Source organism: Ornithodoros turicata, unplaced genomic scaffold, assembly GCF_037126465.1.
Source record: "Ornithodoros turicata isolate Travis unplaced genomic scaffold, ASM3712646v1 ctg00000829.1, whole genome shotgun sequence".
Lineage (NCBI taxonomy): Eukaryota > Metazoa > Arthropoda > Arachnida > Ixodida > Argasidae > Ornithodoros > Ornithodoros turicata.
Window position 1 is genome coordinate 415,431 of NW_026999402.1, and position 121,896 is coordinate 537,326.

Below are 121,896 nucleotides of genomic sequence, written 5' to 3' on the forward strand. Positions count from 1 at the left end.
TCGCACTTCTGTACCTCACCCGGTGTTTCCGAGTTGATCGATAGCCTGTGTTGGAAGGGAAACATACTGACATATGTGAGAACAGTTGTTTAAATTCAGTTCCTTTAGTTTGATACAAATATTTTCGAGTGTACAACCCGTATGTCTGCTCGTAGGTGTGTGTGGGGAGTTGATGTGTCGAGTCGCCGTATACAGATTAAATAAACAATGGAATACACAGAACACTAGTAAACTTGACCTAATCAAACATGACATAGGCAAGCCCACACATGCTTTCAGTAACCGGCTTCACGAAATTCTGTCCGCTCGGTTACGTATTGGCCACACCTACCTGACACACGGATTCCTTTTACGGGAGGAGGATCTACCCCAGTGTGTGCCTTGCAGGGAACCGCTTTCCATTTTGCATATTCTGATAATGTGCCCACTGCACGGAGCTCACTGTCGCCGCCACTTTCCCCTCTTTTACAAATATAACATTCCCTTCCATCCAGCCCTTTTGCTGGTTGATGACCCCCTGGTAACTTTTGTGTATATAATTTTTTAAATGATGTTGGTTGCATCAAGTACCTGTAAACTAAATTTTAACTGAATTATTCGCCTTTTTTAAATAGATAACATTTTATCATTGTCTTGACGCATAATGGCACCAGTCGCTCATGCGCCAGAAAAACCTCAATCACTCACTGAGATTAAATAAGTCATTTTACAGAGATATTTTCCAGTGTACATTTGAACATTTTTTGAAGGGCGACGCGTCGACTCCGGAATCAGCTGTCAGTCGGCATACCAAGAATAATAATTTGTATTATGAGACAGCAATAATAATGATGTTTTTAGAGCACATGTCTGCAAGGCGTGGCAACTGTGCAAGCTTTCGAAGGCCTATAAGGCATGTGGATCAAGCCTATACTACTTGTTACTCGGTAATGAGTCACCCTAACCTCAGTATGTACGATAGTTCCCAGGCAGCACAGCGGGACGACCCTTCGTCGGTGCGCCGGCGGCGACCGACCCGACCGGGTCGGCTCCCGACCATGGTCCGGCATACGGTTTGCAACACGGGGGTGTTAATGGTCCGTTGTCGGCAGCCTGTATCGTACCCCAACGATTTCCCGAGATGCAGCCAATGCGCACTTACGGGTGCCCACATGATAGTTAATTTGCGCGATTTTTAACAAGAAAATCAATATTTCATTTTAGAAAACTCTTTATTGCATCATAGTCACCAGCTACATGGGTTCTTTATGGCATCATTTCACCAGCAATGAAAAAATGAGTTTTACATTGAAAGTATACAATCACCAGTCCCGCATATGAACTATTTACTTCACAAATATTCACTTAACAGAGGCTATATGGAACAGACATTGAAGTTGGAACTCGTTGCCGGTTAAGTTAGACTGTCGAAAGATGGGAGTCACTGGAAAGGTTAGCCAGAACATAATTGTCTCAAGTCATACTGTGCAAGAATTGTAGAACAGTTTCACGTCACCTCAGACAGGGAGGTCGCATGAACCTCCTGGATTTTCATTGTTTTTTTTATATATATTTAGAAGCTCATCGTACATGACGATCAATAAGGGTGAAATTAATCATTTCTACCAAATAGTTTCCGTGAAAAAAATCGAGAAATCCGGCCCTGAATTCGAGTGTTGCAGTTTTGCCGTGTTCGCACGTGTATAATTCATAAGTTTTAAAAGTTATCGTCGTGAAATTTTTTTCTCCTTTACTATAACTACAGGCCAGCAGTCCGAGCGTAAATTTTGGCGCACAGGTGCGACACTCTGTTGTATAAAAAAAAGTGGCGAACATGCTCTCTCTCGCGGTTTTGTTCCAACATCTACGCTTCTTGCTCCTGGCTGTAGATGTCTTTTATTATCATACCTCGTATCATTTCACTCAGATTTTAATGCTCTTTCATCTGATATATCTATCCTGTATATACCTCTTAGCGGTATGTGCTGAAATAGGCAGATGTTTAGGCATATTTCGTAAAAACATGGATTTTGCAGGATGCATTTCTCAAAAAGAACCCTCTTGATTTCATTCATATTTTACAAGGGGATGGCCCAATGTTAAGCCTTTCATCTAACGCAAAAAATTCTGAATTCTGCTTCAGAAGGCGTATATTGGTGATTAGCTCGTTAAAACGCGGCCCTATACTCTGCGTAAGAACGTGTCGGGGCCCGGCTGCCGGTACGGCGGGATGGCGGGCCTGTTGTCGATGTCGTACAATAAAAGGGACAACTTTGTGTAAGCAAAACTGGCAGTTTATGTCGATATATTCACAAGACTGCGAAAATGAAAATAGTGTTTTGCAGTGACAGCTACAAATGATTTCACTCGGTTTCTGTGAAAACTTTTTCACAGATCTGAATTTATTTTACGCGGTACATTTATGAATGATTCTCGGCATCCGCTTGCCGATGTGTTGCTTTGCCGCGCATGCGAACGTTGTATGCCACTTTCATGCGGTATACATTTACCCATTCCTTTTTCTTTTGTATTCTAAAAGAAGCCACGTCTTCAGCGCGTTCATGAAGAAAATGGACACGTTTTACGTGCTTTTTTTGTAAGCACATTATCATATCTTAATTGTGACACTTGGATGTCATCTTGTTTGGGTGAACGCAAGCTATAGGTGTCGTGGCATGGCGCTTGATTATTTCACGGATCCTCTCACACGCAATTTTGGGCCTGTTCCTCTCAACAGCCACGTCGCGCTCGCAAAAGTAGGTTTTGAAAGCTCATAGAGCCTATGCCGATTGTAAATCATCTGGCATGTAAAATGTATTGAAATGTCTGGCATTGTAATTGTATTGTAATTGGAAATGTCTGGTATTGAAAATGTAAATCTGACATGTAAATCATTAGCTGCAGGGCTAACGTTCTCGTCAAGCCGCTCTTCAATAGCGATGAAAGCTACCTGTGAGTGTCAATCGTGACACAAGTCTTCGCTCACCACATCAAAACTGTGGCGTTTCCGTGTCTGCTGTTACCAATCATGAGTAGTAATGAATGACCACGTCTATCCGGAAACGCTACAAGGCTTCTGGACACATTTAATTAGCAATTAGAGCTAATTGGGACCCCCCACATTAATCAGCACCCTCCAGGGAGTCATTACACTAATTGGGGAGCACCTAACTCGTGTCCAGACCACCCTGTGCGTTTCCGGATAGTCGTGGTCATAAAAAAGAAAAAATAGATAGAAAATAAAATAAAGAGATAGAATTAGAGTGGAGAGAAACAATTTATTCGAAAATCAATGATGCCGCGGCGAAGAAGCCACTCCGCAACACCCGAGTGACCAGCGCCCGCCATGTTGGTAGTTGGCACCCAGCAGTTGCAGAGATCAACGACAGGTGGCCACTTAGTTGCAAGGCATCACACCAGATGGTGCCACCATCATAGCTCTATGCGAGCAAGAGAGCAACAAGATACTAGCAGCAGGTAAAAATGGCAGCACTACTGAACAAGTCTAGGCATGCGAGAGAAAAGGTTTAACACACAGTACACACAGAAAACAGTACACATTGGGGAAAAGGCAATCGACTAGGCCTAACCACAGCGTCACAACACTATGCAGCTAACACAAGGCCGGAACCGCCAAACGTGCGTCAACACGGAGAAAAGGCTTGCTCTCCGCTAAACAAGTCTAAACATGTGAGAAAAGGCTTAACACGAGCGCGGTCAAACATCGACAAATCACTCGTTGGTCACGGCGAACATGCGAGAAAAGGAGCGCGGCAAATTACTCACCTTCTCCCCCGCGGCGACTGCTCATCAGCCAGGCAGAAACTGAGCAGGCGCGGGGACTGCTGAGCAACCGAGCACACGTCTGCTCTCCGCGACAGCCAGCGAGCAACTGACTGAGGCGACGTGCTGCGGCAGCTACGCATACGCGCACGCGCGCTCCTACCGCCACCTGCGGTTAGAGCATTCCGGCGTCCTCTTCTTGCGTTGCTCATTGGTCGTGACGTCATCCCATTGTCTCAGGGCTACCCTGCTTTTTTTTTTCACACAGTCGACACAACTGGACAAGGTCAATCTGCAGAGAATCTGCTGCAATCTGCAGCAGAATTAACGTGACCAGACCCACAAAGTGTCCAAGAGAGAAGTGAATCCTTGCGCCCCCTGCAGGCCGTTCTCATTGGTCGTGACGTCACCCTATTATCTCACGGCTACACTGTTTTTCCACTAACGCTCCTCTAGACAAGGTCAACCTGAAACAATAGCGTTGCAGTATGACGTCATCATGCAGGTGCGTGGCTCAAGGACGCTTACACTCTAGACAGGGGACCTGTTATTTATTGAATCACTATCCCTAGAATATTTCCTTTATTCTACTATAATGATTGCATAGGGAAGTATTGCAGAAAAACACCATAGATAAGAGGAGATTGTAGCATTTCATTCCCAAAGTCTTACTGTACAGGAAAAAAACAAAATCATGGTTGAGCAAGACATGTCCATCCCAGCGGAGAGCCATGCAGGTAACTGAATAATGACGCTTTGTTCCTCCTGAATAAAGTCACACACCTGTCCCCCTCACGGTTGCTCTCTGAACTAAATTAATCGCAAAATTATTAAGAATAGCTCTACTCCCATTCAAGGCAGCACTATCGTCATCGTCAAGAATATTCCTTGTACAAAAAGAAAAAACCTACATGCAGAAGGAAAGCATGTCAGAACAGGTCAGAGCATGTCAGCGCATGTTTTTCAGAGAACAGGGGGGAAAAAAGCGAAAAGAAACAAAGAAGAAAACCAGCATCAAACTATTTCTAAGCACACGCACTCCTCTTATTCAAAAACAGTGCTCATCATAAATCCGTCCAGGACAATACACACCATTTTTCTATTGCTACACTTTTTTCCAGTAACGGTCAATGCATTGCTAGAGACTGCGTGACGTCATCTCATCCTGTCTGAAGAAGACAGCGGCAAAGACAAAGACTCCTATTATTTATTGAATCGCAAGATTATTTCCTTTGTCCTACTCTTAATGACATTAATTCTCTCATTAAAATTCAACAAAAAAGCACCGTGCATATTAACGATTTTCACCCCAAAGGCTCATCATGGTCATTAGAATTACAATAAACTACCACTGCTCTTCAAAATAATAAGTGAGCCCACTCAACATCACCTCCAGCCTTATGTAATACATGACCCTTTCTATGCTCATGCATTCGTTGTCTGAGGCTACACCTGCGAGCAAAAAGGCGTGAAAGCCGGGGGCAAAGTTTCATTCGCGCATTGCGAGCAAAAAGGCGCGAAAGCCGGGAAGCAAAGTTCCATTCGCGCACGCCAAAGCGCAAGACAGAACGCCTTTACGGGAACATGATGGCATTCCCACCATATTAATGATTTTCTACCTTGCATTGCAGTTTAGAAAAACTACTACAAAACTATAATTTTAGTAGCCCATTAAAATTCTACTTTCTATGGAAACTATAATTGCCCTATTACTTAGATCGCTATTAGTGGAGCACTCCAATTTTTCCTCTCTTCCCATTTCAGCCTTGTCATGCAGTGAAGCAGACTCACATCCAAAATAATTCATTTACACTGAGGGTGTCGCGCTTCAGGAATTTCTATCCTGTGCTCAGATGCAAGCATTTCTTCACGGATACCTTTAACAGCTGACTTCCTCAACATACCGAGCTCCTAACAACATCTAACAAACAATCAGAGAAACCCTCTTGTCAGCTGTACCATGCGACTTTCTTCTGCGTAAAATCGGTGATTTGAGGAAGAGAGCAGCGAAAAATTGCGCACACTTGTGCTTGACTTAAAAAACCTGAAGCATATGCTAATAAACTATGTATGTAAACAATGCATGTAAACTATACAGGGTAAACTATAGTATAAACTATACATAAACTATACATACATTCTTTCTCCCTCTCACATTGGGGGTGAAAGAAAGACGCGTCTTCTAAGAAGCGCAATGAACAAAATAAAGAAAAAAATGGCGTTCCTTCACGAATTTTTTGCGGGCGATCTATTGAACGGATTTTTGTTCTGAAAACGGCTACGATATCAGGTGACCGAAAGGAACAGATGTTCTCATTGGGACAACTTTGTAACTTTTATAATTAAAAAGTTAATTAATGAAAGTTAATTAAGACATTGCCTTTGGACTTTGCTAATGCCCTGCTAGGGAGTGCCCTTTAGGATATGCTATATTGCAATTGATTTCATCTTCGAAAAAGTGTTATATATATTTTTAAAAAATCTGTTCACACTTAGCGTGGACACCCTGTATATGCACAGGACAGGGATACACAATTTTTTCCTTATGTGAGCACGGAAAAGGCTTAAGACCTCAGGTCACCACACATCGCCACGCGACTAGCACAACATGACACCAACAAGATACTAGCAGCAGGAAGAACTGCAACACTGCTAAACAAGTCCAGACATGCCATGATGACGTCACAAATCAGGAAAAAAGCACACGCATGCACGCACAGAGGACAACCCATTAAACACACGGAGTGCTCAGGAATAATCGTAGCGTTACCGCACATTGCTACGAAGCTCAACGTCTAACACAAGACGACAGCAACAAGATATTAGCGAAGGGTAAAAATTGCAACACTACTGAACAAGTCCAGACATGCGACATCACATACAAACACTGCTCATCGGGGAAAAGGCCTAAGCCTGTTGCGGATCATCATAGAGCATACACAACGTCATTTTTCTATTTCGCATAAACTAAACGCGGTGTGTTTGGAAAACGACGTACAAATTTTCTTAGGGAGCAGAGAAATATAGAAATTTCTACTCCGTGCTCAGATACCAGCATTTCTGCTCAAAAACCTGCAAAATTAAGCACTGCTTACTTCGTCAAGATATCGAACACCCAACAAAATCAAACAAACAACCCCACTTCCACTGATAGAACACTATTCAGCTTTTACGCAGGAGGCTTTCTTCTACATAAAAGTAGAGAAAATAAGAAAAGAGCAGCGAAAAATTACACGCACTTTTGCTCGCATAGCTATAAGAGAGAAAAAAAATAAAATAACGACGCACACGCTAATAAACGTGACAAAGAACCCCATTTCTGGGAAAGTCACTTCTACTCGAACAGCTTAATACCATCAAGTCTGATTTTTTGCAAAGAAAATAAAGCTTGAACAGCGCTACGAAGATGACAGACACATACTAACAAACAAACAAACAAACACTTCTATTCATTTCTATTGATAAAGGCGTAAACCACACTACAAAAACAAAGCACACTGCTTCAGGAAAGCGTATCAAATGCAACGCAACAGGACCGGCTCTTATGAAATAGCCTGCCCAAAACAAATACTTCACCAGGTTCGCGAGGCAATTCCATTAAAAACGCTCGTCCAATCCAACAGATAGCAATGCAAACGCGACTACCTTTTTTTTTAAACCACTATTCCACGCAATAGTACATAAATGTATCACTCGTGTCACACGAAAAGGCAAACGCTTACTTGTCAAGTGGGGCCCCAGGTTCAGAAAAGCGCGCGCGCCCACAGACACACACTCATATTTTCACTCTCACAAACAGAAAGTCTATTCTCACAACCACATAAATCCATATTATTCCTCAGGTCAATAATTATCCCACCAGCGTCAAAAGACGGATCACACATGTATGCGTACGCAAAGGTCTTCGTTCCGGATGTAATAGGATACCACCAGTCGACCGTCGCAAAGCAAAAAAGAAAGAAAGGAATGCATGTTCGCTATACCTCCACGAAGAAAACGGTGCCGTGCTTCTACGCAGCGATCATTATACAGGAGTGAATTCACTTTCGTTTTTCCTCTTATTTCCTCGCACCCATATATTTTGGAAGAATACTATAGAGCACAACGGGTAAATGTGAACTAGAGAATAGACCTATTCTTAATGATTTAGCGATTCATTTAGTTCAGAGAGTAACCGCGAAGGGGACAGGTGTATGACTTTATTCAGGAGGAACAAAGCGTCATTATTCAGTTAGCTGCATGGCTCTCGGCTGGGATGGACATGTCTTGCTGAACCATTATTTTGTTTTTTCCTGAACAGTAAGACTTTGGGAATGAAATGCTACAATCTCCTCTTATCTTTGGCGTTTTTCTGCAATAGTTCCCTATGCAATCATTATAGTAGAATAAAGAAAATAATCTAGGGATAGTGATTCAATAAATAACAGGTCTCCTGTCTAGAGCGTAAGCGTCCTTGAGCCACGCACCTGCATGATGACGCCATACCGCAACACTATTGTTTCAGGTTGACCTTGTCTAAAGGAGCATTAGTGGAAAAAAAACAGTGTAGCCGTGAGATAATAGGGTGACGTCACGACCAATGAGAACGGCCTGCAGGGGGCGCAAGGATTCACTTCTCTCTTGGACACTTTGTGGGTCTGGTCACGTTAATTCTGCTCCTAGCAATTGCGTTGGCCGTCAGTGGAAGGGCTTAGTTTCGCTGGGGTTCTGTCTGCCTCTGATGGGGTGCGGATGTGTGGTTCGTCACTGGTGAATGGTGTTCGACGATGCAGGTGGATTTTGTGACGAGCGGATTTACAATGAGGGAATGTAGTGTACGTGTCCGATGATAGTGAGTGTCTTTTCACTCTGTTCAAGTGTTTGTTTTCCTCTGTTGCCCAGCAGTCGTGCAATTTGTCCTGACGTGTTCTGACATGCCCCGATATGCATGCTTTCCTTTGTTGACGCTTTGTAGTTTTTTCTTTTTGACAAGGAACATTGTTGTCTTGACGATAGTGCTGTCCTTAATGGGAATAGTGCTATTCTTAATAATTTCGCGATTAAATTAGTTCAGAAATCAACCGCAAGAGGGACAGATGCATGACTTTATAGAGGAGAAAAAGCATTACGACTCAGTTCCATGCCTGGCTGTCGGATGGAGTAGACGCATCGTTCTGCGCTCCTTGTTACCCGTACTCTGTGTTGATTTGTTGAGTGCCCAGTCCTCTTATTAGCCGTTGATGGAGTTACGTGTTAGGATATTTTGTTCTTTTGCAAGTCTCATTTAGTAAGACTTTGGAATTCCTACGATCAGCTTTCATGCATGGTGCCCTTCTGCAATAGTTTCCTATTTGATTGTTATAGAAGAATAAAGGAAATAATCTTGGGATAGTGATTCAATAAATAATAGGTCCCCTGTCTAGAGCGCACGCGTCCTTGAGCCACGCAGATGCATGATGACGTCATGCCGTGGCTTCATTGCAGATTGACCTTGTCCAGTTGTGTCGACTGTGTGAAAAAAAAAGCAGGGTAGCCCTGAGACAATGGGATGACGTCACGACCAATGAGCAACGCAAGAAGAGGGCGCAGGAATGCTCTTCTCTCTTAGCCTCTCGCAGGTGGCGGTAGGAGCCGCAGAAGGCGCTAGGAGCGCGCGTATGCATTGCTGCCGCAGCGCGTGGCCCGGTCAGTTGCTCACTCGCTGTCGCAGAGAGCAGACGTGTGCTCGGTTGCTCAGCAGTCCCCGCGCTCGCTCAGTGTCTGGCTGGCTGTCGCGGAGAGCAGACGTGTGCTCGGTTGCTCCGCAGTCCCCGCGCCCGCTCAGTTTCTGCCTGGCTGATGAGCAGTCGCCGTGGGGGAAAAGGTGAGTGATTTGCCGCGGTCCTTTTCTCGCATGTTCGCCGTGCCCCCCGTGTTTAGCGGTGACCAACGAGTGATTTGTCGATGTTTGACCGCGCTTGTGTTAAGCCTTTTCTCACATGTTTAGACTTGTTTAGCGGAGAGCAAGCCTTTTCTCCGTGTTGACGCCCGTTTAGCGGTTCCCGCCTTGTGTTAGCTGCATAGTGTTGTTGTAGTGTATCTGTTGTATGCGTTGTTATCTCTCTGTTATCTGGTAACCCACACGCGCGGGAGGCATCGACCTGTCTTATCTTATGGCGTGTAGTCTGGTTGTTTTGCCTTGGCTGAGTCTGCGCAGAGCAACTTCCTGTGGGTTATTTAAAGAGTGCATGATCCGCGTGGAGGGACTTAGTTCATGCCTGTATTCTGACGTGACCACGTAGGTCACAAGTTCTTGCCAGAAAGACGGAATAAAGTCGTTCCGTATGTTACCACCCGTTGTGAGCTTTCTCCCGTGAGGACACAACATGTTTCTGGCGACAAGGATGGGATCAAACATATCAGGTCAGCGCCATACCATCCTTCGTCAAACGGCCAGGCGGAGCGTTTTGTGCGCACAATGAAGGAAGCAATCCGTAAAGACCACGCATGCAGACGGGAGGACGGAAAGGGCCTCGCAGATCTCCTAGAGAAATACGCGCAAATCTTCACAGATGAACTCGACGAAATACAAGGTGAGCAGGCCACTCTAATCCTTAAAGAAGGAGCAGTTCCTAAGTTCATGAAAGCAAGGAGTGTTCCTTTCGCGTTAAAACCTGCCGTCGAAAGGGAATTGGAGAAGCTCGAAAAGTTAGGAGTCATTGAATCAGTGACATCGAGTCGTTATGCGTCTCCTAAGTGACAACAATAACGTTTCTGTGTTACCACGTACTGCCCCTCTTCTAAAAGTCGTTTGACCCAAATCACGTGGTCCGTGGCTCGCCACGGCGTCGTATTTTGTAGGCGGGTGCATTTATAGTAACCGGCGATTGAAAGAAATGGCGTTTGTTGATCAGAGAACTAATATCAAATTTTGTATTCGTGTGGAAAAGAGTGCTACGGAGACGTGCGAAATGTTGAAACATGTGTACGGCAGTGATACATTATCGCGAACGCAAGCTTTCGAGCGGCATCGACGTTTCAGAGAAGGCAGGGAAAGTGCAGAAGACGACGGACGCGTTGGCCGTCCATAGACCTCCCTCACCGCTGGAAACTTCATTTTGTTGACTTTCGCTGACTTTCTTGCGAAAACGAAAACAACGGTTTTGCCACATCCTCCTTACTCCTCTGATCTGGCCCCCTGTGACTTCAGCCTATTTCCTGAACTGGCAAGTCGCTTGCAGGGTCCTCGATTTCAATCTGCAGATGAAGTCAAAAGTGCATCGCAGGTTGAATTAAAGGACGTGGCTAAAAATGGATTCAAGAAATGTTTCGTTGAGCTTTAGAAGCGATGGCAAAAGTGTGTCGTTGCGCAAGGGTCTTATTTCGAAGGAGAACGTGTTTCAGCAATTTAATTTATATTACTTTTTAAGTTATAGACTCAGTCAGGGAACTTTTGAATCCTACCTCGTAAGAGATACTGAAAACCCAGGAGGTCGATGGGACCTTCCTGACTGAACAGACGTGAAACCGGCCTGTAACTAAATTTCAAACGTGGTTACACGTAATAAAACGTAATGAAAATTGACGTGAAGTTCCTAAGCTGCTTCAGAAATGTAACAAGTTGCCATCAAGTTATTTGCTACTCAATATATATATACTTTTTAGTTCTTGACCTGTCTATGTGGTTAATTCAAACCTTGATGCAACAATGAGCGATTCAAGACGTTTCAAAATAGTCTTTATATACGAAAACGATATCAATGTCTGCTACGGCGAAGGAACCCTACATTTATAGGCTTCTTTAGGGAGGGATTTGATGATTTTCGTATCATAATAATGTACATGAAAGGAGCACAAAGCAATTAAGTTTATGCTCTATGAGTTGTGCCCTACGCACATATCGTAGAATTGTGTCAAGTTCTAACCCCACTACACAATGCCCTCTATCATTATAAATACACTGCTTATCATTAAGATCCACGACACCTGAGCTTCCTAATGCACTGCTAAAACATAATTTGTAACGTTCACTGTGTAACAACAAAGAAGTTAGACGCGCCGTGCGCGTGTCATCTCTCATCTCAAGTCATCGGGGCAGGACTCAGCCTGCGATGTTTGTAGACGAGAATCGAACGAAAAGAACTTGGAACTTTCTCCAAGTTACTTTGACAACTTACCCCACACGCAAAAAAGAGAGAGAAATGAGTGAACCCCTCAAGAAGTTACTGGAGCTCAAAAGCAAAGAGCTAAGCAGTAGCTAAGCAATAGCTAAGCTGAGTAGCTTAGTTACTGAGTTACTGGTAACGAGTTACCTGCAACAACATAGAACACAACTTGAGAATCCGTATTCCATGTGTATTAATCATTCCACCCTCTTCAAGAAAATAGAAGAGAAGATTTGTGCACCTTTGCTAATACAGGGGCAATATACATAGAATTCGGGAACCAGTATGGCACATGTAGTGTGACTCTTACCTTTGTCTCTAAGAGAACTGTGAAAAATATCAATGTATCAAGAAAATGTCTTTTCTTATACATTGGCTTTCTTGCTATGAAGGCCGCTTATTATGAGTATCCGAAGTCCTTTTAAAAGAAAAACAACACAGCATACTAAATTATATTCCTTCTAAGCAAACATCACAGCTCGATAGGTTCATAGCGTTGTAACCGAAGTGCGGGGTGGATTCTGAAAGTGGAAGATAGCGTGAGATCAGGGTTACACTGAGAAAACTACACCTAACCACAAGATGCACACGTTATTGAATATAGACCAAATAGCTAAACTTACAGCTGTCAGCATGACATGACAAGATCTACTAGAAAAATCTTGTCCATCATCACTGGCTCTGAGCCAGAGATCTGGTGGTGGACACTAATCCCACCAAGGCATTGATTTCTTAGAACGCTCTGGTAGTGGTTCACCATGCCATTCTGAATAAAAGATCAGGATAGCTTTCATTAACTCACAATTTGAAACAAATTGACATATCATGCATCGATCATATTGTGCAAACGGATTAAAGCGGAAGAATTTATTCACTTCGGAAGTTCTTTTCTCTTTTTATTTAGAATGACTACAAAAACGAACCTTGAGCTGAAGCGCCCCAGCATTCTAGTTTTGTAGGCACGCAGGAGTTGGAAAGTACGGCTGCACCACACAGTCGTCCTGAGAAATGGTTCTATTTCGTTCGAACCACGTAGTCCATTATCCTGAAAGCAACGCAAAAACCACAATGGATCACTGAAATTTAAACTATGTGATGCTGCGCTGCTAAGTTTCGAGAGAAGCCTTCTAGAACGGTGTTATTCATGTTGAAAAGCATCTATGAGTAACGTTTATCAATGCGAGGAATACAAAAAGAACAAATAGCACTTACCCCTCTATGTATCGCTTAAAATGTCGGAATTCCTCGAAAGTTTCGGAAGCACGGCCGGACACATTCGTTACTCACAGCGACGGGGGATTTCGACAGTGCAAACACGGCTGGATGCTCGAGGAACATCGTTGAAACTGTCGGTCACGTGATTGCAACACTCGGTGCCTGAAGGTCTGGGAAGAGAAATTCGTTGCCGCACCCTGGTCATGTGACTGATATTCGTGAGGTGATCAGATCAGCACCGGGGAGCGATCTTATATTTTGGTCACGTGACCAAGATCAGTCGAGACCGGGAAGTGATCAGAGCAGCATCGGGGAGCGATCCTATATTATTGTTTACATGACCAAAAGCAGACCAGACGGGGAAATGATCAGGGCACCGTTGCAGGACGACCTTATATTCTCTTGCGCTCTACCTCCTCCTTTCCCCCACCGCTGGGATCCAGTCGGGCACTATCGCCCGTTCAGGACCCGAAACCCTCATTGCGTTCCCATTCTTTCCTCGAGGGTTTGTGCTGCCTGGGTTAAGAGTAAACACTGATTAGGCCTGTGTAAAGATGACATCATTGTTTAGCTGGCTGGGGACAGATTTTGCACATAACTTGGGCAATTACTTTGGCGCAAAAGAAGTGGGTAGTTGGTCATTACAAACAAAGGTTTCAAAATTTGAAAGGAACACCGGCGACACTGTGAGAGGTTATACTTACCGAACCAGAAACAGGCGAGGAGGGCCAGCCCACCTTTAACGAACATCGGATCCTATTTCCCTGCTTCTACTACGAGAGTAACACGAAGAATTGCGTTGATAATGGGGTTACAGCTTATATTAACAAGCATTGCACTCCAGGAACACCTGCGCAAACAAGTAAAACAGGAAACGCATAGTCTGACATTATATCGCGTTCGTGATGTACATTGTGAGTGGGTCATCACTCACGCAGTTTTTTTGCTTGTGTCTGTGAAATGAATACACTAGTTTGCGGGAAACGTAGCAACATCCGTTGCAGTGGGCCACGTGCGCCTCCTCCGCAACCTCACTGGTTGTTGACGTTGGAACAACTGTCGGTAGCATGTTGGAAATGTGGTGGTCCAGTGCTGGTTTCATCTTGACGACAGGTGCACGAAGAATATGATGTGCCCTGAAAGGTGCTGGGGATCCGAAATTGGGGTCCCATTGATGGCACTTGAGTCGGTGGGATATGATGTAGGCCTTCTCCCCTCTGTGGGAAACGCTGCCGGATGTGGTCTACATGACGGCGTGCTACTGATCCGTCGTGGGTCTTAACCAGGAAAGACCGAATGCCGACCTTTTGTAGGACCACTGCTGAAATTCATTTCGGTTTCGTATGTAGACTGGCTGGTGGCCTTGAAATTTCCTTGCGCTTCCGTCGGTGTCAATGGTTTGCGCAGAATAATCGGGTGGCGGGGTGGTGTCTGGGTGCATGCGGTCAAAAAGTGTTGACCATTGACGACCGAACATGAGCTGAACTGGCGTGTGTCCCGTGGACGTGACTGTTGAATGTTGCTGATAGAGAGCCTAGATTTCCTTCAGAGGGCTGTCTCGTGCCGAGGCTTTTGCAGTGCACGCTTGGTCTCAGCAACCATTCGTTCGACTTGTCCACTATTTGCTGGCTGATATCGGGCGGATGTGAGGTGGGTGATACCATTCCTTTTGCAGAAAATCTCCATTTCACGAGAAAAGAAATTAGGCGCGTTATCGGTGACCAAAAGACGTGGCACGCCAAATGTAGCAAAAAGTGAACGCAATGCGTCCAGCACAGCGCTAGTCGTCACTGGTTTGACCTCAACCACTTGGAGAAGGCATCAACAGCTACAAGGTATGATGTACCTTCAATCGGACCAGCAAAATCCAAATGCGCAACGTGCCAAGGAGAGTCAGGACGTTTCTATGTGCGCGCGGGAGTGGCATGTGAGGACGACGCATGACTTTGACAGATATTGCACCTTCCAGCGCACATTTCAATGTCTTTGTCCAAATGAGGCCACCAGAAGTGGCTTCTTGCACAGGCTTTCATGGCTGACATTCCGGGGTGGTTACCGTGCAAAAGCTTCAAAGCAGCTCCCCGTAGAAATTCTGGTAGAACAACTCGCGAGCCCCAAAGCACGACGGTGAATGACCAGTTCCATGTGGTCGGTTCAGAATGTTTTGAAAGCTTCTGCTTGCCAGTCAATTGTTTTGCCTTCCTGTAAGCCTTTGAAGACGGTCGACAGTAAGGAATCCTTTGCCGTGTGTTGGGCAATTCGTTCTGCAGTTCAGCATGGACAGCTTTCAGGAGCAGAACATTGCCAAGTACTTTAGCGTCGTTCATTTTGGAAGGAAGGGGCAAACAACTCAAGTTATCTGCGTTCTGGTTAAATAGGCCCGGGCAAAAGTGTAGCTCGTAGCTGTAGCTCTGCACTCTAGCTGCCAGCAGTGTACTGGTGAAAGCGTGTGATTCCGAAGATGATCGCCAGGCCTTCTTTATCCAGCTGTGTGTAATATCCTTTCGCTCTGTCGCAATGTCCGTGACGCGTATACCACTGGTCGCTCGCAACGAGAATCGTAGCATTGGGACAACACTGCTCCAGGGCCATACGGTGAAGCATCGCAGGATAAATAAAGAGGACGGGTTTGATTGAAATGTGTCAGGACTTGAGACGAAGCCAGCAGTTCGCTGAGGGGGGTCCAAGCGTCCTTCCGTGGTTAACTCCATGTCCACGTCAGTAGTATATGATCAGCTCAAGTATCCGGAAACTCACAACTTGGTCTAAACATGATTTAATTAGCAATTAGAGTTAATTGGGACACCCCACAGTAATTAGGATCATTGAGTGAGTCATTACACTAATTGGGGAGCATCTAACTGGTGTCCAGACCACTGTGTGAGTTTCCGGCTACTTGAGGTGATAAAGATTAAAAAATAGGTAGAGATAGAGTGAAGAGGAGGAGTTTAGTTGAAGATCAACGACACTATCTTGAAGAAAGCGGTCCGGAACCGCCGCTGACCATCGCTGGGCGGCGGAGCACAGAGGCAGATTGCAAAGCACCTTCAGCTGTGACCACCAGTTTCGGACATCCTGTGACGTCAGCTCTGACGTCATCATGACATGTCTGGGCAGGTTACAGCAGCTCTGGACATGCCAGGAGAAAAACACTCGTAATTCAGAGGAACGCAAACTGCTGTGAAGAAAGCAAGAGTAAATATGCTAACCATCAATAGCTAAAAACAAAAAGAATTAGTTACACAACAAATGAGCCCCCCACCACAGCACTCACGGGGAGAGCAGAAGGATGCGACTGCCCCATCCGACAGCCAAGCACAAAACTGAATCGTAATGCTTTTTTCTCCTCTATAAAGTCACGCATCTGCACCCCCCTAGTAGTTACTTCCTCAACTAACTTCATGCCAAAATTATTAAGAATCATGTCAGTGCTACTCCTGTTCCCAGGGCAGAAGAAGATATAAAATGGCGGAGATGCCCGGACAACAGCAACCAGCACCCGACAGGGACGGGCACGGAAGCCGCAGACAAAGCGAAGACAAAGTTGTGAAAGAATTAGTTGCACAACAAATCAGCCCACCACAACAGCAGTCACAGGAGCACAAAACGATACGTCCATTCCATCCCAGAGCCAGGCACAGAGCTGAATCGTAATGCCTTTTTCTCATCTATAAAGTCATGCATCTGTCCCCATTGCGGTTACTGAACTAATTTAATCGCAAAATTATTAGGAATTGTTCTAGCACTATTCTCATTCAAATCAAGGGCGCGACAAGCACTAGCGTCATCATCAACGATCAACATGAATGTTTCTCAACCAAAAAAGAAAAAATACAAAGCTAGAGGCATCAACAGAGGAAAGCATGCAGGTCGGGGCATGTCAGGAGCGCTGTTACATGGGGAAAAGCGCATGAGCGCTGGGCAACAGAGGAAAACAACCACAGGAAAACACTTGAACAGAGTGAAAAAGACACTCTCCGCTATCGGACACGTACACTGCATTCCCTCATTGTAAATCCGCACGACAAAAAAAACACCACAACCGTCACACACCATTCACCAGTGACTAACCACACATCCGCACCACGTCAGAGGCAAACAGAATCCTACCAAAGCTACGCTCTTCAACTAACAAGCAACACCATTGCTAGTGTAGCGCGATCCAAGGAGGGACAACCGGGAGCCTCGGAAGGTCAATCGAAAGCGATTTATTCGCAGCGCACGGGGACCGTGATCGTATGATCGTATGAACGTATGATCGTCGCGACCATTTTCGTCTCGATATACCTCTAGTAGTAGTGTCGTTGCAAAGGATCCATAGAATAAGGATCATTGTCCTCTATTATTGCATCACTGCTGTCTTCGCGAGGAAATCTCTGGATAGCGACGACAGGTAACATTGTCACAGGTAACATTGTGAACATGTCAAATCGCTGCTTTCCAAGGTGGCACCCAGTCGGAGTTGTAACCGATTGTTGCAGTCAATAGATTTTTCTGTCGCCTTTCGAAAAGTTGCGGTTTGAAACATTGGAACTACATGCTGAAGTGTTCTTGCAGACGGGAGCAAGACGCTCACGCATTCTCGGCACGCAGCACAGAACACGAAACACACCAGGAAGTCTGTACTGGCCTAGCAAATGCTTTGCAGTCGAAGGAAGCAAAACTCACGTTCCTGGTGGGTTCAGTGAAGTCCAGAAATATATTGGCTCCCTAATAGCGAACTGTTCATCACTTCCCCAATGTCAATCTGCGTAGCAGACGGCTCTGCAGAAGAAACTGGCCGGTTTGGCGGAAGAAACCAAGCCAAAAATCATGCCAAGCCGGAGCACGAGCAGCCCACGAATGTGTCGATGACACAGGGTTTGCGAGCCACAAGACCGAATGTCAGTGAAACTAAAAATTCACTTTTTCGAAAAACCGCGAGGAGTTTGGGATAACTATCTTGCACACATAATCAGTGCTCCCTTATGAACACATCGTGTGAGTACCATTCCATTCTGTAACACTCGATAAATCGGCGTAGCTGAGATTTAAGTGGTTTAGTTTAAAAATGATGAGAGCTACAGTGTGTAGCGAATGATGTTCACATTTACCCGTTCCACTCTATAGTATTCTTGCAAAATGTATGGGTACAAGGAAATAAAAGACGGTCGACTGGCGATATCCTATTACATCCCGAACGAAGACCTATTGTTTCGCATCCGTATACATATATGTCTTTACCGCGTTTTGACGATGGTTGGATAATTATTGACTTGAGGAATAATATGAATTTATGTGGTTGTGAATTGACTTTGGGTTTACACTCGATTTGGCTACAAAAAGTGTGACAGTGCGCGTGCTCTTTTGTGAAGCTGGGACCCCACTTGGCAAGTAAGTTGCTTGTGTGTGCCTTTTCGGGTGGTACGAGCGATAAATTTATGCACTATTGCGTGAAATATTGGGTTAAAAAATTAGGGTAGTCGCGTTAGCATTGCTATCTGTAGGATAGGCCGATTGTTTTTAATGGAATTGCCTCGCGAACCTGGTGAAGTCTTTGTTTTGGGCAGGCTATTTTATGAGTGCCCGACGCCAGTCCAGTCGCGGTGCATTTGATAAGCCTTCCTGAAGCAGTGTGCTTTGTTCTTGTAGTGTGGTGCATGCCTTTAGCTCCAACTCTATCAGCAGAAATGAATAGGAGTGTTTGTTTGTTTGTTAGTATGTGTCTGTCACGTTCGTAGCACTGTTCAAGCTTTGTTTTCTTTGCGAAAATTCAGACTTTTGTATTAAGCTGTCCGAGAAGAAGTGACTTTCCCTGCTCGCTGAAAGGGACCGAAAAGTGAATATAAACCTATCGAAACTTTATGTTCAGCGAAAAGCTTGAACCTTCAAAAGTTCAAATATCAAAGAACTCCGCTGAAATCACTGTAGTTTTTCTGAAATCGAATTTTCCATAATTGCATGTCCATGGCCCTAGTAGGAAACCGAGCAGTCTGTCAATAATTGCATGGCCCCGCGCCATCTGTCGAGGACGCATGTAATATGCGCACTTCCGGGCGCTAATCCGGCGAAAACGAAAATGGCAGTGGGCATTTGTGACCACTTTATACTACGTCGAGAATGTCGAGCCCCTTGAACATGAGTGCGCTAGACTTCCGCATTCGAGAACTGTCGCTCACACAGAACTGTTGTTCGTGCGTTAGCGTGGTGGAAAGTGTGTTCTACGCAGCAGAAGATTACTCGTCCAGAGATTAATCGGAGTCACATTCGTCCTCAGCAGTACCTCACCGTGCCGTGAACATGCACTGCTTTGTGAAATGTTCATGTATCAGGCAGAAGCACTTGTGTAAGCCGAAACAAGCGCTGGTTTTTCGTCGTGCAGGTGTTTTTGTGTGAAATGCAAACTGACGGATATGTCTGACGCTTTTTGCTGCCGAGAGGTAGAGAATGCATGTGGAAGGCAGACAGATAATTGCACCAGAACTAACGAATATTTCGAAATACTGTGCCTTGACACTGAAGTACTGCAAGTGTCTTGTACATACATCCGAGAAACCGAAGAGCATGGTCTTTATGCGCTACTTGAACGGCAAACTGGACGGAAAACCCTTATTTCTGCAGGAAGTTCCGTTATACCACCTGTCTTCTATTCACAAGAAGGATATGAGGTGCTCCGAGAAAATACAATAGAAAGTAGTCCACTGGATCTCGATCTGCGTCATGCATGCAATTAGGGATGCTTTCTCATCAGTGGGCAGACTTGTAGAAATGTTGATGTCAGCATATTTTCATTTCGTGCTTGCTGCAAGTTTTTTCTCGTTGCTTTTTCTTTGCTGTCACAGCATATTATAATTTCTAGTTTGTTCCTGGAGGGTTAAGTAACCTGTGGGCATAGATTTATTTGTAGGTTATACTCATGTCTCAACTGCATATGTCAGGAGTAAGTAAGATAATTTTCATCAGTGTCATCCAGCTGAACTGTGTTCATAACCTTTTAGTATACTTCTTAGTGACCACATTTCCAAATGTCAATTAATATTTGAACCAAGATTGGGATTAAACACTTAACTCTGTTTTGCTGGACGGAGTACTTGTAACTGATTTATTATCATGTCACCAACTAACATTTCTAAAGAAGGACTTGAGGGCTGACTTCAATTATTATTAACCCTTTATCTGGGTTCAAAGTTAACCATGCACCATTGGTGTGCATAGTACTCCAAAATGGCTAAATAATTTATTGCATAAGTTCTCTGTCACTGTAATTGAGATGTACTTTTGTAAAGTGCTTTTGACAGCCCTGCAAATTGAAACTGGCTTCAGTGTACACTACAAATGCATCGTAACATTTGATTGAAATATAATATAAGAGCAGAAGCAACGTTTTGTCACAACCCAAACTATATCTTTCTTTTTTATCGTCCAGGGATTTAGGAAACAGAGTAGGACTTCCTGCCCTCTGATGTTTTGACATACTTGATAGAGTTGTAAAACCTGCAACAAAATAAACAAGAGATGTATAAACAGTTTTGTCTTTTGCTTTTGAATTTAACAAGCTAGTTATATTTTACCATTTGTTCACTTTTGTGTTCTCTGTTGGTGAAAAGATTACAGGAACAATAATGCTGCAGATCAAACAATGACCTGTCATCTTGATGAAGATGAGAACATTTCTTCAGGCATGCTAAGTGAGGCAAAATAAATGTACAATGAAGGTTGCACAAAAACAGCAAATATCAGTCGACTAAAACTTTATATATGCGGATGTTACCACATCGTGTAGTTTCCTTCCGAAAGTAGGACTAGGCAAGGTTGTTTGGTAGGCTGTTGGCATGTCGATGTGCTATACCGTTACAGCACATCAATATAGATGAGGGGCAAACACAGTAGACAGCGTGATGGCTCTCAAACTCAAGTGAAGATTTATTCAACAGAACAAGAAACCGAAAGCGTGAGTATAGAGAAAGGCAGTACCCATGCAGTGTATGGTGAACCACATTAACCTCTGAGAAGGTAGGATCGGAAGAGCAATAAAGAGAAATGACAGTTGCGTCCGAGATAGGGGAACTCTGCAAATTTAGGACCAATATGATGTGGTAACCTTGCATGGCTCACTGCAGCACTGACACACATTGAACAATTCCAGTAGAGAGACTTCAAAGACAACGAACGTTTGCTGTTTCACTGGGCATTCAAGTGTATAGGATGCATCTCTAGAAAATTAATTAGCGTTCCTTAGTCATAAAGTCACAACTACATCTCAACAGGAAGTATTCTTGTACCCTTCAAACAAGCTAGTAGTTCTCACCAGTTTCTTCTCCCCTTGTTGACGTCATACGAATGTTCTGCACCTGTCCAAAGACTAAAAAAAAATGTCACAAAGTCTGGAACACGTAACAAATCTTGTGCTTCCATCTGTGGACTTTGCATACCTGTTTTCAGCTATTTCTGTCATGTCAGTGCCTGGATCACACACACACACGAAACAGTTTTGCGCCACTTCAACACTGGAAGGCCCCTAAAATTAAATTTGTTGACGTTGACAATGTTGAGTACGGGACAAGCAGGATAACATAAGTTAAATGGAATACGTCGTCGCTATATTATAATTTATACACGTGTGACGCCTGTACATACCTAAGACGTTGTGTTGAACTCGTCACCTCGGTGAAGCAAAATCACTGGTTACTGAACGGCAGTTTCCTTCGGACGTCTTCGCAATTTGCCTTCTACGGCATCTTCTTAGTCATCGGCAGCAAAATGAGCTCAGTACACACGACACGACTGCTACATCTAATAACCGAGTGTTTCGAACCACATTCGTTTTCGCGCACTCTCCTCTTGAATCTTGTGGTAGAAAACGCCCGCCGCCGATGGTGAACGAACATGATTTTTGCATCCCCGAACACCAAAACTACACCAGGCATATTTAGGCCTCTCGAATAATTGACACAACAACCACGAACATGTCATTCACTCCTCTTCGCGCGACCAACACGACCACACACGACGTAAACAATAAACGCGATAACACAGACGGACTTGCAGACGGCGCGGCGGATGGTAGCTCGTAGCGGCGAAGTAGCTGAATGCTTTATTAACGTAAAAGCTATGGAAGTGAGCGTCATTTTTAAAATGGTGTTTAGCTGTAAGATAATGTGCGTCAGCTTTGTTCTCTACAAAATTAACTCTGGTTGACCAATCCCTGGGAGCCCTGGACCGAAACCCAAGTTGCTCTTTTTCGCCGTTCGCTGGCAGCACCGTCCATGTTCCGGCAATCTTCAAAATATTTATACGTAAAAAATATGCGGAATTGAGAAGTAATGCTTTCTGTATCTTATCAAACAACGATGTTGTGCACGACAGTGGGCAAAAATATGGGGGTTACTTTTCACTTTTCGTTCCCTTTAAGAACGACGACACCACCTCCTTTATCTGCTGGTCTAACTATTATATCAGAACGGGATTTTAAGTGTCTTAATGGCGACTTTTCTTCAAATGTGAGGTTCTGGCGGGGAGAATGAGGACTATTTCTGATCATGTTGGTGATATCGTTATGCACAGCCTCAATGTAGTTATCAATTAATGGACTAGTCTTGTTAGGGTCTGGGGTCCAAGTAGAAGGTTTGTTAAAATTGCCATTGGTATCATTTGGCCTACCATGGAAAAATGTTTGAAGATGCATTCTTCTGCATAAGTTCTGTAAATCATCAATAATCTCAAAGTTATCTATGCGAGAGTCTGCGGTGGCGAAGCTGAGCCCTTTGGATAGAACACTAAGTTCTGACTGACTAAGATCAGTATCAGAAAAGTTAAAGACTGTTTGTGTTTGGGGCGGAGATGATGAGTTTGCTGGATAAAGTGGCTCACAAACGTCAGAGTCCTCCAGTGGCGTAAACGAAACATTATCGCGTTTGGCTTTATTGACTTTAATAGAATTAAGTTCGTTAATCCTTTTGGAGCAGAACGATGTAAGCTCAGATAGATCACTGTCAGTAAGGAAAGGGACTAGCTGACGAAGCTGATTATCGCAATCTTTAAGGATATGAGATATCTCGAAGTGTGTTATCTTAATAAGGTCCAAGGAAGCGTTATTAAGAACTTTTCGCCATTGGGTGGAGTTACGTGATGAGTGAAACTGAAAAATCGGCTAAAGCTTTAGAGTAAAGCCTCTAGGGCTGACCTTATGACTAATTTAATCTGGTAAAAATGATTGATGAGAAGCATAACGAATTTTTTGTCGAGTATTTTACGTGCTTTTAGGAAGTAGTTTTTTGCCTTACAAGAAGTATCGTCCTGGAGTCAATTCTTTTTAACCTTTGATGATCGTTTACGACGGCCCTTTCGGACACCACCATTCTGTGATGATGACACCCCTGGTGACGGCTGTGCTGGGGTACTGTTTGTCCGGGTCGAGCTGCTTTGTGGCGGAGCCGGAGTAGCAGCCTCTGCGTAATTTTCGGGTGTCGGTGGTCTTGTTGTAGACTGAACTGGAGAAGAAGGTGGGCTGCCAAGGGAATGGGGACTCTGCGTTTCAGTCGGATGAATGTTGCCGGAAGCGTGTGAGGCAACATGTTGATGACTGGAAGAGGCAGTCAGAGTCGGAAAGTATTGATCCAGGAAACATGGAGTAGATGGGGTGGTTGTGACGTGATGTGCCAAGCAACTGCGATAGTGAGAGGCTAGCACACGGGAACCCTGTGGGTTTAAGTGGTGGCCATCCAAGGCGAGAAATTGCCAAGGAGATGCCTCGATACGTCTGTGACGAACGAAAGCAACGCCTTTACACATCATGGACAAATACCACAAATGATCGTTCAGCAGTTCTATCGCGGTGTTAGTACGTTGTAGAAAGTTCCACTGGTCACAAGTACCGTAGAAAGAAGGAACCCTTGGAGGAACACTTGAAAAAATTACGAGTGCATTCGGCCGAGCAGAGCCGAGAGCAGACAACAGTCCCCACTCAAACAACAACACCGATCCCACTCCTTATATAAGCAATGTTTTAACTGCTTATTTTGTCGAAGAAGGGCAGACTGTGCCCGAAAGCTCACGTATTAAATAGTTAGTCTGACTTCGTGCTTCATTCTTTCGATATTATTTTTCTTGACGACATTTTCTAGTGCTACACTTTTTTCCAGTAACGGACAATGCATTGCTACAGACTGCGTGACGTCATCACATCCTGCCTGAAGAAGACAGCGGCAAAGACAAAGACTCATATTATTTATTGAATCGCAAGGTTATTTCCTTTGTCCGAATCTTAATGACGTTCACTTTTACAATAAAATTTAACAACAAAAGCACTGTGTATATTAGCGATTTTCACCCCAAAGGCTCATCATGGTCACTAGTAATCACAACACCAGTAAACTACCACTGCTCTTTTATAATAATAAGTTAGACCACTCAACATCATCACCAGGGTTATGTAATACATGACCCTTTCTATGCTCCTATAGTCGTTGTCTGAGGCTGCACCTGCGAGCAAAAAGGCGCGAAAGCCGGTGGGCAAAGTTCCATTCGCACAAGACAGAACGCCGTTACGGGAACATGATTGCATTCTCACCATATTAAAGATTTTCTCTCTTGCATTACAGTTTAGAAAAACTACAATGAAACGATAATTTTAGGAGCCTATTAAAATTCTACTTACTATGGAAACTATAATTGCCCTATTACTTGGATCGCTATTAATGAAGCGCTCCAATTTTTTCTCTCTTCCCATTTCAGCCTTGTCATGCAGTAAAGCAGACTCACATCCAAAATAATTAATTTACACTGAGGGTAGCGGTGCTTCAGGAATTCCTATCCTGCGCTCACATACCAGCATTTCTGCGCGAATACCTATAACAGCTTACTTCTTCAACATACCGAGCCCCTAACAACATCTTACAAACAAGCAGAGAAACCCACTTCTCATGAATTCAGGTTTACCATGCGACTTTCTTCTGCACAAAAGCAGTGATTTGAGGAAAGAGCAGCAAAAATTGCACGCACTTGTGCTTGACTTCAAAAACTGAAGCATATGCTAATAAACTAAGAAAAAGACACTCATGTCTGGTATCAGATAATTATTGCATAATGCTACATACACAGCCGCATTGTCCCTTCGTAAATAAAGCACAGGACAAGGGCACACAAATTCCTTTAAGCGAGAAGGGAAAAGGTTTAAGACGGAGCGCTCAGGAATAATAGCAGAGTCATCGGACATCGCTACGCGGCTAACACAAGATAACAACAAGATAATAGCGGCGGGTAAAATTGCAACACTGCAAAGCAAGTTCAGACATGCCATGATGACGTCGCAAACCAGGAAAAAGCATGCACACACAGACATCAGCTCGGGAATGCACAAGCAGAGGTGCTTTACTGGAATTTCTCCCCCACGCTCACATACCAGCATTTCTGCACAAATACTTATAACTGCTTACTCCATCAACATATCAAGCAAAGTGAATACTGACACTCAATAACATATAACAAAAAAACAAACAAATTCCATTCTCATGAACTCTCCTCTGCCGAGCGGCTTTCTCCTGCTCCACCTGGATGCCCCTCACCTGCATTCTGAGTAAAAGCAGTGAAAGAAGAAAAGAACCGCAAAAAATTACACGCACTTTTGCTCGCATAGCTATAAGAGAAAAAAATAAAATAACGAGGCACACGCTTATAAACTGTGACAAAGACACCCATTTCTACTCTCAGATAATTATTGCATAATGCCACATAGACAGTCGCATTGCCCTTGCGTAAAGAAAGCACAGGACAGGGATGCACAAATTCCTTAAGTGAGCAGGGAAAAGGCTTAAGTCGAACCGCTCACGAATAATCGGAGAATCACCGGTTATCGCTACGCGGCTAGCACAACATGACAGCAACAAGATATTAGCGAAGGGTAAAAATTGCAGCAAGAAAGACACTACTGAACAAGTCCAGACATGCGACATCGCACACAAAATACTGCTCATCGGGGAAAAGGCCTAAGCCTGCGACAGAAAATCATAGAGCATACACAACTTCATTTTGCTATTTCGCGTAAACTAAACGCGGTCTGCTTGGAAAACGGCGCACACATTTTCTTAGGGAGCAGAGAAATATACGAATTTCTACTCCGTGCTCAGATACCAGCATTTCTGCTCAAAAACCCATGACCAGCTCCCGTGGCATAGTGGTTACGATTATCGCTTTCCACGCCGTGACTGGGAGGTGACACGGGTTCGAATCCTGTCACCGGCTGTGCTGTCTGAGGTTTTCCCTGGGTTTTCCGAAGACTTTCCAGACGAATGTCGGCACAGTTCCCCTTGAAGTCGGCCCAGGACGCATACTAACCCCCTGTCCCCCACTCCTACCTGCTGTCCTCTCTTCATATGTCCACGTCTATACGCCGCTCATAGCCACAGTTGCTTCGCGGCGCTAACACAGAATTAAAAAAAAACACCATGACTGCAAAATTAAGCACTCCTTACTTCATCAAGATGTCGAACACCCAACAAAATCAAACAAACAACCCCACTTCCTACAATGTACCACAATGTCAGCTCTGTTGCTGTCTAAGTGATAAAACAGTGCGCCCGAACCGCGCTCCGCGCGAGCCGTGCGCCGGCCCGTTCTCGCGGTTTGGACTCGCGACGCGTGCGATTCCCCGTGCGAACGCAACGCGGGCCCGTCCTCGCGGTTTGGACGCGTGACGTGCGCGATTCTCCGAGTGAGCGCACTGTTTTATCACTTAAACAGCAACACAGCTGACATTGTAGTACCCTCGCGATAAGTATTTTATCTAAAAGCGATAAAACCCCGGTGCAGGGGACACAAAGAGACAACACAGACGAAGCACTGGCAGTGCTTCGTTTGTGTTGTCTCTTTGTGTCCCCTGCACCGGGGTTTTATCGCTTTTAGATGTACCACCAAACAGCCCGGTTTTTATCGCTTTTTAAGTATTTTATTCCGGCAACAGCAGAATGTATTCAAAAAGGCTCCGGGTGTGTAAGGCCAGCCCAAGGCGTGTTGATGAGAGCGCAAGGCTCTGTTGGGTACCCAAACTTGCAGCCAACGCTGGTGGAATGATTATTTTATTTGATTTTATTTTGAGTCATTATCGGCTCACCTATTTAGTGAAGGGAAATTCCTATTTAGTGAAGGGAAAATAGGCCGAAGGCCTATGAACACATGTTAAGTGGTTTGGTTTAAAGATGATGAGAGCTACAGTGTGTAGCGAAGGATGTTCACATTTATCCGTTCTGCTTTATAATATTCTTGCAAAATATATGGGTGCAAGGAAATAAAAGGAAAACGTAGTGAATTCACTCCTCTATAATGATCGCTGCGTAGAAGCACGGCACCGTTTTCTTCGTGGATGTATAGCGAACATGCATTCCTTTCTTTTCTTTTTTTGGTTCGCGCCGGCCGAGTGACGATATCCTATTACATCCGTAACGAAGACCTATTGTTTGGCGTTCGCATACATGCGTGTGCCTTCTTTTGACGATGGTAGGATAATTATTGACCTGAGGAATAATATGGATTTATGTGGTTGTGAAAATAGACTTTGTGTTTGTGAGTGTGAAAATGTGAGTGTGTGTGTGTCTGTGTGTGTGTGCGCGCGCTGGCACCCCACTTGACAAGTAAGTGCTATTTGTTTGACTTTTCGTATGACACGAGTGATACATTTATGTACTATTGCGTGAAATAGTGGTTTAAAAATAAGGGTAGACAAGTTTGCATTGCTATCTGTAGGATAGGACGAGCGTTTTTAATGTAATTGCCTCGCGAACCTGGTGAAGTCTTTGTTTTGGGCAGGGTATTTTATGAGTGGCCGACGCCGGTCCTGTTGTTGTTTGTTTGTTAGTATGTATCTGTCACGTTCGTAGCCCTGTTTAAGCTTTGTTTTCTTTGCAAAAATTCAGACTTTATGATATTAAGCTGTCCGAGTAGAAAGTAGGACTTTCCCTGCTCGCTTAAGATAAATTGAGTGTCCTTTTTCTGTGCTCTCTTCACACAGGGACAATGCAATTGAGTATTTATCATTATGCAATAATTATCTCATTGCAGAAATGGGTGTCTTTGTCACAGTTTATTAGCGTGTCCCTGGTTATTTTATTTTTTTCTCTTGTAGCTATGCGAGCAAAAGTGCGTGTAATTTTTCGCTACTGATTTCTTCTTTTCTCTACTTTTACGCAGAAGAAAGCCTCCTGGTAAAAGCTGAATAGTGTTCTATCAGTGGAAGTGGGGTTGTTTGTCTGGTTTTGTTGGGTGTTCGATATCTCGATGAAGTAAGCAGTGCTTAATTTTGCAGTCATGGGTTTTTGAGCACAAATGCTGGTATATGAGCACGGAGTAGAAATTCGTATATTTCTCTGCTCCCTAAGAAAATTTGTGCGTCGTTTTCCAAGCAGACCGCGTTTAGTTTACGCGAAATAGAAAAATCAAGTTGTGTATGCTCTATGATTTTTTGTCGCAGGCTTAGGCCTTTTCCCCGATGAGCAGTATTTTGTATGCGATGTCGCATGCCTGGACTTGTTCAGTAGTGTCTTTCTTGCTGCAATTTTTACCCTTCGCTAATATCTTGTTGCTGTCATGTTGTGCTAGCCGCGTAGCGATAAACGGTGATTCTCCGATTATTCCTGAGCGGTTCGACTTAAGCATTTTCCCTGCTCACTTAAAGGGACTGTCGCATCCGGAACTATAGTCACGAATCCAATACCAATGTGTTCGGTACACTGCCACGAGCTATTTACCAAATTTTCCCCTTCCAAAAGAGCCCGTGTGATGAAGAATCGAATTTAAAATATCCGGTTTCGTTTTGATCCTCGAAAGCGCCAGCGCCAACAACATCGCGTGACGCAACGTGGAATCTGGCTAATCCGCTGTGAAGGACCTTGTCGTCTGCCGCCAAGTCTGGGGCTGCTCTGTTTTTTTCCTGGACTTCGCCGGTATTCACATGTGACACTTTCTAGTGACGCGGATACTCTTTGTGAATCGGGAGAATCTCTACGCTTGCATCGTTCGCGTGAGATGTCGCTTGGAAACAGATGCAGCGTTCCCGACTCCAGGAAAACTTCCTTCGAAAACCTCGACGTTGATTTCGCACGCCTAGAGTACAGCTACAGCCAGACGAAGCGAAAGCTGGAATCAGCTACATCACTAGCGACTACATGTAGCGACTACATGACTAGCGGGTATCCAGATGAAGCAAGGAGTATTCGTGCTGTCCGTGTATGCTCCTGGATTTCACAGGTGATGTGTACCTGGATGAGAACATCATGCAAGTGCAACTTGGATTGACACAAAAAAGGAAAGAACTGAAACTTGACGCCGTTCCGACAGTGTTCCACGAACAAAGGGAGCCAGCAACTTCGACAGTAAGTCACAATGTCTATATAGTTTCCCAATCGGATCTGTCACTTTTGCGCGTGAGTAACTTAGCAGCAAACGACGAAATCGGTACTCCCATAACGTATCCCCTGACCTATGATTAATAAATAGATAAATAAAATACAATAAACAAGTAAAAGAACATGATCATTCATATGAACGTGGTTGGCTTTTCTCGTTATCGGACGCGTTATCATGAAACTTTCCCTGTTACTGAACCTGTTACTTTCGTCTCCTTTTGTGGAAAGTGGTAGACAGGATTTGTTTTCATGTGTATTACAGCTGCAGGCAGCTCGACAGGGTCAAGCACAAGTGGTAGGTATATTACTTAAATACATATAATGTGTTTACAATTTTTGGACACAGAGCAATTCACAAACTATGAGCCCCGATCACTAAACGGAAGAACTGACGCTGTTTGTGTGCTGGTATTAGAAACAGCCACTATATACAAGCAGTACCTCTGTCCGTAACATAAGCGCCATAAACCACTTCCCAGTTTCCTTTTATCTCGTTGTTTGTGAACTGTTTGTGTGCTCTAGGGTGGCGGTCTTTGCGGTTGTCGTAGCCAACATGAGGTGCACTTTTGACGTTCTGTGTTATAGAAGGACCAGGTGCTGCTGATGCAAGTCCCATCCATCCATGAAACGGCATCAAACAATGTACGTGTATGCACGACAATTTGGCTGAGAGACCTGGTTTGTACACTATGGCCCGTACGACGCCTCTGACAAATTAGGATCTTCCAGAACAGTGCTTTCTTCATCCAAGTTCAAGAAGTAAAGAGAATGAGGAATGACTTCATGGCTTCTACTGACATCTCACAGCTACATGCAAGCACAAAATAACTTGAAAGAAGGAAACGAAAAAAAAAAAAAAGAAAAAGGTCCTTTTCAGGTCCACCCGAATGCTTGTGCAGAGGCTGTCAACAACAACTTTATTGTGAGATAATGAATAATGCTGACGCAGCGTTGAGATCAGACCCTAGTTTCCTTTTCTGCAATGCTATACATTACTGCTGGTTAAACGTAAAATGATGCACCTACCTCGAGACATTAAAGGGGCTACCATGCAGAAATGTATTGTCTATTCAACAGAAAAGCTGCATATTCTACGAGGCACTGTCACATAGGCATTGGCCAAATTTGCTGTCCTGTGAGCTTATAGGATATGCCGTAGATAGTAAGAGGCATCTTACTGTAAAAGGGAGGTGCATTATTCGAGCAGTGGGGGCCGAGGAATGAGGATCATTTCAGGATGTACTAACCCTTCCAAAATTTTACACGTGGTTGTTCCCAGAGATCGATTCAGATTCCCCCACAACACTCCTAGTTTTTTCCCCTGTGTACCACTGTTACCACTGCAGCCCCAATTTTTTTGCAACACCCCCCAAGCTTGAGGTCCTTGGTAAATTACTAATTGTGCGTTAGGAAAAGGTAACTGAAGGTGGAACTCGTCTACCCCGTGTTAATTACCCGAAGTTCATGAAACCGTCCAGAAATGTAAGGAACACACAATTCTAGATTTTCATTGCAATTGAAGTACTTACGAAGCTGTTTTTTTGTGTGTGTCCCCGCTTCAGATGCCAAGGGACATGGCCAGCGTGGTACACGCTGATAACTGTCTGTGCATAGCAAATAATAAATATCTGTGCATGAAGAGTTGGATGTGAACTTATGCAATGGCTCTTGAATGGACAACACTCAGTCAACACTAACAAAGATGTATTCACATTTGTGTAACCTATTGCCTGTCATTATAATAATTATTATAATACATAGACAGGAGGTAATGCTCTGCCAAGGATATCTGAAGTTAGTCTTGAAAGCTGTTTTCAAAAACAGTGGTGCTAAAAAAATTGGATCAATGACATGTATCAAAATTTGTTTTGCTGTATCGAGGCAGAACAATCTTCTGTGGGAATGACAAATTGTGGACATTCCCAGACAGATGTATCATTTACTATGATAGGTGTAACTGTACCATTAGTGAAGTTATGAAACGTTACCTGGAATTATTTGACGTGCTATATCCCTCACATGCTACAATACTATAATACTGCCAACGATAAGAAGCACGACACTACCATTAAAAGTATAACTGTCACTTCTGGCCAGGTAGTTTATTGCTCCTGCATATATCTTTGCGCTTATCGGGATTACTGTGGTAACACAGATTCTCACTTCTCAATTGGAAACTACAAAAGTCTATTATGGCGTAGGTGTGAACAGGAAATGAGGCACAAGAAAGATGATAGCCCAGATAGGAACGGGATGGAAAAACGTTGGCGAATCATGCGGAGGACCCCCCCCCCCCCCCCCAGGTATCTGTCGTCTGGTTCTCGGTTCAAGGAATCTCCAAACTCAGCTTGTAAACACACAATAAGCAGTGAACCTGGGATAGCTGTAAAGAGAAAGGACACTTTCCTAAACACGTAGCACAGTAATTTCCTGATAATCATTCTCATTCTAACTAGGCCCTTCAGTTGTACAGTTGCCTTTGTAACTTTCATGGGACATTCGTCGTGTGTGCAAACAACGACGACAACTACGAAAATGAGGGGGGGGGATATGTTTAATTGTAACAAAGAAGAGGAACGAGGGAAAGGTCAGCCAGACAGGGTGTCGGCTTGCTATTCCCAAAAAATAAAAAATAAAGAAAAGACAGAAAAAAAAAGAATCAGAGAGAGAGTACCCAGGATTGCTCAACGTACCTATCTATCGTGGGTACAGTAGGCGAAGACTGTGGTCCTCGCTGCAATACTGTGGTGGATACACCACCAGAAGTTCTGGCCGAAGACAGAGAGCTGGGAACAAAGTGTGCGTGTTTACACTGTGCTTCGCCGTCATTGCACGACTCTGCCACTTTCCCAGCACTGCAGCATATAGGAACTCATCCTGTTCCTGGGGAGCACAGACGCCGCACAAGCACTTGGATTGTTTCCTGCGTCGTAGTGAATGTCACGGGATCAAGTATTGAGCACTCCAACCATGACCGTACCGAGACGAGTACGATGAACGACCGTACATGTCACGAGATCGGAAGGATTTCGAAAAGCTCATACTTCGAAAACAATTCAAGAGTTCCGATTAGATAGACGCCATGAACTGTAAGAACTTTCGCGATCGTCACCCTGTCCCCCCCCCCCTCCCCATATATTATTTTCTCCTCGGATTTACGCGATTTGCGTGGGTCCGTCGTGGCAGGTAGGGGGGGCTCGAGTCCCCCCTAGCCCCCCCGTGGCTACGCCACTGATCACCAGCGACTTGCAGAGGAAGCGGATCCGTCGAATATGGGCCGTCATCAAACATGTATATTCGTCACGGCAGCTATTACTAAAGGCATTTGAACAGCACGATTCGCCACTTTCGCGTTCCGAGTCCGCCATCGCCGTATGTGCCTTCGCCTTCGCCGCCTCGCTGACCTTGCTCATGCAAGCTGCAAGTCGTGGGGACTCCTCTGGTTCGCCGCGTTCTTATTGGTCAGATTCCTTATGACGTTGCTAAAGATTCTCAGCAGGGAGTTCCGCTTGACGCCAGCATCCGTCGTCTGCTGTTGCGCCGCTTACACACGAATTATAAAAAAAAGTATTCCGTCGATCGGGATGGGACTTTCGGAGTCATGGTCAGTGAATGATGAGGAATCGCATTTCACTGTGGTTTCGGAATCGATCTGTGGTCGATGCGACTGTTCTTTTAAGGAAATTTATGTATCCCTGTCGTGTGCTTTCTTTACGCAAGGGCAATGCGACTGTGTATGTGGCATTATGCAATAATTATCTGAGAGCAGAAATGTGTGTCTTTGTCACAGTTTATTAGCGTGTGCCTCGTTATTTTAATTTTTTCTCTTATAGCTGTGCGAGCAAAAGTGCGTGTAATTTTTCCGGTTCTTGTCTTCTTTCACTGCTTTTACTCATAATGTAGGTGAGGGGCATCCAGGTAGAGCAGGAGAAAGCCGCTCGGCAGAGGACAGTTCCTGAGAATGGAATTTGTTAGTTTTTTGTTATATGTTGTTGAGTGTCAGTATTCACTTTGCTTGACATGTTGATGAAATAAGCAGTTATAAGTATTTGTGCGGGAATGCTGATATGTGAGCGTGGAGGAGAAATTCCAATAAAGCACCTCTCCTTGTGCATTCCTGAGCTGATGTCTGTGTGTGCGTGCTTTTTTCCTGGTTTGCGACGTCATCATGGCATGTTGGGGCTTGTTTAGCAGTGTTGCAATTTTACCCGCCGCTATTATCTTGTTGTTAGCTTGTGTTAGCCGCGTAGCGATGTCCGGTGACTCTGCTATTATTCCTGAGCGCTCCGTCTTAAGCGTTTTCCCTTCTCGCTTAAAGGAATTTGTGTGCCCTTGTCCTGTGCTTTATTTACGAAGGGACAATGCGGCTGTGTATGTAGCATTATGCAATAATTATCTGATACCAGACATGAGTGTCTTTTTTCTTAGTTTATTAGCATATTCTTCAGTTTTTGAAGTCAAGCACAAGTGCGTGCAATTTTTGCTGCTCTTTCCTCAAATCACTGCTTTTGCGCAGAAGAAAGTCGCATGGTAAAGCTGAATTCATGAGAAGTGGGTTTCTCTGCTTGTTTGTTAGATGTTGTTAGGAGCTCGGTATGTTGAAGAAGTAAGCTATTATAGGTATTCGCGCAGAAATCCTGGTATGTGAGCGCAGGATAGGAATTCCTGAAGCATGGTACCCTCAGTGTAAATTAATTATTTTGGATGTGAGTCTGCTTTACTGCATGACAAGGCTGAAATGGGAAGAGAGAAAAATTAAAATTGGAGCGCTTCATTAATAGCGATCCAAGTAATAGGACAATTATAGTTTCCATAGAAAGTAGAATTTTAATTGGCTCCTAAAATTATCGTTTTGTAGTAGTTTTTCTAAATTGCAATGCAAGAGAGAAAATCATTAATATGGTGGGAATGCAATCATGTTCCCGTAAAGGCTTTCTGTCTTGTGCTTTGTCGTGCGCGAATGGAACTTTGCCCCCCGGCTTTCGCGCCTTTTTGCTCGCAGGTGTAGCCTCAGACAACGACTATAGGAGCATAGAAAGGGTCATGTATTACATAAGCCTGGTGATGATGTTGAGTGGTCTCACTTATTATTTTAAAAGAGCAGTGGTAGTTTACTGGTGTTGTGATTCTAATGACTATGATGAGCCTTTGGGGGTGAAAATCGCTAATATGCACGGTTCTTTTTTTTTGTTGAATTTTATTGTAAAAGTGAACGTCATTAAGAGTCGGACAAAGGAAATAACCTTGCGATTCAATAAATAATATGAGTCTTTGTCTTTGCCGCTGTCTTCTTCAGGCAGGATGTGATGACGTCACTCAGTCTGTAGCAATGCATTGTCCGTTACTGGAAAAAAGTGTAGCACTAGAAAAATGGTGTGTATTGTCCTGGACGGATTTATGATGAGCACTGTTTTTGAATAAGAGGGGTGCGTGTGCTTAGAAATAGTTTGATGCTGGTTTTCTTCTTTGTTCAAGTGTTTCTCTTTGCTTTTCCCCCCTTGTTGTCTGACAAACATGCGCTGACATGCCCTGACCTGTTCTGTCACGTTTTCCTTCTCTATGTAGTTTTTTTTATTTTTGACAAGGAACATTCTTGTCTTGACGATAGTACTGCCCTGAATGGGAGTAGTGCTATTCTTAATAATTTTGCGATTCATTTAGTTCAGAGAGTAACCGCAAAGGGGACAGGTGCATGGCTTTATCCAGTCGAGGAACAAAGCGTCATTATTCAGTTATCTCCCTGGCTCTCGGATGGGACCGGACATGTCTCGATTAGCTTGTTGTATGTAGCCATTGATGGAGTTAGGATATTTTGTTCTTTTGCAAGTCTCATTTAGTAAGACCTTGGGAATGAAATGCTTAATTGCTGCAATCAGCTTTCATGCATGGTGTTTTTCTGCAATAGTTTCCTATGCAATCGTTATAGTAGAATAAAGGAAATAATTTTGGGATAGTGATTCAATAAATAACAGGTCCCCTGTCTACAGCGTACGCGTCTTTGTGCCACGCAGCTGCATGATGACGTAATACTGCGACACTATTGTTTCAGGTGGACCTTGTCCAGAGGAGCATTAGTGGGAAAAAACAGTGTGGCCCTGAGATAATAGGCTGACGTCACGACCAATGAGCACGGCCTGCAGGGGGCGCAAGGATTCACTTCTCTCTTGGACACTGACGGGTGTGGACGCATTAATTATGTTCCTAGCAATTGTGTTGGCCGTTAGTGGAAGAGCGTAGCTTCGGTGGGGTTCCGTCTGCCTCTGATGGGGTGCGGATGTGTGGTTCGTCACTGGTGAATGGTGTGTGACGATTGTGGTGGATTTTGTGACGAACGGATTTACAATGAGGGAATGTAGTGAACGTGAAAAATGATGGTGAGTGTCTTTTTCACTCTGTTCAACTGTTTTTCTGTGTTTGCTTTCCTCTGTTGCCCGGCAGTCGTGCGACTTGTCCTCGTTTAACAGCACTTCTGACATGCCCCGACATGCATGCTTTCCTCTGTTGACGCTTTGTATTTTTTTTCTTTTATGGACACGAAAGGTTCATGTTGATCGTTCTTGCCTTGACGATGACGCTAGTGATGCTGTACCCTTGAGTTTAATAGGAATAATGCCAGAACGATTCTTATTAATTTTGCGATTAAATTAGTTCAGAAAGTAACCGCAAGAGGGACAGATGCATGACTTTATAGAGGAGAAAAACCATTACGATTCAGTTCCGTGCCTGGCTGTCGGATGGAGTAGACGCATCGTTCTGCGCTTCTTGTTACCCGTACTCTGTATTGATTTGTTGAGTGCTTAGTCCTCGTATTAGCCATTGATATAGTTATGCGTTAGGATATTTTGTTCTTTTGCAAGTCTCATTGAGTAAGACTTTGGAATTCCTACGATCAGTTTTCATGCATGGTGCTCTTCTCCAATAGTTTCCTTTGCAATCGTTATAGAAGCACAAAGGAAATAATCTTGGGATAGTGATTCAATAAACAATAGGTCCCCTGTCTACAGCGTACGCTCCCTTGAGCCACGCAGGTGCATGATGACATCATGCCATGGCTTCATTGCAGATTGACTTTGTCCAGTTGTGTCGACCGTGTGAAAAAAAGCGGTGTAGCCTTGGGACTATGGGATGACGTCACGACCAATGAGCAACGCAAGAAGAGGGCGCAGGAATGCACTTCTCTCTTAGCCTCTCGCAGGTACGGTCGTGTTGCTTCTCACTGGTGGTCGCCGCAGAGGGCGCTAAGAGCGCGCGCGCATGCGTAGCGGCGCGGCGCCCCAGTCACTTGCTCGCTGGATCTCGTGGAGTGCCAGACGTGTCCCCGGTCGTTCCGCACAAGGCGCCTTGACGGCTCAGTTTGTGCTTGGTTGTCGGATGGAGCAGTCGCATCGGTCTGCGCTCCTGTTGTGGTGGACTGATTTGTTGTGTAACTAATGCTTTCGCTCGTGATAACTTTGTCCACCTTTTTTATGATTTTCATGCCCGTGCATGACGGGCGCTGGTTGCTGTTGTCCGGGAATCCCCGACATTTTCTATCTTCTTCTGCCTTGGGAATGAGAGTAGTGCTGGCGTGATTCTTAATAATTTTGTCGTGAGATCCTCGTGGGTAGGGTCTTAATGTTGCGAGACCAGGAAGGGTCACAGTCGAGTACCACGCCCAGATACTTGCAGCACGAGACAAATGGCGGGGGTGAGCCTTCAATGATGAGCAGATACCTCTTGAATGATCGTCGAGTGAACGCCATGGCGACAGTCTTGCTGGGTGGAACAGAGGCCGCCGCCAGCGAGGTACGCGACAATATATCTAGAGCTCCCTGCAGCCGAGACTGAATGGCGTCGTGGCGAGTGGCAGATGTCCATAAGCAGATGCCGTCGGTATATAGCGTGAGACGCGTGTGATGGGGCAGCAGTGCAAAAGTGTAGGCCATTATGACATTGAAGGGTAGGGGGCTGACCACACTTCCCCGAGGTAGGCTGCAGCTAACAGGGTGGGGACGGAGGAGTGTATGCAGGGGGCTTCAGGTCCTTAATTCTCCTAAATCGCGCAATTGTCAGACTATTTGAGGGAGGAAAAGTGTGATATTGCCTCTCCTTCAATGTAAAGTTCACATAAAACTCCTCCCGTAACATTTTTTGGTACTCTATATAATGTTCCACGGCAAGTCTTGGCAATTATATATTTAGTAGCCTAGAGGAAGGCAGTGCTTTGCATACAAATGTCGTTATTACGCGCGTCTCCATTCAACTTCGCTGGTATCCAAGATAGCAGGCGCCCTTCGAACATCCGCCCTGGCGTGCTGTCGCCGGGTTCTGAAACACAGGAACATGAGGATGTGCTGTATGACGTCATGTAACTTCGTAGAGAGGTGTGCCAGTCGACACTAGTCTGCTGCGAAACAACGGGGATAAACACAGGAACAAAGGGAATAACTAGACAGTGCATGCTATTCTCAATTGAGTGTTGTATGAGCTAGGAGTAAAAACCGAGGGTGGTGTACTTAAAAATGGGAAAATACAGTTGATGTTTCGAGCGGACGCTCTTCATCAGAAGAAAGGGGTCCCCCCCTTGGAACATTTGAAACGTTGTTGCACGCCTTTGCGGTTCTATTGGGACTTTCGGAGATAAATTTTGGCTATGAGTGTTTCTTCTCCTTCGACCGGTATACATCGCCTTCTTGGGACGACATGACAGATCGGATGTGGTAAATCGGTTGATTTCTACTACAGGTAGTATGTTGATATCACGCGTATGTTCATATCAAGTATACGCCACCTCGAAAATTTTGTTCAAAGTGCTTTCCGTGCTTCTTTAAATGACTTTCACATCTTGAGACCTCATTCGCAAACAACTCATGATCATCCCGCCTTTGTGCGGCAGCAACTCGCGCTTTCCTTCTATATTTTTTTTCAAGAGCAAGACACAGATCTTACACGAGCTAAAAACACCAATTGAACGGAAACATCTCCTTAAGTCTGAGGAGCTCTACGCTAGCAACAACAGTTTTATTTAATAAAGATGCGGATTTTCATCGCCAGGGGAAATAAACTACTTCACTGCTGGCTATGATGTGCCGAAATGAAATAATGTGTCGCTTGACAGTTAGGACAGAAGTGCAGAAAGAAGTGAAGAAACTCTAGATAGTGCTTTTGGGGCACAACGTTGCTGGGCTGGATTAGGCCGCTCGCCGGGCAACTTTGACATACACTGTAAAAACAGAACTTCACCGCATAGCACGCTCCCAGCCAACCATGATTACGAATAATATCATTCTGTGTCATGATTTGTTCGAAATAGGGGAGGCGCCTTTCTGGGACAAGATGATCTGTCCCAGATAGGCGCCTCCTCCCATTTCCAACAAATCAATATACAGTATGCGATTGCCTCTCCTTCAATGTAAAATTTACATAAAACTCCTCCCGTAACATCTTTTGGTAGTCTATATAATGTTCCACGGCAAGTTCTGGCAATTATATATTTAATAGCCTGGAGGAAGGCAGTGCTTTGCATACAAATGTCGTTATTACGTATGTATATGTGGTGAAGTTCTGTTCAGTATCGGTCATCCTGCCTATGCATCACTTTGAAGTCCGCAACTCCCCCCTCCCACTTTCTTTTTTTTTTTTTTTTGCTATAGTCGTGACGATGCCCACTTGAGTGCGGCCACTACCGGCAAGCTACCGCGACAACCCCCCTCTGTTTTAACAGTGTATTGGGTGGTTAAGTGTCCAGCTGATTTAGCGACACTGAAAGTGTGGTTCGGAAAGGGCGATAGGAGAAGGATGTCACGCCATCTTGGAGAGTCAACTTGCCGCAAACGGTAACGCCACTGAGCTGTGGTGGTGGCGATGAGGACACAGGCCTCACTTATGTGGGCAGGGTCCTTACTGTAGCCAGGATGAGATGAGATATGATAACGCAAGTTGGATTGATGACGGCCAAAAGTAGCCGGTCGCTTCCAGGAATGGAAAGAAAACCGAGCAAAGGGCCTTAGCCTCACAGTCTCTGGGCGAGGCCAGACACCTAGAGAAAGCCATTCAGTCATTCTTGGAACTTCGAGGCAGCGATGAAGGCTACGAGCAAACAGACTCCGAAGGATATTTAATGATGTTGTGGGAATCCTCCGCGGAGCTGGAAGGCTGTGTGAACTGCAAGAAGGGAGCGCCCATCACTGCCCTGCTCCGAGCCACAAAGATCATGAATAGCTAGGAGCCGTTACTGCGCTCTGGCTTCAAGCCAAGGTTCCTAATTGAAGGTGACTAATGTGACGAGACCAATGTAGATTAGAGTTCGTGACCACACGAAGGAAACGGCGAGACAGACCTACCAACAGAAATTTGTCGTAGCCTTGAATGTGAACTGGAGCTCAAGGAACTTTTCGTTTGGAGCTTGGCCTTCGGATGTACAGACAACGCCAGTTCGGAGCATTGGGAATTATTGGAGCCAGTTGAAGGGCCGACCTGATACATAAAAAATGAACAAGGCATGCAGCACACAAACGTGCAAAACGGTATCATGAGCACGCTTGATGTCCACGAAGGCTGATATCATGTCGGTGGGCACGATCCGCGCTCCATCTATGAGCACGTCGATTCGTCGATGAGCACTAACTGCACTGCGCACTGCCGCACTGCGGAGAACAAGGTCGAGAACTGAATTCATGGAGGTTCGGTGGCGACGAGATCCAGCGATTCCCTCGGGACACCAGTCGACAAGCCCATCGGGCCATCACTCGAGACGACGAAGAAACCATTTTGCATTTGCAGATTTTGCATACAGCCTGTCTGACTTACAGGGCGAAAGGGCGATAGGGAATTGGGGCTTGTTAGGTTTCAGGATAAGAACAGTTGTCCCCTTCCAGCCAGATGACAGATCCCTATTACCAAGATGTGTTAGATACATGAATGAGAGCTTGTAGTGGCCGTCCGTCAAGGTTTCACAGTGCGACATAGATTATCTTAGCGTATCGCGGGGGCGAGCGCACGTTCAAAAGCTTCAACGCTGTCTTTAGCTCGGTAATCTGCGCTCTGCCAGTCTTGGTGAACCTCAGCTCTGAAACTCAGGACGGAACTACTGCACAATTCTCTTCCCTGCTGTCGATCCTCAGTAAAGGCGGCCTACGGTCACTATAGGAACACTGCTTCTCACCCTCAGGCTTACTCACTACTTCTCTGGACAGACAGGGCTTTGATGTCGTAACCAAAACTGACCGTTTCCCGAAAGTTCCAGCCCAGACATCTAATATAATAATAAGAAACGTTCAACTTCCTGTAGTGTGGAAGCCTTGTATTAACGAACAAAAAGAAAACAGAGAGAGAGAGAGAGAGAGCTCAATTTGTCGTCAGCTAGCATTCGCACAAAACTCACAAACTCAACGATGGGCCGATTTTTTATTTTTGCTTCGTGAGGTTCCTTGCCGAAGACTTCAGGGATCTCGTATTTTTCGCGCAAATGTCGAAGCAGCTTATGTCCAGACAGTGTTGCTATCCCGCTTGTAGACGCCCATGGGCTATGGCTAGCCGCTGTCCTTCAAGGACAGGGCCATTCCATAGGCAATACAAATGGAGCACGCCTACATCTACACTGCAAAGATGCCTGGTTAGCGCGTGGTGCACGAATGAAAATTTCTCGTAGGCTTCTCAAGGGTCCACCTTGAAACTCCATTGGGTCTCACATAGATAGGGCACTGTGAATGGATTTGACGAACGTGCAATTGATTGAAGAGGTTCGCTGTTATTTTCCTTACCTGACAGTCATTGCCGTCAGGACGCATGGCAATATCGTGGGGACGTTCGCGGCAGTAAAAATGGCAGCCAAGTGGTCCCCAGTTATTCTGCAAGCAAGTAAATGACGGTTACTTGCGACGTGCTATACTACGGTGATCGTTAGAAAGAAATGCTGATGTGTGACACACGAGCGTGGGACAGTGGGTAGAAGAGAGCGGCGAACTATCCAGTGTACCATTTCGACCTCTCTTGCGCTTGGTTCCCCTATAGCCTCTGTGTGTCCTATCCGTGAGTGGCGAATGCCTCACAAAGAATAAAGGCTGAACGCAACTAAAGCCATGACATGATCGTGTTCTATCAATTCCGTGGTATTCGAAGCCCACGAATTCGAATTAAGAATTCAAAGCACATAGTTCCCGAGATGATGTACAAATCAAATTTTCCGCGAAAGGCTTCCTACACACAGACAGTAATGTGTAGTATCTCTTAATAGTTGTTTCCAGACATGAATAAGGGAACATAGTAGACAGTAAACACATACTTTGCTTCAAGTGAAAAAGGTTGAATTCTGTGCTTATTTTTTTCAAGTCCCTGCGCTCTTCGCATAAGGGTTCGAAGTGCCACCTAGTCCACTGGTGCGAGGTTGTGATGAATGACGACATATGGAATGGCGAATGACGAATTTCCTTGCTCAATGCGTTCTACGCATGCGCACAAGCGCCGTGCTTTGCTTTTTTTGTTCAGGCTAGCTCACAATGTAAGGAATTTGTAGTTGCAAAATTTCTTAAATTTATTGTGCTCACCTGCAAAGTTCTCTTTGGTGTTGTGCGTTTCGGTTTCATCGTTAGAAAATAAACAGCATTTAACATATCAATACTTACATATAAGTAATCGTTTCCATGCTTGCACGGCATCCGAGTGTCGGGTGCTGCAAAACAAGTTGACGTTCGTAAACATGACGCTACGACACAATGGCTGGTGGTGTTTTATGACACAGAGCGGGTAGATAGCGGCAGGCAAAGATGTTTTATGGGCAGACAGAGTGGCACGACACCAACGGATAAGCAAGCGAAGAGGGGAAACCGCTTTGGGAGCGCGTCCAACTTGATATTTGCACGATGCCGTTTGTAAAGCGCGTTTTCATATTGCCATCAGAAGCCTTGTAGCGAAAGTTTGTGTCTCCAACTGTCACCACCAAGAGCAATGCTTACGAAAGTTTCCTACTCACTTGACCCGCCACATGTGATTATTTACCTTCAGGAAAGCAGAGGACAGACTCACACGTTGGATCTCGTCTTAGTGTAGAGGAAAACATTAAGTGCAAAGCGAAATTTGTATCCATTACCTCAACATTTCGCACAGTCTGAAAGGCTTGTCTGATTAATATGATCTGCCTCTTGCCTCTTAGAAATGGCAATAGGGTACTTCGTCTCACATCTTTTTCAAAATCAGTCCCTTCGTCAAAAGATGAGTTTTACTGTAGTCATATAGCTTGTGGTTTCGTCTACATGCGCCAGACTTCGCAGTACTTAAACCGGGGGCTTGATTAACTCTCGTCTCTGCGAATGCTAGCAGACGAGACGGCTGCCAGAGCACAACTGTTTAATCTCAGGTAGCCAAGATGGCAAGCGAACTATACGTTCGTGCGCCAAACCGTGTCGCTCGCACCCACGCTCCAGCAGAGCCGTATATTAAAAGGGAGTCTGGCCATTAATGGGTCATGCCTATACCTGAAGCTCCACCCACTTTTTCAGCTTTCTGACCAATGAAGTCTTGAAATATGGGGCGCTATCAATCAACCTATCCTCACTATTTGTCCCCCTATCCAACATGGGCAGCGCCATTTTGGGTGGCAAGTGGATTGGATGGGATTGGAATGGATACTTCTCGCAACCCGCAGAACTAGTGGATTTTTGGTGGAAATTTGATGAGCGCCACCTAGGGAGCGTAAGGCACGTCGGGAGTTGTCGTCTGCTTCCGTCGTTGCACCGCTGCCGGCAGAACCACCTGCTGGGACACATTCTGTCGTCGGAATGATTTTTAAACAAATCTACATGAACAGTTGGAATATAAAAGGCAAGAATGTTTATATCCATGAAATCCAGCAATTAAATATAAGATTGTACAGCACAGTGCCGTTTTTGTTATGATTTCGTTGTGATCGCCGCGATCGCCGTGTTCACTAGGCCTAACATCGGCGACAAAACGTATTATTTTCGATTAGATATCGACGGATGAGCGTAAGTTGAAACTGATTTCCGAGAAACTTATATTAGGATGTACATTTGCAGCGTAAAATCAGGTTAATCTGTGAAATTTTTTTGTCACGAAATCCCCGCTTCACTGTGTTTCTTTTGGTCGCCATTTTGGGTGGCAGTATGGTGTCATGGCGACCCCCTTGGTAAAAAGCAAACCAATCAGGGGAGCGAAACTGTGATTGACAGGTCGAGCCTCTTTTTGTGACTCCTCCCAATGGCCAGACTCCCTTTTAATATACGGCTCTGCGCTCCAGGTATCATCTTCATCCTTCTGCACGTGTCCTTCAGCTACTACACTCCTCCCCCTCACGCTGTGGATACAGTGCGGGAGGCCGCCTACGTCATTGAGGGTTCCGCGATGGCTTGGAGGTGGAAACTGGCAGCGATGGTTCCTATGACATGCATGACGTATGATCACAGAGACCTTGTGGCATGGTCGCGCCTGTTCTGGGTAACTGCTGTCTGGTAAAATTGTGAACAGGTAGTGATGACACTCTAGCCTTCAGGTGATCTACGTGAACGCGACGATGTTTCCCGTCTTGCAACTCCAAGTCGTAAATAACTCGATCAATCCTTCCCCGAACACCTTTTACCCAGTGTTGCTTTCGTGTAGGATCCTCAGCCCACACACTGTCGTCAGCAGCAAAGGTTCGTGAGGCTTTCGTACAACCATCCTCATTTGCCGGCGCTTGTATACTTTGGGACGTACATAATCCAATTCTATTCGAACCCTTCGGTTACTTAGTAACTCCGAAAGTGAACATCCAGTTGCGATATGAGGAGATGCTCGATACTTAGAAAGAAGCTTTCGTGCCTCTGCTTCCTCTCCTGTAACTGGATTGAAACGCTTCATTGCAGTCCGCTTGCCCATTAGACTTGGGGTGGTTAGGTGAAATCCTGGTTGTCCTCGGCACTCCCAAGCAGATTCTGAGTCTCCTTCCCAAGATGGAATTTAACTTGGGTTCTTGATGGGGAGAGATGTTGCGCACGTACGGGATGCTGTAAACCAGTGTTTCTTTTACCATGGCTTTGTGAACAGTCCCCTGGTGAACAGTGAATCTTCATAATATTTGTATAAGCCTTGATTGTCTGCTGAGGCTTCTTGATCTGTTTCGCCCAGGACAAGTTGTGATTGATAATTATTCCTATGAATTTGCGTCTCTGCATGTGTCCGTTTGATTCCATCCCCTCGAACCTTGAAGTTCAAATTCTTCAGCTTCTTTCTGGTGAATGGAATATATACTGTTTTCTGTCAGGGGGAGATTTATAGCGCGCTTTTCAAAGAAGCTGGCAGTTACTTCTAAGGCATGTTCTAACGCCACACGGCGGCACGTGAAAACCATTTCGGTAGGCCGGAACTTAAGGAAACGACACGATTGGTCATCGCACGGGAGCTCGTGACGATTCAGAGCGAAGTTTCCTCAGACGCTTTCAGACACATGTCGGCGCAGTTCCCTTAGAAATCGGCCCAGGACGCACATTCCCCCAGGGCGTCAGTCGTGACGTTGCCCACCTACGTGAGGCCGACAACGGCAAGCGCTATCACCATCACCACCACCACCACCAGAGCGAAGTAATATATTTATTCATGAAATCCGCTGGCAGCTGCTCTGGGGTTTTCCCTTGGTTTTCGTCAGACTCTATCAAACATATATCGGTACAGATCCCTTTGAAGTTGGCACAGGATGCAAATTCCACTCAGAGCGGTGGCCGTGATGCTGCCCACCTCTGTGAGGCCAACAACGCTGACGATGACGAATAAAGTACGATGACGCTGCCATAAACTGGTGACCCGGACTTGAACCGTGCTTCTGAGCCTTCCGCCGGCGATCACTTTTCTCCGCCGCTCGGCCCACAGCCCTCTACTTCCTACGATTCCACTATCTCAGCGGCATCGCAGGCACACGTTCGCCTCCCACCTTTCTGGGCCCATGACCCCGTCCTCTGGCTTGTCCAGGTCGACAACTACTTTTCCTTGCGCGGAATTACGTCCGATACGAGCAGGTATCAGTATATAGTGGAAGGGTTACCCCCGTCGGCCGCCGCCGAAGTTCGCGATATCTTGCTCGCCCCCCCCCTCCCACACACACACACCCAGCGATGCTTATACAGCACTCAATGATGCCCTCATTACGCGGCTCATGACGTCGGAGCAGCGCCGCATTCAGCAACTCCTTTCTTGCGACGACCTTGGCGACCGTAAGCCCACGCAGCTGCTTCGTCACCTGCAATACCTTCTTGGTGATAAGGCTGCCACCATCGACTCCGCAATTCTGAGAGAAATTTTTCTACAGCGTCTCTCCAGCAATGTCCGCGTCGCGCTTGCTGCTGCTCGTTCTCTACCCCTCAACGGCTTCCCCGAACTAGCAGACAGCGTGTTCGACATAGCACCTCCCTTGGTGGCTGCTTTGCCCACCACGGCCACACGGACATTGTGACGCGGTATACACGGTCACCACGGACGTTGGCTTGCTCCGTCAAGAAGTTTCAAAACTTACGGAGCTCGTTGCCCACCTCATGGACCAACCCCCACCAAGCCCTCGTTCTTCGGTCTGGCGCCCACACCATTCTCCATCTCCCCCTCGCCGCAACTCTTCACCAGTGAACCCCGCTCTCTGCTGGTACCATCAGAGGTTCGGACACAGGGCCCGCCGTTGTGAGCATCCTTCTTGCACCTGGACCTCGGGAAACGAAACGACTAATCACTGACGACCGCGAGTGGTCCGGTTTCCCCTGACGGCCGCTTATTCTTCGTCACCGACAAGCTTTCCCGGACCCGGTTCTTGGTTGACACAGGAGCGGAAGTCAGCATCCTACTGCCTAAGCTCCGTGAAAAGAGACCGGCAGCCGTCCACACCCAGGGCTCAGAGCTGTGTACTACTCCCCAATTGCAATGTACGGCCAGCGCTCTTTAACGCTCGATTTTGGCCTTCGTCGACGTTTCCAGTGGCTCTTTTGGGTTGCGTCTGTGCGACATGCTATTATCGGCGCCGATTTCCTGCAACGCTTTGGACTACTAGTCTACGTCGGCCGGAGGCGCCTGATTGACGCGGTTACGCTCCTCAGCGTCCACGGCGTGGCGTCGTCTTTATCACCTTTGCATCCCAGCTTTTCCCCTCCACCGCCGAAAACAGTGTTCGAGGAGCTTCTGCAAGAGTTTCCGGACGTTATCCGACCCCCGCACGTTGACCAACCGGTGAAACATCATGTTACCCACTTCATTCAGACAACAGGACCGGCTATCCACTCTCGACCACGGCGCCTCGCCCCGAGCTCCTGAAGGTAGCTCGTGCTGCGTTCGAGCACCTGCTTCAGCTCGGTTTCGACCGGCCATCTTGAAGCATGTGGTCGTCAGCCCTACACATGGTGCCAGTAGTAGGTACTGGACTCTCACAGTGCACAACGCCCAACTGGCCTGAACACGATTTAATTAGCAATTAGAGCTAATTGGGACCCCCCACATTAATCAGCACCCTCCAGGGAGCCACCACACTAATTGGGGAAAGTCTAACTCGTGTCCAGACCAGCTGAGCGTTGTGCACTATGAGAGTCCATAAAAAATAAAAAAATAGATAGAAATAGAGTGGAGAGAAGGAGTTTAATTGAAGATCAACGGCGCCATCTTGAAGAAAGCGATCCGGAAAGGCCGCTGACCGCCGCTGGGCGACGGAGCACAGAGGCAGGTTGCAAAGCATCGCAGCTATGACCACCAGTTCCGGACATCCTGTGACGTCATCACGGCATGTCTGGGCAAGTTAGGACAGCTCTGGGCATGCAAGGAGAAAAACACTCGTAATACAGAGGCTGGAAAAGCAAGAGTATGCAAACCATCAATAGCTAACAACAAAAAAAATAGTTACACAACAAATGAGCCCACCAGAACAGGAGCGCAGAACCATGCGACTGCTCCATCCGAGAGGCAGGCAGAAACTGACTCGTAATGGTTTTTGTCCTGTATAAACCCCGCAGCTGCACCCCCTAGCAGTTACTTTCTCAACTAATCTCACAACAAAATTATTAAGAATCACGCCAGCGTTACTCCCGGTCCCAAGGCAGAAGATGATAGAAAATGGCGGGAATGCCCGTACAACAGCAACCAGCACCCGACGTGCACGGGCACGAAAATCGCAAACAAAGCGGGAACAAAGTTGGCGGAATCATTAGTTACACAACAAATCACCTCACCACAGTAGGAGCGCAGACCGATGCGACTGCTCTCGTCGACAGCCAGGGATCAAGTGACGACGGAGCGAACGACCGCACGTCTTCTCCCAACGAGAGCCAGAGGTGGACTGACGTAAGCGCCACTCTACGGGTGCTACGCATGCGCGCGCTCGTAGCGCCCTCTGCGCGCTCCTACCACCACCTGCGAGAGGCTAAGAGAGAAGAGCATTCCTGCGCCCCCTGCTGGCCGTTCTCATTGGTCGTGAGGCTAAGTGAGAAGAGCATTCCTGCGCCCCCTGCTGGCCGTTCTCATTGGTCCAGACATCATCCTATTGTCTCAGGGCTACACTGTTTTTTTTCCACTAATGCTCCTTTGGTCAATCTGCAGTGAAGCCACGGTATGACGTCATCATGCACCTCCGTGGCTCAAGGACGCGTGCGCTCTAGACAGGGGACCTATTATTTATTGAATCACTATCCCAAGATTATTTCCTTTATTCTTCTATAACGATTGCATAGGAAACTATTGCAGAAGAGCACCATGCATGAAAACTGATCGTAGGAATTCCAAAGTCTTACTAAATGAGACTTGCAAAAGAACAAAACATCCTAACATGTAACTCCATCAACGGCTAATAAGAGGACTAGGCACTCAACAAATCAACGCGCGCAGAACTCAGGGCAGCACTATCGTCAAGACAACAATGTTCCTTGTCAAAAAATAAAAAAATAAAAAACGTCAACACAGGAAAGCATGCATATCGGGGCATGTCAGAACACGTCAGCACAAATTGTACGACTGCTGGGCAACAGAGGAAAACAAACAAACACTTGAACAGAGTGAAAAAGACACTCACCATCATTTTTCCCGTTCACAGCATTCCCTCATTGTAAATCCGCTCGTCACAAAATCCACCTGCATCGTCGAACACCATTCACCAGTGACGAACCACACATCCGCACCCCATCAGAGGCAGACAGAACCCCACCGAAGCTACGCTCTTCCACTGACGGCCAACGCCAGGAGCAGAATTTGCGTGTCGAGACCCGTCAGTGTCCAAGAGAGAAGTGAAACCTTGCGCCCCCTGCACCAAGTTTCATTGGTCGTGACGTCATCCTATTGTCTCAGGGCTACACAGTTTTTTTCCACTAATGCTCCTCTAGACAAGGTCAACCTGAAACAATAGTCTCGCGGTATGCGGTCATCATGCAGGTGCGTGGCTCAAGGACGCGTACGCTCTAGACAGGGCACCTGTTATTTATTGAATCACTATCCCTAGATTATTTCCTTTATTCTACTATAATGATTGCGTAGGGAACTATTGCAGAAAAACACCATAGACAAGAGGAGATTGTAGCATTTCATTCCCAAAGTCTTACTGTACAGGGAAAAAATGGTGCAGCAAGACATGTTCATCCCACCCGAGAGCCAGGTAGATAATTGAATAATGATGCTTTGTTCCTCCTGAATAAAGTCACACACCTGTCCCCCTCGCGGTTACTCTCTGAACTAAATGAATCGCAAAAGTATTAAGAATAGCACTATTCCCATTCAAGGCAGCACTATCGTCAAGAATATTCCTTGTACAAAAAGAAAAAAACTACATGTAGAAGGAACGCATGTCAGAACAAGCCCAGGCATGTCAGCGCATGTTTGTCAGACAACAAGGGGGAAAAAGCGAAAAGAAACAAAGAAGGAAACCAGCATCAAACTATTTCCAAGCACACGCACTCCTCTTGTTCAAAAACAGTGCTCATCATAAATCTGTCCAGGGGAATACACACCATTTTGCTACACTTTTTTCAGTAACAGTCAACGCATTGCTACAGACTGCGTGACATCATCACATCCTGTCTGAAGAAGACACCGGCAAAGACTCCTATTAATTATTGAATCGCAAGATTATTTCCTTTGTCCTACTCTGAATGACATTGATTCTCTCATTAAAATTCAACAAAAAAGCACCCTGCATATTAACTATTTTCACCCCAAAGGCTCATCATGGTCATTAGAATTACAGTAAACTACCACTGCTCCTTAAAATAATAAGTGAGACCACTCAACGTCACCTCCAGGCTTATGTAATACATGACCCTTTCTATGCTCATACATTCGTTGTCTGAGGCTACACCTGCGAGCAAAAACGCGCGGAAGCCGGGTGGGCAAAGTTCCATTCGCGCATTGCGAGCATAAAGGCGGAAAAGCCTGGGAGCAAAGTTCTATTCGCGCACTCCAAAGCACAAGACAGAACGCCTTTACGGGAACATGATGGCATTCCTATACTATATTAATGATTATTGCATTGCAGTTTCGAAAAGCTTCTACAAAACTATAATTTTAGGAGCCCATTAAAATTCAACTTTCTATGGAAACTATAATTGCCCTATTACTTGGATCGCTACTAATGAAGCGCTCCAATTTTTTCTCTCTTCCCATTTCAGCCTTGTCATGCAGTGAAGCCGACTCATATCCAAAATAATTAATTTACACTGAGGGTGTCGTGCTTCAGGAATTCCTATCCTGCGTTCAGATGCAAGCATTTCTTCACGGATACCTTTAACAGCTGACTTCCTCAACATACCGAGCTCCTAACAACATCTAACAAACAATCAGAGAAACCCACTTCTCAGCTGCACCATGCGACTTTCTTCTGCGTAAAATCGGTGATTTGAGGAAGAGAGCAGCGAAAAATTGCGCGCACTTGTGCTTGACTTAAAAAACCTGAAGCATATGCTAATAAACTAAGAAAAACACACTCAGGTCTGGTATGTGATAGTGCCACATACGCAGACGCATTGCCCTTGCGTAAAGAAAGCACAGGACAGGGATACACAAATTTCCTTAGGTGAGCAGGGAAAAGGCTTAAGACCTCAGGTCACCACACATCGCCACGCGGCTAGCACAACATGACACCAACAAGATACTAGCAGCGGGAAGAACTGCAACACTGCTAAACAAGTCCAGACATGCCACGATGACGTCACAAATCAGGAGAAAAAAAGCACACGCATGCACGCACAGAGGACAACGCATTAAACACACGGAGCGCTCAGGAATAATCGTAGCGTTACCGCACATCGCTACGAAGCTCAACGTCTAACACAAGACGACAACAACAACAAGATATTAACGAAGGGTAAAAATTGCAACACTGATCAAGTCCAGACATGCGACATCGCATACAAAACACTGCTCATCGGGGAAAAGGCCTAAGCCCGCGGCGGATCATCATAGAGCATACACAACTTCATTTTTCTACTTCGCGTAAACTAAACGCGGTCTGCTTGGAAAACGACGTACAAATTTTCTTAAGGAGCAGAGAAATATAGAAATTTCTACTCCGTGCTCAGATACCAGCATTTCTGCTCAAAAACCTGCAAAATTAAGCACTGCTTACTTCGTCAAGATATCGAACACCCAACAAAATCAAACAAACAACCCCACTTCCACTGGTAGAACACTATTCAGCTTTTACGCAGGAGGCTTTCTTCTACATAAAAGTAGAGAAAATAAGAAAAAGAGCAGCGAAATATTACACGCACTTTTGCTTGACTTAAAAAACCTGAAGCATATGCCAATAAACCAAGAAAAAGACACTCATGTCTGGTATATGATAGTGCCACATACACAGACGCATTACCCTTGCGTAAAGAAAGCACAGGACAGGGATACACAAATTTCCTTCAGTGAGCAGGGAAAAGGCTTAAGCCGTACCGCCTAGGAATAATCGGAGAATCACCGCTTATCGCTACGCGGCTAGCACAACATGACAGCAACAAGATATCAGCGAAGGGTAAAAATTGCAGCAAGAAAGACACTACTGAACAAGTCTAGACATGCGACATCGAATGCCAAAACACTGGTGATCGGGGGAAAAGGGCTAAGCCTGCGGCGGATCATCATTGAGCATACATAAGGTCATTTCGCGTAAACTAAACGCGGTCTGCTTGGAAAACGACGTACAAAGTTTCTTAGGGAGCAGAGAAATATAGCAATTTCTACTCCGTGCTCAGATACCAGCATTTCTGCTCAAAAACCTGCAAAATTAAGCACTGCTTACTTCATCAAGATATCGAACACCCAACAAAATCAAACAAACAACCCCACTTCCACTGATAGAACACTATTCAGCTTTTACGCAGGAGGCTTTCTTCTACATAAAAGTAGAGAAAATAAGAAAAGAGCAGCGAAAATTACACGCACTTTTGCTCGAATAGCAATAAGAGAAAAAAATAAAATATCGACACACACGCTAATAAACTGTGACAAAGACACCCATTTCTGCTATCAGATAATAATTGCATAATGCTAAATACTCATTTGCATTGTCCCTGCGTGAAGAAAGCACAGGGCAGGGATACACAATTTATCTTAAGCGAGCAGGGAAAGTCACTTCTACTCGAACAGCTTAATACCATAAAGTCTGAATTTTTGCAAAGCAAATAAAGCTTGAACAGCGCTACGAACGTGACAGACACATACTAACAAACAAACATACAAACAAACAAACAAACAAACACTTCTATTCATTTCTATTGATAAAGGCGTAAACCACACTACAAGAACAAAGCACGCTGCTTCAGGAAAGCGTATCAAATGCATCGCAACAGGACCGGCTCTCATAAAATAGCCTGCCCAAAACGAAGACTTCACCAGGTTCGCGAGGTAATTCCATTAAAAACGCTGTCGGTCTATCCTACAGATAGCAATGCAAGCGCTGCTTCCCTTATTTTTTAAGCCACTATTCCACGCAATGGTACATAAATGTATCACTCGTGTCACATGAAAAAGCACACACAAAGAACTTACTTGTCAAGTGGGATCCCTGGTCCAGGAAAGCGCGCGCGCCCGCGCGCACACATACACAGACACACACTCACATTTTCACAATCACAAACACAAAGTCCACCATAACCACATAAATCCATATTATTCCTCAGGTCAATAATTATCCTACCATCGTCAAAAGATGGCTCACTCTTGTATGCGATCGCAAAGCGATAGGTCCTCGTTCCGGATGTAATAGGATATCGCCACTCGGCCGACGCGAACCAAAAAAGAAAGAAAGGAATGCACGTTCGCTATACCTCCACAAAGAAAACGGTGCCGTGCTTCTACGCAGCGCTCATCATACAGGAGTGAATTGTCTTCTTCGTTTTCCTTTTATTTTCTTGCACCCATATATTTTGCAAGAATACTATAGAGCAGAACGGACAAATGTGAACATCATTCGCTACACACTGTAGCTCTCACCATTTTTAAACCAAACCACTTAACATGTGTTCATAGGTCTTCACTAAATAGGTGAGCCGATAATGACTCAAAATGAAATGAAATGAAATCAAATAAAATAATCATTCCAGCATCGCTGGCTGCAAGCTTGGGTACCCTGCTTGGGTCTGCTGGCGCTGGAATAAACGATTTATCGCGAGGGTACTACAATGGTGAGCTCTGCTGCTGTTTAAGTGATAAAACAGTGCTCCTGAACCGCGCCCCACGCGAGCCGCGCGCAGACCCGTTCTCGGGACGCGACGCGCGCGATTCCCCGTGCGAGCGCAACGCGGGTCTCGCGGTTTGGACGCGCGCGATCCCTTTCCCCGAGCAGGTGCACTGTTTTATCACTTAAACAGGAGCAGAGCTCACCATTGTAGTACCCTCGCGATAAATCGTTTATTCCAGCGCCAGCAGACCCAAGCAGGGTACCCAAGCTTGCAGCCAGCGATGCTGGAATGATTATTTTATTTGATTTCATTTCATTTCATTTTGAGTCATTATCGGCTCACCTATTTAGTGAAGACCTATGAACACATGTTAAGTGGTTTGGTTTAAAAATGGTGAGAGCTACAGTGTGTAGCGAATGATGTTCACATTTGTCCATTCTCCTCTATAGTATTCTTGCAAAATATATGGGTGCAAGAAAATAAAAGGAAAACGAAGAAGACAATTCACTCCTGTATGATGAGCGCTGCGTAGAAGCACGGCACCGTTTTCTTTGTGGAGGTATAGCGAACGTGCATTCCTTTCTTTCTTTTTTGGTTCGCGTCGGCCGAGTGGCGATATCCTATTACATCCGGAACGAGGACCTATCGCTTTGCGATCGCATACAAGAGTGAGCCATCTTTTGACGATGGTAGGATAATTATTGACCTGAGGAATAATATGGATTTATGTGGTTGTGGTGGACTTTGTGTTTGTGATTGTGAAAATGTGAGTGTGTGTCTGTGTATGTGTGCGCGCGGGCGCGCGCGCTTTCCTGGACCAGGGATCCCACTTGACAAGTAAGTTCTTTGTGTGTGCTTTTTCATGTGACACGAGTGATACATTTATGTACCATTGCGTGGAATAGTGGCTTAAAAAATAAGGGAAGCAGCGCTTGCATTGCTATCTGTAGGATAGACCGACAGCGTTTTTAATGGAATTACCTCGCGAACCTGGTGAAGTCTTCGTTTTGGGCAGGCTATTTTATGAGAGCCGGTCCTGTTGCGATGCATTTGATACGCTTTCCTGAAGCAGCGTGCTTTGTTCTTGTAGTGTGGTTTACGCCTTTATCAATAGAAATGAATAGAAGTGTTTGTTTGTTTGTTTGTTTGTATGTTTGTTTGTTAGTATGTGTCTGTCACGTTCGTAGCGCTGTTCAAGCTTTATTTGCTTTGCAAAAATTCAGACTTTATGGTATTAAGCTGTTCGAGTAGAAGTGACTTTCCCTGCTCGCTTAAGATAAATTGTGTATCCCTGCCCTGTGCTTTCTTCACGCAGGGACAATGCAAATGAGTATTTAGCATTATGCAATTATTATCTGATAGCAGAAATGGGTGTCTTTGTCACAGTTTATTAGCGTGTGTGTCGATATTTTATTTTTTTCTCTTATTGCTATTCGAGCAAAAGTGCGTGTAATTTTCGCTGCTCTTTTCTTATTTTCTCTACTTTTATGTAGAAGAAAGCCTCCTGCGTAAAAGCTGAATAGTGTTCTATCAGTGGAAGTGGGGTTGTTTGTTTGATTTTGTTGGGTGTTCGATATCTTGATGAAGTAAGCAGTGCTTAATTTTGCAGGTTTTTGAGCAGAAATGCTGGTATCTGAGCACGGAGTAGAAATTGCTATATTTCTCTGCTCCCTAAGAAACTTTGTACGTCGTTTTCCAAGCAGACCGCGTTTAGTTTACGCGAAATGACCTTATGTATGCTCAATGATGATCCGCCGCAGGCTTAGCCCTTTTCCCCCGATCACCAGTGTTTTGGCATTCGATGTCGCATGTCTAGACTTGTTCAGTAGTGTCTTTCTTGCTGCAATTTTTACCCTTCGCTGATATCTTGTTGCTGTCATGTTGTGCTAGCCGCGTAGCGATAAGCGGTGATTCTCCGATTATTCCTAGGCGGTACGGCTTAAGCCTTTTCCCTGCTCACTGAAGGAAATTTGTGTATCCCTGTCCTGTGCTTTCTTTACGCAAGGGTAATGCGTCTGTGTATGTGGCACTATCATATACCAGACATGAGTGTCTTTTTCTTGGTTTATTGGCATATGCTTCAGGTTTTTTAAGTCAAGCAAAAGTGCGTGTAATATTTCGCTGCTCTTTTTCTTATTTTCTCTACTTTTATGTAGAAGAAAGCCTCCTGCGTAAAAGCTGAATAGTGTTCTACCAGTGGAAGTGGGGTTGTTTGTTTGATTTTGTTGGGTGTTCGATATCTTGACGAAGTAAGCAGTGCTTAATTTTGCAGGTTTTTGAGCAGAAATGCTGGTATCTGAGCACGGAGTAGAAATTTCTATATTTCTCTGCTCCTTAAGAAAATTTGTACGTCGTTTTCCAAGCAGACCGCGTTTAGTTTACGCGAAGTAGAAAAATGAAGTTGTGTATGCTCTATGATGATCCGCCGCGGGCTTAGGCCTTTTCCCCGATGAGCAGTGTTTTGTATGCGATGTCGCATGTCTGGACTTGATCAGTGTTGCAATTTTTACCCTTCGTTAATATCTTGTTGTTGTTGTCGTCTTGTGTTAGACGTTGAGCTTCGTAGCGATGTGCGGTAACGCTACGATTATTCCTGAGCGCTCCGTGTGTTTAATGCGTTGTCCTCTGTGCGTGCATGCGTGTGCTTTTTTTCTCCTGATTTGTGACGTCATCGTGGCATGTCTGGACTTGTTTAGCAGTGTTGCAGTTCTTCCCGCTGCTAGTATCTTGTTGGTGTCATGTTGTGCTAGCCGCGTGGCGATGTGTGGTGACCTGAGGTCTTAAGCCTTTTCCCTGCTCACCTAAGGAAATTTGTGTATCCCTGTCCTGTGCTTTCTTTACGCAAGGGCAATGCGTCTGCGTATGTGGCACTATCACATACCAGACCTGAGTGTGTTTTTCTTAGTTTATTAGCATATGCTTCAGGTTTTTTAAGTCAAGCACAAGTGCGCGCAATTTTTCGCTGCTCTCTTCCTCAAATCACCGATTTTACGCAGAAGAAAGTCGCATGGTGCAGCTGAGAAGTGGGTTTCTCTGATTGTTTGTTAGATGTTGTTAGGAGCTCGGTATGTTGAGGAAGTCAGCTGTTAAAGGTATCCGTGAAGAAATGCTTGCATCTGAACGCAGGATAGGAATTCCTGAAGCACGACACCCTCAGTGTAAATTAATTATTTTGGATATGAGTCGGCTTCACTGCATGACAAGGCTGAAATGGGAAGAGAGAAAAAATTGGAGCGCTTCATTAGTAGCGATCCAAGTAATAGGGCAATTATAGTTTCCATAGAAAGTTGAATTTTAATGGGCTCCTAAAATTATAGTTTTGTAGAAGCTTTTCGAAACTGCAATGCAATAATCATTAATATAGTATAGGAATGCCATCATGTTCCCGTAAAGGCGTTCTGTCTTGTGCTTTGGAGTGCGCGAATAGAACTTTGCTCCCAGGCTTTTCCGCCTTTATGCTCGCAATGCGCGAATGGAACTTTGCCCACCCGGCTTCCGCGCGTTTTTGCTCGCAGGTGTAGCCTCAGACAACGAATGTATGAGCATAGAAAGGGTCATGTATTACATAAGCCTGGAGGTGACGTTGAGTGGTCTCACTTATTATTTTAAGGAGCAGTGGTAGTTTACTGTAATTCTAATGACCATGATGAGCCTTTGGGGTGAAAATAGTTAATATGCAGGGTGCTTTTTTGTTGAATTTTAATGAGAGAATCAATGTCATTCAGAGTAGGACAAAGGAAATAATCTTGCGATTCAATAATTAATAGGAGTCTTTGCCGGTGTCTTCTTCAGACAGGATGTGATGATGTCACGCAGTCTGTAGCAATGCGTTGACTGTTACTGAAAAAAGTGTAGCAAAATGGTGTGTATTCCCCTGGACAGATTTATGATGAGCACTGTTTTTGAACAAGAGGAGTGCGTGTGCTTGGAAATAGTTTGATGCTGGTTTCCTTCTTTGTTTCTTTTCGCTTTTTCCCCCTTGTTGTCTGACAAACATGCGCTGACATGCCTGGGCTTGTTCTGACATGCTTTCCTTCTACATGTAGTTTTTTTCTTTTTGTACAAGGAATATTCTTGACGATAGTGCTGCCTTGAATGGGAATAGTGCTATTCTTAATACTTTTGCGATTCATTTAGTTCAGAGAGTAACCGCGAGGGGGACAGGTGTGTGACTTTATTCAGGAGGAACAAAGCATCATTATTCAATTATCTACCTGGCTCTCGGGTGGGATGAACATGTCTTGCTGCACCATTTTTTCCCTGTACAGTAAGACTTTGGGAATGAAATGCTACAATCTCCTCTTGTCTATGGTGTTTTTCTGCAATAGTTCCCTACGCAATCATTATAGTAGAATAAAGGAAATAATCTAGGGATAGTGATTCAATAAATAACAGGTGCCCTGTCTAGAGCGTACGCGTCCTTGAGCCACGCACCTGCATGATGACCGCATACCGAGAGACTATTGTTTCAGGTTGACCTTGTCTAGAGGAGCATTAGTGGAAAAAAACTGTGTAGCCCTGAGACAATAGGATGACGTCACGACCAATGAAACTGGCCTGCAGGGGGCGCAAGGTTTCACTTCTCTCTTGGACACTGACGGGTCTCGACACGCAAATTCTGCTCCTGGCGTTGGCCGTCAGTGGAAGAGCGTAGCTTCGGTGGGGTTCTGTCTGCCTCTGATGGGGTGCGGATGTGTGGTTCGTCACTGGTGAATGGTGTTCGACGATGCAGGTGGATTTTGTGACGAGCGGATTTACAATGAGGGAATGCTGTGAACGGGAAAAATGATGGTGAGTGTCTTTTTCACTCTGTTCAAGTGTTTGTTTGTTTTCCTCTGTTGCCCAGCAGTCGTACAATTTGTGCTGACGTGTTCTGACATGCCCCGATATGCATGCTTTCCTGTGTTGACGTTTTTTATTTTTTTATTTTTTGACAAGGAACATTGTTGTCTTGACGATAGTGCTGCCCTGAGTTCTGCGCGCGTTGATTTGTTGAGTGCCTAGTCCTCTTATTAGCCGTTGATGGAGTTACATGTTAGGATGTTTTGTTCTTTTGCAAGTCTCATTTAGTAAGACTTTGGAATTCCTACGATCAGTTTTCATGCATGGTGCTCTTCTGCAATAGTTTCCTATGCAATCGTTATAGAAGAATAAAGGAAATAATCTTGGGATAGTGATTCAATAAATAATAGGTCCCCTGTCTAGAGCGCACGCGTCCTTGAGCCACGCAGGTGCATGATGACGTCATACCGTGGCTTCACTGCAGATTGACCAAAGGAGCATTAGTGGAAAAAAAACAGTGTAGCCCTGAGACAATAGGATGATGTCTGGACCAATGAGAACGGCCAGCAGGGGGCGCAGGAATGCTCTTCTCACTTAGCCTCACGACCAATGAGAACGGCCAGCAGGGGGCGCAGGAATGCTCTTCTCTCTTAGCCTCTCGCAGGTGGCGGTAGGAGCGCGCAGAGGGCGCTACGAGCGCGCGCATGCGTAGCACCCGTAGAGTGGCGCTTACGTCAGTCCACCTCTGGCTCTCGTTGGGAGAAGACGTGCGGTCGTTCGCTCCGTCGTCACTTGATCCCTGGCTGTCGACGAGAGCAGTCACATCGGTCTGCGCTCCTACTGTGGTGAGGTGATTTGTTGTGTAACTAATGATTCCGCCAACTTTGTTCCCGCTTTGTTTGCGATTTTCGTGCCCGTGCACGTCGGGTGCTGGTTGCTGTTGTCCGGGCATTCCCGCCATTTTCTATCATCTTCTGCCTTGGGACCGGGAGTAACGCTGGCGTGATTCTTAATAATTTTGTTGTGAGATTAGTTGAGAAAGTAACTGCTAGGGGGTGCAGCTGCGGGGTTTATACAGGACAAAAACCATTACGAGTCAGTTTCTGCCTGCCTCTCGGATGGAGCAGTCGCATGGTTCTGCGCTCCTGTTCTGGTGGGCTCATTTGTTGTGTAACTATTTTTTTTGTTGTTAGCTATTGATGGTTTGCATACTCTTGCTTTTCCAGCCTCTGTATTACGAGTGTTTTTCTCCTTGCATGCCCAGAGCTGTCCTAACTTGCCCAGACATGCCGTGATGACGTCACAGGATGTCCGGAACTGGTGGTCATAGCTGCGATGCTTTGCAACCTGCCTCTGTGCTCCGTCGCCCAGCGGCGGTCAGCGGCCTTTCCGGATCGCTTTCTTCAAGATGGCGCCGTTGATCTTCAATTAAACTCCTTCTCTCCACTCTATTTCTATCTATTTTTTTATTTTTTATGGACTCTCATAGTGCACAACGCTCAGCTGGTCTGGACACGAGTTAGACTTTCCCCAATTAGTGTGGTGGCTCCCTGGAGGGTGCTGATTAATGTGGGGGGTCCCAATTAGCTCTAATTGCTAATTAAATCGTGTTCAGGCCAGTTGGGCGTTGTGCACTGTGAGAGTCCAGTACCTACTACTGGTGCCCAAGCAGTCCGGGGATTGGCGGCCATGCGGTGATTACAGGGCGCTCAACAACATCACTGTTGCTGGCCACTCCCCGCTCCCGAACATCCAGGACTTTACCACCCACCTTCATGGCTGCAAAACCTTCAGCAAAATCGACCTGATTAAGGCATACCACCAGATCACTGTTGAACTGGCTGACATCCCCAGGACCGCCATTACTACGCCGTTTGGGCCTTTTGAATACGAGCGTATGCCCTTCGGGCTACGAAATGCCGCCCAGTCTTTCGAGCGGTTTATAGATGTAGCGCTCCGTGGTCTTCCGTTTTGCTTCGCCTACCTCGACTATCTCCTCATAGCGAGTGCGGACACGGAGATACACAAGACCCGTCTTCGTCAGCTTTTTGAACTATTTAACGACTATGGCATTGTGATCAACCCCGCCATGTGAGAGTTCGGCGTTTCAGAACTTAGCTTCCTCGGCCACCGTGTCACTTCCGAGGGTATTCTGCCTCTGCCACGCAAGGTGAACGCCATCCGCAAGTTTCCTCCGCCCACTACGAAACGGATTCTGCGCGAGTTCCTTGGGCCTGTGAACTTTTATCGAAGATTTATCCCCCACTACTCAACTGTCATCCACAGCCTGGAAGCCTTGCTTTCTTCCACAGCGCCTCGTGCGAGCCTTGAGTGGACACCTGCTGTTTCGGCCGCTTTCGACGAGATCAAGACCGCGCTAGCCAACGCATCCCTCCTTATCCACCCCATCTCCGACGCTCCCACATGCTTGATGGTCGATGCCTCAAACGTGCCCCTCGGCGCCGTTTTGCAGCAGCGTTCCGATAGGGTTTGGAAGCGCATTTCGTTCTTTTCCCGGAAGCTGAAACTGCACGAGGCACGTTATAGGACCTTTGGCCGAGAGCTCTTGGCTATCTACAGCTCCGTGCGTTATTTCCAACACTTCTTGGAGGGCCACAAGTTCTTCATCTGCACTGACCACCAACTCCTAACCTTTGCCACCACCTCCACCTCCACCAACCATTCACCACGTGAACTCCGACAGCTGTCATTCATCTCTGAATTCACTTCCGACATCCGTTACGTTAGCGCCAAGAGCAACGTTGCAGCCGACGCTCTTTCTCGCATTGCAGTTGACGCCCTTACCCTCGCATGTCGACATCGCCACCGCCCAAGCGGAAGACTCTGAGTTGCGGGATTTGCTCTCATCCTCTTCCTCTCTCCGTTTTGAGGACGTTCTTCTACCTCACTGCCAAAAACCTGTCCCCTGCGAGATGTCCACAGGGTGCCCACGTCCGTACCTACCACTACTTTTCCGTAAGCCCATCTTCGCCGCCCTGCATGGCCTTGCACACCCCAGCATTCGCGCCACCCAACACCTGGTCACTTCCCGTTACCTTTTGCCCCACATGAATGGCGACGTGCGAGGCTAGACCCGTTCCTGTGTGCCATGTCAGCGGGTCAAGGTAGTCCGCCATACCATTCCCCCGCTCGGCCGTTTCCTTCCACCCGACGCACGTTTCAGTCACGTGCATGTTGATATCGTAGGGCCGCTGCCTCCTAGCCAGGGCCGCTCGTACTTACTCACTTGTGTCGACAGGTTCACGCGCTGCCCTGAAGCTATTCCCATGTCTAATATGACGGCGGCGACCGTAGCAGAAGCTTTCGTCTCCGGCTGGGTCAGCCGTTTTGGAGTACCCTCTACTTTAACTACAGATCGCGGCCGACAGTTCGAGTCGGCGCTTTTCACTAACCTCCTTCACCTCCTCGGCTCAAGACGGATTCGTACGACTGCCTATCACCCTATGGCCAATGGTTTAGTCGAGAGATTTCATCACCAGCTCAAGGCCGCCTTCCGAGCCTCCCCGTTCGGTGAGCTGTGGACTGAGATGCTCCATCTCGTCCTACTGGGCATACGCTCGGCGCCCAAGGAGTACCTCGCATGTACGGTTTCCGAACTGGTTTACGGCACCACCCTGCGTCTCCCCGGCGATTTCTTTCCACCGACCGATCGAGCTCCGCCAGAATACACAACCTACGCCCTTGGCCTCCCCAGGACGCTGATGAACAATCTCTCTCCTACTCCGACCCGCGCTGCTCAACCTAAGTCTCCGTTCGTGCCTCCCGACCTCGATACTGCCACACATGTATTCCTACGGCACGACGCAGTGCGCAAGTCGTTGCAGCCCCCCCCCCCCGACGGCCCCGTCAGAGTTTTGTCACGCTCCGACAGCCACTTCACTGTACAGCTTCCCAATCGGCAAGAGCTTGCCGCCAAAGCCCGCCTGAAACCCGCTTATCTGGAGTCCGACATAACGCCTGCCCCTCCTGCACCTGCGTCGCTCAGCACAATGCAGGTCCCCCAAACTCACCTCGTAAAAGCGTGCAATGAAGAAGGCCGCCACTAGATACCCCACTGTTGCCGTTCCGGACCACTGCAGCGCGCTAAGTTTAGCGGCAAAATGTTTTTGTTGCTCCTGCGAATGAATCTAGTCTTTATATGTCCAAATAAAGCGCGTATAACAACTTTCTCTGTTGTGTTTCACTTTTTGGTCCGTTTTTAAACGTGTTGAGCGATCGGAAGGATCTAGTGCACGGCTGCGTGCATCACAAAGCGTACCAGGCGCCGCAGGCACTGCGGTCGTCCATTTGTCCTTCGGTGACTTGGCCTGGCTTGGATTGTGCTTCAACTGGATCTTTAGCGCGCTACAATCCACGCAAGCCAACGTCTGGTAACAATGGGGTATCTAAGGGCGGCCTCCGGCATTGCACGCATCGGGATAGGAACAAATACATGGGAAAATGGCGACCTTGGGGGACCTGGCACAATGCCTCCACCACGCCGTCCCAGCCCCGTAGACGCCATGTGCACTGTGCGCTTCCGCTTTCCCGAGAAGGGGGCCCATTGTAGCTGTGACGACGGCGACCGTGGTGCGCTCTGCCTTTCGCGCGCTGATATTCTTGGCGCCCTGTGTTGTCATCAGCGGGCCGTTTTCCCCGCAGCGCTCCAGAATGAAGTACGATGTCGCCCCAATACAAAGCACATGCTTGGACCCCATACCCAGTGGGGTAGTTGTCTTGATATTACAGCAATGCGAGCCAGGACTGTGCACTTACCTTTCATCGCGGCCAACTTTCTATACTCTGCGTCACTATAACATACACCTTTGTAGCACTTCCCATAAGCGGCTTGGCTAAAAACCTGAAATAAAATTAGAAAGCCAACAATGTTATATTGATCAAGACGATTGTACAGTCGACCCGCGTTTATACGGACGGCTCCGTTTCCTGTGAAAACGTCCGGATAGCGGGGGAACCAGATAAGTGAAACACGAAAATTCAGAGTGATCCTAAAATTACATTATTACTGACCATTGCACAGAAAACTATCCATTGTCATCTGTTTCATTCAAATACACGCATTCACTTCTTGCAAAACTTTGCTAATGGCATTAACTTGCGAAATATTGTTCTGTTTCTCGAAAGATACTAGTGGCGTTCTCAGTGCCGCCCGCGCATTTTCTACCGTCATAGCTGGTGCCCCCAACCCCGCTTTCATCATCAGATTCTTCTTGAACATTATCGGAAGCCCGACACTCGCGATGTCAGCATCAGTGATTGCAGCGCAAGGGTTCTGATTGACTGCTTAGTGGATTACTTTTGTGTAACGTGCAAAGTCGGAAAGGGAGAAAATTCTTCCTAGCATCACCCTATTTCTGTCAATAAAAGGGAGGCCACGAACAGGGCTCTCGACCCCGCTTGACTAGGTGTGGGCCAAGTGTCCTTCCTGGACAATGAGCGGATAACTGAAGCCTATTGCTGTACACCACGCGTACAATGGCGCGCTTCTCGTGCTGAAACGTGCGCCAAGCGGTTTCAGCTTCAGCTAGTACACATTTCACGTGGCCTTGATTGATGGGCACTGTTGTAGGGGGCCCTGTGCGGCATTGATCTCAACGCGACTGTCATGTGGAATAAAAAAATTTTTGTCAGCCAGTGCTATGTGTTCGTCGAGTCTTTTACTCTCTGCAGCACTGGGATTATTTATTGATAATTCGTTGCATCAGAACATTGCGTTTAATGTAACCAATGGCAGTTAAGCTAGTGCAGCATTCTCCATGATGCCGCGTAAGCGCACAAAAACATCAGAGGGCTATGTATGAAGCGCACGTATACACGACAGGACCCATGAACAGGATTTCTTTTTTTTTTTTTTGGCTGACTGTCTGGCGCCGTTCATGCGCGTCTTGAGGATCTGACTACGCTCCGCCAACGTCGAACTTTTTTAGGATGTTTCGAAAATGTTTTCATGACAAACGGTAGCGTAAGGAAAATAATTTCGGTGGCATACTGATTGCATTGTAGTGTCCCTTTAACAAATAAACGGTAGGATCTTGCTAAGTTACAGTCGTCGGAACCGAACTATTTATCGACTGGACCGAACGTTTATGCACTGCAAGAATGTTTCAAAATACGAACAAGGCATGGCTCTTGTTCCCACTCATAACGGTAGCACGAATAGTCCAAGTCTGGAACGCACGCGTGGGTGCAGGTAAGCAAGGATCCATTGTACTGTAAAAGAGAAAGCAGCGTGTAAACGAAGCGTGCAAACGAAGCGCGTAAACGAAGCGGTAGTACGCGCTCGTTCGAAATCGTATTTGACTGCCTGCGGCACAAGGAGATATACCCGCGCCGCCCATACACGGAGCGAACGTCGCCGATATGCAACGAAGGCTGACGGTGAGAAGCAACGGCGCCTACGACAGGCAAGTTGTATCCTTGTATTACACGAAGCGGTAGTATGCTGTCGTACATATTCGCACCCACACCATTACAAAACCGATTTGTAAGTGGTGCGCTGCAGTAGTGCTAGCGTTACTATGATTGCGTCGTAAACCGTATATAAAATCATGAGGCACTCGTTGTATCCGATGAGACGGGACATCGCAAGGGGCCACCGCCCGCAAAACAGGAGCTCCTCGACCGAAAACGGCGTTGTGCGGCAGCCGAACGTCGCCGATATGCAACGAAAGCCGACGGTGAGAAGCACCGGCGCCTGCAACAGGCAAATTGCATCCTTGCGTTCATAGTGAGCTGCGTCGTGAGTTGCGATGTGGCTATATCTGGCATCGTAACGAGTCTGCATACACGACGCTTCGCATATATATCGCAGAGAACCAGCGAAGTCGTTCCTGCAACATTTGTTTTGTTTTTTTTATGTGCATGCACTATGTTTTTGTCACCGCACAAGACGGGAATTGCGAACTTGGTCGCAAGATCAACATAGTGTTGCCCTACAACTTTTTTTCCACAATTGTTGTTGTTGTTGTTGCGACGGACATGGTGACACGGAACCAAGTCGGAATATACGAAAGCTCTACATGTAATCTTGTTCAAAATGTGTTCTAACAATGTGTGTATGTAATATTAACAGACAGTAGTAAGTACGGACCCAAGATGCCGAAAAAGCAGACGCCCACATCTGAAATTTAAATTTCTCAACCTTCGAGCATGGCACTACCTGAGTCAATGCTGAAATGATGGACGTTCGTTTTTGCATAACTGGGGGTCATAGAAGAAAGTACGTATATAGAAAGAGAGTAGAGAATGATAATCAATTTATTGTTGTTTATCAAACTTTTTTTTGTAGTTTATCAAAGTTTGTTATTTATTTATCAAAGTGTTCTGGGGCTGCCACTGACCATCGCCATCCCAACGCAGGCCATGGTGGTTGCACAGATTGACGACAGGTGGCTACTGAGTTGCAAAGTGTATATCATACCAGGTGTCACCACCGTTCTCCTTGTTGTGGCTTTCAGGGAAGACAAAAAAATAATATAGTAGCAATGGGCAAGCATTTCCACAAGAAAAGGCACTGGTGATCACATACACTCACTCCTGAACATGCAAGAGCATTGTAGGGTACCAGGGGAGACAAAAAAGAAGCCGAGGAAGGGGACGTGATGAAGGTAATGAAGGCCTACGACAGCGTCCTCCACAGCACCATCGTCACGACGCTTCAAGAAGCGGGAGTGGGCAACCGCCCGCTCTCGTGGATACAAGATTTCCTCTGCAACCGGTCCCTGTTTATTCGTACTGCCGACGGCGACACCGCTACCTTTGCCGTGCAGCGCGGCGTTCCGCAGGGCCGTGTGCTCAGTCCCCTCTTCTTTAATGTCATTATGGCCTCCCTCCCTTCGCGAATAAGTACTGATGTCAACGTTACGATCTACGCGGACGACATTTGCATTTGGACGTCATCCACCCGCCGGGACGCTATCCAACGCCGCCTACAAGGTGCTCTCAACACCGTCGAGTCCTACCTCTCCAACCGTGGTCTCTCCGTGTCCCAATGCAAAACGTCGGCCATCGCCTTCTCTCGCCGTTCCTTCCAGAATTACCCCTTTCCAGTTGCGGGAGCGCAGCTCAGCTTTGTCCGACAGTGCACATACCTAGGCATAACCATTGACGCAGGGCTATCGGGGTCGCAACATGTCAGGGCCCTGTCTTTCAAAGCCAACATCCTCGCAAATGTGCTGCGCCGCATCTCCGGCGCCTCCTGGTGCCCGTCGTACGTTGACCTCCGCCATGTGCGCAACTCACTCACGCTGGGCGCTCTCCGCTACAGCCTCCCGGTCCTGCACGTTGTTGGCCGTACAGGAGAGCGGGAACTCCTAAACATCCAGGCCCGTAGCCTCCGTATCTGTCTCGGCGTCCCAAGGACGTCCGAAACCTTCTCGGTCCTTGCAGAGGCGGGAGAACCCCCGGCCCCCATCCTCCGCGACAAGGAGACCCTCCGAACCTACGCGCGCTTCATCACACGGCACCGCGTGCATCATCTGCGAACGATACCGCAGAAGTACCCGGACTCTGCCTTCGGCGACGCCATTCGCAGACTCAACGGGCGCCTTCCGCCTGCACCGGCGGAGTCGTTCGCACCCCCTATGTGGACCTTCGACCGACCCACAACGATAACACACATCCCCGGTCTCCCTCGCAAGCATGACACACCCACGGGGGTCGCGCGGCAGCTCGCGTTGGAGCACATTTACTCGCTTCATGACCAGCGAGTACCCATATACACCGGTGGCTCGGTGAGACCAGGCGGGTCGGCAGCAGCCTTCTACGTGCCTCACGCCCACTGCAGCCGTGGGTTTAAACTCCCGTACGAGACTTCATCCACCAAAACCGAAATGATCGCCATTCATGAAGCCCTGAAGTTCATCTCGGCATCCGTTCCCGCACCATGGACCATCTTTACAGACAGCAAGGCGGCGCTAGAAGTGCTGTCATCATTCTCGATCCCCCTTGTTCAGGACATTGGCGCGCTCATCGTTCAGTGCCTCAGCCGTCTCGCCCGCGCGGGCCACAGCGTTTGGCTTCAGTGGGTGCCCGGTCACACAGGTCTCCCCGGCAACATCATCCGCCGACGCTGCTGCAAAGCAGGCCCACACCTCTGCACCATTGTTATCGGTCCCGCTATCACCCTCGTCATGCCGACTCCACATACGCCGAATGTGCGGCCAGCACACTCGCCTCTTCACTGAGAGCGCCGTCCCAGCCCGCACTTTCCTTCATTCCATCGATCCCAAGATGGAGCTCACCATCCCACTGAGCCTCTCTCGAAGGGAGAGCTCACTCCTTCACCGCTTACGACTCAACGTCGCTAAGACCCCATCGCGCCAGTTCCTCATGGGCAACATAGGTTCTTTACTCTTTACTCTCCCACCTTTACTCTTCAGCCAGAGCCGCACTTGAGCAACAGCTCACACACCTCGGCCTGCACCTCACGCTGCGGACCTTATCGGCCCCGTGCAGCGCGCCCGACAGTGCGTAGTAACCAGACTGCTCCTCCGTTACCTCGCTGCAACCGACCTACTGGTCGCCCTGTGAACCGGACTGTGCCCACCTGGGTACTCTCTGATTTATTTATTCATTTTTTGGGAATAGCAAGCCGACACCCTGTCTGGCTGACCTTTCCCGCGTTCCTCTTCTTTGTTATTATTAAACATATCCCTCCCCCAGGAAGGGGGCACGAGTCTCACTGGTTCGTAACCAGGGAACAGTGTACTTGCTGTATTCTTACAAGCATGTACATGCACTTCTCAGTGCAAGCTAGCCATTCAATATGCTGAAGATGTATGGGTGGTACTCAGGCCTAATTGCATGTTTGGACAATGGACTAACACTACTAAACGTTAACTCTTAAACAAGTGCAACAAATCCAGGCACTAATAATCACACACATCACCGAAAAGCCAAATCGCAGGCACCGGTTATTGGCAGAAGACCTAACCACTTTCATTTGCGTATACATCTCAGGCTTAATCATAAGCATGTGCATGTATGAACAGACTGCGACATACTCCTGATACGCACCCGTATCTATTGTTAATGCCAGACCTAATCATTTATATAAGAAAGAGGGGGCGTGTACTATTTCCCGTAGCCAATTTATATAGGCCAAGGCACTGGATAAAATAGTCTGATTGTTGTTGTTTTTCTGACTGAACTGACATGTGATGTATTTGTAACAGAATAGCAACAATCCCAGTTTGCACCCCAAGCATATAAGCATTCCATCTGGTTCGTATGTTCGCCATTGAAAAGTGAACTGTCTTGTGGATACGAGGACAGATCTAAAAAACAAATGTAGATTTACTACAGGTGAAGGGGGCCACTTAAATACAACAAAAAGGCTCTGCAGAAGACATTGCACTAGTGCACAATTTGATAAAAGGAAAGAACAAGACAGAGTCCTAGAGGTCACAACATCTTCATACAGATCCGAACTGTATTTGCAATACAAATTATTCATACAAAAGGTGGTATTTTTGTCTGTCTGTCCGACGCTAAGATGCGGTGCAGCCCCTGTCTTTGTGTTGTTCTTTCACATTTGTTCCATTTGAGACAACAGACTTCAGAGGATTCCTCCAGTCTTCTTTATTTTGTCTTTTCCCGTCGACCAGACACCCAGGACAATAAACCAAACATGACAGTTTCCAAGTATTAGTTGGAATGATGACGTGTGGATAGCGCCTTTATAGAGCACTTTCAAATAAAAAAACACAAAGAAGTGAGACCAAAAAACGAAATGCCTACCGCCGCGGGTATTGCTGGTAGTACGCGTGGTGCATGCATGACGAGTTCGAAACCGAAACGTCCGCCAGGGGTAGCGCTAAGACTGCACGAGAAGTATGTGTGAGATGAATACTCGAAGTGAGAGCACCGTAACTCAGTTCTCTGCAGAGCCGTTTATTGGGAAAGTTTTGCCATTTGTAGCAGCCTGTTTTGAAGTGCGTGACTTGACATCACAATGGACGCCACGACGAACAGTGCCACTACCTGGAGCAGAGTTACTGGGTTACTGAGTTACAGAGTTACTGTAATCTTCCCGTGTCTTTCAGTCCGCCTTTTGAAATGGGGGGCACAGCCTTGAAATCTCCACGTGCCTGCGCAGCACGCTTTTGTAGCAACCTGTGAACAACGTCAACGATGGACACGCGCCTGGAGCACCTGTTTCTCAGTTCCACGGGTGCGGCCATGGACATAAGCCACTGTCATCGCCTCTCCGTGGCATACCGTCGCCATCGGCGGTCGGGACTCATGTAGAGAAACACCACCTCCTCTGCACTTTGATTCCAGCCAGGTGGCCGCATGGACATCAGCTGCAAGTTACCATAGACACGGTGGTCCAGCGAAATGGTGGGTGCCCAAACTCCGTGATCTCCAGGAGCTAATCGCAGCGGCCCAAATCAGCAGTGCAGGAAAAAAGCTTGGGTGAAGTATGCTCTCAGCGCTGTAATTGCTCAGCATTGGGAGATTATGCGTTGGATGCGATGCACTAGATGTTCGATGCGGACCTGTTGAACAAACGCTTGAAAGCAATCCACTACATAGGGAGATTTTCTCCATTTTTTTCTCTTTTTCACTCACTCGCTCACATCAGAGAGGATCAGCTACAACCGGAGGAGAGCTAAAGCCCCGCACTACGCTCCTGGTAATCTATCTTGTTCTCTTATGACATAATCCAGAGTCGACGGAAGAATCTCGAAAGTTGAAAGAGTGTTACAAAGGCTCATATGTCATAACTGAGGCTTTGCCTTATGATCGCTACCGCATAGAGGACATCCCTGAGATACAGCGGACGACCCGCTGTTACAGCAACGTGGCGGCCGTGGGCAAACTCCGGCGGCATCATATTGCTCAGGCCAGTGACAACGAACTCGTTCCGTCCAAGAACTGTGAATCGGAAGATGACGACGTGGCTGTGCCTCGCCGTTCTTCGCGCTGCGAGAGAAAGCCAGAGCGGTATGATCTGTCTCCCGGGACGGTCGACAGTTAGGATGGCCGAGTATCACAGACCGGTTACTGGCGCCACTACAGCACGGCGGCGGCTGCAGAGCACTGCTTAGAAGAGCAAGAGAAGGAGAACGAAGGAAGACGGGTGTGGCAGCGGGCGGATTATATACAGTGCTGTAATGTATGCAGTATACAGTACTGTAATGTATGCGCGCTATGATTAAATCCAGTTATACTTTTTAGGTTGTCTTGAATAGACTGTCTGACTCACGATCTAACAGTACAGAGTGACTCGTGAATGCTGTAAGCAATACACTTAACACGATAAACCTGCATAACTTCCTTCGGCAATAAGAAGTAACCAAACTTGTCTTACCGCTGACCTGCGGGACATCGGAAGGACTCCAGACTTCCTGACGTGGCACGAACGATATATCTGCGCCCTTTGGAGATGCAGGGTTTCCCTGTCATGTTCGTCTTTCCGCTGTAGTGATGGTCAGCTGGATTTGCCATTCCGTTTTCACACTAGCTGTTCGCCACGATCGAAATCTGAAGCAGCGAAGTCCATCGAAAATAGCCGCTAGCATTTGCAAGCACAACGCTTATGGTCGGAGAGAGCATGCGTCGCCGGACAGACATGATGTCTCCTTCCATCGTTTTTTTTTTTTTTTGTTACTTCTCCATTCTACCGGCCGTTAGGATCCTTGAGCTTCAATCAAATGACTCTTGCCCAATCAACCCGAAGTAAAACTGGCGTCAATTCTCGAAGACGAATGAGCGTCCAAATATATACTCATATATCACGCAGCCAATTAGAGATCTTCAGATCAGCTGCGCCGGTGGCGACAATGTTTTTGAGGCTATGCGTTTCGCTTTAGAGCTGGCGGCTGGCATGGATGACAGGTCTGGCGCCACCGTGTGCTCGCATCTTCAGACGGCAAATGATTAAAGAATGGCAAAACTCCCCATATAAACGTCTCCTGTCCCCTGTTTGCATCTCTAGGAGACCGGTAACGCGTCACTGAACTCCGTTGTTGCGATGGTGAAGGTCGCGCTGCGCGTGGTGGCTGCACGGATGTCTGCGGGAAACAAAGATGAGAGTTTAGCTCTTCCTCCGTCGCCGCGATTGTGAGGTTTGTGAGCGGTATACTTACCTAGTTGTAGCTCTAGCATTCCACCGCGAGTGGCTAGGCCTTTTCTTCGTAGACCATGGTATGACTTCTTGTGTTAGCCATTTAGTTTCGTAGCAGTGTACGTTAGAGGTGAGAAGTCTGTCCTTGCGATTACCAGTGTCGGGATTTGTCGTACATGCTTGCACTTGTTCGCGATTCGGCCTGAGTAGTGTGCGAGATTACAAGTGGGTAAGCCTTTTCCTGATGACCAGTGCCCATCGTTAGGTGTTCCTGTGATGTATTTGTTTAAAAGTCTCCGAACTTGAACCTCGCTCGTTTAAGATGTCACACTTAGCAGTATTTGTGCCTGCCCGCACATGTTTGTTGTTTGGCCTTAGCACCGGCCGCACATCATAAACCGTTTCCCGATGGCGAGATGGCGCTGAGCAGTGTATGTACGTGATCTTGCATATTTAGAAGTGTGTGTACACGATTAGCCAGTGTCAATTCTTGTTGAAATTCTTGTTCCCCGATACTATTATGTTTTTTTTTCGCTGTCTCCCATGAAAGCCGCCACGAGGAGGTCTGTTGGACCACCTGGAGTGATACGTTGCCACTAAGTAGTCACCTCTCATTAATTTCTACAACCATCATGACTGGCAACAGTAGGTGGCTGCTCCGAACTGCTTTCTTCAAGATGACATCATTGATTTTCAGATAAATTGCTTATCGTCGTCCACTGTACTTCTGTTTACTTACTTTCCTATGCCCGGTTATGCCAAAGCAAACGCCCACCGGTTCAGCACTGACTCAGATAATGCAATGCTTTAAACTGAGGATTCAGATTTAAAATATGCTGAACCATGTTCACTTGCTTTTGGTGAATAGAGTGTTAGTACTTACTACATACAATACCGCACCCATTGTTAAGGCAGAAACAGGAACTCTTTCCTAATGTGCTACTATTAATTACTCTAATGGCAGAAAATAGGTGTGGAAGCTAAACTTACTCTGATGTGGTTGTACTCCGAGCACCCTCGAAACCAATCCGTGTCCACAGCGACACATGGAAGACGCACAAAAACCCAAAAACCGGCAGCAGCAGGAGCCGTTGCTGCAGAGAATAATGTCTAACTCAGTCGAGATTGAAAGACTGAGTCGGCGTTTGGCGTAAGAGTGCTCAAAGAGAAAACCTGCAACTCATCATGGCGTGAAACGCTTCTTTTTCGTTTCCGGCGTGACATTAATGAGTTTTAGGACATACGAAGGTGTTCACGATACCAGGTCCGAAAAACATGATAAGCCAATCAGTCTCCTTCTTTCCAGCGAGTGACATCACACTGCTAAACATAGATTGGTAAATATAACTTCTTTTATCGTGCCGTTTTCGTAGAATTGTTGCCATGTTCCCTGCTGGAAATAGAAGGCATGATCTCAATGAATTCTATCCGCAGTTAGAATGAAATTTAATGTGAAATATAGTTTGCCAATACGTCCAACGTGAGTAAGCGGATAATTTCTCATTCAGGCAGTGGGCAGTTTCAGGGCAGCTCCCTTCGCGACAAGGTGTTCCACCATGCTCTATGGCGAAGACAGCACCCAGGGAGTAAGGACTAAAACAGTTCAAGACCAATTCAAGGAATTTCATTGAGGAAAATAACGCATTCAAGGAATTGATCTAATGGATATCAATGGGGGAGAAACCCTGATTTCTAATTGATTTGGTGAAATATCCAACAAGTGTGAGTACCAACTGCACCAATACAAGAAAAGAGAAGCCAATTGAACGAATTGGACTATTGTGAACGAATGTGACACGATCATTTCCCAATTAAAGTAATAAGATTCTACACCTCTTCGGCGCGTGGGACATGCTCGCGCGATTTCAAATGTATTTCACTATACCCTCAAATCTACAGGCGCCATGGTAACTTAGTATTGCGTCTTTCACTTGAAGCTGTTGTTTTTGCAACCCATGAACTGCACGAAAGTGAAAGCGTTTCCGTCAGCCGCCAGCGAAATAATGAGTCGTGTTATGAAAGTGTCCTAGTGTGAGAATACGTGTTGCGTATGTGCAGCAAATCGCGCTTTGTCTTTACGATTTTTGCCGTGTTGACGTATGCGGTAGACGTTTAAGGCATTCCTGTTCTTTGTAAGCTTTTACCCTTGTAGCCATTATGAGTGCTGATGGAAAAATAGCAAGATGAAGTGCGGTCCCAGTAAACCACAAACGTCTGTTAGACGTACCAGAAATATGTGCAAACGTCTAAGACAGAAGTGAGCTTCTAATCAATATCTGTTATACGTACAGTTAGTACGTTTTAGACGGTGGAGGTCTATGGGACGTTCACTGTACCTATGTTCCAGACGTCCTCTGCGCATCCATTTACCAGGTGCAATGTACGAATAATGGATGGTACAACGTTGTGAGACGTTTACGAAACGTTGTTTTGGCAGTCAGTTTAATAGTAATTTTTACATGCTGCTAGAAAAAAAGCGAAACTATCTTGTGAGAACGTGAGAAATTGGAGAACAAGTAAAAGCAAGTTTTTCCATTGTTCGCGTCCTGGTGGTGATGGTGGTGAATGTCCCTCCTTGCCGTATTTGGCCACGCTTGAGCGGGCAACGTCTCGACTGTCACAGAAAAAAAAAAGTGGATGAGTGGAGACGGTGACAATGTTGGTGGCGAGGAGGAGTGGGAGGGGAACTAGGCGAAGGCCACCGCGGATGTGTCTCTAAAGGCACAGGAACAGGTTTGCTTCCTTAAAGGGAGGATCCGCAACGGTTGTGCCCAAAATTGAGTGAACGTTGGTTTCAGCAGAGACAACCCCCCAGATGCTGACAACAGCCTCCGTTTCCAATAAACGTGCGCGCATAATTTATAAACAGCAAAAACGATAAAGCGAAACCGAAACTATGAGAGAAGGCGGTGGCATCGGAATCGAGAAGTGCTTCGCCGTGACGTCAGTCGCGAGATTCGTCTGCTGTGATTCCCATGTGTTGTATTGCATTGAAGACGCAAGAAAGCAAGTTACGCTTAACGTGCAATCATGGGAAACCGACTCTGCATCAGAATACAGCTCCACGGGACATTCTGATGAGGAGAATGACTTTACGGTCACCATAAACCACGACGACTCGCCGTTTTCGACAGACCCTGTACCAGTGCGCGCGTCCCTTGAAACCGAGGCCTCGGACGCATACACTGAAGACTGCCGAACTCAAAGTAACGAATGGTGAGTTTCTAATAGCTTGTCGCACGTTCTTATATCTGTGCCATGGGTGCACGCGTAATATGAAACATGTTGCAGGTGCACGTGCGGTCGGTGCCGCCCGCAGGAAACAGACGAATTCGTTTGCTACAGAGAGCTCGACGCGGTGGCAGCAGTATGTGATGACGAGTGCGTGGACTGCATAACGGTGCACGACCTCTTCCAACGCATGTGCTTGCACAGGAGGCAGCTTCAGGTGCGCAGCAGGTTCCTACGGAACGAGCGTCCGTTTTACATGGAACGCGGCTCTAGTGCCGACACCAACAGGTATTCAGCCTCACCTTTGACCTGGTAATGTCCACGTCCTGAAGTGCCTTTGCACATTGATCATGTCCTGCAGGGGCAGCGGAATGTGCTGACCGCGCGGGCTCAGGACTGTGGTCGCCCCCCCCCCCCCCCCATCCACCTCAATCCCCGTACGCTGGCATCGTGAACAGTTCAACTGTTCAAAGTGAACAGTTATGCCTGCCTAGTTTATGTAAAATATTTGTGAATGCAAGGTGGTCGTTTTCGATTTTTCTGTAATTTATTCCAACTTCATTTGGTTTCAGACATGAAGCTTTATTTTTAAATTGTTTTTGTATCTTGTTGCATTTTAAGTCCAAGATGTAGCTTACAGTCCTGTTTATTATCTATACTGGTTTCGGCAACTTCACATTTTTAGTGCCCTGATATTTTATTTTTCTATAGTCAAAATGAATTTGTAATCTTGTTGAGTGAAGCTGAATCTTGAGACATATGATTGGGGGTTCTGTACCTTTAAACACAATATAGCGACTACACCCCTGTTAGTCAGGCTGTATCTCCTGTGGGAACAAGTTTTGCTGTCCCCACCCCCTCTTCCGCTACCACTGAAAGACAGCCAAGGCAACTATTCTTTGGCTTCCCTCCGCTGGAGTTGTACCGCCGAAGAGGATATCCTTCGCAGTTCAGGTGCTGTTGGCGAGATTAGGGACGTGTTTCAGCCTGTGTTGCAGGAGAGCGGTGCACTGTAGAAGAATGTGGTCAACACTCTCTTGGCTACAGGTTACAGCTCGGGCACAGCGGGGAAGCTGCAAGATTGAAGTTGTGCAGCCAGCTGAATGTGTGCGCGGTGCCCGTGCGAAGGCGATGCATTACGGTGGCTGTTGCGCGGTCGAGAGCTCTCGAGGGAAGAGGATGGCGTGCATAACATGAAGTGGGCCAGTGGGTCGCAAGTCTAGATGCGACGACTTGCCTGATAAAGTCCTTGTCAGGGCGATCTGTGGGGACTGGGAAGAATCGTGCCGGTGAGGAGTGGGCGAGGTTGGCTAGCCTGTCTGCCTCCTCCTTGCCTGGTAGTCCTACATGGGAAGGCACTCATTGCAGCTCGACTGTCAGTCCTTGTTCAGAGGCTCGACGTAGAGCGGCATGGATGGACCGGGATAGGATATCTGAGTTGTCAAGGTCCATGATGCGATAGAGGGCTGCTGTGGAGTCAGTCAGAAGGACGGTTTTGCTTCTCCAGTGTTGGTGGCTGCGACAGACGCGTGGACAATGGCGCACAGCTCGGCGGTGGTGGAGGAAGGAGAGGGGGTTCGAAGGCGAGCGTTCCACCATTGGCTTTTGTCTGCGATGAAATAGACGCTCGACGCTGACTTCGCCGTGATGAATCCGTCGGTGTAAATGCAGAGATTATGTGGATATGTTTAGGCTATGTAGTCCAAGGAAGTGCGACAGGCTGCGGCCGGCGCAATTGCTTTCTTAGACCGGAGTCCGCAGATGGTTGTGGAAGCTTCTGGAAAGAATTCAGTCCGCAGTGAGGTGAGGGGGGGTGAGGGAGTGTTGCGAGGAAGCTTATTCGCTAGTTCCTGCCTATTCGCTAGAGTCTGCCAGTTCGGGTGGAGCGGCTGCGGGAAATTCATCTTCCCCGCGCCAGGCCTGGAATACTGACGGCCGTCCTCGTCACCGAAGGTTCTTGGGCGGAACGACTTTCAAAAACTCGCGGCCTCGTGCGCTTTCTTCAAGAAACGGGCCTAGCGGAGAGACCACTCTAGTGCACCTCTCACCTACAGTGTGCTTCCGTCCCATCAGTATCGGTCATCCTGTCTCTACATCACTTTGAAGTCCTCAACTCCCCTCTCCCACTTTCTTTTTTTTTTTTGCTATAGCCGTGACGATGCCCACTTGAGTGCGGCCAACAACGGCAAGCTACCTCGACCCGCCCCCCCTTTTGGGTGGAGCGGCATTTCCTGAATTAGGAGAAGTTAGTTAGAACAAAGTAGGAGCAGTGTCTGCTCGATGTATGCGAGCAAGATTGGAGAGGGCAGCTTCCTCGGCGTGAAGATGGAGAGGGAGGTCGTCACCTTCGACAAGCGTTTAGTCAATCCCAGAGGCTTTGGGAAGGTCTAGTGCTATGCGCAGCCCCTGGCGGTGTAGCCTATCAAGCAGCTGCATCCCCGACGTAGATGGTTCAATGTAAGGGAGGGCGTACTTCAGGCGACCGACAATGAGGGCTTTGTAGAGTACCAGCATGCTCGTGGGGTGGTTGCCCCACGATTGCCGCAGAGGTGCTTCAGAATTATAATAAGACACCGGCAGGTGGCAGCCAAGGAGTTAACCTGTTGTGCCCACTGTAGACGAGAATCAAAAGTTATACCGAGATAGCGGGCGTGTTTGGCTATGGCAACTGGCTTGTTATCGAGGGAGAGCTTGGGGAATGAGTTGCCGATGTGTTTGCTGGGAGCGGCACAGAGCAAGGTAGATGTCTTGCTGGTCGATAGTTCTAGACCCTTCGAGGACAGTGGGGCTGTAGGTGATGCAGCGGTATTTGAGCGGAACGTTGAAGGGCCGGCTTCTGGCGACCTTGAAAACGTATACAAATATCCTCTGCGTAGATTAGAAAATTTGAGGAGCAGGGTGAAGCATGTGCATTCATGTTAATGTCGGAGAGAGACAGGTTGAATAGCAGGGGCGAAAGGACACCGCCTTGGGGAACACCGCGAAGGAGGAGCCTGGCCGTGCTAGTGACGCCTTCCATTACTACTGCCATGGTGCGATGCGACAGGTAGTCTCGTATGCATGCATCTAACCGTGCGGTGATGCCGTGCTTTGTCAGAATGCAAAGTGTGCTTTGTCATGATTGGTGTGAGACGTGATCGAATACCTGTTTAACGTCCACGAAGAGGACGACAGAAATACACCCCTTTGCTGTAGTCTGCTGTATGCCAGCTGGGATAGAGGTGAGCCTGTGGTGCACCAGCCGTTCGAACACGTTCCCCACACAGGAGAGGAGAGTCATGGGCCTGAAGTTGGTGATGCTGGTGGTCGGCTTGCCACGTTTCGGGATGGGAATGATCTTGCCCTGTTTCCAATCGTGCGGAATGGCTCCAGACATCCAGATGTTGTTGTAGACATCTAACAGTTTCATGAGGGCTGTGCGGTCTAGATTTTGAAGCATCGTGCAACTAATTACATCGCTGCCGCTAAAACTGGAGCGTCGGCAGTTTTTCAGTGCTTGGCATAGTTCGTTGAAAGTGAGGAGCTCACCTTCAGGTCCGAGCGGGACCATCGTAGTTGCACGAGATACAGTGGGGAAACTGTCGGGGAAGGGCACGATTGAGAGGGTGTCAGCGATTGACTCCACAAGTCCGACAAGCGTTTGATTGGAGGAAAGGGCCAAGGACGCCCGTCTCCACACTGTTAGTGTACCTTCGATTGACTTGACAAATTTTGGACGACGGCGTTGCGGAGTCAGGGAGGAAACGAAGGTGCGCCACTGATGTCGCCTAAGACGAACGACGTGCCTGCGGAATGCAGCAGAGATCTTTTTGTGGGTGACGATGTCATGTGGGAAGCCGGTGCGCTGGGCCTTTCTCTGGGCTCTACGCCTAGCAGCCCATACACGAAGCAGCTTGAGATCGGGGCGTGGTTGCTTCGGTGATACTGTGGCTCCCTTGGTGCAGAGCTCTGCTCCCAATTTGATGGACTCGAGAATGTCGCACGTTTCGCACAGGAGTGTGGTGTGTTTGCGGAGGCGGACTTGGCGGAGCTGTTGGCCAGTGGAGTGTGGTGGAAGCCTCTTTATCGGGTAGTGATCCGATGACCAAGTGTCTGGCTGTGTTACCCATTGGAGAGCGAAGCAAGGGGTACACAGTGTAAAGTCGATTGCACTGTGATAGCTGGGGGGCCTATGAAAAGTGGAGCTGCCATCATTCATGAGGACAAGGTTAGTCGAATCCAGCCAGTGGACGAATTTGATTCCGTTGTGGCAGTTTTTTGCATTGCCCCAAAGCGTGTGCTTGGCATTCAAGTCGTCACCGAGGATGGAAGGTCCGGAGCAGACCAGAAGGTCTTGGTCAGAAACGTCTGCTGGGAACGTCTTGTGGACCCAGCGATAGAAAAAGATCACCGTGACTTCTCGCCGTTTCGTCTGTAGCTTGCACGCGGCGAACTCGGCATCCGGGGAGCACAGGTGAGCGACGTCGATGTGCGAGTGTACGATGTCCGTTCGAACGAACACAGAGGCGCGTGGACGGCCGTCGGGTAGGCTGGACGTTGAATGATAAGCAGCATAGAGCGAAAGTGTGAGTTGAGAGTCGATGAGGCTCTCTTGGATGAGCAGGGCGTCGTAGCTGTGCTGTGCGATTTCCAGATGTAAGTCATGGGTCTTGTTCGATAGACTGCGAGCGTTCCATTGTAGTAGGAGTGGGAGAAGAGGCTTGGAATGTAGTTCTGTTGCGGTAGCCTGGGATGGCGGTGATGCTGAGGGGAGTTGTCATTGTGCTGCAGATGCGGTATCGCTCATTGTGGTTTGCGGGGTTCAGTGGTGAGAGCATTGCCTCACGAGATGAAGTGGCCGGCTGCTTATTTTTCAAACAGGCCTAAGAGTGTGGTTTCCAGGGGGAGAACTACTGATAGTATAGAGTGATGACCGACAGGTAACCAAGTACATTCCACAAGTGCCTTAAGCACGGTGAAGGCAATATGGATGAAGTTTCTGATTGTTCTGAACTTGGACTCCAGGTCGCGAGGAGCAGAAAGCGATGGACCATCAGTCGCTCGCGGGGACTTGGGAGCAGCATCCCTGCTCTTCGTGCTTGAAGGTGCAGACGTTGGAGGTCTCAAAGCAACACAGTTGGGGGGCGATCTTAGTTGAGTTGATGAATGATGGGATGATTCCTGGTTGACCTTCTCAGGTCTCTGCTTGCCACGCGCGGCGTTGGAGTTGGAGAAGCCTGGTGTAGTACTGGTTCCCGTATTTCGGGTGTTGTCAGACGTGTCAGCAATGGGGCCAGTTGTTGTAGGGGACTGACTCATGATCTCGTTTGAGATAGTTTCACTGTATGTCTTACACGGAGCACGTTTTGAGCTGTGCGCGTGTTTACCTTGTGCTTGAGGCTGTATGTCACAGAAGCTATTTCTCGTTGCTTGACTGGGCGATTCTTGTCCAGCGCTGAGTGGTTGCTGCCGCAATTGATGCACTTCACACCGCTTTTGCGAGGGCACTCGTTGGCACTGTGGATGTCGGAACAAATCAAGCACGTAATTTCTCGCTCACAGGCGGAGCTTGAGTGACCAAAACGGCAGCATCTGTGACACTGTAAAGGTTTGGCCTTGCAGGCCTTCACTGGGAACTTTATGGTGCCAATATAGACGTAATTTGACAGAGGGCCGTTGGAGAAGGTGATTTTGAGGGATTTGCCGTTTTTTCCAAGTCCTCTACTGGGATGGAGGAGCACAGAAAGTTGCTGATTCCAGCATCGGTAAGCGAGGTATCAGAGACACGTATCACCCCTATCGGTGATGCTGGATGGAAGGCAGTAACCTTGATGGTGCACAGGCGTGTGAGAGATAAGAGCCTGTTGATGCCGGCGGCTGTTTTGCAGTCGACGGCTATGTTTGTTTGAGGGTTTGTCGCTTTTGCAGGGTTGATTCGAACTTCTGTACCTCACCCAGTGTTTCCGAGTTGAGAAATTCCTCGAGCTTTTTCACAGGGTGCGTTGGGACGTTGTCACCTTGCACAGTAGAGAAGAACAGCATCGTCAGGCAGCTTGCCACTGTCGCAGAGTGCGCACTGTTCACAGTTGCGGTGCTGGTCTCGCTGTCGCGACGTTCAGCATGACGCTTACGTTTGAGTTGGTGGCACGAGAGCTGGAAGCCGGCGTCGTCGGTGGTAATCTTGAACGCGCCGTCAGCCACGAGGGAGCCGTCGTCGCAGAGAGAGTCAGGAGTGTCGCGGTCCCAAGGCGGGACAGGACCGTTGCCGAGTGGCTCAGTGATGCCTGGCGAAAATGCTTTTTCAATGGGGGCTGGGGACAGCAGTTGACCTCCTGAGCAGTGGAGCAAGTAGCGTAGGTATTGCCAGGGCGAGCCCACACAAGTGGCGAAAGGCGAAAAGTGTGCAGGTGCACGGTGAAAGTACACGTAACGCTGAAGATAGCATGCCAGCTTGGCTTTGAAGGGAGCGAAAGCAGAATCAGCGGTTCACATCAGGCACGAGATTGCGAATGTGTTCACGTCCTGCTCTCTGCACTTTTCCTACGTCGCACTCTTCCACCAACGCAGGAAACCTACCAGTTTGACAGCTTCACTCAACAGGTAACCTCATCATAGACAATAGCCTGAATTCCGTACACAATATTTGTCACAAAAGGAATGTCAGAAATGTTAGCAGGTAGTTTGACTGATTGCAGACGTACGTGCTAATTAAAAAAAAAAACGCATCCTCTTCACAGTTACAAACCGTTTTCGGCCCCCGCTACACTGAACAAACATCCCGCGACTATTTGTATTTTAGTACATGTTCCATCCAGCACTCCAATAGAGGCTACCGAGAAATGCCCAGACTGTATTGTGTGAGGTACGGGCACGGATACGGCATTTGCGCTATTCATGCACACAAAACAGCCGAAGAAGTAAATTTGCAATCCGATCTATATTGTCGCATGTTATCCGGCCGGAACGTTCACAGGACGTATATTAGACGTCATAATGCCTCACAAACACGTCCACTGGATGTGACAAATGTCCAGCTGGTACGTCCAGAGGACATTCATTTATACAGTTAGGGAAGTGCTTCGTACGATCCATAGTACATCCATTGCATGTAATGTGGACATGCCTGGATGTCTACTAGACATCCCAAATGTCCACTGTGTACCATTCTCCAGATGTCCACTGGACGTTTTTCGTTTGCCGGGGTGGTATTGTTATCGACCGTTCTGTGTGCAACGCTCTGTAATATGCAGGGTGTTTATTTTTATCAGTTACAAAATTCTTATTAAAAGGCTAACAGAGCAAAATGAAGTGAAATTTGATCATTGTGAAAATGAATCATGAAAAAAGTGATCATTCTCTCAAGTACCCAGGCAGCACCAACCCTCGGGAAAAGAATGGGGACGTAATGGGGGCTTCGGCTCCTGAACGGGCGATAGTGCCCGACTGGTTCCCAGAGGTGTGGGAACTGAGGAGGTAGAACATAGGAGAAGATAAGGTAGTCCCCCGACGGTGACCTGATCATTACCCGATCTAGTCTCCTTTTGGTCATGTAAACAATAATATAGGGTCGCTCCCCGATGCTGCTCTGATCATTTCCCGGTCTGGACTGACCTTGGTCATGTGACCAAAATATAGGATCGCTCCCCGATGCTGATCTGATCACTTCACGATAATCAGTCACATGACCGGGGCGCAGCAACGGATTTCTCTTCCCAGACTGTCAGGAGCCGAGTGATGCAATCACGTAACCGACAGTTTCGAATCTGGCCAATGATGTTCCTCGATCACCCAGCCGTGTTTGCACTGTCGGAGTCCCCGTCGCTCTCGCTGCGAGAAACGAATGTATCCGGCTGTGCTCCCGAAACTTTCGAGGAATTCCAACATTTTTAAGCGATTCATCGAGTAGTAACTGCTATTTCTTTTTGTGGTATTCCTCGCATTGATAAACGTTACTCATAGATGCTTTTCAACATGAGTGACACCGTTCTAGAAGGCTTCTCTCGAAACTTAGCAGCGCAGCATCGCATAGTTTGTTTCGATTTCAGTGATTCATTGTGGTTTATGCGTGGCTTTTCGGATAATGGACTCCGTTTTGGTGAAAATATGGTTCAGTAAAGTGTGGAATCGTATGTATTGTGTATTTGACATCAAACGAAATATAACCATTTCTCAGGACGACTGCGTGCTGCAGCTGTGCTTTCCATCACCTGTCTGCGTACAAAATTGGAATGCTGGAGGACTTCAGCTCAAGGTTCGTTTTTGTAGTCATTCTAAATAAAAAGAAGAGAAAAGGGAACCTCCGAAGTGAATAAATTATTCCGCTTTAATCCGTTTGCGTAATGTGATCGACGCATGACATGTCAATTTGTTTGAAACTGTGAGTGAATGAAACCTATCCTGATCTTTCAGATTCTTTCTTTTCTTCTTTCTTTTTGATGCAGATTTTTTTCAAACCAGATGGAAGTTCAAACATCGCGCCATGTCCTGACAAAATATAAATAATATCAAAAGGGGCCTTTTTGAGAAACGGACGCGCAAAATCCCTGTTTTTTTCGAACTATGCCTAAACATTTGCCTATTTCAGCATATGCCTGTAAGAGATATACGCACGATAGATATATCAGATGAAGGAGCATTAAACCCTAAGAGAGCTGATACCAAGTATGGCAATCTGTCATCTATAGTCAGAGAAATCACGCGTCGAAATTAGGACAAAACTGCGTGAGAGAGCATGTTAGCAATTTTTCATAGCACGCAGCGTTGCACCTGCGCGCCAAAATTTGCGCTCTGACCGCTGGCCTGTAGGTATACTAAAGCACACAAAAAAAATCGCTACAATATCTTTTAACACCCGGGAGATATACGCTTGCAAAGACGGCAAAACTGAAACATTCGAATTCAGGGCCAGATTTCCTATAGAAATTATTAATTTTACAGCTGCTGACCATAATATACTATGAGCTTATAATATACAAGGTAGGATTCAAAAGTTCCGGGAGTGAGCCTATAACTTTTTTTTTCCAATAGAGTGATAACAATAACGTTTCTGTGTTACCACGTTCTCCCCCTCTTCTAAAAGTCGGTTGACCCAAATCACGTGGTCGGTGGCTCGCCACGGCGTCGTATTTTGTAGGCGGGTGCATTTAGTAACCGGCGATTGAAAGAAATGGCGTTTGTTGATCAGAGCGTTGGCCCTCCGTAGACTTCCCCCACCGCTGAAAACTTCACTTTCTTGAATTTCGCTGACTTTCTTGCGAAAACGAAACCAACGGCTTTGCTACATCCTCCTTACTCCCGTGATTTGGTCCCCCGAAAATTTTGGGGTAATTTCCTGAACTGGCAAGTCGCTTGCAGGGTCCTCGATTTCAATCTGCAGTTGAAGTTAAAAGTGCATCGGAGGCTGAATTAAGGGACATGGCTAAAAATGGATTCCAGAAACGTTTCATTGAGCTTTAGAAGCGGTGGCAAAAGTGTGTTGTTGCGCAAGGGCCTTATTACGAAGGAGAACGTGTTTCAGCAATTTCATTTATATTCCTTTTTAAGTTATAGACTCAGTCAGGGAACTTTTGAATCCTACCTCTTAAGAGATACTGAAAACCTAGGAAGTCGATGGGACCTTCCTGACTGAACGACGTGAAACCGGCCTGTAACTAAATTTCAAACGCAGTTACACGTAATAAAACGTAATTCAAAATTGACGTGAAGTTCCTAAGCGACTTGAGAAACGTAACAAGTTGCCTTCAAGTTACTTGCTACTCAATATATACTTTTTAGTTCTTGACCTGTCTATGTGGTTAATTCAGACCTTGATGAAACAATGTGCGATTCAAGACGTTTCAAAATATTCTTTATATACGAAAACGATATCAATATCTGCTACGACGAAAGAACCCTACATTTATAGGATTCTTTAGGGAGGGATTTGATGATTTTCGTATCATAATAATGTACATGAAAGGAGCACAAAGCAATTAAGTTTATGCTCTGTGAGTTGTGCCCTACGCACATATCGTAGAATTGTGCCAAGTTCTAACCCTACTACACAATTGCTTTCTATCATCATGAATACACTGCTTGTCGTTAAGATGCGCGACACCTGAGCTTCCTAATGCACGGCTAAAACATAATTTGTAACGTTCACCGCGTAACAACAAGGGAGTTAGATGCGCAGTGCGCGTGTCATCTCTCATCTCAAGGCATGGGGGCAGGACTCAGCCTGCGATGTTTGTAGACGAGAATCGAACAGAAAGAACTTTGACCCTTCTCCAAGTTACTCTGACAACTTACCCCCCACCCCCCCCCCACCCACAAAACAAGAGAGAGAGAGAGAGAGAGAGAGAAATGAACGAACCCCTCAAGAAGTTACTGGAGCTCAAAAGCAAAGAGCTAAGCAAAAAGTTATGAAAATAGCTAAGCTGAGTAGCTTAGTTACCGAGTTACTGGTAACGAGTTATCCCCAACAACATAGAACACATCAACTACTTGAGAATCCGTATTCCATGTGTATTAATCGTTCCACCCTCTTCAAGAAAATAGAAGAGAAGATTTGTGCACCTTTGCTAATACAGGGGCAATATACATAGAATTCGAGAACCATTACCTTCACGTGCAACACTCAGTGCCTGAAGGTCTGGGAAGAGAAATCCGTCATGTGACTCCGCCGCACCCTGGTCATGTGACTGATTATCGTGAGGTGATCAGATCAGCATTGGGGGGCGATCCTATATTATTGTTTACATGACCAAAAGCAGACCAGACTGGGAAATGATCAGGGCACCATTGGGGGATGACCTTATCTTCTCTTGCGCTCTACATCCTCCGTTCCCCCACCGCTGGGGTCCAGTCGGGCACTATCGCCCGTTCATGACCCGAAACCCCGATTGCGTTCCCATTCTATTCCTCGAGGGTTTGTGCTGCCTGGGTTGAGAGTAAACACTGACTAGGCCAGCGTAAAGATGACATCATTGTGTAGCTGGCCGGGGACAGATTTTACACATAACTTGGTCAATTACTTTGGCGCAAAAGAAGTAGGTACTTGCTCATTACGAGCAAAGGTTTAAAAATTTGAAAGGAACACCGGTGACACTGTGAGAGGTTATACTTACCGAACCAGAAGAATGTGAGGAAGGCCAGCCAACCTTTGACGAACATCATATCTTTTTTTCTTGCTTCTACTACGTGAGTAACATGAAGTATTGCGTTAATAATGGGGTTACAGATTATGTTATCAAGCACTGCACTCCACGAACACCTGTGCAAACAAGTAAAACAGGAAACGCATAGTCTGACATTATGTTGCGTTCGTGATGTACATTGTACGTGAGTGGGTCATCGCTCACGCAGTTTTTTTGCTTGTCTCTGTGCAATGAATACACAAGTTTCTGGGAAGCGAAGCAACATCCGTTGAGGTGGGCTACGTTGCGCCTTTAACTACTGCAGGAGTAACTATCAAATTATGAGAATGTGTTGCTCGAATCCTTCCTGCGTTTTGTTATGACTTTTCTTACTAGTTGATTTGTTTACCATGACTCACTGACAGTATGTGAATCTGACTTGTGACATTCTACTTGAAGCGGAAGACTGCATGTATGATGAGAAGCGCAATATGCGCATAAATGCGCACCATATTCTCACAAGTGTATGAGGCCCTCCGTGAACCGTCGTGTCACGACTGTGTATCGTGCATTATCAATATTGGTGTTATGATTCCCGATCCGTTTATGCTAACCGTTGCAGTACGGACGAAAAAAAAATGTGTCTTTTCAGAGTTGCTGCAGAGCAACACTTTCATTTAACATAGAAAGGTAGAAGATCTAATGAGCCGACGAGGAAATGCTCAGTCAATAACGTGATAGAAATATAGCACTCAGTGAATGCGGCCGCTTCGCGCGAAAATTTGCAGGGTCGCGACGACGCAGGGAACTTACAGACTTTAATGCAGAACACTGGAACTTTTTACGGCTACGCTTCTATACCTGTAGTATTAGAATCCCGGAATGCATTTGGATCAGCGAAGTAGATAGAGATACATAAAGCCCCAAAGTTGAGCGAGAGGACGAAAATTTAGCCAAGCCTCAACGAGCTAGACTCCCGCCCCTCTTTCTCACGAAATTGCTTGGTCCCTGGCCGCGTCCAGCACACTAACGCTCTGCCCTCAAGGCTCTCTTCACCTTTCTGGACATCCCAGGACTAAGAGCCTTATTGTGAAGGGGATCATTATTTTATTTCCTGCATTCCCACCAGCACTGGGGTGGAGTATCGCCCCCGGTGATGAAACTCGCCCGCCATCATCCCGTTATAAACTTGTTGCTGTTTTAGCCCAGCGCGCCGCCGCACGGAACGAAATGATTTCAATGTGCAAGCCTTCCACCGTGTTACCTCCTTGACTGTTTTATTAAAATCCGAGAAATCGGCTTATGGGTCGATGTATATGTCTGAAATACCAGAATTGGAGATGACGGCCGCTCCACGGAAAATTTGAGGAAGTGCGTCGACGTAAGGAAGCTACATATTTCAATGCAGAATCGGGAGATTTTTTTGCGATGGTACTTCTATACCTGTAGCGTTCGAATACCAGAGTGCATCTGGATAAGCGAAATACATTGGGATATATAAGACCCGAGGATACACTCTTAACTTGGTACCCTTTAGTAAAGGGTAAAAAATCGCAATATTTTACCCTCTATTTCAGAAGCTACCAGGTACCCTCTGAGCAGTACCTTTTATAAAAGTTACAAGGAAACCCACTAATTAGAGGTTACGGCTTTCAATCCAGCACCTGCCCGGTAAAGGTTACGCCAACGTGCGGCTTTTTATACAGGATGTTCATTTTTATTCGCAACAGAGTAGCGCTCATTCGGCAGGTGGGTTATGTGAATTTTTGCTAATTAATCGATCCGTAGTTACAAACACATGCGTCAGGAAATGTCGGAAATGTTTGTAACTACGGATGGGTTAATTTGCGAAAATTAACATAACCCACGTGTCAAATGAGCGCTGGTGTGATACGAATAAAAACAAACACCCTGTGCGTGGGATATGGACAGACATTTACAGAACACACCAAGGTACCAAAACGAACCAGCAGAAAAGGAGATCTTGAACATATGTATATTACAAAAACAGAAGTCTGTCGAGAGGTGACACATTGTGCACAAGTGCGATTCTGATGTGAGGAGAAACCATGGTCGCTTTACCATGTATGTGGAAAAAAGAACTATCTTCTAAGGACTATCTTCTAAGGACTATCTTCTTCCTGGACATGTTGGCATACGCGGTAATGAAGCTGCAGATGAGATGGCGGACATAGCGCACCTATCGTCAACAGAACACACGGTGATATTCCACGTCAGATGTGAAGCACATGTTAAAATTGCTGACAGAAGACATTTGCAGAAGGCAATGGTTACAAGTCGACAGGCGGTCATCCTTGCTTCATCAGATTGACCCGGATCTGAAATTCCGTGTTCCGTCCAGCATACCGCGACCTATACAAACACTCTTGCATCGGTTTCGCCTTAACGTTCCGTACGGTCAACAGTTTCTCCATAAAGTCGGCAGGGCTAGTTCAGCAAACTGTCCAGTGTGTGCATCTGTGGAAAACACGGAACACATCGTTATGCACTGCACAAGATATGCATCCCAAAGGGCTACATTGAAGTTTGCTCTAGACCGCTTGGACAATAGAACCTTCGATATAGTCAAGGTGCTGGGTGTATGGGAACCCGGGAAGAGAGATGCGGCATTGTCAGCGCTTGTCAAATTCATAGTGAGCAGTGAGATGGAATCTGTATTTTAGGACCGCGTGGCTAGGCATGTGTCGTCGAGTTCCCCGTTGCAGTTTTGTTTCTTGCACTTCAGCTCACTTGTAGGGGATGTAGCTACGCATATGCACGTACAGTTCGGTGATTGGGAGGGGTGATGTGTTTCTATTTTTAGCTTTTCACCTTTTCTTTTCTTTTCTTTCTCCTTTTCTTTCTCTTTGTGGGAGTAGCAGAATTCGTCAGTGACGAATTCAATATCTTCCGGGTTTTTTTCTATAATCAAACTCAAACTCAAACTCAACTATCTTCTAAGTGAGAAGCAATGCATAAAAGTGCGAGGAAGCCAGAGAGTCAAAACAACTGACCTATGTTTGCTAAGCTCAACAGACCCAACGAAATGGAGAATTGCAGCAGAAAAAAATTTATTCCACATTCGTGTTGCAGAGGCGAGCGCAAATGGCAATACAGTATTACATAAAACGCACACAACCTTGAGGAATATGAGTGTACAGTAACGCAGGAGACACTACATTACTGCGTTATCAGCGTTGGAGGCGCGTGGGCTCGAAGTTTCTCCATAGGGAGTGATGTAATGACCTCAAAGCTCTGCGTATCTGCATCGAGAAAACGTCCTATGCGGTTCCCACTTAAGCATAGGGCGACGACATCGCTTGTTTATATGCATTCAGAAAATACTCCAGTCTTATTCTGCCAAATAGCTGTTGCCCAAAATGTTCAATCTGGTGGATGCTGCACATGGCGCTCCACAGGACCACGTAACTGGCGTTGTAGGATATAGTACTAAAATGGCTAGCCTTGAAAAAGTTGTTTTCAATGAGTAAGAAGGTTGGCGCGTTGACTTGGTGAGAACCCAAAAAGAAAAGATCGGTAACCTTCTTCAAGGAATCGGCGTCGGTCATGTGATCGTCGACTACGATGAGCATAGCGCGTGACGTGTCCCTCTCTCGTGGTAGCTCCTTGGTCAATTTTACAGTCGCCAAATTCGTCCTGCATGCTTGGCAAAGCATATTTCTGCATGTAGAATATTTGCGACGGTGGCTTGCTCACGACGTCATTCAGGTTCCTCAACACCTTCGCTACGAATATGGATTTACCGCACATGGAACTAAAAGAATGACGGAAATGAAAAGGTTCAGGGGAAAACCTGCTCGTGTGTACACGTTGCATGAAGAAAAAGAAGGTACAGAGTCTCTTTGAGAAATGCATCTCTTTTATTTATAAGTTGGGGGTGGTTAAGTTGTGGTTGAAAGTCTTTATCTTGTCCTGGCACATTTCTTGACGTGCTTAAAATCATTCCAGGTGGTGGACTTGAAAGGCTTCCTCCACAATACCGCAAATAAATTTGCGAGGTGCTTTGCTTTTTGTCTTTTCCTGCTGACGACAACGAGAAATGCAGGAGAATAAACGACACATGACGTTTTCTACATATTGGTCAGAATGGTGAGGGAGCACAGTGTGTGCTCCCTTTGTAAAGCGTTTTCAAATAAATCCACGCAAAGAAACGAGAGCAAAACCGAAATGGAGAAGCAACCCGTTGGCAGTAGGAGCTCATGCAAAGAAAAGAGACAGCGAAATGGAAACTCGGAGGTGCAGGAAGCACGTCCGCATGGGGAGGATCACTGGCTGCCGACGGCGTAGGCGCAGGGGGCGCTAGGACCATGCGCATGCATGCGTAGCATTCGTAAAGCGGCACTTCTGTTAGTCGAGCGCTGGCTCTTGTGGCGAGAGGACGTGCGGTCGGCCACTCCGCTGTCGCCACGTCAGTTGAGACCTGGCTGTCGACGAAAGCGGAAGCTCTGTTGCCATGTGGTTGTCATCTTGTGTTAGCTGTTGTGCGTTGATTCTGCGGTTAGGCGTTATCGCTCGCCTTAAGCCCTTTCCCCCAATGTGTTTTCTCTGTGCCGTCTCATGTCTGGGCGCATGTCTGGGCTTGGCAGTGTCTTCCTAGTATTGTTGTTGCTGTTTTATTCTTGTGTTAGCCCTCAAGCTTCGTAGCGATGTGCGATAACGCATGGCTAAGCGCTTGTCTTAAGCATTTTCTGCGTGCTGTCGCATGTTTAGCATTTGCCGTAGCGTTTAGGCCTTTTCCCCGATGTTTCGTATGCGCTCTTGCATGTTTAGACTCGTGTAGCAGTGTCTTTCTTGTTGACATTTTTATCCGTAATTTTGTTGTTGTCATTTTATTGTTCGCTCTCTTTCACACATAGAGCCATGACGGTGGCTACATCTGGTGTGGTCCCTTGCAACTATGTGACAACCCGTCGTTTATCTCTGGAACTACCGGCCGTCAACAATGAACATGGAGGTCGCTGGTCACTCGGCTGTTCCAGAGCGGTTTCTTCGACACAGCATCGTTGATTTTTAAATGGATTGTTTCTTTCCGCTCAATTTCCATCTATTCTTTTTTATGACTACGAGTATCGGGAAACATGCAGGGCGGACTGGACACGAGTTAGGTGCTCCCCAATTAGTGTGGTGAATCACTGGAGGATGCTAACTACTGTGGCGGGTCCCAACTGCTAATTAGTTGATAATCTAATGGCGTCTAGGTTCCCTGTGTGTTTCTGGATAGTTGTGGTCTGTGCTTACTACTTATAGATACCCAATATGCGAGTATCCCTCAGTACCTAGCGATTTCGTTCAGCGATATCCATTGCATCCGGGTATAGTCCGGAATGTATCGTCTAGTAGAATGAGATAAAGGTGAGATGCGCTTTTGGTCTATGAGAAAAACGTTACGTTCACTTTAGAGACTTTAGAGTTCAGTTGACGAACTACCCAGGCAACGCAAGGTGCGCTAGTATACATCTAAAAGATGTCTAAATGTAGACTGCTAGACTCTAGACTGCTGCTGTATTGCTCTGTATCCGTTCCCTAGCCCAGCTAACGTTACACTAAAGTACAGCTAATAGCCAGGTAATTGTAGCATCCATTTAGACATTTTTTAGACCAAACGTGTAAATGGGACAGTACTTATCTATTCGGTGAGCCGTCATATAGACATGTAATAGCCATGATGTCTAAAGTTATACATAATTTATACGTAAATTTTGGTAGTGGCCCATGTGTTTTTCATCCAGGTATATGTCCCTCACATGCAGGTATGTGTTGTTTATGCACAGTATATCTATACAAAGGCAGCATGGATGTTGGTACAAAATTTATTTCTATTAACATAAAGGGTAGACACTGACTTCCAAACATATGGACAAGTTACCGGATATCGTGAGTATTTCCGATGTTTGCACAATGACATATCAACATACTCTTTCAAAATAGATAATAATATACATGTACACAAATCGCAGTACTTGTATCAGTGGTAGCTGCAAGCAACGCTTCTCATTTCAGGTCCATGCTCTGACCTTGATTGATCCGAAGGCAACGAGTACTTTACACACGTGTGGGGTGGTAAACAGCTGTGGGTAGCAGGAAGAAATGTTTCCGAGATACACAGAAATGGAAAAGACAACGTGGTGATATCGCTATAAATGCCTGCATGTAAAAATGTTGGATGCTGCTTGTTTACTGTGGAACTCAAATTTACGCATATTTTAGTTCCTGCAAAATGTATGGCTCGTTCCAGTCTTTAAGAAACCTTACCATTCCCTGTAGAAAAGGAACAGTAACACGCCCGTACCTGATCATAAAGATAGAGTGGTTTGCGCGGCCTTTGCAAGTGAATTTTTCCGCCTAAATCTTTGAAGAGTGGGTCCGTCTGAAAAGAGCATAGAGAGCACTTGAAAAGTATTTCTTTTTACCGCATGATATGAACGCACTGTCTTCAAGAGCTTTCACACGAAATACAAAAATGCGCACAGCTGAGGCGAACTTCACGGGCTTCTCTTGTGATGTTAAATCAGTCGATCACTTTTTACTGGCTGCCGAGAATCGTGTGCTGGCGTTGCTTCCGGTCTCGAACAGAACTGAGCTCGAGGTCGACTGGGTCTGGTACAAGTGAATCTCAGCTGCACGTAGAAACGCATATTAAAACTGAGGCGCACACAGTGGAAGCAGTTTAGTGAGCCTCTTAATGCTCACACCCCTGTCACAAAAGTATGGAGTACTCTGAAAGCCACTTAATGCCTCCCACAATCGTTGAACCCGTTGGTCACGCTGTCCGTCTCATCCAAGAGAGAGCCTAAGTATCTCGCAGAAGAACAAAACAAAACTTTATTTCGCGCAGAAGAGTTTGCCACAGAACTAGCGAGCTGCAACGATCCCCGTCCATCGCTTAGGGACTCACCGTTCCGACGACTGAGCTACAAGAAGCTGTCATGGCCTTAAAACGACTCTGCGCCGTTGGACCAGAAGGAATATCGAATGAGGCAATGAACAACCTACGCGACGAACAACTTGTACCTCCCCTCCAGCAATTCAACAAGGTATGCTGTTCGGGAAGCATATCCTCTGATTGGAAACACGCCCGTCTCACCCCTATATTAAAGTAGGGCAGACCGCCTGATCAGTTGTCCTCGAATCGCCCCAATGGTCTCACTTCGTGTGTTAGCAAGCTACTTAAAAGAATTGTTCAAAGGAGGCCGTCATGGGCTATAGAGCAAGGTCACCATTTCCATGGACATATTGCAGCCTTCAGGAAAGGCAGAGGTACATCGGACGCAGTTGCTGAAGTGGCCACAGGGCTAAGGCAGGCCAGGGAGCTAAATGAATTCGCCCTTGCCCTGTTCTTAGATGTGAAGAAAGCGAACGATTCTGTAAAACACTCAGCCTGTTTATTGGCGCTAACTGAAGCAAGGATCACTGGGCGTCTCCTGAGATTCATTGTAGACTTTTTGTCAGACAGAAAGTTCGACGTGTCTGTTAGTGGCCACATTGGTTCCACAAAATCTTTTCAGCCAGGGGTCCCGCAAGGCAGTGTGCTGTCCCCCACGCTGTTCAACTTAACCGTGGTTGGGATGCACAAGCGAATGCGCCCTACGCCATATGCGCTACAACTGACCATATACGCCGATGATATCTGTCTCCGCATAGCAGGAACGAACAAGAAGAAGATCCACGACTCAGCCGACGTAGCACTAAACGCCATCAACGAGACCTTATCGGAGAGAGGCCTGGAGATATAACCAGAAAAATCCCAATGTCTTGTCTCTATCCCTCCAAGGAAGAACGTTGGTAGGGACTTCCCACATCTAAGCATCAATAACATCCCTGTTCCCAGATGTAACGCATGCAGATACCTTGGTGTCACTATTGTCACAGCTCCTTACACTGGACGAAGCAGGTGAACAAAACCATTGCTCAAGGGAAGCAATCGCTAAATTTGCTCAGACGAATCAGTAGCAAAGCATGGGGCTGTAATGCACGATCCATGGTCACTGTGCACAGAGCTCGTATTCTATCTCGGATTCTGTATGCGACGCCGTACGTTGACCTGTCGCCAACACAATGGTTGAACCTTGAGCGTCTCCATCAGGCCGGTATACGAACAGCGCTTGGTCTACCCAACTTCTCCAGCACTACCTTATCTATCTGGAGTCAAAAGAAAAACCCGTCAGCACACATTGAAAACTCAGATGGTTCCACGCAGCCCTTGGCAAGAAACTATACTCATCACCGGTCATCAAGGCAATCTCACCACGTCCCTAGGCCGCCTGGCTAGGTCGCACGCCAATTGCCCCCTACCGTACGACGAATGTATCTCACGACCTGCTATGCCATGTCATGAAGTAATGCCCAATATCACGTTGCACATTCCAGGGCTAATAAAGAAGGGTCAATCCAGCTCACTGGAAGACAAGACAGCTGCTGAGGTCCTGATTAGTGACACTTTTCACACTCACACTCTGGCGTCCACAGATGGCTCCGCTGACGCAGAGTGTAGGAGCGCTGCTTCCTTCTTTTATATTCCATCATTAAATGTGGAATGGCAAGAAAGATGAGCTCGATACCCAATGTCCTCTACGACGGCTGAGCTTCTCTCAATATTACATGCAGCAGCTGCGGTGCAGATCAAGGGAATCACCAAGGCTGTCATCCTCACGGACTCGCGTAGCGCTCTTCAAATGGTAATGAACCTCACATGCAATACCATTCTAGACCGGTGTATCGGGACGTCTTGTGCCCAACACAAGACAATCGGTGGAGACATCTCCCTGCAATGAATCCCCTCCCACGTGCAAACACTGTTCAGCTAACGAAGCGTGTCACAATATTGTCGCGTACCCTTCGTCAGATTTTCGTTAAACTCAGAGACGCGCAATCGTTATTCTTGCCATTCAAAGCGGGCTCTTCTTGCTGGTGTGCCATCAGTGCGGTGCCCTAACTTGATACCCGTTTATATTAGCCGACGTCGTCGAACGCTTTTAGTGCTAACAACGAAGATATACTCTCGTGTATACGGGACAAGGGAAAATACGTCTCGCAAACGCTTTTACCAACATTTCTGCTACTGTTTTATCCACATGGTTGTTTCATGCATTCGATACAGAGCATTGATATTTGCCTCATGAATAGCGCAAACACTTAAAAATTATATTATCTACGGGCGTACAGAATGGCCTCATTCGATCAACGTCGGTTAAACGAGATCAATGGTCCCTCGACTTGGAATTGCGACTCAGCTGTCTTTTGACAGCACTGTCAAGCATTTCTAAAATAAATCTTGCGTCGCGAATTAACCTTATTAATAAAATGGAGTAAAGGATCCTCAATCTCGGATGAGCGTTCAATCTCGTTACCGGCGTTGGTGAACCCCGGCCTATTTCAAATGTCCGCACACCCTTCCACTACTACTACGCGAGGAGCGAGTGTAATGGGGTGGAAGTTCTCAAGGCTTTGTGGTTGGTTCGCCACGTTTGGGAATGGGAATGACGGTACCGTGTTTGCATGAGTCAGGTTGATCACCGGAGGTGCAAACAGAGTTGTAGAAGTGCAGTAGCTGGAGAGGTTATAGAAATATTGTCGGCGAAGGTGACAGCATGGCCGGATTGCAGTTCAAACTGGAGTGCAGTTTGAAGCGAGAGCAAGGGCAGCTAGCGGTCGCTTGGGCAATGGGGCACCCTGAAGTGATCTGATGATGTTCGAGACAGCAGAGGAGGATGAATGAGCAGTGAGGGAGGTAGTGAAATTATGCCATTGAGTGTGTCAGAGTTGGCGGGCGTTGAAGCAGAAACTTTTGGAAGGAAGCGTAAACTTTTTATAGGAGATCTATTTAGCTGAGAAGCCTCTCCGTTGCGATCGTCTCAGAGCTCTTCTGCGAGAAGCGCGTATAGAGAGGAATTTGAGGTCCTGGCGTGGCTCGGTGGGAGAGAATGTGACGGGTTTGGTTGAACAGGCAGCACCCTGAAGGATTGCTTCATTGGTGTTGAGGGAGTTACAGGCAGAGTTTGTGGCTCTTCCGACGGCGTCCCAGTTAGTGACGCAGTATGTACGCCACAGGGGGATGGTTGAGGAATAGGTGAGATGAAGATGGGAAAATTATCAGAGGACCAGTGGTCCAGATTTGTCTGCTATAGAAGAGAAATGTCAGGGGAGACGGCGCTTACGTCGATGGCGCTTCTGTAACTGGGAGATCTGAAGAAAGTGGGACTACGGTCATTAAGAAGTACCAGATTGGTGGAGTTTAATCAAAACTGTCGCCATAGTGACAATCGTTTGCATTGCCCCACAGGCTGTGTCCAGAGTGATCTCCGCCTATGATGATGGGACAAAGCCAGGACAGAAGAAGCTTTGAGAAGGTGCTGGGTGAAAAGCAGCGGTTTCCGTACCGGTATAGAAAGAGATGGTAGTAACTTGTTTGCGAGAAATTTCAAGCATGCAAGCGGCGAATTCGACAGCAGAGGAGCAGAGGTGGGAGATCGATGAGTGAGTGAGTCACATTGCCGTGCACGAAGATTGAGGCGCCTGTGCGCCCGTCGTGCTGATGAGTGATGGAGTGATGGCAACGTAGGGGGAAAGACGGAACATTGCATCTACGAGACTGTTTTTGCCCTGAACTCCTCTGTAATTTTAATGTTCTGTGGAAGTTCTGTCTATCACTCTCAGAAGAAAAAGGAGTAACAGGGGAGTAACTTGCCACATTTACTCCATTTCCACTCCCCCTGTCAGTCGCTTACTACCTCTTTCTTCCCGCATTTCCCATGTAACTCCATCACTGCAAACCGGTACTCCCTCCTGCAGGGCGAATTTTAATGGACAAGTGATGCGTGACATCATCCTCCTTCTCGTACGGTAACTTTCGATAATTTTCGGTAAACATGTGTACTACAGTGCAGCCATACATATATTGCATCACGTTTTGTTGTATATTCCATGATTTTGGGCTAAGACTCTCAGTTGGTGAAGTTCTCACCGCTACAGAGAGCACATCGTGAAATGTGACCTTCTGACGCACTAATTACTTCGAATACATACCCCCGAGTTTGCAGCGTTCAAGGGGGCTTCCCAATGACGGTTACTGAGGGAAGCTCGGATGTTTTTTTTTTTTTTTTTCTAACGAATAGTTCCGTGGGACTACTGAACTATCTTAGATGGAGGTATCACATCCCCTACTTCTTGTACACCATCATGACACTTCCCTTCCTTTTTCACGCAGAACTTTTCCTATGCCCGTCGAGTATGTACTACGACGAGTTACTTATTAGCGGATACGCAGATATTCGGAAGTCAGCAATTTCACGGTTGATTCTAAAGCAGCTGCAGGGGCACTGGCATAAATATGTTTCATGGTGTCAGTGTGATACATGTAACTGGTGTCATGGTTACTCCTGAGTAATGGAGTAAAGTGGAATTCCCTCCGGGAGGGTGTAGGTTTTGCTCCAAGTAGGAGTGTTCTAAGGAACAAGTCATTTACTCCCCTAAAGGAGTTGCGGCGTCACCATTTTTTCTCGGAGTACCGTAAGCTGTAGCTGTGTGTTAATCTTTACTTTTCGCAACCTACGTGTGAGCGAGAGTAAGTGTTTTGGATGTAGCTCTGTGTTTGAGTCCAATCGTTCAGCCACTGACCGTAATCCATTTGACCCGCCGAGTCCGAATCTTAATTAGCCACGGAGCTCCAGATTTTAGTCAGTGTCGTCCCCCAACGACGAGCTCCGTGACAAGCACGATGAAGCAATGCACGAATATGCCACTGTTATAACTGCCACCTTACATGTAAATCCACTCCCAATTACTATTATAACTATAGATGACGACTTCTTCCACTATCTGTTTTCAGTTTAAGTCTATTAATTGTTGCATCTTTTATACCACGGTGAACCATATGACTATGACACGGGTTGTCTCACCGCTGGGAAGGAGCACCCATGTTACAGGAAAAGACAACTTCTAGGATGAATGTTGCGTTTAATTGCATAGGGGAAGACAATGCTTTGCATACGAATGCCATTCTTTTACTCGTCTCCGCTCAAGTTCGCTGGTAACCAGCTACGCAGTAGCCGCTTTTACATCCGCCCTTGAGCGCAGTCCTCGGATTCTGAAACAGAAAAGTTTATGGAATTGCTCGTTACGAAAATTCGTACAGAGGTCCACTGGTTGGCAGGGATGTATTGCGAAACAACGAGGGCAAACACAGGGACAAATGGGAGAACTATAGAGTGCGCAGCACGCTACCGTCAGCTGAGGATTTCATTACACAACCATACAAAAGATAGCGTCGTCCATCGTTAATATACGCACACTTTCGTCCCCGACCAAAGTCATCCATAAAGCGCATCCTCCATATTATCGAATGCCGAGGAAATAACAAAAACAACGCTGAAGGATTATTGAAAAGAGTTTCCGAATCAGCGCCTGCTTGAATGTATACTCCGTTGCGCACGTCGGCAACACGTCGGCAAAACGTCGGCAACACGTAGAGCCTGCTCCTCATTGTCCTCAAATAATTTAAGGGTCGTCTCCAGTCCCGCTCGAGCCATAGCAGACGTGACCGTTCGTTCGGCGTTGCTCATGACGACTTGCCTTGACAACTGTACCGCCTCTGTTCTCGTAAGCTGCCGAGCGACTGCGCTATGTTTAAGTAAAGGCACAACTCCTTGCACGAGGAACAATCGCCCGTGGACGTGTTCAGTACAGCTATGACGCCATACAGGATTTTCCACGCTCTTCGTGTCTGCAAATAACCCCTTTCCCTCTTATAGTTCTTGTAAATCAGTTGCGAAGGAGAGGGCATAGCTCCCTATACGCAGGGCAACGTCCTACTTTCAAAAATTATCGTGTAGAATGTGGGGAGAGGATTGCCCTCCATACCGATACCGTACATAATAACGACACAAAAATACATGGACTGCACATAGTTTGTACAGTGCTGGACCGTTCATTGTGCGAAAAGCGAGTCTCCATATTAACGAGACGAAGATGCATTGAAAAAGTTAGGTCCCCACAAAAATCATCCATAATTCGAGTTGTCCATATTAACGAGGCACGGCTGTATTCTCTATTTGTGTGTGTGTATTCCCCTGATTTTCCACCTCCGATCAACTCTAGTCGACGGCAGCCGAGCTAGTAGCCACAAAATTCGTTTCGTCCCCATTTCAGTTAAGTCCACGTCGTTTTTTTTTTTTTTTTTTTTTTAGTTTAGTCGTGGGTTTCACTGAAATGCTGCCTCAATATGCAGCGCGTCGGCTGGCTTGTGCCTTTTTAATTAGCTCCGTTTCCTTCGGAATACATTATTGGGAAACTTGACCACTTATCTGAGCCATGCCGAACGCCACACGCATAGGGTGACTGCTGTTTCGTCCCCAACTTCCACACCTGCACCGTCCGCGTTGCTGCCCAACATTCTAGCATTAATCACCGCGCGAGTTCTTATGTCTAGGACGAGAGCTTTTGTCGTGATTTTCAAACGTCGTCGGGTCTATCATCCCTCTGAGTAGAGAAGACACTATGTCAAAGGCCTGTCGTTCACTTAGAGCTGTACAACGTAAGTTTACAGCCCTTGATCGAGAGCGTTCGCGCCGGTATTGTGAGACGCTTTCGCCTTTCAGCGGAACTGCCTAGAATTTGGCAAGTTACGCGCGTACCTTGCGCAATGGTCTACCATGCACCATTCCATTGGGGTCACTTCCTGTGGTCCCGAACAAGTCAGAGGTTGACGTGTAGTCACCTTTCAAACTGACATCCCGATTGATAAGAAAAAACGAAAAGAAAACGAGAAAAAACTTCAGTGTACTTTTTTTCCTTTGTGACCAGGCACTGAAGGTTTCTACTTTCTAGTATGACACACCTATCCGACCCAGTTTTCACTTTATCAAACTGGCCGTTACAGTTTTCATACTCTGTTCACCGTTTTGAGAAGCCATCGGACTTCGACACTTATTGTGAAGGGGCCCATTTGTTCGTTCTCAACCACCTCAACTGGAGCAACGTATCGCCCCTGCGGTGAAACTCCCATTCATCATCTCAAAATGAAGTCGTAGTTGTTAATAAACGGTGCTGCAATAGACAAACTCGCCTTAACCGTCAGGAAGAGCCATCCATGTTGGCATGAGCTCTGTATCTGTTTGAGATCATTTCAGTTTAGCTGACTCACGCTGACAATATTTACTGTCAAGTGAAATTTCAGCGTCAGCTTCGTATGTTACTGTTCGTGAAGTGAAGCCGAGGGTTGGTTGTCGCCACCCCATATTTCATATCTTTATGGGTGACTGGGTAGCAGAGTCGGCGAAGCACTGCCGTATAGAGAAAGGCCAATGAAGCACGCCTGTAGCTGCCCCGCAAAAGAGATTCTGCCTGTTTGTGCGAATGAAAATTTTCTTTGGGCTTGTGTCTTTATCTTTATCTCACGTCTAATTTTTACGTCATAGAGCACTGAGAATGGATTTGACGAACGTGCAAATGTTTGAAAAGGCTTGCTCCTACTTTCCTTACCAGACAGACATTGCCATCGGGACGTCTTGCGATCGGGTGGGGATAGTGGTAGCAGTAAAAATGGCAGCCGAATGGTCCCCTGGAATTCTGCATGCAAGTGAATTACGGTTACTTGTAACATGTCATACTACGGTGATCCGCAGAAAGAGATGCTTGGATGTGATATATGAGCATAGGATAGCGCGCAGACGAGAACGGCGAACTGTCTAGTATGCTGTTTCCACCACTTCCGCATTTGCGGCTGCTTTAGTTTTGGTCTTCACTATTCCTGAGTGATAAATGCTTCCCAAAGAACAAAGACTGAATACAGTGGAACACAGGACATGGGATTACCGTGGTATAGTTATATCGATCCCGTAGCACTCGAAGTAAATCGTTCCCGAAGTGATGTACTTATCTGAGGTTTTACATGTAAATCCTCCCAAGAGCCTTTCTTTTCTTTTCTTTCTTTTTTCTTTTTTTTTCTGTTTAGCGAGCAATAGAAACGATTTATAGCCGCAAAGTGTCTTAAATTTATGTGCTCACGCGCGCAGTTCTCTTTCATGTTGCGCGACTGCGCTTGACCAACGGGAAATAACTAGCATTTTACGTCTCAATACTTACGTATAAATAGTCGTGCCCGTGTCCGCATGGCATCCAAGTCTTAGGCGCTGCATAATAAATTGACGTTCGTATAAGGATGACGCTCCTACTGCTGGTGGTGTTTTTTAAACAGAATGTAAACTATGGGGGTCGAGAGAGCAGGACGACATTCACGGATAAGTAATCGGAGGAGAGACACCGCTCTCAGGGCACGTCCCTGGTTATCATTTGCACGGTGCCTTTTGTGACGCACGTCTTCATAATCTCATCTGGAATATTTCCATGCATCGAAAGTTCCCCAGTTACTTAACCCGGCACCGGTGAGTGACTATTGATCTCCAGGGAAGCGGAAGGGAAATGCACAGTCTGGATCTCGTTTTATTGCAGAGAAAGAATTCACTGCAAAGGGAAAGTGGTGCAGTGCTGGACAAAAGTCTACGGAACACGTTCCGGCGCATTCTTTCCTCAGTGTAACATGTTAGCAGCGACTGGTACGGCACGGACTTGCAGACAGGTGACTGGGTTACCTAGGCACTTGTCTCTAAGCCCGTACGGTCCGATTCGCTGCTATAGCGTGTCACTGTCAAGAAGGAATGGGCCGGAGCATGTTCCGTAAACTTTTGTCCAGCACTGTACCTAATTTTCTCGTACCTTGAAGGCCTTGTCTGATCAGTTTGGTGTGTGTCTCGTTTTTGCGAATGATAATAACCTAGGTTGTCTCACACCCGTTTCGAAATCGCGTTCCGATTCAACCACAAGTCACCACTGGGTACCCCCCCCCCCCCCATCATCCCCATTGCCCCATCATCCCCATATCATCGTCATCATGTATTTCTCTCTCTCTTTCTCTCTCTTTTTTGCCACATATATAACACCCTTTTGGAGACATAAACAAAATACAGAAGCCGACACTGAAGATTTTTGTTTAAGTTTAATTTGTACAAGCTTTCGCGTGGAGGTCCACGCTTCCTCAGGTACAAAGTGAAGTGGTGACACACATAAGTATATATAGTATACACGACTAAACACACTGCTGTACAAAGAAAGGGAAGAGGAGAGGAGATATGGTGCCACATGTCTGTGTACAATGAATAGCTGGGCAGACGGATAGGTGACCTCTAACCGTTTAAGAACAGTAAAAGGTGTTGTTATGAACAAAAAGGCTCGCCAACCCAGTTTCGCGGAAGGGGGGGTCAGGAGTATGGGAAACGAGTGGCCCAGAATGGACAAAAGGGAAGGTTACGGATTATCTAACGGAGTACCAGACGATGACTGAAAGTGGGGATTCAAGAATTGTGCACAAATAAATGTAGATATATAGCTACTAAATTTACATAAGCGGATATAACGAGCCAGGACTAAGATTCAGACCATTTGGTGTGAGACACTTGAATTGCGAAATTAAGTAGGACTCTCTATTCTTACGTTTAATGTCGGTGCGGAACCCAGATTCTAGCAATATAATTTTCAAATCAGTTTCAAAATCGTGATTAGGTTGATTGAAGTGAATGGCGACAGGAGTTTGGCGGGCATTTAGGATATCAAATTTGTGGCCATAAAATCTTTTTCTCATTGTGTTGGAGGTTTCACCGATGTATTGTGAATTGCACTTGCAGCAGAATATCAAGTAACAAATATTGGGTGAATTACAGTGGAGTGAATGACGAATTTTCAAACAGAAGTTACCCAAAGTGCTACGGGCAATGGTGGACGGCGCGATAAATTTACAGGTCTGGCACCGTGTACTACCACAGGGATAACAACCCGGCGAGCGCTTCATCATGCATGATGACGTGAGGATGTCGCGCAAATTTTTCGATCTACGGAATGCTACTAATGGGGGAGTGGGAAAAATTTCCTTTAATTGCTCGTCAGCATGTAATATATTGAGGTGGCGCCTAAGAATGGAATTGGTATTGACAAGTGATTTATGATATGTGGTGGATAAAACTACATTATTTAAGTCCTCTTTGCGTTTCGGGGTGAATAAGGACTCCCTGGATAGGCTAGATGATTTGGCAAACGAGTCATGGATGAGTTCAGATGGGTAATTTCTTTTTTCGAAATCAGATACCATTTGCTGAGCATGTTTTACAAAATCAGTCTGATCTGAGCAGATTCGTTTCAGGCGCAAGAACTGACCATATGGAATACTCCTTTTCTGGTGATTGGGATGATAGCTTTCATAGTGGAGATATTGGCGCTTGTCCGTTGGTTTCTTGTATAGTTCAGTGGTCAGCCTACCAGATTTACATGACACTGTCACATCAAGGAAGTTGATGGATGACCTTGAATAGTTACAGGTAAATTTAATTTTGCTATGCAGAGAATTGAAGTGATCAAAAAATGACTGCAGAGATGCCTCATCACCAGACCAGAGGACAAAAATGTCGTCGATGAACCTGATATATATAAGTGGCTTAAGGGGGAAAGAACTGAGGGCTGAGTTTTCAAAACGACCCATGAATAAATTGGCATAATTAGGTGAGACCCGGGAGCCCATGGCAGCGCCATGAATTTGGACGAAGTGTTGATCGTTGAATACGAAGTTATTACAGCTAAGAACTAGTTCTAAAAGGGGGATGATAGCGGGCATGGGAAGAATATCGGAAGGGTGAGAATTAAGGAAGTGTTCAACAGCAGAGAGACCTTCGTCATTGGGAATGTTAGTGTATAACGAAACGACATCCATTGTTGCCAACAAAATGTCAGCATGGTTACTGAAATGGTCATGGACAGCGTTAATTTTGAAAAGGAAATCGTTTGTGTCTTTGACAAAGGATGGGAGAAGGGGTGGGATGTGTTTGATGCAGTGGTCAGCAACTAAGGATAATTTCTCTGTCGGTGTGTTTATTCCTGAAATAATGGGTCTCCCAGGGTTATTGGGTTTATGAACTTTGATCAAAGGATAAAAATTACCTGGTGTGACGTTCTTAGGACGCAAGAATTTGGAAATATGTGACGGGATAAGTTTACTAGTGACGAGTTCATCAATTTTCTTATTAATAAGAAGACAAAAGGAAGGGGTTGGATCCTGATCGATAGCTCTGTAGAATGAGCGGTCACTCAACTGCCTGTCCGCTTCCGCGATATAGTCGGATGTATTGAGAACCACTATACCGCCACCCTTGTCCGCTGGTCTGATAATAATGTCATTGCGGGCTTTAAGATTTCGTAGCGCTACTTTCTCACAATTAGACAAGTTATCAGTGTGTACAATAGATTTCGAATAATTTGTCTTGATATCCTTGTGAACGGCCTTGATGTAATTATCAATAAGGGGGCTTGTTCTAGAGGAGTCCGGCGTCCAGCTAGAGGGGTTTCGGAAGGGCGCAGCATCTGAGCTAGGTTTATCAAACCTAGCTCAGATGCTGCGCCCTTCCCAAAAACTTATCCCGTCGTCCACCATTGCCCGTAGCACTTTGGGTGACTTCTGTTTGAAAATTCGTCATTCACTCCACTGTAATTCACCCAATATTTGTTACTTGATATTCTGCTGCAAGTGCAATTCACAATACATCGGTGAAACCTCCAACACAATGAGAAAAAGATTTTATGGCCACAAATTTGATATCCTAAATGCCCGCCAAACTCCTGTCGCCATTCACTTCAATCAACCTAATCACGATTTTGAAACTGATTTGAAAATTATATTGCTAGAATCTGGGTTCCGCACCGACATTAAACGTAAGAATAGAGAGTCCTACTTAACTTCGCAATTCAAGTGTCTCACACCAAATGGTCTGAATCTTAGTCCTGGCTCGTTATATCCGCTTATGTAAATTTAGTAGCTATATATCTACATTTATTTGTGCACAATTCTTGAATCCCCACTTTCAGTCATCGTCTGGTACTCCGTTAGATAATCCGTAACCTTCCCTTTTGTCCATTCTGGGCCACTCGTTTCCCATACTCCTGACCCCCCCCCCCCCTTCCGCAAAACTGGGTTGGCGAGCCTTTTTGTTCATAACAACACCTTTTACTGTTCTTAAACGGTTAGAGGTCACCTATCCGTCTGCCCAGCTATTCATTGTACACAGACATGTGGCACCATATCTCCTCTCCTCTTCCCTTTCTTTGTACAGCAGTGTGTTTAGTCGTGTATACTATATATACTTATGTGTGTCACCACTTCACTTTGTACCTGAGGAAGCGTGGACCTCCACGCGAAAGCTTGTACAAATTAAACTTAAACAAAAATCTTCAGTGTCGGCTTCTGTATTTTGTTTATGTGATCTACAGGACTTGACTCCCCTCTTCGTATACGCACCCTTTTGGAGAGTACAATTACGCTGAAAAGGATGTCTCCTCCCTCCCTCAAGGGAGTAGCATAACACCTTTCTCCCTACTGGAGAGTAATGTTACTCCCCGGCAGGGAGAAGGTGTTATGCTACTCCCTTGAGGGAGTGAGGAGACACCCTTTTGAGCGAAATTGTGCTCTCCAAAAGCGTGTTATATACAGTGAACCCTCGTTATTATGACCATGGTCGTCCCCGAAAAATTTGGTCATAATGCGGAATTGTCATATTAACGGGGGGCATTTGCAGAGGTTTCACTGCATTGTTCCCAAGGTCGTAAAGCGCGTATGTCAGATTATCGGGGGTCATATTAACGAGGGTTCACTGTATGTGGCAAGGGGAGGAGTTAAAGTGCACCTTTTTTTAAGAGCGTAGATTATCTTTTAACGTAATCTTTGATTCCCGTGAGGAGAAATTTGGGCACTGTAGTGCGCCATTAGTCGCATAATTTTATGGCTGCTTTCTTTGGTGACAAGTCCCATTTGTAATCTACCCGATTTCTCACAACAGGTCTGACTTTTCCTCTTCAGCAAAATCTTTGGTGACAAGCATAGTGCACCTTTCTTTTTCACTACTACTGCTGTGGTAGTGAGGGCAAAAAGCACGTGATCCGTCTTCGCACTCTGGGGCGATTCTGTTGATATTACAACTTCCTGAGCCAGTGAAGTATACGCTTACCTCTTAGCTTGGCCAACCTATCATACACTGAGTTATTGTAGCATACCCCATCGTAGCACCTGCCTAAAGTAGCTTTGTCAAAAACCTAAAAGAAAATAGCGATGATGAAATGATGATAACGTCGTATATTGATCAATACAATTACACAATTACAGTGAACTTTGGGGGATATGTAAGGCTAAACGCACAGGCCACACTCTTAAAAAAGGGTGTACTTTAACTCATTTCCTTGCCACATATATAACGCTCTTTGGAGAGTACAATTACACTCAAAAAGGTGTCTCCTCACTCCCTCAAGGGAGTAGCATAACACCTTCTCCCTACCGGGGAGTAATATTACTCTCCAGTAGGGAGAAAGGTGTAATGCTACTCCCTTGAGGGAATGAGGAGATACCCTTTTGAGCGTAATTGTACTCTCCAAAAGGGTGTCATATATGTGGCAAAAAAAGGAGTTAAATTGCACCCTTTTTTTAAGAGTGCACACGGCAGGCACTGTAACATAAGCAATTTGTTCGTCTGACATGATGGTATGATTTCGAGTTATGAACTCCACTCCATTCCTGAGAAGTTGCAAGAGAACGCGAGTGTTCATTACAGTACAGTGGTACTGAATATTACGATCTGGCAATGACCTGGGTCTCGAACGCCATACTGATATGTAGAGGGCGGACAAGTATGCGCTATAAACTCCCGAAATATGCAACTGTGCACTGAAACTCCTCGAAACATGCGGTTAAAATCCTCATTACATTTACCTGTTTTTCATTGCTTTTTAAGGATAATTTATTCAACGCACGAAAATGAGTGAAATTTAGATGTTACGCAAGATGTTGTTTGACGACTATCTAAAACATAAGATGCAATGTGTGATGAACATGTACAGTCATTTCAACCGTACCATTTTCAGTACCAAGAATTATCATTGTTCTTTGTACGGAATCAATACACCAAATGTCTATTTAGAAGGAAAAAAAACACGTAAACATGTTATTAAGGACAACACGGTTACATGGAAACAACCTTCGTTCTGCAGCGCACAACGAAGAATACTTGCGCCACAGATATAAATCATGCACTCAAGGCTTTGCGTTCGTGATTGGTAGAGTAACTCTAACGCAGCCTAGGTGGGGGGGAATGTTTTATGCAAAGTAAAAAAAAGGGAGGCTAGCAAATGGACGAAACGCTTCTGATTCTGAACGAAAAGATTCTGAGGGCTGAACACTAAGATTCTGAGGTCTTCCTGCACAGTCTCTCAGGAATGGACAGTGTCATTCAGAAAACGCTGTTAAAAAAGCAGCAAGTTTATGTTTCGGGATACGTTTCCTCTTCTGCGTGAACTTTGTTTCCTACAACAACGTGTGTAAGGGTTATTTAGAAGGTGTGCACTTCAGGAAGCAATCCAAGACAGCATTTAATACTATAAACCGCATTTTCCCAGTAAATGGGACTGTAAAGAAATGTACATGGGTCCGTTCAAAGGGATTCTACTTGACTAATTCCCCATCTCAATTCCGCACTGTATTTTACACCAGACAGAAACGTATCGTCACATAGCGTTTAGCAGTGTTCCACCTTCCTACACGAGGAATGCCGTAGACATATCGTGGATCACACGCCCTGTAAAACAAGTAACAGCGCACATACGTACAAGACATGGCTCTCGATCCCATTCATTGCGGTAGCACGATTGTGGCCTCATTGGAGCGCACATGTGGCTGCAGGTAGCCAATAATCCATTGTGCTGTAAAAGAGGAACTATGTAGCACAAGTCTCGCACATTAATGTATTGTATTAAAGGGGATCGCCAGGCTCCATCTCACGTCTTGGGATTCCCACGTAATTCATGCCATTGCAGTTTACGCGTCTCAGATCGCATTCTCGCAAAATATAATCTCTCTGTATGCGTCACGAAAGTAAGATACAATTATCAAACCAATTACTAGTTTTCAGGAGTATCACGTAAAAACGCTGAATCTGTCTCTTGTTTAGCAACGCGATTCCCCGAAGGCGAAAATCGTGACATCCTGCCCGAAGCGCATGCATGAAAGTTTGAAATAATTAATTGTAAATTTCGCTGTCAGATACATCCATATAGTTCTCTCGTGACGAAGAGCCCCCAATTACTATTACCAGACGTACCCACGGGACAATGTGATGGAAATACACATATATTTTTTGTGTATTTGTATTGTACATTACATATTGTACATATTGTGTACAATTCGTATTGAAATTAAATTCAATTAAATCAGCAATTTAAAATATAGCAAATGTGCGGTGTATGTGCATTGTTCTCTAGTTTCTCTCTGAACCGCTAGTGCCACAATCCTGGCAGCGTACGCTGCGAGAAACACTCGAAGGAGACCGACGGTGCCTAGTGTCAGCCATGCAAACGCAGTTCCTAAGCTTTAAAGGACCCCTACGTAAAGGGAGTTGTAGCCTGTTCGCGCAAGAGGGGGATATTTTATTAGATTTCATTTATTGATCCCCTTAAAGGCCCGAACACATTACATAAGGGCGGCCCAATAGACGTGCAAGAACGGAACAACACAACTCCCAGCCAGTTAATTGTCACACTGCCAATTTACTACTACTAATTACTCATATGACAGAACGCGTGTGTGAAGCCATATAGTAAGCTGGTAGACTCAGCTCGCTACCCAGAACAGACACACACACACACAGAACGAAACACACAAATAAGTGCGCAGAATGTGTGCCGGAAGCTCTATACTGAATCCCTTTATCGTGTGGCAACTGGCAAGACATGTACGTTGGAGTGACAGGACGCTGTCTTAATGGGAGCAACAGCAACTATACATGAGTGATGATGAGAAGATAATTCTTAATGGGACTTGCTCACACGCCACGTAGTTGAAACAAAAAAGATAACACAATAAGGAGATAACTGCGTGAGCAAAGGAGCGCTCCTTACAGATAAACAACACGGTGCACCACCTTCGATTAAAAGCTAAACGAAATTCTATTATTTTCATACTTTGTTACTGTAACAAACCTAGTTGAAAGCATAGCGTGTCTCTCGTGTTCCGCATTGTCCATTGTGTTCGTTGTAAGTGTAGCAGCTGTACTTACTCTGATATGTGTGTACTCCGCGCAGAGTCCCAACCAGTCCAAACCGATGCACTGCACATTTGCGTCCACAGGAACCGTTGCTGCGGAGAATGAAATCTCACTTAGTTAAAATTCAAACTCTTAGTCGCCGTTTAGTGCCAAAGTGCTCGAAGGGAAAGTGTGGGCTCGCTGTTACAGTATTTGGAGTGCTGTCAGTACTTGTTTTATTAGGACACAACTTTACATAAAGGCGAGCACGTCGCTGCTTTTCGCAGCTTCACCCGCATTCCTTCCGTGGGGTGCACCTCGAAATAAAGCGATCGAAATCCTCGTTGCAGAATAAACAACTGTAAATACACGTTATCTGATTATAAAATGCCCAGTCGCGCGGTGGAATCTGTCAACGACGAACTTATACTAACCTGGACATGAAAATTCAAACACCGAACTTGGACTAGCCTAATAGTAAACTAACCAACATGCTGCTCCGTCGTGTCCACCCTGCTAAGCGACCCCCAAGCAGCACAGTCCCCCACCGCAAGTCGAGTGCAATAGGGGTGGACGGGTAGGTGGAAGGCCTTGAACAAACTCGTGAAACTAAAAAACACTGATAAGACACATACCGTGCAGCCCTATTGCACTAGACTTTCAGTACATTGTGCTGCTTGGGACGGTTACTAAAATGTGTATTTCGTTCGTTCGCTAAAACGACTTGTACAGACATCGAAAACCAGTGAATTTGAGTGGTCAAATAGTGATGTCATGTTTTACACACGGCATATCATCTTACGAAGCAGTCGAGCATTCTCCTTGACTTTCCTTGTTTCGAGAACGGGAATTCCGAGATCGGGGATTTCACAACCGGGAATATCGAGGTCCTCCCCTTGTGTGTCTCAAGAAAGAGTAAAGACGCCGTACCATACAAGAGGGTGACATGAGGGTAACGCTGTACAGCCAATGGTATATAAAACCTCTCCCACTTTTCTTTTTTTTTTTTTTTTTTGTACTTCGAAAGAGACAGCTCTAGTAAATAAGCCTAACTAAGTCTAACAAATAGAACTCCCCGCGCCGAAACACTTTTACATTTACTCCAAATTAAAACAAACGTCCAGTTTTCTACAAGGTCATTCAACACGAAGAATTTATGCACAGTCAAACCCTAGCAAGTAGGTTCCTATCCTCCCTGAGCGCGCTGTTGGCTGCACTGTGGCTGCTGTTTCAAGACGTGGAGCTTCAGTCTGCTAAGGGGTAAATGTCTGGCTTGGAGTTGGAGCTGGACAGTATAGTAGTTACTAACGTAGATACTAGGGTTGGCTGGTACATAAATGAAAAAGTTTTGCGCGCACGATGAGCACAAAGGGAGAGACACACCACGACACCCACAAACGACGTAGTGTGCGTATAGGAGCCGACTGCGCGGGGGTTGCGGGCCTTCAGCCCCTCGAAACTCTTCTGAGGGCCATGCTCCCGCCGAGTGGTTAGGCACCCTAACTTGACGCTCTCTATCACACTACTGCACAACAAAAAAGAAAGCGCACGTCGCGAAAGGCAACAGCAACCCAATTTAACGCAACAAAAAGTTATTTTTTTTAAACAAATCTCCGCTTAATGTCATATTGCGTCTCCGAAGGAACCGACTCTTCCCGGCTTCCTTCATGACACTGCGTGCACTCTTGCTCGCATACCGTCAACAACCCAAAGAAATGAAAAATTTAGGGCGATCGATGGGATTCATGCGACAGAAATGCGTGAGTATTAGCATCCCCGCCCCCGACTTGCATGGTTCAACCTGTGTAGACAAATGCAGGTTGAACCACGCCCCCTTGCATTCCCTTACAACTGTGAGGCATTGTTTCGGTGATGTTTTGAGGTTACATCATGGTCACCATGCCCTGTAGGGTTAAACTTCAAGTGTCGTGGAGAGACTTTACCGCGGCGCTTTTTTATTATTTAGCGGTTAGTCTCACTTGATATCTTTATTAGCTCGCTAGCATACCCGTGTCATATATAAAGGGGCTGCACTGCGACTCGCGTTTTCACCGTGGCACTACCGTGTCTAAAATATTTTCCCAGGCTTTTTTCGTGGCCTACAACTCGCGCGGAGTCACCCCCCGGTAGTGGTGGTGGTCGTGGTTCAACTGAACAGTCTGCATGCCTGATAACCGACAACGCGATGGTGTGAATCTTGCGCAGCATACATTTTTCTACTTTTTCAAATTCATTAAGTGTCTGTCATCCACGTTCCAAAACAGAAAGTCATTTATTTTTCTTTTGTGGCAGGGGTCCACTGCCCGGGGCGTTTTTATGAATCGCCACGACACGGTGTCATTAGACAGGGCGCTTTCTAGCAAGACTCAGCTACACGAGGTACACACGATGTAGTGTAACCGGGACTTGTTTGGTTTTACATGTGCCAGAAGTCGCACGTCGATGGAACGATATCTGATGAAGAAGCGTGCACCTTCGGGTGAAGACCGTGGCGGACAGAGCGGTGCTTCCTCCGGAAGCTTGGATCTACGGACTTCGCACCACCGAGGATAGCGGCAGCTCTTCGGGCGGTGCCGTAACGACTTCTTCCAATCAAGCTACTGCCCCAACTGAATGCCTTCGGGGGGGGGGGGGGAAGAAAAGGGCGACGCCACCAGCTCAGCTGGGAGACTCTTTACCTGTGGCTTTCATATGATACCGTCCAAGAAAAGGCGTTCTGTGCAGCTTGCCGCGCTGCTTCGGAGATAAACGTGCCTTTTCCGAACACGCCAAGAGACAAGGATCCTGAACGGGACTTTTGTGGCAAGTGGGATCTCCAACTGGAAGAAAGCTCTCGAGAGATTTCAAGCGCATGAAGCGAAAAATTTCCACAGGACTGCATTGAACGCTTTAAGAGCTGTGAAACAGGGAGCAAATGTCGTGTTGGCCTGTGGACAAGGGAAGGGCAGCGACATGAATGCGTCAAGAAAAGCCCTTGTAACGACACTATCGTACGCGATGGAAATTTATGTTCTGAGGCTGGAGCCCTGGAGCGGGCTAACCTTTTCACTGACTTCTCTTGAGACACTATAGTTTCTGCAGCATCTAGCTTGCCAATGGTTGATAATACGCGGCCGTGACGACAGATAAACGCTACACTAATGCATAACGTTCCAGAAAGCAAGCGCGAATGTGCAGCAGCAATTTGAACATCAACGTCAAACTGCCGACGCAAGGAGAGTGATCCCGGACTCACGCGATAACGGCGTTGAAGCGAACGATTTCGTTCCAAGCCGTTCACAGTGGTTCCCGTTACTACACTCTAGGACCCGAGGCGGATAAGGGACGGATAAGAGGCGCATATTTTGCTGCTGTTGTTAATTGTCTGCCAGCCTTATCCGCCACACCACCGAAACGTTAACAACAACAAAAAGACAACAAATGACAACAACAAGACAAAGAAAACAAGATTCCCGCACGTGTTCACTGAAAGAAAAGTGGACGTATGTCTTGTTCGTTGAGTGCCTTGCGAAAGAGTGTGGCGGATAGAAGCGTGGCGGATACCAATGTTCCCAAGTTCGCAGCTGTGTCATTTCTGCAGATTGCATCACATCGTGCAACGGTCGGCGTCTTGGTGGTTGGTGGTTAGGGGGACGCCGCTTGTTTCCGAAGCAGTTTCTCGGTTTGTCTCCTTGGCCGTGATAGACTGTGACATCGCCGGCGTTGTGGAAGGCCAGTGTCTAGCGACAAAGAACTCACCCGCAAATTTATCCTTGATGCCATTGCAGGTGAGTTCATAGGACGGTCCGCAGTGCGAAGGAACACATTTTCAACACGGCGTAGAAATTGTTCCCAGTCTGATTTCGTTTCACTCGTGATTTCAGTGTAGAAATCGAATAAAAATTGCGAGACGCACACCAGTCCCTAGTGTTTCTAGGGACAGTTACTGCAACCTGCCCTACGACAACCACATTTATTCTTTCTGGCCGATGCAATCAGACACAGATCACTGCGAGTTTTGGAATGAGTATACTCAAAACGCGTTACAGAAATACTAGACAGTACCGTACCGCATTATCGTACCGTACCGTACCGACGGTATACCGCATAGGCCCGCATAACCGGGAAGGGCTCATCAGGGAATCTGTGTTCTTGTCATTCCCCTTACAGATATACACATTGTACCTTCCCAAGCAGCACAATGTACTGAAAGTCGAGTGCAATAGGGGTGGACGGGTAGGTGGAAGACCTTGAACAGACTCGTGATACTCAAGAACATTGATAAGACACATACCGTCCACCCCTATTGCACTCGACTTTCAGTACATTTTGCTGCTTGGGTTGGCATCATCTCCTATCATCCCGAAATAAATTGTTGTTTTACCTTCGCTCTTGGACCGAAGCCAACTGCGCCCCCCCCCCCCCAGGCAAAATATAAACTCGGCGCCTATGTATGTGTGTGTACCCCTGTAGTGACGGGGGCCCTATGAAAGAATGGACAACACGACAATGCGTCGAGCGCCCTACCCATGGCTAACCGCCGTATTCTTGAACGAGCCTCGACTCGAAACTCGACTCGAGCTGCTCCTCGAGGCCGGTTTTGCGCTTCATAAATCGACCTGGACTCGAAACGCCCCTCGAGTGGAGGAATTCCTCCGTGCATTCCTCGAAAATCTCGAGGTAGCATCGGTGCTACCTCGAGAACGCTCCTCAACTCGAGTTTGGCTGGTGTCATGGCGGAAGACAGGTCGTTCGCTGCGTCCATCGACTGCGTTTTGTGCCACGATGGCATTTAACTGGGTGCTGACAACATTACCACTGAGCGACAACGTTCAATAAGGGGCCATCAAACTCCTTTTGACCATTTTGATGATCACGAGTTCCTCATATGGTATACGGTACCGCTTCATGAAGAAAACCGTACGAAGCCTTTTGGATACATTGCCAGTGGAGGAAAATGTGTGCAATTGTGGGCTGCCTCTACCTCCTGTGCTACAGCTGCCCGTCGACATGTGATTTTATGGCGTTAGGACTTTTCGAACTGCCACGGGAGACATTGTGAATGTGTCAGAAACGACGGTGTGCCGCGTTGTGGAAAAAATCCCACACCTTCTCGCAAGCACACTTTTCAAGACAAGGTGTAATAAATTTTCCTTCTGTCGCGCTATTTAGCACAAAGAAGGTGTGTTTGAAGGATGTTTTCACGCAAAAAGTGATGCAAAAAAAAGAAACAGTGCATTGACTGGACATCTAAAAAAATAAACATCTGATCTGCCTCCTGAATGTTTTCCCGTAATCTTTATACTGCATCAAGCTGGCCCAACCCCTCCTCCAGCTATCACCGAAACGGCTCAACAAATGTTCCATTCATGTTTTTTTTTTTTTCTCGTTTTCTTTTTTGTTTGCAGTTATTGTTCCAATAGTACGAATTCCGTTTGTTGGGTGGGATAACAGGCTCCACCGTTTAGGCAGAGCGCGATTGAGGGCCATAAAAGTTCGGACGACATGCTCGTGGTGACCCCCAAGAATGGTCTCCCCGATTCTTTGCTCGGGATGTTGTTGTAAAATCTGTTTTGTTTGTTTGATTGTTTATAGCTACCCTCAAGGCGTTGGGTAAACGTACCCATCCGCTAACAAACAGTCATTCACGCCACATATTGTAACATAATAGAAGAGTGACACGCAGTGACATCATCTTACATATTATTTGATACGAGGTGACCATGCCATTAAGCTAGCTGCTGCCGTTGTGGTTGTAATTGCCAGACCAGAAAACTACGAAACCTATCAGTCTGTTTCCCTGTTCGAAACACCTGCACCCTTCTTCAAACACTTGCAGACCTTTCTGTTTGTATTTGTAATGCACGTTGGTCGAAATAAAGTAAAGAATTACATTTATTTTTCATGCCATAAGTGTGTTTTAAGCACGATAATTAACATTTTCGAGTGGTCCCGAAAGACGGCTGGGGACGAGACTACAGCTTTATTCGAGGACGGTTTCTCGAGGAGCGCCTTGGCGGAGGAATCCCCGAATAGGGTTCATGAAACGCATGGGCTCTTCGAGTGGAGCAGCGCCACTTTCCTCCACTCGTTGGAGTCGAGGCGGAGCGTCGAGTCGAGGCTTGTTCAAGAATACGACGGTAAGAGCAGGAACCGGATATCACACACAGGGTAACCTGCATAACAGTCTGATTTACTTCCACATAACGATCATTAAAATACTTGAGGTGCTTAAACAATACTATGTGGGTGCTATCAGACAGTAAGAGTTCGAACAACACTTACGACATACTGACTGAATGGGTGGACAAAAGGATGCGTCAGAACAGGATTGGATTTGTGTCTGTGGTGGAATTGAGAGCCCAGTGTAATTCTTACCAGGCGGAGCAGGCTGATGAGATGGTGCTTTGTGCCACGGATCAGCACAATGGTTTATCCAGAATCCCAAGCATGGAGGGGTGTTGAAAAAAGTTGGGGGGGGGGGTCATTATTATAGTTACATCATTACCGACATGTGTCTACAGCTGAAATTGCAAGGGCCTTTTATGCCAAGGACACTTATGCTGTTCATAATTGTCACAGAAAAGGCGTACGCCTCCCGTTTTCAACAAATCAGGGCTGATAACGATATCATTCGAGATGATGGTTGGCTAGGAGCGTGCTATGCGGTGAAGTTCATTTTTAACAGTGTAGTTGCATGTAAACCGCCCACGCGCCAGCGAAAAAAAAAATGCGAATGAAGTCGGCCCAGGGTGAAAAATCGCGAATGAAGTCTGCCCAGGTGCGATGGCGGCATCGCTTGGCGGAATTGACAGCGCGCATGTCCCTACTTGCATGAAACCTGCCCACGCACCGCTGGAAATAAAATTGCGAACGAAATCGGTCCAGCTGGATGCATCGCCAAAGAAGTCGGCCCAGGTTGAAAAATGCGCGACGGTAAACGAACGCACAGCCCTCTGCCAACGTGTCTGCCACCTATCACTTCATCAGAATCTGATTAATTAAAGTTGTGTCATGTTGGAATATTCAACTTAGCTTTCCCTACTGTTCTTGAAATTACTTACATCTATCATAATTTGTGTATTGAAATTAAAACTCTACTATTGCAATGATGGCGCTCACATGTAGGAATGTTAGACTTCTTAGAAGAAAACTTGTAACTTTGATTGTAATAGATTAAGAATATCTTCTTTTATTAAATGTGCTAATCCATTTTTACTCCTTTGTTTGCCACAAATATAACACCCTTTTGGAGAGTACAATTACGCTCAAAAGGGTGTCTCCTCACTCCCTCAAGGGAGTAGCCTAACACCTTTCTCCCTACTGTAGAGTAATATTACTCTCCAGTAGGGAGAAAAAGTCGAATGCTTCAAGAGTGGAAAGGAACAGGGGGAGCAGTAACAACTAAGAGACGTTGTACTTACTGAACGACAAGCATGCCAAGAAGACCAGCAAACACTCGACGAAAGTGTGGCTCATTTTCCCTGACTCTGTTGGGAGTATACCTTGATTTGCCGCGTCCTGCATTTTATACGGGTGCACTGGGTTGATAATAGGAGCGCTTGCTCTAATGTCAAGTATTCAATTCTAGCAACACTTGCAAAAACGCATTAAAAGAGACGCACATAATTCGGCTTTCGAGTTGTATCATTTCCTCTTAAATGTCACGTACCATATGGGTCCTCACTCGATCGCGCGGTTCCATTACGTGTGGTGATTACTTGACTTACAGGGAATTGCAGGGGCATCTCTTGGCACTGTTATTACAGGGTGCGGCGTATTTCGTCATAACTGGAGGAGCAATATAATATAAGAATTCTTCGAAGATATCCTTCGTCTTCCTATACATTATAGTATCACTTTTTGACATTTCATGAAGCAGGCCTGCAATATTGATATTTACAGGGTGCGTCACGAAAGACTGGCCAGAACTTTATTAAATGTTCGATTGGTCAAGTCGTTGTATGCCACTCGTTAATATGACATCCTCGCATTGCGACCGTTTTTATGGGGAACCGTTTCTTCCCCATAGACGCGCTTCTTCCCCATCGTTAAATCGACTATACCCTAAACGAATCGAGTAGAGCACGTGTATTCTGCCCCCGTTAGTATGACCATCGATTGTTGACCTCACCAACTATGAACACAGTTTTGAGGACGAACGGGGGAGAATACTGCAGAGAACTAGAGTCACCGAATAGGGAGCAGAGTAGCGACAGTGGGCCACGCCGGCGAGCGAGCCCGCCATCTTGAGTCAGGCGTGGCTACGTCCCCCTTCTCCGGTGAAGAACAACGCCCAGTCGAGCCATCTCGCAACCAAAAGAAACTGGTTTTGCTTGGAAGTGACCCCACATGGACAGCAAGTCCTTGGAATTGGAAATCGATCTGCCCAATCGCCGACACAAAACCGGGGCTCCGGCGCAGAAAAGCTAGGCGATACTCTGTACGCTCTTAAATTTTATACTCCCTTTTGGGTGTAAGTCACCAACCTTAAACAATGGCGTAACTTATGCAGCTTTGTTTCCTTAGTGAGTGTATCATGCATATAAGCCAAAGTATAATGCATAACATGAAAATGTAATGCACTGTGTTCTCCCAATATAGCAATTCCGAACTGGTGCCATATTGGACCAATATAAGGTGTGATATACGGATAAGGATATAATTAAATAAACGCTTAAACTTAGACATAAATTTGAAACATCACATAAATGGGATGACGAACCAGAAGCTCACTTAGAAAGACATTTCCTTTCTAAGAGAAAACAAATACTACATATATATATATTGCTTGTCTTGCGAGCGTCTGCAAATTCGATAGCCCTGCTCGCATTCTAGTCAAAACGAAAGGTGAGCTGTCTAAGTTTAGTTCGATTATATACACCAAAAACTTTAAAATGAGGAATTGCTTGGTGTATCAACTCACCATCAAGATAACGTTTGTGTTTCTTACTGGTTTTGGTATGAGGGAAAATTAAGACACAGTGTGCACGCCACTCATATTCCACGACGATGTTAAACATTTTACTCAGTTACACCTTTTTCATACCAGTGGCCACAGATACACCCTCAAAATCGGGCTCTGTAACTATTACACCCATATAACAACCCAAGAAACTTTTTTTGTGCAGAAGGGTGTAACAGGGGTGTGCAAAGAAGATTTACACCCAAATTACACTATAAACACACCATTATAAACCATATCCTTATTATTATTATCCTTCGCAGCTTTGTGCTCAAACTACGAGCCGTCAAAAAAGCGTCGGCCAAGGGCTGATTTCCACGGATTTTTGGCGAATTGATTTCGGCAATTGCCATTGCATTACCAGGGGTATTATGTGCTATATTGAGTAAAATGACTACGGGGAACCATTTCTGTAAAGAAAACGTTAGGTTGCCTTGGAAAATTCAGGAGTTCAATTCAAGAAATTAACTTTTCGTCAATTGAAATGAAATAAAAATGTTACCAGTATGTTGCAAAAGTTATTGGCAGAAAAAAAATCCCTTGACCGCATGTCTCTCCTGGGCTTACGTTTTTTTACTATGAATTTCTATCATGGTTGGAGGACTACCCTGTATGTTCAACAATAGACTTCTCCCTGTTCGTAAACAAATGACGTCATAGTGTCCGACCAGCGCCACAAATTCAGTAGAGTTGAACTACACTCGAAACTAGAGGTGAACAAGGTCGTGCCCGAAAGCCACGGTCTTGAGGGGATCGATCGTCCCTAAAAAAAAACTCGACCTACGGTCCTACATTTCTTTCAGTGGGAGGTAGCGAACAAGTGCCCGTTCGTGGAGCCCAGCCCTCTCTTTCCGATTTGTTTCAATTTCAGTCTGTCTACCAACGTCATGATGATGTTTCTCTGGTAGAGGTCTGTTCGAACGCTTTGCCTCTTACTCCCTGTGGGTACACAATAGTTCAGATTCATTTCAACGGCAGCAGTTCTTACTTCCCGAACAGAATACTGTCATTGATTGAATATCACGTTTTATGGCAAAAAATGCCATGAAGTAACCGGAGACAAAGTAAGAAAATATGTGGACGTGAGTGAAAATGAATTAAAAGTAACTTGGAACTTAAGTTACTTTGGCAAAGCTACCTGATGAAGGAACGAGTTCCTCTGAAAGTTACCACTAAGCAAAAGTCACAATTTACCAAAAAACGAGCTTAGTTAAAGTGACGAGTCACCTCGAACTCTGTGTCTAGGTACGATCCCCCGTTCGTTTCACACTGTTGCAGTCTTTGAACTTGGCACCATATCGCATGAGGTGCCTGGCACTCCGGCTAATAACGAATTAACGGCGAATAACGAATAAAGAATTAACTTTTCAGAGTATTTAGTAGCGGTTTAGACAAGCTATTTGAGCAATATGTTTCCTTTCAAATTCTTCGTTACTGAGGAGTTGTCACAGGTGCAATTTTATGCAAAACTCGTGTACTTTTTTTATTGTTACAAGTATATTTTTCTACGATGCGTTGGTGAAGGGAATACCGTCGATGGTTGTCTCTCACCCTAACGAGAGGACATCAGGTTTCACGTGACCTTCCAACGCCACTCACTCAAACGTCGCCCACCTGCGCACTGCTGACGACGGCCCAATAAGGTCGAGACAGCTGTCCAGTGCTGGTGGTGTGGCGACGTTTGGAACTCATAAACACATCGATGGTTGTGTTCAATAGTCGCAGTTAATCAAGCTTTTGAACTCACTCCTGCTACAACCTCCAACTGAGGCTGCACTATGTAATTATTAGTAAACAAAAGTAAATGAAAGAGCCATCGAAAGCTCCTCAGGATTGTTTTTTCGAAGACGGAGGTTCCAGGAAACGCAACATGCGTACTTGCTCAAAAACAATGATTGCAGTAGACATGCTATAATGTATAATGGCATTAAAGCTGCACTACTAATTACGCCATTGCAAATGTTACGCACTAGCGTTACTGATTACCCAGACGTAATGCACACTTTCTCAATCATTTCCCCCATACCTGATATTGATCATAGCCGGCAGTCACCATTGACCAGAATGATATCTTTTGTGTAACGCGGTCTGCCGCATCTTTTACAAATAGTCTGGTCACTTGCCTTGCCTTAGACGAAGTACCAGCTTGCTCATTACGTGCGAATGATTAAAGAGTTGAAAGGAACAGGGGGAGAAGTAACAACTAAGAGAGGTTGTATTTACTGAACCACAAGGCATGCCAAAAAGACCGGCAAACACTCGACGAAAGTGTGACTCATTTTCCCTGACTGTGTTGGGAGTGTACCTTGATTTGCCGTGTCCTGCATGTTATACAGGTGCACTGCGTTGAGAATAGGAGCACGTGTAGTAAAGTCAAGTATATTCAATTCTAGGAACCCTTGCAGAAACGCATTAAAATTGACACACGCAATTCGGCCTTCGAGTTGTATCATTTCCTCTTAAATGTCGTGTACAATGTGGGTCGTCACTCGATCACGCGGGTCGATTACGTGTGGTGAATACTTGACCTATATACTGGGAAATGCAGGTGCATCTCTTGGCACTGTTATTACAGAGTGCGGCGTATTTCGTCATAACTGAAGGAGCAATACAAGAATTCTTCGAACAGTTCCTTCGTCTTCTTAGACATTATAGCATCACGTTTTGACATTTCATGAAGCAGGTCCGCAATACTGATATTTACAGGGCGCGTCACCAAAACTGGCGAGAACTTTATTAAATTTTCGAACACATACGTTTGATCGGTTTCTATCTGAAATAAATTGTAAATAAACCACTAGAACCTCTACTTCTCGGAATATGTAGTGTGAGTACAATACCACACGCGGTGTGTGTGGTGGTGGTGGTGGTGGGGGGGGGGGGGGGAGGAGCAGAGAAACGATGTTTTCCCAGTGTTTCTCGTTTGTATGACAATTCGCTTTATGACCAACATCGGGTGGAACGGACTTGGTCATATTAGAGAGTTAGACTGTGTATCTATGGGGTCCACTCAAAGGTGGTGGTGTATCAGTAATTAGTGCAGCCGTCAGTTAACTTTCAGAATTAATTAATTTATTTATACAGATATGTTGGCTCAGCTAAAATAATCACGGACACCACCGTTCTGGTTGGTAGCCAGAGCCGAACTGGCTGGGCTGCAGTTTAATATCGCGCGCTGCGATTCCGGGTGCGCTGCCGATGGAGGTAGTGGTGCGGCTACAGCTGCCCCCCTCCTAGGGAGTCGCCGTAAAGCGACGACTGGTGACTAGGCGCTTGGACCATGTTACATGTGGACGGGAAGGGTTCGAATGGGCTGGCGACGGGCCTCCAGGCTAACTGGTGGGAAGCGGGGCGGTGGGACCAAGCGATGCGACGGCCGGCAAGGTGGAGGCGTCGATGAAGGCAGGTTTTAGACGGTGGAGGGAAACGGTGTCTTCCCTGCCGTTGACGAGAAGCGTGAAGTAGGCTGGGGTTCTCCGTATGACGGGATAGGGCCCGGAGTAAGGTGGCTGCAACGGTTTTTTTTACACCGTGGCAGCGGACGAAGACGTGCGAGCAGCAGTCATGGTCGGGGTGTTGGAAGGCATTGGAGACGCGACTGGAACGGGGAGGGGTTGGGCGGAGAGCGTCCATGGTGTGCCGGAGCCGGGACAAGTAGTCGGCGGGAGCCAGGAGCGGAAGGGTAGGCGAGGCTTCAAGGAGGTCAGCGGGAAGGTGTAGGGGGCACCATAAACAAGATCTCCAGTGGTGCAGCCGAGGTCGGGCTTGAAGGATGTTCGAATGCCCAGCAGTACGAGAGGCAGGGCTTCTGGCCAGGGAGTGTGCTGGGCGGCGCGGAGGGCGACCTTCAGCAGCCGATGGAGTCGCTCAACGAGGCTTTTGGATGCGGGATGATAGGCAGTTGTGCGGGAATGCTTCGTACCAAGAGTCCGCATGAGGTTGGTAAAAAGGGCTGACTCGAACTGAGGACCTCTGTCAGTGGTGATGACAGAGGGTACCCCGAAGCGTGATATCCACGCACTGATGAGCGCTTGGACGATGGTGGGGGTGGTAGCATCGGTGATGGGGACGGTTCCGGCCAGCGCGTGTATCGGTCGACGATGGTGAGAATGTACCGGAAACCGCTGGCCAATGGTAGGGGGCTAACAAGGTCTATGTATGTGGTCGAAGCGGCTCGACGGGAGTGGGAAAGCAGGAGCAAGGTGAGTGTGACGATGGACCTTGTTCCGCTGGCAAGATAGGCAGGTCTGGACCCAGCGTTTGATGTCCCTCTTCATGTGGGGCCAGACATAACGCTGGGTAATGAGCCGCTGAGTAGCGAGGATGCCTGGATGGCAAAGGCCGTGGAACGAGGCGAAGACGGCACGTCGAAGGGGAACGGGCACAAAAGGACGAGGGCGGTCCTGCGACGTGTCGCAGGCGACAGCCGTCGTGGTACCAGGGAGGTGGATGTCCTCGATCTTCAAGGAAGTTGAGGTTGAAGCTCTGTAAATGAAATAGAAATTACCCCAGCATCCATGACTAACGCCCCCTTGTTCATTTATAATACTGCTGAAATGTCAGATGCAATTAGGAGAGCAG

General features: G+C 46.3%; 2 protein-coding genes across 2 annotated transcripts; both read right to left on the minus strand.

Annotated features, from left to right (window-relative positions):
- Window positions 1-37,698: 37,698 nt before the first annotated feature.
- Window positions 37,699-85,294, minus strand: LOC135375114 (uncharacterized). Its single transcript, XM_064607824.1, has 7 exons — window positions 85,249-85,294; window positions 71,924-72,027; window positions 63,979-64,071; window positions 62,617-62,701; window positions 42,076-42,122; window positions 41,215-41,301; window positions 37,699-37,780 (listed from the first exon to the last, which is right to left on the minus strand). Exons 1-7 carry the CDS (start codon window positions 85,292-85,294, stop codon window positions 37,712-37,714), a joined length of 531 nt encoding a protein of 176 aa, XP_064463894.1. The 3' UTR covers window positions 37,699-37,711.
- Window positions 85,295-97,216: 11,922 nt separating this feature from the next.
- Window positions 97,217-115,881, minus strand: LOC135375158 (uncharacterized). The gene is made up of 7 exons (XM_064607884.1): window positions 115,775-115,881; window positions 108,405-108,484; window positions 106,960-107,052; window positions 105,312-105,396; window positions 100,357-100,403; window positions 99,754-99,840; window positions 97,217-97,360 (listed from the first exon to the last, which is right to left on the minus strand). Exons 1-7 carry the CDS (start codon window positions 115,875-115,877, stop codon window positions 97,292-97,294), a joined length of 564 nt encoding a protein of 187 aa, XP_064463954.1. The 5' UTR covers window positions 115,878-115,881; the 3' UTR covers window positions 97,217-97,291.
- Window positions 115,882-121,896: the final 6,015 nt, after the last annotated feature.

What these genes read in the sequence shown, in the direction of transcription:
- LOC135375114 (XM_064607824.1), bottom strand. Translation starts at nt 85,294, where the DNA reads ATGTTCGTCAAAGGTTGGCTGGCCTTCCTCACATTCTTCTGGTTCG. An exon ending in CCTCACATTCTTCTGGTTCG is followed by an intron (nt 72,028 to 85,248) that starts GTAAGTATAACC and finishes TATTCTCTGCAG; the next exon opens with CAACGGCTCCTGCTGCTGCC. An exon ending in CTGACGGCAATGACTGTCAG is followed by an intron (nt 37,781 to 41,214) that starts GTAAGGAAAATA and finishes CCTGTGTTTCAG; the next exon opens with AACCCGGCGACAGCACGCCA.
- LOC135375158 (XM_064607884.1), bottom strand. Translation starts at nt 115,877, where the DNA reads ATGCAGGACGCGGCAAATCAAGGTATACTCCCAACAGAGTCAGGGAAA. An exon ending in CTTGGCATGCTTGTCGTTCA is followed by an intron (nt 108,485 to 115,774) that starts GTAAGTACAACG and finishes CATTCTCCGCAG; the next exon opens with CAACGGTTCCTGTGGACGCA. An exon ending in CCGATGGCAATGTCTGTCTG is followed by an intron (nt 97,361 to 99,753) that starts GTAAGGAAAGTA and finishes TTTCTGTTTCAG; the next exon opens with AATCCGAGGACTGCGCTCAA.